The sequence below is a fragment of the Haliotis rufescens genome, unplaced genomic scaffold (genome assembly GCF_023055435.1).
Source record: "Haliotis rufescens isolate VD_foot unplaced genomic scaffold, xgHalRufe1.0.p SCAF_5, whole genome shotgun sequence".
Taxonomy (NCBI): domain Eukaryota; kingdom Metazoa; phylum Mollusca; class Gastropoda; order Lepetellida; family Haliotidae; genus Haliotis; species Haliotis rufescens.
In genome coordinates, this window is record NW_025964223.1 from 20,479,268 (window position 1) to 20,593,940 (window position 114,673).

General features: G+C 41.3%; 3 protein-coding genes across 3 annotated transcripts; 2 read left to right on the forward strand and 1 right to left on the reverse strand.

Moving 5' to 3' along the window:
- Nucleotides 1-67,338: 67,338 nt before the first annotated feature.
- On the reverse strand, nucleotides 67,339-97,431 carry LOC124126943 (oxygen-dependent coproporphyrinogen-III oxidase-like). The gene is made up of 14 exons (XM_046490465.2): nucleotides 97,295-97,431; nucleotides 89,143-89,242; nucleotides 86,904-86,967; nucleotides 86,439-86,522; nucleotides 85,656-85,706; nucleotides 80,552-80,626; nucleotides 80,102-80,220; nucleotides 77,315-77,381; nucleotides 76,380-76,502; nucleotides 75,108-75,219; nucleotides 72,824-72,903; nucleotides 70,845-70,924; nucleotides 70,093-70,222; nucleotides 67,339-68,318 (listed from the first exon to the last, which is right to left on the reverse strand). Exons 2-14 carry the CDS (start codon nucleotides 89,232-89,234, stop codon nucleotides 68,226-68,228), a joined length of 1,170 nt encoding a protein of 389 aa, XP_046346421.2. The 5' UTR covers nucleotides 89,235-89,242; nucleotides 97,295-97,431; the 3' UTR covers nucleotides 67,339-68,225.
- Nucleotides 94,559-94,918, forward strand: LOC125373229 (coiled-coil domain-containing protein 70-like). Its single transcript, XM_048384226.1, has one exon. The coding sequence runs from the start codon at nucleotides 94,559-94,561 to the stop codon at nucleotides 94,916-94,918; it is 360 nt and encodes a 119-aa protein (XP_048240183.1).
- An 11,068-nt stretch (nucleotides 97,432-108,499) lies between the features above and the next one.
- Nucleotides 108,500-113,371, forward strand: LOC124126946 (toll-like receptor 4). The gene is made up of 2 exons (XM_048383568.1): nucleotides 108,500-108,574; nucleotides 110,662-113,371. The coding sequence occupies exon 2, from the start codon at nucleotides 110,695-110,697 to the stop codon at nucleotides 113,224-113,226; it is 2,532 nt and encodes an 843-aa protein (XP_048239525.1). The 5' UTR covers nucleotides 108,500-108,574; nucleotides 110,662-110,694; the 3' UTR covers nucleotides 113,227-113,371.
- Nucleotides 113,372-114,673: the final 1,302 nt, after the last annotated feature.

Consider the following 114,673-nt stretch of genomic DNA (forward strand, 5'->3'; position numbering starts at 1 on the left):
CAGTCACTATAGACCCTTTAAGATCCGGGGTGGAATAGGTCTTCAGCAACCCATGCTTGCCGTAAAAGGTGACTCTGCTTGCCGTAAAAGGCGACTAACGGGATCGGGTGGTCAGGCTCACTGACTTGGTTGATGCATGTCATCGATCCCAATCGCGTTGATCGATGCTCATGATGTCAGTCACTGGATTGTCTTGTCCAGACTCGATCATTTACAGACCGCCGTCATATAGCTGGAATATTGCTGAGTGTGGCGTTAAACAACAAACAAACAAAACAAACATAGACTAACAAAACTCGTAGCGCTAAGACGGCTTTGAGGATCAGGGTCCTTATCCAGACGTGACTATTTACATGCAGTGATGTAGCTTGAAATGTGCAGAGTTAAGTCATGTTTGAATGAATAAGGTTAGATTTACATATCGATTTGTCAGCTTCACGTGAAGGACATCCTGGATAGCTCAAGATAAATCTGGTATTCGAAACCATTCTTGCACGATTAAGGGTCGAGAAACATTTAGGATCATCCTCGATACCCAGGGGTATTTTTCTATACCCTGGGTTTTCTTGAAAAACGGGGACACGGGTCGACTAGGGCGCCGCATTTCGCTGTGCAGAGTTGCGTCCCTTGGCACGCCTGAAACCTATGATCATGGGTTCGAATCCCGGTTCGCCCCGATTATGTTTCTAGGTTTGTCAGCGCCATACCCGTGCTCGTGGGTTTCACCAAAGTGGTTAACGTCTGAGACCTGCATCACTTCGGGCTTTCTTCCCACATTAAGCTGACACGCCGTGATATAACTAAAAAGCTGTGAAAATGGCGCTAGACCCAACTCACACCTGGATAACGACTTGACAAGCGTTCTGTCAATGAGATGATACAAACACGCTTAGTTTTCCATTCCGAACCAGGTACTAAGTACAACAATTCTCCTCTCAAGAACAAACACAATTCATGATATTGCCTCGCCAACAATCCGTGATATTTCATTATCAGAAACAATGAATCGGAACGGAATAGTGATCTGTTTTGTTGTCAAAGCTCATGGAAAAGTACAAACATGAACACTTGCTGTGTTTCGATTCATTATCAGCACAGTTCAAAGCAGACCATGTATCCTAAATGCCAGTTGGCTAGAGCATTATTTTATCATAAGTCAAACCGAAAGTTGTCTGGTCGCTGTCGGAAACACTTGTAGCGTTATTCGATGCCGTGTGGAGAACACATTTGCGTCGCGGTGCTGCCGGACGCTGCCACCGTGGGCGTATGTGTTTTCACTATTGATTTTCCTTGAACTTCACAAATGTGATGGTCCAGGGCCCACTTGCACAAAGCGATCTTAGCGCTAAGATTATCGTAACTCCCATACTTTGACATAGGCTTACAATAGTTGTAGCGCTAAGATCGCTTTGTGCAAGTGGGCCCAGGAAGAAATCACAATACATAGATTACAAGCATTTACCCGACAGAGCGTTCACACCTGGTAATAGACCCGTGAAGATCGGGGTAGATCCGGGGTCTTCAACAACCCATGCTTGCCGTAAGAGGCGGCAATTCTTGTCGCAAGAGGCGACTAACGGGATTGGGTGGTCAGACTCGTTGACTTGGTTGATGCATGTCATCGTATCTCAATTGCGCGGATCGATGCTCATGATGTCAATCACCTGATTGTCTGATCCGGACGTGATCATTTACAGACCGGCGTCATATAGCTGGAATATTGCGGCGTTAAACAACAAATAAATAAACATGGTTATAACTCTAGCAACAACGTGGCATCAGTTCTTCCATGTTTCAGTGAAACAACTTGGAGAAATTTCGATTTCATGTCCGGAGTCCGGGTTTCATGGTCGGGCACAGATACAGTGAAACCTGGGACACTATCTTGAGACGAATAAGGAATCGACACTATTGTCTAACACCGACTCCGCTCTTGTCACTATAGTCTACTTGAATACTGACACGCCTCTTTTCACAATGATCTGATATTGGTTACCCTCTCTCTTGTCATCATGGTCTAATACCGGCAACCTTCGTCACCATGGTCTAATACCGGCAATCCTCTTGTCATTATGGTCTAATACCGGCAACCTTCGTCACCATGGTCTAATACCGGCAATCCTCTTGTCAATATGGTCTAATACCGGCAACCTTCGTCACCATGGTCTAATACCGGCAATCCTCTTGTCAATATGGTCTAATACCGGCAACCTTCGTCACCATGGTCTAATACCGGCAACCTTCGTCATCATGGTCTAATACCGGCAATCCTCTTGTCACTATCGTTTAATACCGTTAGCCTACTTTTATCCATGCCGGCAGCCATTGTGTCACCATTATCTAGCACGGGCAGCGCTCTTGTCACCATGGTCTAATACTTGCATCCATTGTGTCACCATGGTCTAAGACCGGCACCCATTTGTCACCATGGTCTAATATCGGCACCCATTTGTCACCATGGTCTTATACTGACGAAAGACAAACGAAGTAACGCCATCGGTCGACTGCAGGAGAATCTCTTTGGCCGTAGTCAGGATTTTCCACGTGGCACCAAACACTATAACAAGAGTGTGGAACGCTTATCAGACACAGGGGACAACGTGGGACGTTCCCAGATCCGGTCGATCGCCCATCAATACTAGACCACAGGACAGATTCATACGGCCACGCCACTTACGTGAAAGAACCACCACGACCACCTCCACAACTACGGCAATACCAGGATTGCGTAGCATATCAACCCATACTGGGAGGAACCTTTTACACGCTCAAGGTATTCGCGCTAGACGACCAGTTCGAGGTGTCATTTTGACGGATATGTATCGTCGGCTGCGACGTCACTGGTGTCAAGGTCACAGAGAATGATCACAACTGCGAAGCAGACACGTTTGGTTCAGTGACGAGTCAAGTTCTATCGCCATGCGGATGGTAGACGTTGTGTTTACAGGCGTCGCGGGGAACGTTATGTACGAAACTGCATACAGGAAGTGGACAGACATGGTGGTGGTAGTGTGATGATGTGGGCTGCAATCTCCTACACTGGTAGAACAGATTTGGTGCAAGTTCTGGGGAATTTAACGGCACAACGTTACACGGATGAGATTCTTCGGCCACACGCCCTTCCCATTATGCAACAGGCGAACGTCATATTCCCCACACGGCAAGACTGACAACAGCCCTTTTCAGGAATCACAACATCAAGGTCTTGCCATGGCCCTACATGTCTACAGATTTAAACCCAATCGAACATTTATGGGGTGCCCTGAATCAACGACTGCGAGCACGTCAGCAACAACCACAGAACCTCCGCCAGTTGGCACACACTGCGGGCAGAGTGGATTGAATTCACAAGGCCACAATTCGGGATCTGATTGCTTCCATGGGACGACGATGCTAGTCAGTTTGGGACTCTAATGGTTGCCATACAAGATATTGAGAAGAGAAGACCTTCACCTAGAAAATCTACTGTTCTATGAGTGCCATATGGAACCTGGGTCAAAGACAATGATGTGTGCCAATTTTGAACAATCGAGTACTATCTTTTGGTTATTAATTTGATATATAAAATATACATCTTAAATCACTGTTGCGTTTCTTTTTTTGAAGAGTATATGCATATAATTTCGAGAGAGAAAAAAATCAACAATATGATTGAAAAGGGATCCATTGACCACCCATCCACCCCACCACCATCCACCCCACCACCCATCCTGTTTAAACCTATGGATGTGGTCATGTTATTAAACAAAGTAATTGAATTAACTACAGAATAGTTTTTCCTGTCTATCGCGCCCTCCCATGGGGTAACAAGAAACGTTCTCCCAGAGTCTAACGCTACACGTTCCCCGTGGAAACAGGTGCAACTCTTTTGATGTGACCGCGTCACAACACGCACGCCGCTGATTGATCGATACTGATCAGATTTGGCAATAGGTGGGAGACCGGCCACCTGACGCGAGAGGATAAAGCTTCGTTGACGAGAGACTCGGGGGGTGGGGGTGGGGGTGGTGTTGTGGGCTCGCTGGGAGTGGGGTGCACTTTACATAAATTGCCGAGCGAAATGAAGAATACACCCATGTTTGATGGTTGCCAAAATGAAACTAACAAGAAATGGTTATTCGATGGTGACGTATTTGATAAGGTATCATGGGCGAAAGTGCATGCAGCATATCAAGAGTACTCGTGCACATGACGTCTCAAGGAACACGGGGGTCGCAATTCCTCAGTACACGGTAGTGAGGTTAGGTGAAATGGGGTTTAACGTCGCGTTCAAGATTATTGCACTTATATAGCGATGTGCATGCACGTGTGTGCCTGTGTGTGTTTGGCTGCTTGTACTTGTCCGGACTGATGCCGTTTTATAGTGCTAGCTCACTGAGATACCATGCCGCAGTTTAACATGAATACCCTACTCAGACACAGTATACTGACTCCGAGCCGACCAGTTCTTCTTTTAGCCCCTTAATGCCAAGCGCCAGACAGGGTAACAACAAGTACCATCTTGTTTGATAGGCATTACTTAGAAGTTGGCGGATGACAAGATAGCCACAATTTTATGGATAACAACTTCTTAAATACTGTAAAAAGCGACGTTTCGGTATAGATCCTTATACCGTTGTCAAGCAAGACTGCTTGCAAGACTTGTCTTGCTTGACAACGGTATAAGGATCTATACCGAAACGTCGCTTTTTACAGTATTAAAGAAGTTGTTATCCATAAAATTGTGGCTATCAAGTACCATCTTTTAACGTCTTTTGGTATGACGCGGCCGGTGATCAAACCCCGGACCTTCCGCTCTCCGGGCGGACGCTCTACCACTAGACCACGGAGTCGGTCCACACAGTAATGAGCAGAGTGAAGTGTGAATTTCATGGGTATATTTACTTTTGCCCGGCAGTTTACAACAACTGGATGAATGATTGTTTGTTTGTTTGTTTGTTTGTTTGTTTGAACGCCGCACTCAGCAATATTCCCGCTGTCTCACGGCGCTCTGTAAATAATCGAGTCTGGACCGGACAATCCAGGGATTGACATCATGAGCATCGATCCACACAATTGGGATACGATGACATGCATTAACCAGGTCAGCGAGCCTGACCACCCGATCCCGTTAGTCCGTTAGGATGAATGAAGATAATTCACAATAAAGTGTCAATTTTGTCGAAAATCCCCAAGTCATATTTTGTTTAGTTCATGTAATAATATATTTATGTGTTCAGTTAAAAAAGGTTGGGCGCCATGACATATTACTCGTTACAACAGATTACTCGTAACAGAAGATTACTCGTTATAGCAAATAACAAGCCAATTACTCGTTAAAGCAAATTACTCCTCGTCAGTTGCACGCATAGTAGATTACCCATAGTCGATTACTCATAACACTCGTAATAAAAGTGTTTTTATCATTAATACGGTGTCCTCCGTCATGAAAACACCAGAATATTGCTTAAAACGGCATAAAACCATGCTCACTCACTAACTCCACATCGTCTCTCGGTGTGGTCGGCGATTTTATGATGTAAGCTCTGTCGGAACATGGATTTCTTACCCTGACAAGCCTAGCTGATAGATTGGAGTAACATCACGGTAACACGCTTCTCATCCGAAGCATATTTCTCAAAACTACCGGGGGCACAGGTGGCCCAGTCGTCTAAGGCACCCCAATCCTCCAGAAACATCATTGTTGGTTCGAATCCCGGTTCGTCCCGATTATGTTTATAGTTTTGTCAGCCGTGCTCGTGGGTTTCGCCAAAGTGGTAAACGTCGGAGACCTGCATCACTTCGGGCTTTCCTCCCACATTAGGCTGACACGCCGTGATATAACTGGCATACTGTTCAACGTGGCGTTAACCCAACGCACTCACTCAACCGTAGACACACTATGTGAGAGTATATTTGACCGCCGCCAAATAGCTAGAATATTAATAACAAACAAACAAACAAACCTCCGGGTGGCTATAGGTAGGTGGCTCGCTGTAGGTAAAGAACTAGTTCAAACTCGTAAGAAACGTGACAGTGTTTAGGAGAGACAGCTCGTCCGTTAAAATCCGGAAAATCTTAACGTACCCGGAACGCATATGAAATCAATTAAAAGTATTGACCGCCTCTGAAAATACTCGTTCCTACGGCATGTCATAAACCACCCGCAAGAAAGAAAACGTTAAAAAAACACTTACATGTCCTCGTATCGCTTCTCGAACGAATCTACGAGTGATGATCGAAAGATCGTATCATCTAAAGATCCATAAAAGCCCCGGGGAATCGAACCCTGATCATCAGCGCAACGACCTAACGCATTAACCACTAGGCTAGTGACTGCCCGCTACGGCAGGTACACATATTACTCCCGTAGTCGCTGCTGCATCAATCAGCCGTCGCGTGTGATGGAGCTGTCGCCGTGCCAAGAAAGCCCACAACGTATCATACAATAAGCACATCAAAGACCAAACATGATGTAATACGTTCCAGGGGATTGGAAGCGCCCAAACAATGTTTGGCATTTGGCAAAGTTCATCTACGACATACCTGCTGAATAGTTGACTGATAACCAGATCTCAACACAACGAGAACCCCGTTTGTAATATGGTAAACGGTCAGCATGGCGTTTGATAGGAGAGGCGAGCAATTTACAAAATATAAGGATAACAGGAAAGTCAGCTGTAACACGGAGCATAACACAAGGTGGTAATTCGGTGGGAGAGAGATACTAGGTTGTAAAGTTAAGATTTATTGGAAATGCAACCACGATTGAACTTTGGGGGAGTGTAATGTGGGGAGTACGTTCTGTGGCCTAAGAACTTGTCTGCAGGATTATGTTGTAGTTCGGCTCAGGTCGTGGTGCACGAGTGCCTATAACGTTGCAGAATACGTTACAGTAGGTGTCACAGAACACGGTATGGTATGTCACAGAACACGGTATGGTATGTCACAGAACACGGGATGGCATGTCACAGAACACGGTATGGCATGTCACAGAACACGGTATGGTATGTCACAGAACACGGTACAGTATGTATCACAGAACACGGTACAGTATGTGTGTCACAGAACACGGTACAGTATGTCACAGAACACGGTACAGTATGTGTGTCACAGAACACGGTACAGTATGTCACAGAACACGGTACAGTATGTCACAGAACACGGTACAGTATGTGTGTCACAGAACACGGTACAGTATGTCACAGAACACGGTACAGTATGTGTGTCACAGAACACGCTACAGAATGTCACAGAACACGGTATGGTATGTCACAGAACACGGTACAGTATGTCACAGAACACGGTACAGTATGTGTGTCACAGAACACGGTACAGTATGTGTCACAGAACACGGTACAGTATGTATCACAGAACACGGTACAGTATGTGTATCACAGAACACGCTGCATAATGTCACAGAACACGGTATGGTATGTCACAGAACACGGTACAGTATGTCACAGAACACGGTACAGTATGTGTGTCACTGAACACGGTACAGTATGTCACAGAACACGATACAGTATGTCACAGAACACGGTACAGTATGTCACAGAACACGGTACAGCATGTCACAGAACACGGTACAGCATGTCACAGAACACGGTACAGTATGTGTCACAGAACACGGTACAGTAGTTGTGGCACAGAACACGGTACAGTATGTGTGGCACAGAACACGGTACAGTATGTATCACAGAACACGGTACAGCATGTCACAGAACACGGTACAGCATGTCACAGAACACAGTACAGTATGTGTCACAGAACACGGTACCGTATGTGTGGCACAGAACACGGTACAGATGGTGTCACAGAACACGGTACAGATGGTGTCACAGAACACGGTACAGTATGTGTGGCACAGAACACGGTACAGTATGTTTCGCAGAACACGGTACAGATGGTGTCACAGAACACGGTACAGCATGTCACAGAACACGGTACAGATGGTGTCACAGAACACGGTACAGTATGTGTGGCACAGAACACGGTACAGTATGTATCACAGAACACGGTACAGTATGTCACAGATTACGGTACAGCATGTCACAGAACACGGTTCAGATGGTGTCACAGAACACAGTACAGTATGTGTGGCACAGAACACGGTACAGTATGTCACAGAACACGGTACAGTATGTCACAGAACACGGTACATCATGTCACAGAACACAGTACAGTATGTGTCACAGAACACGGTACCGTATGTGTGGCACAGAACACGGTACAGATGGTGTCACAGAACACGGTACAGCATGTCACAGAACACGGTACAGATGGTGTCACGGAACACGGTACAGTATGTATCACAGAACACAGTACAGCATGTCACAGAACACGGTACAGTAGGTGTGGCACAGAACACGGTACAGTATGTCACAGAACACGGTAAAGATGGTGTCACAGAACACGGTACAGCATGTCACAGAACACGGTACAGATGGTGTCACAGAACACGGTACAGTAGGTGTGGCACAGAACACGGTACAGTATGTGTGGCACAGAACACGGTACAGTATATCACAGAACACGGTACAGGGTGTTAATTTAAGATGAAGTGGCTATTTCTTCTCCAGTTTTCTTGCCTGGTCAGCCACTGCAGCGCCCAGTGTATGTATGATGTTTTACGCCGCATGGGGTATTTGGGATTCTAACACTACAGGGGCACCAAAACAATGAAATAAATGGGAGTCACAACATCGTAGATGGCAATGTGTCTTCTAGCGAGTGCAGTTCATCCTGTGTATGTCGATCTCAAGGAACACCGTAATGTGTGAGGGAGTGAGTTGGGTTTAACGCCGCTTTTAGCAATATCCCATCAATATCACGGAGCGGGACACCGGAAATGAGCTTCATGTATTATACCCATGTGGGGAATCGAACCCAGGTATTCAGCGTGACGAGCGAACGCTTTAACCGCCGACCCCATTTATAATGATAGAACTGAGTGACTTGTGTTTTCAGCTTTGTTTGTTTGTTTGTTGTTTAATGCTCTCAGCAATATTCCAGATATATATAATCGAGTCTAGACCAGACAATCCAGTGATTGACATCATGAGCATCGATCCACGAAATTGGGATACGAAGACATGCATCAACCAAGTCAGCGAGCCTGACCACCCGATCCCATTAGTCGCCTGTTACGACAAGCATGGGTTGCTGAAGACCTATTCTACCCTGGATCTTCACCCGTTAGCATTTCAGTGAACTAAGGCCGTGTCAGTTTGATGTTTGGGGAAAGCCTGACCTTATGTAGATAGCAGGCGTCACACTCCTATGATGAAACCCTACAAAATGACAATCAGGAGGAACCTTGAATTCGAACCACGATCATCGGATTCTGGGATGCCTACGGGAGGCAACTCTGCGCAGCGTATTGCGATGTCTTCTTAGCCAGCGGCGTCTGTTCACTTGTAATGAAAGATGCAGTCCAAACAAGAAAGGGACTTCGATACATGCAACCTCCACATTCAACAGTTCGAAATAACAAGACGATAAAAAAACCTCCACATCCGTTCGTAGAAGGTGGTTCAGCGGAAACTTTATAAACTGAAACCTCGCACTCCGGACATTCCTCGCATTCCGGGCATTCCCCGGATTCCTGGTGTGAATGGCTATTTAAATTGAGGGGCAAAATAAATTATACCGAGTTTGTTTTTTATGTAATTGAAAGTTGAAAGAATTGTTGTTAAATCTACTTAACTATCACTCATTCCTTTAACAGTTTGTACAAAGCAATCTGTAGCTGGGTAATTTTGTGTGAAAATAAATTGGTTCAATGTGGACTGGGGTAAGAAATGAATTTGCAACCACGTGACCCCAACCATGTTGAAATGTATGTTTATACAAAAAAAATAATTTTTTATTGATTTTCAAAGATAAGATGTTTAAGATATACATTGGCGGCTGTGTATTATGCGATTTCTTTTTAAAATGATATGCTTTAAATTAAATTATATTTAAATAAAAAACATCTAGAAGTATTTGAATTGAAAATCAAAGATAGGATATAATCAACTGAGAGGTATAGTTTCTTTTGCTCCTCGGTCTATGTTCATGCAACAAAACGCTGATTCGTTAAACCGGAAATTAGTCAATCCGAGACAAGGTATCGTCCTGATACAGAGGGGTTTACTATATCGCTAATATTGTTTATTTGTTTGTTTGTTGTTTAACGCAGCACTCAGCAATATTCAAGCTATATGACGGTGGTCTGTAAATAATCGAGTCTGATTGGTATTATGAGCATCGATCAACGCAATTGGGATACGATGACATGCATCAACCAAGTCAGCGAGCCTGACCACCCAATCCCGTTAGTCGCCTCTTCCGACAAGCATAGTCGCCTTTTACGGCAAGCAGGGGTTGCTGAAGACCTATTCTACCCCGGCTCTTAACGGGTCGATCTCTTTTCAGTGATATTGCAGAGGGATAAACAGTCTAATTGCTTTTTGAAAAGATCGATTGGAAGCCGTCCCTGTGTCAATATGTATTTTTTAAAAAAAATGAAAGATCCTGGATATATTTTTTTCTATTTCATCACTGTTTTTTTTAACAATGTTTAAAAAAATTATTTCTGCATTTTCTTTGTTTGTTTACGGTAATGTCAGACCATATTACATGTTATTATAATATCATGGCGACTGCTAAAGTATAATGAAAAGACCGAAGGGACGAAACAACGTGATAACCAGGGGAGATAATTTCCCCCCATCACCAATGGTTGAGGTCAATTCATGCATCATATTTGAATCATAGTGAGTGAGTTTGGTTTTACACTGCTTTAAGCAATATTCCAGCAATATCACGGCGGGAGACACCAGTAATGGGCTTCACACATTGTACCCATGGCCATGTCGGGAATCAAACCCGGGTCTTCGGCGTAACGAGCGAACGCTTTAACCACTAGGCTCCCCGACCGCCCCTTTGAATCATAGACCCGTGAAGATTCCGGGGTAGAATATGTCTTCAGCAACCCACGCTTGCCGTAAAAGGCGACTATGCTTGTCGTAAAAGGCGACTAACGACATCGGGTGGTCACTCTCGCTGACTTGGTTGATGCATTTCATCGTATCCCAATTGCGTGGATCGATGTTCATGATGTCAATCACTGGATTGTCTGGTCCAGACTCGATTATTTACAGACCGCCGTCATATAGCTGGAATTTTGCTGGGTGCGGCGTTAAACAGCAAATAAACAAAATCGAATCATAATTCTCTCAGATATGGTCTAGTGGTAGAGCGTCTGCTGGAAGAGCCAAAGGTCGGGGGTTCGATCACCGGCCTCGTCATACCAAAAGACGTTAAATGATGGTACATTTTGTTACCTTGCCTGGCGCTCGGCGTTGCAATGCATGCACGTCGCTATATGTGTGCAATATTGTTGAACGTGTCGTTAAACCCCATTTCACATCAACTTGATCCTTATTTCTCTTTACAAATTGACAGTTTATTTACGGCTGCCAAAAAATACACCTTGAAACAAATTGACCGCCGCCATTTTTTTAGTTTTCATATATCCGAAGACATCCGCTACAGGAAGTCATAAACAATATATGACGTCACAATGAGAAGTCACAACATGCAAGAGTTGAGGTCTGTGTGTGCTGCTTGTACTAGTCCGGACTAATGTCGGTTTTATAGTGCTAGCCCACGCCGCAGATTAACATGTATACCCCACTCAGACACATTATACTGACTCCGAACCGTGTTTTATCCCCTTATGCCCATGCAGGGTAACAACAAGTACCATATTTTAACGTTTGTTGGTATGACGCGGCCGGGAATCGAACCCCCGACCTTCCGCTCTCAGGGCCAGGGAGGCGGCCACAACATACAAGAGCATATATCGTATTGTTACCTACGACTTGTAGATGACACATGCATCTTCGTACTAAGGTTTACATTTAAACATACTGGTTAAAAAAGTTAACATCATGAACAGTGAACACTCGTTAATCCGGACAGTGAAATAGCCAGAATGAACAACTTTCCGGATTAACGAGGTTAGTATAAAATAACTAAAGTAGTAACGTCTCTTTAACTATGCATTAACGTCCCCAAATAACTACGTCAGAATGCAGAGTGTCCGGATTACCGCGGTGCCCTCAAAACACGAATGATAACATGTGCGTCAAACGAGTCCTTTTTAGCGCGAAGTTAAAAAACCACGCGAAACTCATGCTGAAAGGCGTACCTCGAAATCAGGAGACGCTCAATACACTACCGCCCGTCCCCTCAGCCAAAATAACTTCCATGAACGTCAAATACGTTGACAATGCTAAAACTGTTCCCCTATTTGAATTGAAAATTGAATTTTAACGCTGGGTGGTTGTATTTCGAGAAAACCTGCTGCAAATTCCCGCCGTACTGATGTCATTGTCAGCCTGTAAACCGCGGCATACTGTTACTCACAGCACAATAGATGAATGGCGAAACATTAAAAGATTCCGGTAATCCACTTACTGAAACTTTAAACCCAAGGCGTACAACGTGTCTCCGAAATCCCGCAACTTCACAGTTACTTTGGAATGCTGTCCGTAAGTGCTCTATGCATATTAAGGACTACAATTCTTAAGATAAAGGTTCCAGCTATATCCAGCAAAGTGAGCGTTTCCCTCCTGATGAAAGACCTTAACATGTTCACAGTTCACGCTCAAAGCGGGTGACTGACATTTGATCTATATTATCTTGGGTTGCTATGACAACCAGGTAGATCAAAGCCTTTTGGTTCATTTCATTTACAGAAGCATACCACTTCAAAGCATAGTCATTATAATCACTGGAATTGAAGCAATAAATCCCATTCGTCAATCGGAACAGGTAGGTCAAAATATTAGGATATGACGTAAAATTTAAAGAATTAAACGAAAATATTCTAAACCGGTAAATCGAGAAATGCTAATAACTTCTATCTTACCTGTGCGCAGGTATGTGAGATCGGCTATAAGGTAGGTCTCGCTTACTATTGCCCCTCAAACATATAGCGGCGTTGTAGGGAAAGAACTGGGCCCAATAGCGACGCACCGGTCGGGCAATGAGAAGAGGTCACCCATTGGCTAGCGGTAACTTCAAAGGATGTTTGCATAATCCATACGCTACGCCATAGAAGGATCGCTTTAAACACTCGGTATTGTTTCCTTAATGTAAACATGACGATACTTGTCATATTCTCGTTAACATGTCTAGATTATAATTGTCAGACATAATTGTTTAGTTATGTATCTAGCACACTATATTTTTCCCGAATTTGTCATTATTGTAAAGTTCATATTTAGATAACATCTGATTTTAAATATGAAAAAATATATTATAGTGTAACTACAAATTACGTTACAGCACACACACACACACACACACACACACACACACACACACACACGTTTTATGTATATATAATGTATATATAAACAAGTGATTTCATCAGGTGTATAAGTATTAAGTATAGCAAAACAAAACAGTCAAGATATTCGTTCTTGTCAAAACTTATATATGCTTATATACATATAAAAAGCATACAAACAACGCATAAACTATGTGGAAATTTATTCTTTCAAGGAGTGTTATCCTAACAGTATCAGGTGCACATGAAGTTCATCCCGTTATGTTTAGCAACTGTTGTGACACAGCAAAACACAAAACATGAGAATTTGATATTCAGTTTATCTATGATTTGAGAGTTTTCCTTAATTCAGAATTCCTCTTTGATAGAATTTCGTTTTTTAGTTCTTTTCCATTTAATTTAACACAGTTTAACACAACTGTTTCAAATCTATAACGTTGTATGATCTGGAATGTGAGATCCATAACAGTGAAGGGGTGAATGAATATGGTTTTACGCCGCTTAAACATTCACCAATATATTAATAGCGGGGATACCAAAGATAGGTTTTATATATTGTACCAATGTGGGAATCAAGCGCGAAGCTTGGCTGTATGGTGAACGCTTCAACCACTGGACTACCTGAGCAGACCTTTAACGATGAGTGAGTGAGTTTGGTTTAACGCCGCTTTTAACAGTATTCCAGTTATATCGCGGCGTGTCAGCTTAATGTGGGAGGAAAGCCCGAAGTGATGCAGGTCTCAGACGTTTACCACTTCGGTGAAACCTACGAGCACGGGTATGGTGCTGATAAACCTAGAAACATAATCGGGGCGAACCGGGATTCGAACCCACAATCATTTCTGTTTCTGGCGTATCCAAGGGACGCAACTCTGCACAGCGAATCGCGGCGCCTTAGACGACTGGGCCACCCGTGCCCCCCTTTAACAATGAGGAGGTGACGAACATACGTACCCCCAAGGCCGGATACGTCTAAATACGGATATACCGAATACTGGCTATAACGAAGTTTTTTGTCCGAGAGCGGTAGGTAGTTGGTGTTGCTTCACTGATACGTCTAAATACGGATATACCGAAATACTGGCTATAACGAATTTGTTCCCGAGTTGGCGTTAGGTGTCACGCTCCGAATAACGCGACTCATGGGCCATAGAGCATTATTCACTCACTCACTGCTCATGCTATCAACCACTGGTTGGCTTGGTATACACCTGTTTACTGCCAGTCTTGGTAAATCTCTGACACTGCTTTTAATTAACATTCTCTCACTGAAAATGACTGATGACTGGAGGTAATAATAATGGGAGCATGGAAAGGCTAACAACATTATTATCATCATCATCATCATCATTATTATTATTATTATTATTATTATTATTATTATTGTCTGTGTCTGTAACGGCCGCCATTTTGCAACAATCAATGTTTAGCGTTAGTTCGGGGTCTTTGGGAATATAGGCTAATATCTGTGGCTTTGGCTCAATAAAAAAAGGTTCATTAATGAGTGAGTGAGTTTGATTTTACGCCGCTTTTAGCAATATTCCAGCAATATCACGGCGGGGGACACCAGAAATGGGCTCCACACATTGTATCCATGTCGGGAATCGAACCCGGGTCTTCGGCGTGACGAGCGAACGCTTTAACCACCAGGCTACCCCACCACCCCTGTTCATCTTGGCACACTGCATTGACCAGGAAGATACCATGAAGCAAGGGACAGAGGCACGCACCGGCTATGTTCGTGTTTTCCAATCTTAGAATGAGTGAGTGAGGGTTATGGTACCGCAGGGGGCAGATCAAAGTGGCGCTGGTAATAGAAGTGCCCGCCGACAATGATACATTGTGCTGCCACCCGAAATCATTGGTAGTCTGTTTGTTTGTTTGTTGTTTAACGCCGCACCCAGCACTATTCCAGCTATATGACGCCTGTCTGTAAATAATCAAGTCTGGACCAGGCAATCCTGTGATTGACGTCATGAGCATCGATCCACGCAATTGGAATACGATGACATGCATGAACCAAGTCAGCGAGTCTGACCACCCGATCCCGTCAGTCGGCTCTTACGACAAGCATAGTCGCCTTTACGGCAAGCATGGGTTGCTGAAGACCTATTCTACCCCGGATCTGCAGAAACACTGAAAACTATTTAGTGGTATAGATCTTCACGGGCCTCATTGGTAGTATTTTTGGTAGGTATGATTGTATAATTGGAGTGATGATATGATTGGTATGATAATACACTGTATGATTGGAGTGATGATATGATTGGTATGATAATACACTGTATGATTGGAGTGATGATATGATTGGTATGATAATACACTGTATGATTGGAGTGATGATATGATTGGTATGATAATACACTGTGTGATTGGAGTGATGATATGATAGGTATGATAATACACTGTATGATTGGAGTGATGATATGATAGGTATGATAATACACTGTATGATTGGAGTGATGATATGATTGGTATGATAATACACTGTATGATTGGAGTGATGATATAATTGGTATGATAATACACTGTATGATTGGAGTGATGATATGATTGGTATGGTAATAAACTGTATGATTGGAGTGATGATATGATTGGTATTATAATACACTGTATGATTGGAGTGATGATATGATGGGTGTGATGATATGATTGGTATGATAATATGATTGGTATGATTGGTTGGGTCCGATGTTATGATGGTTAAATTGGAGTGCTATAATCATTATAAAACAAGATCAAAATTGGCCGCTGTGTTGATCAGATTTTATGCGACAGGACCAGTCGTTACATGTTTTACAATACTGCAATGTTGGAACTCTGCTGCCTCTCGGGGTAGCGGAATAAGTCGAGTGGTCCTGAGTGCCCACAGCTCCCGTTAGGCCTGTACCCAACGCGTTGTGGTCCTTTATACAATGGTTGACCTGTGCCCCTATACACCGTGCTGACAAACCTGGAAACATAATCAGGGCGAACCGGGAATCGAACCCACGATCATAGGTTCCTGGCTTGCCCAAGGGACGCAACTCACGGCGAATGGGCCACCCGTGCCCCCTTCTTGTACAATGAGTGAGTGAGTATGGTTTTACGCTGCTTTTAGCAATATCACGGCGGAGGACACCAGAAATGGGCTTCACACATTGTACCCATGTGGAGAATCGAAACCCGGTTTTCGGCGAAACGAGCGAACGCTTTAACCACGAGGCTACCCCACCGTGTCTTTTGTACAATGAAAAGTATAACAAACTAGGTGACAGTATGCGCCAAAAATACAACGATGACCAGTTTAGGGTGATAACTTGGTTATGAATGACTGTTCAGGGAATTAATAAAGGGAGATAACTATAAGGTATTCGGGAAAAAAATCATTCAAATAGTGCTACCGACGGCTAGAATCACTCATCGTCAAGAAATTAAATCAGTATCTGTGATACTCTATCCCGGGTAACGATGATGGACAAATAATAACAATAATGCACATATTTATAATGCGCCAATCCACACCCTAAAGCATGCTCAAAGATCTACAGTATTAAGCCCGGCCAATGGACGAGTGCTTCGTTCTCAGCTCCACGGAGAGTGTACACGCAAGCTGCATGTTAGGCGCAGTAACCATCTCTTCCTACCGGGTACCCATTTCACTGCTGGGTGAAGTCACTTCCCTAAGGAGACACTATGTGTGCTTCAGCGGCAGACCCGAAGCCCTAGAAACTCTCAGATGTCAAGCCGCCGAACACGGTCACCCATGCAACTACTCTCCGCTACTAAATTGCTTAACTTTACCAACGTGTGACCTTTGCGCTGACCACGTGTCGTATCAATCTGATTTTTCGAGCTTTTCCTTATAAAATACCCCAGGCACGTCTCAGACGTAGGTAGAGTTCTCTTCTTGGGAATGATACGGTGTCGGTTGTTTCCACAATTTCACACAGAAGATCAAAGGGCTTCCGACTCCACGCTTGAATGCGCTCCTTTGAACACCGACGGTTCGCATGGCGCCGTCCCCTTTATCGTGTGGGAATCACAAATTTGTCAAATATACCACTGACGACTTTTTTTTCTCGAGTACCAAAATACACACTTAATAGAGCCTAGAGAAAACTATCTTTGGACTAAGCCCCAAGACGCGATTAATAACACGGTATTTAAAACAGAGCTGGATTATCTGTGATGGGCGTGGCCGCTCACGAACCGTCAAGGATAACAGCCGGCTCAGGTAAGCGGGAACCAAGTACAAAGTGATATTTGATTTTTCGGCATATATCAAAGGGTGCTTTACAAGCTTAAGAACAATATTCTTAAACTGGCGTTTTTCTGTTGAAGCGATCGCCCTAATTTTGTACTTGTGAAGTGAGCGTGGGGCTCTTGAATACGTTAATGAACTCTCTGTATTATGTGATTATGTATTTCCGAATACCGTGACTCTATTGAGGAACATAGACGAGGGGTGGGATTTGGTATATGAGAACCTTTGAACCGCGCGGCGATAAGATCACAGACTGGTTAGATCTGAGGGGGCTCGTGAGATCTGAACGTCGAGGCTCTGTCTTTCAATGAATACAATTAGTCGGACGAATGACGGCGGCGTGGGGGAGATCAGGTGAGTGAGTGAGTGAGTGCAGCTGTCTTATAAGAGTGAGTGAATGAGTGAGAGAGATCAGCTGTCTTATAATAGTGAGTGAGTGAGTGAGAGAGATCAGCTGTCAGGTGAAATTGGGTTTAACGTCGCGTCCAAGATTATTGCACTTATATAGCGACGTGCATGCACGTGTGTGTGTGTGTGTGTGTGTGTGTGTGTGTGTGTGTGTGGCTGCTTGTACTAGTCCGGACTGATGCCGATTTATAGTGCTAGCCCACTGAGATACCATGCCGCAGTTTAACATGAATACCCCACTCAGACACAGTATACTGACTCCGAGCCGACCAGTCCTTGTTTTAGCCCCTTAATGCCGAGCGCCAGACAGGGTTACAACAAGTACCATCTTTTAATGTCTTTTGGTATGACGCAGCCGGGGATCGAACCCCGGACCTTCCGCTCTCCGGGCGGACGCTCTACCACAAGACAACGGAGGCGGCCTTTTAATAGTGAGTGAGTGAGAGAGATCAGCTGTCTTATAAGAGTGAGTGAGTGAGAGAGATCAGCTGTCTTATAATAGAGAGTGAGTGAGAGAGATCAGCTGTCTTATAATAGTGAGTGAGAGGAGAGAGATCAGCTGTCTTATAAGAGTGAGTGAGTGAGAGAGATCAGCTGTCTTATAATAGTGAGTGAGTGAGAGAGATCAGCTATCATATAAGAGTTTGAGATCAGCTGTCTTATAAGAATGAGTGAGTGAAAGAGATCAGCTGTCTTATAATAGTGAGTGAGTGAGAGAGATCAGCTGTCTTATAAGAGTAAATGATTGAGAGAGATCAGCTGTCTTATAATAGTGAGTGAGTGAGAGAGATCAGCTGTCTTATAATCGTGAGTGAGAGAGAAAGATTAGCTGTCTTATAAGAGTGAGTGAGAGGAGAGAGATCAGCTGTCTTATAAGAGTGAGTGAGAGGAGAGAGATTAGCTGTCTTATAAGAGTGAGAGAGATCAGCTGTCTTATAATCGTGAGTGAGAGAGAGATTAGCTGTCTTATAAGAGTGATTGAGAGTGAGCGAGATCAGCTGTCTTATAAGAGTGAGTGAGAGGAGAGAGATCAGCTGTCTTATAATCGTGAGTGAGAGAGATCAGCTGTCTTATAAGAGTGAGTGAGAGGAGAGAGATCAGCTGTCTTATAATCGTGAGTGAGAGAGATCAGCTGTCTTATAAGAGTGAGTGAGAGGAGAGAGATCAGCTGTCTTATAATCGTGAGTGAGAGAGATCAGCTGTCTTATAAGAGTGAGTGAGAGGAGAGAGATCAGCTGTCTTATAATAGTGAGTGAGCGAGATCAGCTGGCTTATAAGAGTGAGTGAGAGGAGAGAGATCAGCTGTCTTATAATAGTGAGTGAGAGAGATCAGCTGTCTTATAAGAGTGAGTGAGAGGAAAGAGATCAGCTGTCTTATAATCGTGAGTGAGCGAGATCAGCTGTCTTATAAGAGTGAGTGAGAGGAGAGAGATCAGCTGTCTTATAATAGTGAGTGAGAGGAGAGAGATCAGCTGTCTTATAATAGTGAGTGAGAGGAGAGAGATCAGCTGTCTTATAAGAGTGAGTGAGAGGAGAGAGATCAGCTGTCTTATAATAGTGAGTGAGAGGAGAGAGATCAGCTGTCTTATAATAGTGAGTGAGAGGAGAGAGATCAGCTGTCTTATAATAGTGAGTGAGAGGAGAGAGATCAGCTGTCTTATAATAGTGAGTGAGTGAGAGAGATCAGCTGTCTTATAATCGTGAGTGAGAGAGAGATTAGCTGTCTTATAAGAGTGAGTGAGAGGAGAGAGATCAGCTGTTTTATAATAGTGAGTGAGTGAGAGAGATCAGCTGTCTTATAAGAGTGAGTGAGAGGAGAGAGATCAGCTGTCCTATAAGAGTGAGTGAGAGGAGAGAGATCAGCTGTCTTATAATAGTGAGTGAGATCAGATGTCTTTTAAGAGTGAGTGAGAGAGATCAGCTGCTTTATAAGAGTGAGTGAGTGAGTGAGAGAGATCAGCTGTCTTATAAGAGTGAGTGAGTGAGTGAGTGAGAGAGATCAGCTGTCTTATAAGAGTGAGTGAGTGAGTGAGTGAGTGAGAGAGATCAGCTGTCTTATAAGAGTGAGTGAGAGTGAGCGAGATCAGCTGTCTTATAAGAGTGAGTGAGTGAGAGAGATCAGCTGTCTTATAATAGTGAGTGAGTGAGAGAGATCAGCTGTCTTATAATAGTGAGTGAGAGGAGAGAGATCAGCTGTCTTATAAGAGTGAGTGAGTGAGAGAGATCAGCCGTCTTATAATAGTGAGTGAGTGAGAGAGATCAGCTATCTTATAAGAGTTTGAGATCAGCTGTCTTATAAGAGTGAGTGAGTGAGTGAGTGAGTGAGAGAGATCAGCTGTCTTATAAGAGTGAGTGAGAGTGAGCGAGATCAGCTGTCTTATAAGAGTGAGTGAGTGAGAGAGATCAGCTGTCTTATAATAGTGAGTGAGTGAGAGAGATCAGCTGTCTTATAATAGTGAGTGAGAGGAGAGAGATCAGCTGTCTTATAAGAGTGAGTGAGTGAGAGAGATCAGCCGTCTTATAATAGTGAGTGAGTGAGAGAGATCAGCTATCTTATAAGAGTTTGAGATCAGCTGTCTTATAAGAGTGAGTGAGTGAGAGAGATCAGCTGTCTTATAATAGTGAGTGAGTGAGAGAGATCAGCTGTCTTATAAGAGTGAGTGAGTGAGAGAGATCAGCTGTCTTATAAGAGTGAGTGAGTGAGAGAGATCAGCTGTCTTATAAGAGTGAGTGATTGAGTGAGAGGGGTCAGCTGTCGTATAAGAGTGAATGAGAAAGATCAGGTGCTATAAAAGTGAGTGAGATCAGCTGTCTTATAAGATTTGGTGAGTAAGTGAGATCAGCTGTCTTATAAGAGTGAGTGAGATGAGATGTCTTATAAGAGTGAGTGAGAGAGATCAGCTGTCTTATAAGAGTGTACCTTCAATGTGAATAGTGAGTGAGTGAGTGAGTATGGTTTTACGCCGCTTTTAGCAATATTCCAGCAATATCACGGCGGGGAACACCACAAATGGGCTTCACACATTGTACCCATGTGGGGAATCGAACCCGGGTCTTTGGCGTGACGAGCGAACGCTTTAACCACTAGGCTACCCGACCGCCCCGTTAGGTCGGTTCAAATCTCACGTTGATTTTGAGGCTTTGTGTTTCAGCACTATGCCAATGATAGTAGATCACAAAAAAAGTGATACACGTCTGCGACCAGCGTTAATATGTGTTTTTCCTGACAGCCATGTATTAGTGAGTGAGTTCGGCTTTACCTATTTGAACAGTATTACCTATATCACGGTGAGTCAGCTTGAAGTGGGAGGAGAGCCAGACAATATGGATGCCTTAAATTAAACGTTTAACAATATGGTGAAAACAATGGGTAAATGTTGACAAACCTAGACTTTGGGATTCTAACCTATGATGATAAGATTCTGGCACGCCTAAGGTACGCAACTCTGCACAGCAAATACAGGCTACCCCACCGCCGCTTAATATGAATACCTCTGTATTGTACAGTAAACTACGTTTATAACGAACTCAAAGGGACCACTTATTTTAGTTCGTTATAACCGTAGTTCGTTTTAGGCATATATACAGCATATATACAACAAATGGCCGGGACTAAAAAATAAGTTCGTTATATCGGTCAGTTCGTTATAAGCTTGTTCGTTATAACCGTAGTTTACTGTAATTATGAATACTTAATGTCTGTATTTTGCCTATACGAATACCCGTTTATTGTGAACATGAACAAATGTGTATTGTAAACCTTTACGTTCCTTTTTGATAAGGGGCGGTCGGGTAGCCTAGTGGTTAAAGCGTTTGCTCGTCACGCCGAAGACCCGGGTTCAATTCCCGACATAGGTACAAACAAGATATGGTTATTCGATGGGGATGTATTTCATACGGGAATCATAGTTGAGTTTTCGATCTTTAGTTTACAGTGTTTCGGTGTGTGCATCATTGCAACGATTTGATAACGTTTGTAATTTTCTGGTCAAATCCATTTGTTTAAGTGTGTATTTTCTTTTGCCCGCCAGTTTATGTGTTTTACCAATGTGAATCTAAATACATGTGAACTTTTAATCTTTAAATCTTGGAATGATTTATTATTTGTAGATCGTCAAGAACATTTTTTTGTCCAAACACTGCGAAGGAATTCATATAAAATTCATTACCCATGACAAACGCAGGCGCTATTTCCTCGTAGCCCCGCTTTCATTGTTTACCTGTGCCTTAAACTTCGTCACCCCTTGTCAATTTCAAAGTCAAATTCCGCACAAGCTGAAAATCCTTGAATGAAAGTGGCCATACTAACATGTTTGTGGCGGGTCAACCGACATCCAACTCTACTCGCAATGTTTTTATCGACTTAACCGTTGTGAATGAACGGCCGCATCCAGCGGCAGGTCCTTGCTTCATGCCCTCTGTAAATATTGTGTGTATTCCTTCTCTGAAGTGAGTTTTTTCGACCAACGACGGCATCAACGACGAATATTTCTGTCTTCGTTGACGAAAAAAACACAAACCGCGATGGACAAGCACCCGCAGCATGGTTTCAAGAAGCTATACACCGTTTGTCTTTTAAAAAGTTAAGTACAAATATGACGTGTTGAACTACACGATTTTTTCAGCCTTTTTGCGTCTTAGGATATTTTATGTGAAACCGTTATGATTCTTTGACCTAGTAACTCACTTCTTACGTCAGCGGTCGAGCAATGTGAAGAATTCATATCCTTGTACTTTCTCAGTGCTCAAAAGTCATTCGGTTGTTTATATTTTCACCCTTGGGTGTTTCATGAAACTCAGTGATTGACAGTTTACGTAACGGTATAATATGATTATAAGAAACGGTCTCATGTGTTGGCGAAATGATTAGGTTCAATTAGCAACGCCATAGATTATGCTCCGTGGCAGAACCAAACTCGTAAGTTTGTGAAGACCTGAAGACGTCTGTGAAGACGTAGATATAGTTTCTGTATCTTCCCCGTGTGGTTGTATTGCATATATTCATTGCTCAAGTTAAAATGAAGACTTTGAGATTTACCAGGCGGCAAATGACGTCATTATAAATAAAAAAACCCATCAACATTGAGAATGCACTTGATGTCTGTTTGGAGGCCGGGACACAACTGTCCGACAACCATATATTCGTTTAGAGTCCGATTAGAATGGCACAAAGGTAAAAATTGCAAAAACTATCAAATAATTCTGTTCAAAGTAAATGATAAGAGTTAGTGAGTGAGTGAGTGAGTGAGTGAGTATGGTTGTACCCCGCTTTTAGCAATATTCCAGCAAATTCACGGCGGGGGACACCAGAAATGGGCTTCACACATTGTACCCATGTGGGGAATCGAACCCGGGTTTTCGGTGTGACGAGCGAACTACTCTTCAAGCGGCGATAAGCCTCCGTGGTCTACTTGTAGAGCGTCCGCCCGGAGAGCGGAAGGTCCGGGGTTCGATCCCCGACGGCGTCATACCAAAAGACGTTAAAAGATGGTACTTGTTGTTACCCTGTCTGGCGCTCGGCATTGAGGGGCTAATACAAGGACTGGTCGGCTCGGAGTCAGTATACTGTGTCTGAGTGGGGTATCCATGTTAAACTGCGGCATGGTATCTCAGTGGGCTAGCACTATAAAATCGGTATCAGTCCGGACTAGTACAAGCAGCCACACACACACGTGCTTGCACGTCGCTATATAAGAGCAATAATCTTGAACGCGACGTTAAACCCCATTTCACTTCACCTTACCTTCAAGGGGCGATAAACCAAACACACTCTCTTTATAATAGATTACGCCTCTGGTGACATGACGGGGGTTTGATTCTATACCTATATAGCGAAATTTAGTAGTAGTAGTAGTAGTAGTAGTAGTAGTAGTAGTAGTAGTAGTAGTACCCCGTGGGGTTCCAGGTTGTGCCTGTAGTTTGAATCAGGTAGTCAGACTTCAGTGACTTGGTTCGTACCGATTGTCATCGTACCCCGATTTTTCGCGTGACTTTGCTAATAATACCGATCACTGGATTGTCTGGTCCACACAAATTGTTAAATTTACAACTGCCGCCTTATATTTTCGACCCGAATATATGCTTTCAGTTCCATAAGACCTAGGTATACTGATTCAGACACAGTATACTGACTCCGAGCCATCCAGTCCTTGTTTTATTCCCTGAATGACGAGCACTAGGCAGGGTAACAACAAGTATGATCTATTAACGTCTTCTTGTATGAGGCGGCCGGGGATCGAACCACCAACCTTCTGCTCCCCGGACAGACGCTCTCTCTACTAGACCACGTGGCGGTCGTATGTGTGAGGAGTTAAACTGGTTTAACCTCATTTAATGTAGCTTACATCGGGATTAGTATATTTAGCGTTATATACTGAACCGCAAAAGAAACGTCAATTCATGAAAAATTCATAGAAATTTCCCATTGAAATATCAATGCATTGTTTGGAGGCATCTCGTTTTTTACGTTAGTCTGTATCCAAAATCAATGTTAACGACCAAACAGTGACACAGATATGGATATAATTGGTCGCCCAAACGCAGGTGAGGTGAGGTGAAATGGGGTTTAACGTCGCGTCCAAGATTATTGCACTTATATAGCGACGTGCATGTGTGTGTGTGTGTGTGTGTGTGTGTGTGTGTGTGTGTGTGGCTGCTTGTACTAATCCAGGCTATTGGCAATTTTATAGTGCTAGCTCACTGGGATACCATGCCGCAGTTTAACATGAATACCCCACTCAGACACAGTATACTGACTCCGAGCCGACCAGTCCTTGTTTAAGCCCCTTAATGCCGAGCGCCAGACAGGGTAACAACAAGTACCATCTTTTAACGTCTTTTCACACGAACACACACACACACACACACCACTATATAAGTGCAATAATCTTGGACGCCACGTTAAACCCAATTTCATCTCACCTCATTTTTGAATACATCATCGCTAACTTAAGATATTTTTCAATTGAAAATCAAATATATGATAAAACTGAGAGTTATATTCTCTTTTGGCCCTCATTTACATTCATTGTATGGGAATGGATCTTTGTACGCGCCTTGTACGTGAATTGTACTTAATTTATGCATTGTACGTTGATATTACCTGCGTCATACATTGCACAATATTCCAGCTATATGACGGCGGTCTGTAAAATAATCGAGTCTGGACCAGACAATCCAGTGATTGATATCACGAGCATCGATCCACGCAATTGGGATACGATGACATGCATCAACCAAGTCAGCGAGCCTGACCACCCGATCCCGTAAGTCACCTCTTACGACAAGCATAGTCGCCTTTTACGACAAGCATGGGTTGCTGAAGACCTATTCTACCCCGGATCTTCACGGGTAAATAGATGCAACTTTCATAATGCATTGCACGTGCACATACATTGTGCATGGATGTAGTTTACATCGTACATTGAATATGGATACATCCTATATTATATATTGCATTAGATTAGCATACAATATACATTGAATTTGGATGTACATTGCATGTAGATTAGCTTACATTATACACTGAATATGGATGTAGCTTATATTATACATTGCAAGTAGATAGGCTTACATTATACACTGAATATGGATGTAGCTTATATTATACATTGCAAGTAGATTAGCTTACATTATACACTGAAAATGGATGTAGCTTATATTATACATTGCATGTAGATTATCTTATATTATACACTGAAAATGGATATAGCTTATATTATACATTGCATGTAGATTAGCTTATATTATACACTGAAAATGGATGTAGCTTATATTATACATTGCATGTAGATTAGCTTATATTATACACTGAAAATGGATGTAGCTTATATTATACATTGCATGTAGATTAGCTTACATTATACACTGAAAATGGATGTAGCTTATATTATACATTGCATGTAGATTAGCTTACATTATACACTGAAAATGGATGTAGCTTATATTATACATTGCATGTAGATTAGCTTATATTATACACTGAAAATGGATGTAGCTTATATTATACATTGCATGTAGATTAGCTTATATTATACACTGAAAATGGATGTAGCTTATATTATACATTGCATGTAGATTAGCTTATATTATACACTGAAAATGGATGTAGCTTATATTATACATTGCATGTAGATTAGCTTATATTATACACTGAAAATGGATGTAGCTTATATTATACATTGCATGTAGATTAGCTTATATTATACACTGAAAATGGATGTAGCTTATATTATACATTGCATGTAGATTAGCTTATATTATACACTGAAAATGGATGTAGCTTATATTATACATTGCAAGTAGATTAGCTTACATCATACACTGAATATGGATGTACCTTATATTATACATTGCAAGTAGATTAGCTTACATCATACACTGAATATGGATGTAGCTTATATTATACATTGCAAGTAGATTAGCTTACATCATTCACTGGACGTGAGTGAAGCATCACGCAATGTCACTGAGTGCAGTATATACTGAACGTGAATATAGTGCAAACTAATAGTATATACTGTAAACAGATATAGTAACTGGCATGCAAACGAAGCAAATGTCGTGACATTATGTTAACAAACCTATTTTCTCACACCTCGAATCATGGCAGCGCGAAATTTTCTTTTCTGGCAAACACCTACGCCTAGACTCCAACAAAAATAAAGTTCGCCGAATATTTCGGCTTAAATGTTAACACGTCTTGGAGAGGCGATAAACAATGAAGTTGGAGTTTTTTCCGGCAAGAGGACGGGCACTGTTGGTGGCTGTGGGGGCAGAATAACAGCCAGGCACTAACAGGGGAGGACACCCAGGTCTCATTGATCGAACTCTGGCCACACACAATAAACTTTGTTTGAACCATTTAGCGAAAATGAACGGTATTTTAAGCATTCAAAACCACACATGCGCTGCCTTTTTGTGTCGTCGCCGCCACGTCGACGAAGATGAGGCCGGAACAGGAGGGATGGATTCTAGGCATTGTTTAATGGTTTGTCAAATTAGAGTTTGATAAACTTTGAAATGAAGCACTGGATGAATATGGTTTATGGATGGTTTCTTAGCAACTCATCTGTAAACTATTTGGGAAATATGAGCATCAAAAGGAATGTGTTTGTTTAATTTACAATGAAGTCAATTAACTCATTATATCTTTTAAAGCGAAGTTTCAAAGGGCTTATTTATAAACGTTTAATCGATAAAATATTTGGAAATGTTTAAAACAATACATCAGCAAGGTCATACAAAAAGGGGCGTGTTTGTAATGTATCAACGTTCAATAAAAGTACATTGACTCGAAATATCGTTTGATATTTTTTCGAAGATTTGCTGCCAAACATATAATCTATTACATATTTCATCATCATGATCATCATTTATTGTATTCTGGCCATAGGCCCATATACATACAATTACATTATATATATACAATTTTGTACATGTACAAGTATAAACATGCAGACTCATATGCACAGAGATGTGCACGTGTACAATTTTGTGAAAAATAAGTCGCATCACAACACAACAAGAAGAGATTACAGCATTTGATTAATAAAGGCAAATAACCTCAAGAATAATTAAACATCATTTGTACAAAGACGGTTGCGAAGTCGTAAACCATAATTAATGTATAGGATAGTATTCTTTTGTTGCTCGTTAGATATTTCATCAAAATGGAGGAGCTTGATTAGTGTATTGATGTTTTGGGGTAAACCTTGGAAATATTTGAAATGTTTAAGCCAATATCGATATAGCCAGTCGTGATATAAGACATGTGTTTGTCCTATGTTCAATGAGTGAGTGAGTGAGTTGGGGTTAACGCCGCTTTTAACAGTATTCCAGTTATATCACGGCGTGTCAGCTTAATGTGGGAGGAAAGCCTGAAGTGATGCAGGTCTCAGACGTTTACCACTTCAGTGATACCCACGAGCATGGGTATGGTGCTGACAAACCTAGAAACATAGGTTTCAGGCGTGCCCAAGGGACGCAACTCTTCACAGTACTGTATCTTGATATAGATATACAGATTATCTATATATATAGATTATACACTCACCACCAAAGAAACGCGAATACCATACATCTTGGTGAATATATGAAGAATTACATATAATAAAGAGATCTTAGATTGGTTCGATGCACAAACGAACATCCTGGTGTGTTGTGTGAACCGACGCTCATGAACGCATTATATGAGATGTCATAGACTCGAGATGCACCATTTGTCTCGTGCAGGATTAGCGTGTAAAGTTTGGAAATTACGTCATGTATATCGTGATAAGAATAAAGACACTCTGTGGTAACACATTGTTAGTTTTTGTCAATAATTGGTACACATTGGAAACATCTCTTCTTAACGTACATATAACTGTATATGTTTCTAAGGTTCGCGTTTCTTTTGGCGGTGAGTATACATGCAACTATTCTGCATACATGATGTAATTCATGATACAGCTGCAACTATTCTGGATACATGACACAATTCATGATACAGCTGTCACTATACTGATACGTGATGTGATTCATTAAAAAGCTGGCACTATTCTGGATGCATGATATGATTCATGATATGGCTGCGACTATACTGATATATGATATAATTCATGATACAGCTGCCACTATTCTGGATACATGACAAAATTCCTGGTACAGCTGCCACTATTCTGGATGCATGATATGATTCATGATACAGTTGCCACTATACAGATACGTTATATAATTCATGATACAGCTGCCACTATTCTGGATACATCACACAATTCATGATACAGCTGCCACTATACTGGATACATGATATAATTCACGATATAGCTGCCACAATTCTGGATACATGACACAATTCATGATACAGCTGCCACTATACTGGATACATGATATAATTCACGATATAGCTGCCACAATTCTGGATACATGACATAATTCATGAAACAGCTGCCACTATACTGTATAAATGATATAATTCATGAGACAGCTGCCACTAATCTGGGTACATGATGCAATTCATGATACGGCTGCCACTATTATACAGAAATGTATATGTCTAGGTGTGTCAGCACCACCCGTGCTGGTGGGTTCACCGTAGTGGTAAACGTCTAAGACCTGCATCATGTCTGGCTTTCCTCCCACATTGAGCTGACACGCCGTGTTATAACTGGGGGCGGTCGGGTAGCTTAGTGGTTAAAGCGTTCGCTCGTCACGCCGAAGACCCGGGTTCGATTCCCCACATGGGTACTCTGTGTAAAGCCCATTTCTGGTGTCCCCGCGCCGTAATATTGCGGGAATATTGCTAAAAGCGGCGTAAAAACACACTCACTCACTGTTATAACTGAAAATACACTGTTGATATTTAACTCATACACTATTGTGGTTACTTCAACAATCATTATTAAACATTTCATAGTTTAAAAGATGTTAAAATATGGTACTTGTTGTTGCCCTGTCTGGCGCTCGTCATTAAAGTTGTAAAACAAGGACTGGTCGGCTGGGAGTCAGTATACTGTGTCTGAGAGGGGTATTCATGTTAAACTGCGGCATGGTATCTCAGTGGGCTGGCACTATAAAAACCGGCATTAATCCGGAATACCACACACACACACACACACACACACACACACACACACACACACACAAGTTGCTTTATAAGTGCAATTATCTTGAACGCGACGTCAAACCCATTTTCACCTGTTAACATACCAACACGGTCTGACATATTAAGAATGACCACAGACGCTAAATCGCGCCCGTGGAGTGACCAAAACGGACAAGTGTGTAGGTACACCGAGTGGGGAGAGAAACCTTGGCTCCTCAAGCTCGCAAGCTCAAGTACACGATTTAACGGCCGATCTGTGCCGAGTGCACACAGGCCCGTCCGTTTGAAGTCTGACAAAGGCCAATGTCACGTGTGACGAATGATTGACAATCTGTCACACATCACGGCCTGTTGTTGTCTATTGCACCGGAACCTGTACATGCGGTTTACCTGTTTATAAATTCCGAATACCCTACGTAATATGTATTATAGTTTTGAGGCGCTTTGAACAGCTGTTCGCGTATTCTGTACTCAAGGAACTGAAATAGGACGAAAGGGGCGATAAGGGCAGTTTCGGCCAACAGGAGGCATATCATTAAAGACTTGGGCAAAACGTTTAAAAATCCTTATTATGCCTGTCGTAAGAGGCGACTAACGGGATCGGGTGACTTGCTGACTTGGTTGATGCATGTCATCGTATCCCATTAGCGTGGATCGGTGCTCATGATATTAATCACTGGATTGTCTGGTCCAGGCTCGATTATCTACAGACCGCCGTCATACAGCTGAAATATTGCTGAGTGCAGCGTTAAAACACACAAAAAAATAAAATGTTAGATTCTCGTTAGTTAGTAAGCTTGAAGCTCGAAAACCGTCACTTTATTTTTTACCCATACTATGACGATGTCTGATAATGTTCATAACGATATTTGAAAGTTTACTGCAACTTTAAAGTTTGACATTTCCAGTTGACCCAAAAAGGGCCTTTATCATACTTGTCCTTAAAATGCATGTCCTTAAAATGCATGTTTCACTAAATCACAACCTTATCAGGCGATAATGAAACCTACACAGTCATCAACGGTGAATATAGCGTATTAATGACAATTTTTGAAGATTATAATTATATGAAGACACTTCCGTGGTGATTCCGGCTTAAGATAGGTCCCTAAGAAGCTGGCACGGGTGGCCCAGTCGTCTAAGGCGCCGCGATTCGCTGTGCAGAGTTGCGTCCCTTGGGCGCGCCAGAAACCTATGATTGTTGGTTCGATTCCCGGTTTCTAGGTTTGTCAGCACCATACCCGTGCTCGTGGGTTTCACCGAAGTGGTAAACGTCTGAGACCTGCATCACTTCGGGCTTTCCTCCCACATTAAGCTGACACGCCGCGATATAACTGGAATAATGTTAAAAGCGGCGTTAAACCCAACTCACTAACCCTAAGAAGCTGTGCTTGTTCTGTGTGCCGACTTAATGGATTGGGTGGCCAGTCTCGGTGACCTTGTTTGTAGCGTGTCATCAAACCCCGACGGCGTGGAACGGTGATCATAATATCCATCACTGGTTTGTCTGGTCCAGTCTCTATCATTTGCAGGCCTCTGTCGTCTAGTCGGCATACTGGTGAGTGCAGCGTTAAACTATACTGCCGGGCAAAAGAAAGTATACACTTGAAAATTCACACTCCACTCTGCTCATTACTGTATAGGGGGCACGGGTGGCCCAGTCGTCTATGGCGCCGCGATTCGCTCTGCAGAGTTGCGTCCCTTGGGCACGCCAGAAACCTATGATTGTGGGTTCGAATCCTGGTTTCTAGGTTTGTCAGCACCATACCCGTGCTCGTGGGTTTCACCGAAGCGGTAAACGTCTGAGACCTGCATCACTTCGGATTTTCCTCCCACATTAAGCTGACACGCCGCGATATAACTGGAATACTGTTAAAAGCGGCGTTAACCCCAACTCACTCACTCACTCATAACTGTATACTGAGAAATTGCGACCCCCGTGTTCCTTGAGACGTCATGTGCTTTGTATGTTTGTTTGTTGTTTTATGCCGCACCCAGCAATATTCCAGCTATATGACGCCGGTCTGTAAATAATCGAGTTTGGACCAGACAATCCAGTGATTGACATCATGAGCATCGATCCACGCGATTGGGATCGATGACATGTTTCATTATCATGCACAAGGGTAGCCTTGTGGTTAAAGCGTTCGCTCGTCACGCCGAAGACCCGGGTTCGATTCCCGACATGGGAACAATGTGTGAAGCCCATTTCTGGTGTACCCCGCCGTTATATTGCTGGAATATTGCTAAAAGCGGCGTAAAACCCTACTCACTCACTCACTCTAGAAAGTTACATAGCATGCTGGATAAGTCTAGCTTATCTAGAAGATTCCAGATTACGTTTGATTCCAAAAGCATCTTAATATAGTAACTTCCACACCACTGCCTACGTTAGACAGTTATAGATTATACATTATACATTATTGTTAAAACACAATGCTATGAACCTCTACTGAATCTCAGCAGAAACAATGTAACAGTAATATCAATTCCCGACATGTGTACAATGTGTGAAGCCCATTCCTGGTGTCCCCCGTCGTGATATTGCTGTAATGTTGCTAAAGCCGGCTTAAAAAAAACCTCACTCATGGAAATATTAACGTGTGAATCGTGCTTCCCAATTCTACATGCATGCATGAATCTCTCTCGAAATCCGGACATGTCGACATATGATGTGGTGGAACTATAGTTCATGTAAATGAGAGTAAAGCAGCTCTACAAAAACAACACTTTCTTTTTCTCTTTTCCAACTGATCGACAGTTAACACACACACATAGGTATAACAATTGTTTATTTTTAAGTTTTAAAATTTAATTTCATTACAATAGTTATTTGGTTCAGGTTATATTTTCAATTAGAATCCTTCAAGGGAGGGATTAAAAACAGTGGTATTTTATTGCATGTCTTTTGTTTTCAATCTGGTGGAAAAACAAATATACATAAAACAACAATGGGATCTAAACGATAATCTACTTCTCGGGATAATCCTCCAAAGAGGGATTTTTTCCATTGTTTTTAAATCCCTAGAAACAGGTGGGTCAGATGGTCAGTTTATTAATTACCCTCTATCAACACAGCCTTCCCACGGTGACCGTCTTTAGCACCAGTCTACTGCTTGCTGCCAAATATTTAGCCCAGCCATTCCAGAGATGTCTCGACTCATTCAATAACCACGTGAGTGACTGCGGCGAGATCAAAGGGCTGAGCGTTGTCACAACAATGCTGAGTGTGGACGATGTCAATATCACAGCTGTTTATCATTAATCACCCTTAGTTCATTGCTACGATATGTCCATTAGAAGGGAGAATTTAAGGACTGTTTTAAGGTCAACGTGAAATCGTTGGTTGCTATCAATACACGTGGGAAAGCAAGTCATGGCCTGGTTATGTTAAATTTTACCAATGTTCCATAATGTTTTGTCTTTCATTTGATATATCATCATCATCATCATCATCATCATCATTTCATGATGACGTATAAGAGAATCTTCTCAATCTCGCGTTTAATTTCACACGTAAAGCTTGTTCAAGGCCGTTAGGCCGGGAACAAGTTTCACGTGCGAAAATAATCGCGAGATTGAGGACTTTCTCCTACTTAAAACAAAGTTCGATCAAGTTAATGCCCCAAACTAATCTTCAAGTGATGTTCACTAGTCTACAGTATGCTATACTATGGGAGGGTGACCGCTCTTGTTTAACTATGGAGGGGAACCTTTCATAGGAAAACTATGGGAAGATTTAGTACCCGTACTCAAACTATTGGAGTGTCAGCAAAATGATTGCGTCTATCCAACTGTCATTAAAGTTCACGTGACTTTGTTTTAATAATAGATTGTTCGGTGTTACTGGTATAGTTTATTTTATTCCCACATATGAGAGATGACAGGATACCCTGCAATTAATTTATTATTTGTGTACAGTGTTCATACGTCATCGGACCGCCTCCGTGGTCTAGTGGTAGAGCGTCCGCCCGGAGAGGTTCTGGGTTCGATCCCCGACCGCGTCATACCAGAAGACGTTAAAAGATGGAACTTGTTGTTACCCTGTCTGGCGCTCGGCGTTAAGGGGCTAAAACAAGGACTGGTCGGCTCGGAGTCAGTATACTGTGTCTGAGTGGGGTATTCATGTTAAACTACGGCATGGTATCTCAGTGTGCTAGCACTATAAATCGGCATCAGTCCAGACTAGTACAAGCAGCCACACAAACACACACACGTGCAAGCACGTCGCTATATAAGTGCAATAATCTTGGACGCGACGTTAAACCCCATTTCACCACCTCATACGTCATCGCGGGAAACTAGGTAGCCTAGTGAATCAAGCGTTGGCTTGCCACACCGAAGTCCGGGTTTGATTCCCAAATCTGTACAGTGTATATAGGGGCCCTGTATCGTTTGGTAATTCTGTTTTCTATATTTATCATAAAATTATAGAAAGTTCAAAAGCTTAACATGGCTCTCGTAAATGCTCAAAACCTCGATATTATATCACAAAGTCTTTTCATTGTCACCTTTACGACATCCAGTCACGTTTGTGGCACACTATGGAGACCATATTGTCTGCCATCTAGCGACATGTACAGAACACGCTCCCAATTTATATTCCTTAAAGGCTACGATATATTCTAGAGCCTCTTTTTAGAAATACTTAATGAATTCTGTAAGGTGAGGTGAGGTGAAATGGGGTTTAACGTCGTGTCCAAGATTATTGCACTTATATAGCGACATGCATGTACGTGTGTGTGTTTGTGTGGCTGCTTGTACTAGTCCGGACTGATGCCGATTTATAGTGCTAGCTCATGCCGCAGTTTAACATTATTACCCTACTCAGACACAGTATACTGACTCCGAGCCGACCAGTCCTTGTTTTAGCCCCTTAATGCCGAGCGCCAGACAGGGTAGCAACAAGTACCATCTTTTAACGTCTTTTTGGTATGACGCGGTCGGGGATCGAACCCCGGACCTTCCGCTCTCCGGGCGGACGCTCTACCACTAGACCACGGAGGCGGTCGAATTCTATAAGTGTATCAGTTGTTTGTAAGTGGTAAGTTCTGATTAATACGTAACATCGTTAATTTCTGATTTCTGACCGACAATTTCAGATTCAGTTGCAAAACCAGATATTATTTTTTTTATTGAAAACTATTAGCCTTATTTAAAAAAAAAGAAAAACACCTTGCAACAATGTCATTTTGGTGGCAGGCAATTTCTTCTTCTTTTTTCACAGATATGAAGCATAATTATATTTTTAATGACTTTTCAGGGACAATATATCTATTTACGACGAAATCCCCCGCCTGCATATCAATGGTTGGTCCCCAAGTAACAGGAATAGACAGCCATTTTACATGGCTTACAACCATATTACTGACATATTACACCCCTCTGTCGCTTTCGGGAGGCCCGTAAGTACAGTAGCCACGAGTTGCCTAGTCGTCTAAGGCGCCGCTGTTTGATGTGCAGATTTGCGTCCCCTGGGCGTGTCAGGAAATCATGATAATGGGTTCGAATCTCAAATTCACCCTGATATTACATTGTTTCTAGTTTTGTCAGCCAATACCTGTGCTCATTGGTTTCAGTGGTAAACGTCTGAGACCTGCTTCACTTTGGGTTTTCCTCCCACATTAAGCTGACACGCTGTGATTTAGTGAAATCCTGTTCCGGGCGGAATTAAACCCAACTCACTCACTCAACCATAGTCACACTATGCGAGAGTATATACTGAGTCTGAGAGTGCCTCTGGGTGAGACCCGTGAAGATCCGGAGTAGAATATAGGTCTTCAGCAATCCATGCTTGCCGTAAAAGGCGAATAACGGGATCGGGTGGTCAGACTCGCTGACTTGGTTGATGCATGTCATCGTATTCCAGTTGCGTGGATCGATGCTAATGATGTCAATCACTGGATTGTCTGGTCCAAACTCGATTTTTTACAGACCGCCGTCAAATAGCTGGAAAATTAATAACAAACAAACAAACAAACAAACCTCCGGGTGGCTACAGATATCGATACTTCAAATCAATGTAAAGGACAAGGTATTAAATCGATAAGAGCAAGTTTGGCCAACAAGATCTGCTCAATTTAAGAAATCGTACAAACTTAAGAAAGTTATGAGAGAGTAAGTGAGTACGATTTTACGCCGTTTTTTAAATCAATATTCAGCAATATCCCGGCGAGGGACACCGTAAATGGGCTTTATAAATTGTACCCAATAAAAGTTATCACGTGTGCTCCAATAAATGAGAATGAGTCTTTGTTTATAGCAACACTTACAGGCTTTGGACTTTTGACCACAGCGGATGTGTAGTTACAGCTAACAGTAAGTGTACCAAGAGGCCGATTTCAGTGGTTCTGATGAAGAATTCTTCGAATATTTAAACGTAGCAAGTCTTTGACGCAATCGGAATTTCTTGGAGCTGAAGGGACGGTGAGGTAGCATCGTGGTTAAAGCGTTCCCTCGTGACGCCGAAGACCCGGGTTCGATTCCCCACATCGGTACAATGTGTGAAGCGAATTTGTGGTGTTCCACGCCGTGATATTGTTGGAATATTGCTAAAAGCGGCGTAAAACCATACTCACTCATTCATAAGGGGCGGTCGGGTAGCATCGTGGTTAAAGCGTTCGCTCGTCACGCCGAAGACCCGGGTTCGATTCCCCACATGGGTACATTGTGTGAAGCCCATTTGTGGTGTTCCCCGCCGTGATATTGCTGGAATATTGCTAAAAGCGGCGTAAAACCATACTCACTCACTCACTCACTCACTCACTCACTCACTCACTCACTCACTCTTGGAGATGAAGATAAAGTGACAATCATAAGGTAACAAACTTGTTCATAGTAAGTTAAAAAACACACGAAAATTCGTCCCCCTTAAATCGTTTTTGTCGTGCTTACCTACTAGTGGCCATGTTTGTTTGTTTGTTGTTTAACGCCGCTCTCAGCAATATTCCAACTATATGACGGCGGTCTGTAAATAATATAGTCTGGACCAGACAATCCAGTGATTGACATTATGAACATCGATCCACGCAATTTGGAGAAGCCGAAACAAAGACGAGTTGTCAGTCATTTGCGTATGTCCAAACAAAGTCGTACGTAACGTTGACATTTCCAGTGAGCCAAAACATGCCCTTATCATATCTCTTTTCCTCATGACATATTATTTTTATATCATTGTATCTTTTAGATAAAGGAGGACACTTTATTAGAAAATATTTTCTCTGACGTGTAATATTTTCTTTTTTATAAAACACAAAATCAGCCAACGTTCTTTGTATAGAGAACGGGTGAGTGTGTTTGACAGGCCGTCTTAACACTATTAAAGTCAATTATTACACTAAGTCTGAGCTTTACATATCGTATCATTGTGGGAATCAAACCGCTGTCTTCGGCGTGACGAGCGAACACGTTAACCACAAGGCTACCTCGTCACTATCAGAGAAAAGAGAATTTTCACCGATAGTTTGTTGCATAAACAACGAGGGAAAAAAATAAGGGAACACATGAAAATACAAGTGCTCCTTTATTGTTTTCCAGGTTTTGTTCCCAAGCTATGGATGTCACTGTGGGTAAAAATCTGGGAACAAATAAAGGGACACTCCAATTAAATGGTGTTCCCTTATTTGTTTCCCTCAGTATATATATATATATATATATATATATATATATATATATATATATATATATATATATATATATATATGTATGGCCCCCACGCATGTATTATGATACACAAATTCAGTTTGAGTTGCAAATATATAATAAATCTGATTTGATCTGATATGTAATATGACGCATTATGTTATGATTACATGTTTACCATAATGGAGTGAGTGAGTGAGTTGGGTTTAACGCCGCTTTAAACAGTATTCCAGTTATAACACTTAATGTGGGAGGAAACCCCGAAGTGATGAAGGTCTCTGATGTTTAGCACTTCGCCATGAGAACGGGTATAAACCTAGAAACATAATCAGGGCGAACCGGGATTCGAACCCGCAAATATAGGTTGCACTCTGCACATTGAATTGCGGCGCCTTAGACGACTGGGTCACCCGTCTGTGAGAGCGTGCTCACGTGAATTATGTAAATCCTGCCAAACATCCACAATGAGGTTAGGTGCGGTGAAATGAGGTTTAACGTTGCGTCCAAGATTATTGCACTTATATAGCGACGTGCATGTACGTGTGTGTGTTTGTGTGGCTGCTTGTACTAGTCGGGACTGATGCACATTTATAGTGCAGGCCCACTGAGATACCATGCCGCAGTTTAACATAAATACCCCAAACAGTATCCTGACTCCATGCCGACCAGTCCTTGTTTTAGCCGCTCAATGCCGAGCGCCAGACAGGGTAACAACAAATACCATCTTTTAACGCCTTTTGGTATGACGCGGCCGGGGATCGAACCCCGGACCTTCCGCTCTCCGGGCAGACGCTCTACCACTAGACCACGGAGGCGGTATACATCCACAATGACAAAGGGTATCTGGTAATAACATAGAGCTCAATTATAAAATCAAATTATGTTGTCATGTTCTTTTCTCGTGATATACACTGTCTTCAACATGTTGTCAAGACTTTTAACAAAAATTAATTTTGAAGTGACAACGTGAACGAATGAATCTGGCCATCAGAAGAGGCGGTGTGTATTTCAAGTTATATATGTATAGAAGGTTACATGTAGTTGTATATGTTTGTTATGCGTTTCAAAAATAGTTTATAACTGGATGTGAAACTGTCGTCAAGATTTGTTTATACACCGCCATGTTGAGTAGCTGTTGCCATACAAGTAGCTGTGTAGTCGAATAAGTCGGTGTTGTTGTTGTTGTTGTTGTTGTTGTTGTTGTAGTGACGCCAGAAGGATTGGTGGTGATTGAATCTATGTAAGGTTCGAAGGGCGGATAAGTAGCGTACTGGTCACAACACTGTAAATGATGACTATGAGGGTAATAATTATGATGATGATGATGATGATGATGATGGTAATTAGATGATGATGATGATGATGTAATTAGATGATGATGATGATGATGGTAATAAGATAATGATGGTGATGATGATGATGATGATGATGGTAATTAGATGATGATGATGATGATGATGATGGTGGTGGTAATTAGGTGATGATGATGGTGATGATGATGATGATGGTGGTAATATGATGATGTTCATGATGATGATGATAATGATGATGATGGTATTAGATGATGATGATGATGATGGTGGTTGTAATTAGGTGATAATGATGATGATGATGGTGGTAATATGATGATGATGTTCATGATGATGATGATGATGATGATGATTTTTATTAAATATATGAACAAAATGATAATTATTCTGAGTGTGTTATTGTCGTTTAGTTTACCGTGAAATGGGTTGTGTGCAAGGAAACTATCTATAAAAGATATAAAGTACATTTTTTAAGACGCCTGAATTCCACCGTTTATAATGGACATATCGCTACAATATTGTATATATAAATGTGCTTGGCCGGCGGTAAGATTGACGTGCACAACATACGGCTGCACTTGACTCCCACAGTGTTTTGTTCGATGTCTTAAAAAAATATTCCAGCATTTTGAAAACATTCGCTGGAATAATGTGATAGCGCCTTTCAAATTTGTATCCCACATTTTGGGGCGGTGAAATCCGTAAACTAATTAATAGGTGAGGTGAGGTAAAATGGACTTTAACGTCGCGTCCAAAATTATTGCACTTATATAGCGACGTGCATGTACGTGTGTGTGTTTGCGTGGCTGCTTGTACTAGTCTGGACCGATTTATAGTGCTAGCTCACTGAGATACCATGCCGCAGTTTAACATGAATAAACAGAGCCGACCTGTCCTTGTTTTAGCCCCTTAATGCCGAGCGCCAGACAGGGTAACAACAAGTACCATCTTTAAACGTCTTTTGACATGACGCGGGGATCGAACCCCGGAGCTTCCGCTCTCCGGGCGGACGCTGTACCACTAGACCAAGGAGGCGGTCAAACTTAGATAAACCAAACCTTACCTTATATAGGTTGGTTAGAGAATGCAATGCCATAATGGCCCTATCACACTACAACGTTTTAGAGTAACTTGCACCTAGCGTGTAAAAGACAGTTAGTTCTCTAGCTGTCATACGTCGGGAGTTCATCGAAAACACATGATTTTGGTGTATCCATAGCGTATACATAACGAGAGTTTACCGTATATGTAACGCATGTCTAACGTATTAGTAGCGTATCACTGACTTACACATAACTTGTGACAGCGTATAAAAGCGTATTGCCAGCTTGTGTCAGGCGTGTTCAACGTATGGCCAGCGCCTAGCGTATGATTAACTTACAATCTCATTAAAATCAGATCTTAGTTCTCGCTACCGCTTAACAAAGATCTGAGGACATCCCATTAGGGGTCACGTCAGAACGACCTTTCATCCGACAAATCAGATCGTCGCTTACCAGATCATGAAAGTGACAGTCGGAATCTGATTTCTAATCATGCAACCTCGAAAACTTAAACACGGGGTATTCCGAACGATAGTTACAGGCTTTACGACTGAATCAATACAATCTAGACCATATATTTGCCATTCCTGAATGTTCTTTTGTTCAGGTTTCAAATTTTTAATCGAGAATTTGTCAAAATATGTTTCGAAGCGTAGTCGCCAATTTGAATTTAGTGCCGTAAAGCACGAGAAAGCTGCCTTCTGATTGGCTAATGTCGACTTCTTGTCAGTCCCTCCATTGGTCGGCCACAATTCGCGCAAGGTCGGTCTGACGTGACCCGTAATGGGATGTCCTCAGATCTTTGTTTAGCGATATCGAGAACTAAGTTCATCTGATTTTGATGAGATTGGAGTAACGTATGACTATCGCGCTAAGCGTAGGGGAAAGGTGCCTTAAACGGGCCATGTAGGTAACGTATATTTGGCGTATGTAAGCGTATGTAGAGCGTGTCTCTAACGTATGCCGAAAGTATAATTCATACCTTCATACGTTCCCATACGCTGATAATTCTGTGCATGCACACAAATATTGTTAAGCCTCGGCGTACTACAACGTATACCAGCGTGCCTTTAACGTATACAACTTACATCTAACTTATCCAGAGCGTGTTTCAGCGTTGCTGGCGTATTTGCAAAAAATCTCATACGTCGCCATACGTTACTTCTATACGTTGCAGTGTGACGGGGCCATAAAGGGCAATTGGGCGACGGGATAATCTTGTGGTTGGAGCGTTCGCGAGCCACGTCGGGTTACATTTTGTTAACATTTGTACATTGGCACAATGTGTGGAATTATACGTCTCCCGTAATTATATGTCTAGTCCCCGTGAAGATCGGTGGTCGATGTCAATCACTGGACTGTCTGGACCAGATTCGATTATTTACAGACCGCTGTTATTGATGAGTGTGGTGATAAACAAATAAACAAAATTCAACACCTACCAAAATCCTAGTCAAAGATTATGAATCATATTTGATTATGATGCGCGACAATATAAGCTATTGGTTGGTTGGTTGTTTGTTTAACGCCGCACTCAGCAATATTCCAGCTATATGACGGCGGTCTGGAAATATTCGAGTCTGGACCAGACAATCCAGTGATTAATATCATGAGCATCGATCCACGCAATTGGGATCAATTACATGCATTAAGCAAGTCAGCGAGCCTGACCACCCGATCCTGTTAGTCGTCTTTTACGACAAGCATAGTCACCTTTTACGGCAAGCATGGCTTGCTGAAGACCTATTCTATCCCGGAATCTTCATGGGTCTTATAAGCTATTGATAGTCGCTTCCCACGTTATATACCAAGGTAGTTTTAGTTTAATTTTCTCAGGCACATATATTACAAATATCAATCATTATATCATTTTTAAATGTGGAAAGTATTCTCCATGTCAGAACATAATTTCTGTAATGTAAATTGTGTTTTGTGGGAACCGCCGGAAGCCATGTCATTTATTCATAGTTAGGGCCAGTTAGAAATCTAAGGGGCCCAGCATCGAGGTGATACAATTGAATATGCTCTCGTATCACCTGCAAGATATCGCCAACACAAGCTACCTGCTCAACGTTTTGTTTGATCTCACATGAAAGCGTACGACAGGTGGACAAAACTACCCCAAATACATTCCGCTATGTCCCAGGAGAAAGCGTTTTCATAATCGGTTTCTCTGGGGAAAATAGGTAAGAAAGACATCTTATAGCAATTGCCAGAAACTGTGGAAAACCCCTAATTTACCATAATCTTTATAATTCTATACATCAAAGGAGACGATTTTGTAAACACTATTTAAAGTTGTAAAGGTTTCGGATTTCACTAGCCAGTGACGAGGGGGCTTGTCATGTAGGAAACGCCAGGCCTTCTCAAGGTAAGTGCGAATGAAGCCCCTTGCCCTATTAAGCAACGGCTAAGCATAGGCTGTCATTTCATCTATGGCATACCACCCCAGACCACTTACCTAGAGTTATCATCGCTCAAATAAAAGTGACATTCATTCAACATTTTACAAGTGAGACCGAGGGCGTTCTCCTGGTGTCATTCATACAATATTTCCAAACTGAAGGGTTGAGGTAAAATCGTTTAAAGGTCCACACGTGTAAATCCTTTTCTGGGAAAATGCATCTTCCCGAGGCAAGAGAGTTAACTGACTTTTAAAGTCCAGTTTCCACCCTTGTCGAACTAGGCTGGAACTCCTGGGCTCGATCGAAGCGCCACCAGTGGCATTACGAGTTATGTCCCTTCTATGCCTCTCCTATGGACCAATCAGATTCCACCTCTCGTACCACTTGCTTTTGCTTCAAACAAAATGGCGGCTTACGGTCAAGACGATCTGATCGATAATCAAGGTGTATAATATGATAAAACGGGTCTTACATTGCGAAGTTCATCAAATCACGTGAGCACATTGATTAAAAACATGAAAAGATTTGGAACATATCTGTTGACAACGAGTTGGCGGTGCACATGCTTTGCAAACCCTGCTATCGACCGAAATCTGCATTTCAGTTTACGAAGGGATTTCGTTTTCATAGCGCGATTTTGATTTGACTATGCAAAGACTCGTTAGTCCAGCCAAAATCTAACTCCATAATACCAGCCGAGTTCGGCAAGGGTGGAAACTGGACTTTTATAGTCAGTTAACTCTCTTGCTCCGGGAAGATGGGGAAAATGTAAAACATCAGGAATTGCAAAAAAAACCCCAGTTTATCCCAAATGATGTCTGAACCTTCTGAATAATAAGTGATTGTTTGTTTTTCAATACTATCAACTCTACCACGGTGAACAGAGAAAGAGAACTTCGCGAGCCAAGGGATGCGTTGCCCTGTCGCCTTTCATTGACTAGCTTGACAGAGTTGTGTCCCTTAGTTTCCAGGATCTGTTAGGTCGGTTCAAATCTCACGTTGATTAGGGGCGGTCGGGTAGCCTAGTGGTTAAAGCGTTAGCTCGTCACGCCGAAGACCCGGGTTCGATTCCCGACATGGGTACAATGTGTGAAGCCCATTTCTGGTGTCCCCCGCCGTGATATTGCTGGAATATTGCCAAAAGCGGCGTAAAACCATACTCACTCACTCACTCACGTTGATTATGGGGCTTTGTGTTTCAGCACCATGCCAATGCTAGTAGATAACATGAAAGTGGTACACGACTGCGAGCAGCGTTAATATGGGTTTAACCTGACAGCCATGTGTTAGTGAGTGGGTTTGGCTTTACTCCTATTTGGACATATTTCCTATAGATCACTGTGAGTCAGCTTGATGTGGGAGGAGAGCCATCTTCCCAAGGCAAGGGAGTTAACTGACTATTAAAGTCCAGTTTCCATCCTTGCCGATATAAGGCTGCTATCATGGAGTTACATTTTCGCTGGACCAACGGGTCTATGCATAGTCCAATCAAAATCGCGTAACGAATTCAAAATCCGGTTCGTAAACAGATTTCGGTTGATTGCAGGATCTGCAAAACATGTGTACCGTCAACTGGGCGTCAACAGACATTTTCCAAACCTTTTTGGGCTTTTAATCAAGGTGCTCACGTGATTTGATGCACTTGGCGAAGTAAAACACGTTTCATTACAAAATAGATCTGTTTGAAGCAAATGCAAGTGATATGAGAGATGGAATCTGATTGGTCAATAGGAGGGACATGGAAGGGACATAACTCGCAATAACCCCTGGTGGCGCTGCGATCGAGCCCATAAATTCCAGCCTAGCCTCGGGAAGATGGAGGAGAGAGCCAGAAGAGATGGATGCCTTAAATTATACGTTTAACAATTTGGTAAAAACAACGGGTAGGTGGTGACAAAGCTGGGAACATAATCAGGGTGAATTTGGGATTCGAACCCATGATTATAAGTTCCTGGCATGCCTAAGAGACGCAACTCTGCGCAGCGAATAGAGGCGCCTTAGACAACTGTGTCACACGTAATCTTGTCGTAAAATGTGACTATGCTTGTTGTAAGAGGCGACTAACGGGGTCGGGCGGTCAGGCTCCCTGACTTGGCTGATACATGTCATCGAATCCCAGTTGCATAGATCGATGCTCATGATGTCAGCCACTGGATTGTCTGGTCCAGAGAAGATTATGTACAGACCGCCGTCATAGAGCTGGAATATTTGAGCGTGGCGTTAAACAAAAAAACAAACAAACGATCAAAGTATAACCTGGGTTACGTTTTGCTCCAGGTTCCAACAATGCCATTTAACAGGGAGCCATGCCGTGCTCGTCAAGTCCTCGGACCCGTCTCTTCATACTTCGTGTCGCAGGAGGGCGTGGCCGAAAGAGATCACGTGATAGGTAAGCGCAAGCTTCCTTTTATAGATTTGTAACCTACTCAAAAAATATTTTTCAAAGTGAGACACTGAGACATTTATTCAACTGGTCTAACGTACAATATCAAGCTTCACGTACGCTTAATCACCCGATCTTCATTCAATTTGTTTTGGACGAGATGGAGTACAGGGGACCCAAAGGTGCAACCGTCTGTTGTTGAGAGTTGCGTCCCTTGGCTGCCAGGATTCGCTGAGTGTGGGTACGGAACCCAGACTTGCGCCTAAACCGTGGATTCCCCGAGAGTGGTGAACATCAGTGGCCAGTCATTGGGATTTCTTTTCAAGATAATAATATTTTTTTCATCCACGCTACAAAACATAAGAACCCCCCCCCCCACACACACACACACACAACCACCCCATCACACACACACACACCATCACACACCATCACACACACACACACACACACACACACACACACACACACACACACACACACACACACACACACACACACACACACACACACACACACACACCACCACCACCACCCCACCCATTCAATATGATCGGCCGGGCCCTCTGGGGTTAATCATATACATGTTAAAGAGTTATATATGAACACTAATATCATAATGACAAAGAAATTCTTCTTCGAGGAGTTCTAGAATTATGGTCTCTGGTAACGTAATTAAATTGGTATCAAAGAACAGGTTTTCTGTAATCTCAGAAATTAAACGAATACAGAACATAAAATGAGGTAATTAGCATCGTAAAATATGAAACAGTTAACCAATTCCAAATAATATGATGATTCATAGCATCCTGGTGAATAACTGTTAGAGAGCTTAAACAGTGCTTCCCTAGAATATATTTAGTTAATTGGAAATGCTTTTGAAATTAGCTTTTCCTTGATTACAATCAAAAGGTGTCTGCAGTTGAATCTTTTGAGCATGTTCCCACTGAACTGTATATGGTGATTGTTGCAATCCCAGTCTAGACTCGACACCTGGACGAACTTCATGTGAAAATAGTATCACTAATTGGAATGTATATTTATAATATGTTCCTTGATCGGAGAATTATGGGTTAAATTATGAGTCTTTTTAAAGGATTTTTATGATTCTTTGATTCAAATTATACTTGCCGAACCAAGAACGTTAATACTTGTTACACATCACTGTAAATACGAAAAATATGCTTTAAAACAACTACTGTCGTTCTAGCTATGCTTGGTTGGCACGCACGCACGCACGCACGCACGCACACACACACACACACACACACACACCTGTACTGCCACCAATCATTACCGTGTCACTCACACACACACACACACACACACACACCCCTGTACTGCCACCAACCCTTACCGTGTCACTCACACACACACACACACACACCTGTACTGCCACCGACCCTTACCGTGTCTCACACACACACACACACACACACACACACACACACACACACACACACACACACACACACACACACACACACACACACACACACACACACACACACCTGTACTGCCACCAACCCTTACCGTGTCACACACACACTCACACACACCTGTACTGCCACCGACCCTCACCCTGTCACACACACACACACACACACGCACACACACCTGTACTGCCACCAACCCTTACCGTGTCACACACACACACACACACACACACACCTGTACTGCCACCAACCCTTACCGTGTCACACACACACTCACACACACCTGTACTGCCACCGACCCTCACCCTGTCACACACACACACACACACACACGCACACACACCTGTACTGCCACCAACCCTTACCGTGTCACACACACACTCACACACACCTGTACTGCCACCGACCCTCACCCTGTCACACACACACACACACACGCACACACACCTGTACTGCCACCAACCCTTACCGTGTCACACACACACGCACACACACCTGTACTGCCACCAACCCTTACCGTGTCACACACACACACACACACACACACACACACACACACCTGTACTGCCACCGACCCTTACCGTGTCACTCACTCACACACACACACACACACACACACACACACACACACACACACACACACACACACACACACACACACACACACACACACACACACCTGTACTGCCACCAACCCTTACCGTGTCACACACACACACTCACACACACCTGTACTGCCACCGACCCTCACCCTGTCACACACACACACACACACGCACACACACCTGTACTGCCACCAACCCTTACCGTGTCACACACACACTCACACACGCACACACACCTGTACTGCCACCAACCCTTACCGTGTCACACACACACTCACACACACCTGTACTGCCACCGACCCTCACCCTGTCACACACACACACACGCACACACACCTGTACTGCCACCAACCCTTACCGTATCACACACACACGCACACACACCTGTACTGCCACCAACCCTTACCGTGTCACACACACTGGCACACACACCTGTACTGCCACCAACCCTTACCGTGTCACACACACACGCACACACACCTGTACTGCCACCAACCCTTACCGTGTCACACACACACACACACACACACACACACACCTGTACTGCCACCGACCCTTACCGTGTCACACACACACACACACCTGTACTGCCACCAACCCTTACCGTGTCACACACACACACACACACACACACACACACACCTGTACTGCCACCAACCCTTACCGTGTCACACACACACACACACACACACACCTGTACTGCCACCAACCCTTACCGTGTCTCTCTCTCTCAAACACACACACACACACACACACCTGTACTGCCACCAATCCTTACCGTGTCACACACGCACGCACGCACGCACACACACACACACACACACCTGTACTGCCACCAACCCTTACCGTGTCACACACACACACACACACACACACACACACCTGTACTGCCACCAACCCTTACCGTGTCACACAGATACGCCGGTACTGACACACACACACACACCCACGCACGCGCGCACGCACACACACACACACACACACACTTAAAAGATGTCTCCAAATTCTCGGAATAAATATTTTGAATATAAATCAATTGACGATTTCTGTTAGTCTTAACTAACCCGCATTCGTATCGTTGATGCTATAAGGAATGTACTGTTATTGTCTGTTTTACGGATGTTAAATCAAATATACACCCACAGCCCCCATGCTCAGGGAAATATTTGGCGCATGCATTCCTATCCTCACTGTTCCTAATTCCCTATCGTCTCCCATATGTTAAACGGCATACATTACAAAGATAGAAACATACATTTCCCTAAACACAAGTTATTAATGTGCAATGTACGATATTTTGCTATCGTGGGTGTACATTTCTCGCATAACTCATCAGCTTGCGGGCAGAATCCGCTCTCTACGTCTATCTATGCACGCGGACGGCATTAACTTCGTGCGGCACGTGCTGAAATAATTCCGTCCCTCGGTCTAGTTTATATTGAATACAGCTACAGGTTATAAATCACCACTCCCTGGTGTATTTCGTCGTGTCGAGTCTATAACATGGATGTCACGACATTGGTCTGCCAGGAATAGCAATTGTATTAGATGTGGTTTCGCTGAAAAGCGCTTAAGTAAAATAAACCGACCTGGGTTATTGTTAGAATTAACACATTCCCGATGCTCGTCTAATCTTAACGTTGGACTCATCTGAAAGTTGTTTATTTGTATTTTCTGCGATTTATAAGGTTAATGAGGTCATACAAATATTTATTTTGGTGCAAGAACCCATGGCAGGCTCACTGTATACCTTTGTTGATGTGAAATATTTTTTTTAATCTAAATTTTTAACTTTAGTATTAAATTTTGTCTTTTGAGATATTATTATATGCTCTCCGAGCTTGTCTCTAGTATACGATTTTGGTGGTGTGGTAGCCAAGTGGTTAATGTGTTAATAGTATCGCTTAAGACTGGGTTCGCTTCCCATCTCTGTAACGAGGACATCTTAAAATATTCTAGATTTATGAAACGACTCAGATCAACGTTTGAATTTAAGAGATTTTTATGCCTTCCTTTTTTGTCATCGGTGTATTTATACATGTATATTATATAACCTTTAAACATAGTGTGGGAGAGAATGTCAGCAAAATTGCATTTATATCAAGCGTTATGTGGGAAGAAAGCCCGAATCGATGCAGGTCTCAGACGTGAAACCCACAAGCACGGGCATGGTGCTGACAAAGGTAGAAATATAAATGGGGCGAACCGGGATTCGAACCCACAATCATAGGTTCCTGGGGTGCCCAAGGGACGCAACTCTGCACAGCGAATTACCACGCCTTAGACGACTGGGCCACCCGTGCCCCGTTACAGGTATGAGAGTATAATTTGACGTTTACCAATTTGGAGAAACACAAGACACAAGCACAGACACATAATGCCGAACTCATTATTCGAACACACGAGGACCGCCTCCGTGGTCTAGTTCTGGAGCGTCCGCCCGGAGAGCGGAAGGTCCGGGGTTCGATCCCCGGCCGCGTCATACCAAAAGACATTAAAATATGGTACTTGTTGTTACCCTGTCTGGTGCTCGGCATTAAGGGGCTAAAACAAGGACTGGTCGGCTCGGAGTCAGTATACTGTGTCTGAGTGGGGTATTCATGTTTAACTGCGGCATGATATCTCTCTGGGCTAGCACTATAAAATCGGCATTAGTCCGGACTAGTACAAGCAGCCACATACACACACACGTGCATGCACGTCGCTATATAAGTGCAATAATCTTGGACGCGACGTTAAACCCAATTACACCTCACCTCACCTCGAACACACGTCGCGCACAAGGGACGCAACTCTGCACAGCGAATTGTCGCTCATAAGACGACCCATTCGTCACCACTCGCCCCTTTCCGTAACCTGCAATTCGGCTTGTCCCGGAATAACACGAGTTGGTCACGAATGAAGACGACCGGGCTACCCGTTCCCCCGACCGAAGTGAGGATCAGGTGGTCACAATGTGGGACCGGGATGACAGTGTGTGGATAGCGGAGTTGAGTACTTGGGACCTCTCCTTGCACCGAACTACCCATGGTGGCTTTTTTCATTGAAACCAACGACCTACCACTCACATGCTCTGATCAAAATATATTGGAGCTCCGTTGGCCAAAATGTCTTTCTCGTCTGATGGCCACAAATAACAAACTATCTTGCTTGAACAAACTTGAAAGGGACACTTGTGAGATCAAACTCACAACTTTCCGTTTCATTGCTTTGGGGGTTTCAGAACTTAAGTAGAAACAAACAAACTTCACACATTTACATATTTGTCAAACTTTGATGTAAAACACTTCAAAGTACTTATACGTTACGCGCCATTGAATTCTAGCAACGCACTCCATTTCATCCCATTACTTATACCAACATACCTGGAAGACCATTGACCAAATATGGAGTTTTCAAAATGGCGGCCTTTGAAAAAAACAACTGAACTTAGGACGGAGACGATTTGAAGAATTTCAGAAAAACTATTCGTGGAACCATCAACGTTTTAGTTTGATTCAAGAGAAGACACTCAAATATAATTTTTTATTTTTTTATTTTTTTTTTCAAAACAATTTTAACATGTTGGCCTTGCATCTTCATATGCAATGACTGTAGTTAACTGAGTGAGTGAATGTGGTTTTACGCCGCTGTTAGCATTATTTCAGCGATAACTCGGCGGGGGACACCTGAAATGGGCTTCGCACATTGTACCCATTAGGCGACACTTTTTTTATTTCTTGGTTTACGGATTTCAAACTCATTTCAAAAGTGAGGCAGGCCAATTTAAAAAAAAAAGAAAAAAAAGCCTCTCACATTTTTTTTTACCTGAATTTTGTCCTAAAAAGTTAGGTAGGTATGAAAAAAAATATCCTGGCGTAATAAAAGTAAAATAACTCAATTTTTCAAGATCATTTTATTTGGCACTCAGCTTGTGCAAGTATGGCAACATAACGATATTCATGTCATGGGTGGAAATGCATGAAAGACGCTGCTATTTTGGCAGCAAATGCATGGGCAACGTTGAACTCTTTCAACACCAGCCAACCAGAAGATTACTGCTTTGACACCAAGTTCCCAGAGACTGTTGTGTGATAGATGAAACCAACATTTATCAAGGAATTATCTTCTGAAATTAACATCTTTGCTACTACATGTTTGGCCATACACTATTTGAAAGGTCTAATTAATCCTATTGTTTATAAATATGAAAGTTATGTCTATTACATTATTTAAATAATTCATGAACAACTATATAAAGTTCGTTTTAAATAAAAAATAACGTCTTTATTTTGCTGTTTGACATGTTCGATGAGGACCCGTTGTCGAAGTGTGTCCGAGAATTATATTTTCAATATTAAACATTGCGGGAAATAGTGTCAAGACTTGAAGTGAATATATTTTTAATCTATTGATAAAAAATGATAAAATCAAATGGAATACGTATTTCAGACATTGTGAAATGTGATAGATTTAATAAATGAATGATATGACAAGTAGGTTAATATCATTATAAACTATTTTGACGTGGCTTGGACGGTCTACCGTGCGGTGTGACTTGTGGTTTTGAACGGCCAACAGTGTTGAATTAGTTAAACTGGTCACCACTGCGCTTTGCGTTGACAAGCTTTGATGGTATTAGAGAAGGATCCCAGCAAGAAATACCAGAGTGACTTCCCTTTGCTTTACGCTCGACGAGGAAAATACAACTTTTTTTGTTTGAACTTTTTGTCGAAAAGATCGGCGGTAATGAAAAAAAGGGTAATTTTCATTTTTTATTTTTTTTTAACCTTTGGACTTTGGAAAAAGCGGCGCATCCGTAAACCAAGAAATAAAAAAAGTGTCAACTTGTTTGATAGGCATTACTTAGAAGTTGGCGGATGACAAGATAGACACAATTTTATGGATAACAACTTCTTTAATACTGTAAAAAGCGACGTTTCGGTATAGATCCTTATACCGTTGTCAAGCAAGACTGAAAAAAAGTGTCGCCTTACGGGAATTTTACCAGAGCGACGGGGTGACGGAGTGACGAGTTGCGTCCCTTGGGCACGCCAGAAACCTTTAATTGTGGGTTCGAATCCCGGTTCGCCCCGATTATGTTTCTAGGTTTGTCAGCACCACACCCGTGCTCGTGGGTTTCACCGAAGTGGTAAACGTCCATGACCTGCATCACTTCGGGCTTTCATCCCACATTAAGCTGACACGCCGTGATATAAATGGAATGCTGTTAAAAGCGGCGTTAAACCAAACACACTCACTCGGAGTGACGAGCGAGCGCTTCAACCACCTTGCTACCCCACCGCCCCTGTAGTTTTAAAAGTGTAGATCGTGATGATCATGTTGTAATATAATCTGCTTTGTGTTGTTATCATTTGTACAAAGTTTATTTGTTTTCTGAATCAATATCTTTAAATCTGTTTTTCAAATGTCGTTTAAAGGGGAAAATAGATGTCAAATGTCTGTAGTTATTCACTGTGAGGTTTCAGGTGCGGAATAAACCCAGATTAACATGAATTGTAGGGCTTGATACACTTGATGTATACACTTGACTTAAAAATTGGCTTTGACCAAAAAATTAACCAACTTTATTAAAACGTTATATGACGTTAGGCTGGAAATATTAATCGGCCCTTATATGGTACTCTCAGGAAATTAGTCGTAGGCAAGAAGTCGAAGATTACCCAGTTAGCCCAAGAATTAAGAGACCCGCCTCCGTTGTCCTGTGGTAGAGCGTCCGCCCGTAGAGCGGAGGGTCCGGGGTTCGATTCGCGTCATCCCAAAAGACGTTAAAATATGGTACTTGTTGTTACTCTGCCTGGCACTCGGCATTAAGGGGATAAAACAAGGACTGGTCGGCTCGGAGTCAGTATACTGTGTCTGAGTTGGGTATTCACATTTAACTGCGGCATGATATCTCTGTGGGCTAGCACTATAAAATCGGTATTGGTCCGGACTAGTACAAGCAGCCACATACACACACGCGCACACACACACACGCGCGTGCGCGCACGCACGCACGCACGCACACACACACACACACGCATGCATGCATGTCGCTATATAAGTGCAACAATCATGAACGCGACGTTAACCCCATTTTTACCCCACCTCACCAAGAATAAAGACTTTCTTTGGGTCCAAGCTTCTGAGGCGGTTGTGTAGCCCAAAAGGTAGTGCGTTTCCTCGCCAGAGTCACCGAGTTCGTTTCCCACCAGAGAACGATATACCAAACCAATTTATGCTTGGAATTTCTGACGTAACACCCACTGAAAACTTCATTGGTGCGTAATGCGTTTGGTCGCAATGCAACGCAGTACGCAGATATTATCCACACACAAAACCAACCTTCACCGTGAAGCGCAGTATTGTGGAGCAAACCCAAGCCACGGCGTATGTCCCATGTGTATGTATTTACCCAGGGTGAATATTGGACTGATTACACTCGGTCTGTAAACTAACCCAGTCCACCTGCTATCAATTTCAATTCAAAAGACTCCTTTGGTTATTTTTGTGAGAGCAGTTTTAGATTGCGTGAAAGGTCATCGTAGCTCTTTGCTTATGTAAACTGAAGGTTCCGCGATAGGCAGGTTCTGTTCGGGTTCAGCTCCAGTAACGGCGATGAGGCTGCTCGCTGCGCCGTCCTGCTGGAACAGTTTCTGCCAACAGGTGGGATGGATGTATGGCCATGTTATGGCGAACATGCCCGATTGCAGATCAGAGCGGTTCGTACATGGACAGATTGAGTGAGGAGGTTGGGTTTAACGCCGCTCGGAACAATATTCCAGTTGTATCACGGCTACATTGACCAATAATGATGATGATGTTGATGGTGGTGATGTATGAGTGCGTGTGTTAGTGTGTGTTAGTTAGTTAGTTAGTTAATTAGTGTGTGTGTGTGTGTGTGTGTGCGTGCGCGTGCGTGGGAGTGAGTGAGTGGGTCAGTGTGTGTGTGTGAAAGTGGGTGTTAGTGTGTGTGTGAGTGCGTGTGTGTCTGTCTGTGTGTGTGAGTGTGTGTTTGCGTGTCTCTTTGAGAGAGTGCGTGTGTGTCTGTGTGAGAGTGTATGTGTTAGTGTGAGTACATGAGTGAGTGTGTCTGTGTGAGTGTGTGTATGTTTCTGTTTGTGTGTGAGAGAGAGTGTAAGTGTTAGTGTGCGTACATGAGTGAGTGTGTCTGTGTGAGTGTGTGTATGTTTCTGTTTGTGTGTGAGAGAGAGTGTAAGTGTTAGTGTGCGTACATGAGTGAGTGTGTCTGTGTGAGTGTGTGTATGTTTCTGTTTGTGTGTGAGAGAGAGTGTATGTGTTAGTGTGCGTACATGAGTGAGTGGGTGTATGTTTCTGTTTGTGTGAGAGAGAGAGTGTAAGTGTTAGTGTGCGTACATGAGTGAGTGTGTCTGTGTGAGTGTGTGTATGTTTCTGTTTGTGTGTGAGAGAGAGTGTATGTGTTAGTGTGCGTACATGAGTGAGTGGGTGTATGTTTCTGTTTGTGTGTGAGAGAGAGTGTAAGTGTTAGTGTGCGTACATGAGTGAGTGTGTCTGTGTGAGTGTGTGTATGTTTCTGTTTGTGTGTGAGAGAGAGTGTATGTGTTAGTGTGCGTACATGAGTGAGTGGGTGTATGTTTCTGTTTGTGTGTGAGAGAGAGTGTAAGTGTTAGTGTGCGTACATGAGTGAGTGTGTCTGTGTGAGTGTGTGTATGTTTCTGTTTGTGTGTGAGAGAGAGTGTAAGTGTTAGTGTGCGTACATGAGTGAGTGTGTCTGTGTGAGTGTGTGTATGTTTCTGTTTGTGTGTGAGAGAGAGTGTATGTGTTAGTGTGCGTACATGAGTGAGTGGGTGTATGTTTCTGTTTGTGTGTGAGAGAGAGTGTAAGTGTTAGTGTGCGTACATGAGTGAGTGTGTCTGTGTGAGTGTGTGTATGTTTCTGTTTGTGTGTGTGAGAGAGTGTATGTGTTAGTGTGCGTACATGAGTGAGTGTGTCTGTGTGAGTGTGTGTATGTTTCTGTTTGTGTGTGAGAGAGAGTGTATGTGTTAGTGTGCGTACATGAGTGAGTGTGTCTGTGTGAGTGTGTGTATGTTTCTGTTTGTGTCTGTGTGAGAGTGTATGTGTTAGTGTGCGTACATGAGTGAGTGTGTCTGTGTGAGTGTGTGTATGTTTCTGTTTGTGTGTGAGAGAGAGTGTATGTGTTAGTGTGCGTACATGAGTGAGTGTGTCTGTGTGAGTGTGTGTATGTTTCTGTTTGTGTGTGAGAGAGAGTGTATGTGTTAGTGTGCGTACATGAGTGAGTGTGTCTGTGTGAGTGTGTGTATGTTTCTGTTTGTGTGTGAGAGAGAGTGTATGTGTTAGTGTGCGTACATGAGTGAGTGTGTCTGTGTGAGTGTGTGTATGTTTCTGTTTGTGTGTGAGAGAGAGTGTATGTGTTAGTGTGCGTACATGAGTGAGTGTGTCTGTGTGAGTGTGTGTATGTTTCTGTTTGTGTGAGAGAGAGAGTGTATGTGTTAGTGTGCGTACATGAGTGAGTGTGTCTGTGTGAGTGTGTGTATGTTTCTGTTTGTGTGTGAGAGAGAGTGTATGTGTTAGTGTGCGTACATGAGTGAGTGTGTGTATGTTTCTGTTTGTGTGTGAGAGAGAGTGTAAGTGTTAGTGTGCGTACATGAGTGAGTGTGTCTGTGTGAGTGTGTGTATGTTTCTGTTTGTGTGTGAGAGAGAGTGTAAGTGTTAGTGTGCGTACATGAGTGAGTGTGCCTGTGTGAGTGGGTGTATGTTTCTGTTTGTTTGTGTGTGTGTGAATGTATGTGTCTATGTGTGAGTGTGTGTCTTTGTTTGAGTGTGAATGTGTGTGTTTTTCGTCGTCAAACGTCGCTTAACACTATTTCAGATACATGTATATCACATGGCGTGTCAGTTTACTGTGGGACAACACGCCTTTACCACTTTGGTAAAACTAACGAACACGGTTCGTGGTGCTGACAAACCAAGACTCATAAACAGGGCGAATATGGGATTCGAACCCATGATCATCTGACACGGGCTCGACTATGGCGCGCAAATGTGGATTCACTGGTTGGTGAGGATCTTATGCGGGTAGTAAGAGACAGGGTAGAGAATCGGGTGGTCCGGCTCGGTGACTTGATGGAGTGTCAACCTATCCCGACGTGGCTTGTTGCTCATAATATCACTCACTGGATTGTCTGGTGCGGACTAGATGATATACAGGCCACTGTCATACATATGTATGGAAAATATGGAAAGGTGCAACAAACCGCGTCAACGCACAGGCACACACACACGCACGCACGCACGCGCACGCACACACACACACACACACACACACACACATTCCCTCACTGTGAACCCCATTTTACCTCACCTCACGAAGAATAGAGACTTTCTTTGGGTCCAAGCTTCTGAGACGGTTGTATAGACACACACACACACACACACACACACACACACACACACACACACACACACACACACACACACACACACACACACACACACACACACACACACACACACACACACACACACACACACACACACACACACACACACACTGTGAAGCATCATACAAGAAAAAAATGACAACTCAATGCACCTAAACCCGATCTGTTTACTTAAAGTATAGTCAAAAAATATTTTCACTATCTCTATGACATAAAAAACTTCTTAAACAAACAATATCGTTTTGAAGTTTCAAATATTCACCACAGGCCACTTTTTGCCAAATTATCGCTTGTTCCAAAGGAGCATGCGAAACAATCTTGAACCTTACGCGTGTAGTAATCACTATCATCGCACCTTCACCGTCGCTCAAACTACAGACAAAATACGACTTGGCTACAGTAGTTAGACATACGTTGTTCTTGCTTGATAAATATCACAACTGCGTTCAAAGGTTCGGGCAAAACTAACACGAAAAAGAATACGGTTGTTACCCACCTAATGGTTCCTTGTATATGCGTAAGATGTAATCATATAAAGAGAAGCTTTGTTTTGGAGAAATCCTTCTCCGCAAACGGCTTTTAGATGCCTATAACATTAGCGCATATGTTGTTTAAGCTACATGTTAAATGAATTAAGCTTTTCTCTTTGAGAATACAGGCTTCATAAAAACGTCACAGCTTTCAACGTCTGCTACACGTCAAAAGCTCAGACAGTAGTTTTGTCAAAAAGGAAACTCGGATACTTTGATCTTTTAAGAATGTATGTCGCAGCATTTGAACCTAATTGGAAAGGCAGAGACAGAAACGCCTGCCGAGTTTCGCGTTTGGCGGAACCCTGCCAGAAGATTGGTAGCATTTGAGAATCAACACGAAACAATTAAGTGAAAATGTCTATGATATGAGAATAAGACTATCTGTTCGACAGGAAAGAGATTGCTGAGACATTTGCTTTTAAAAGTGTGAATAAAAAAGTCCTTAAGATCTTAAGACCTTTGACAGTCGAGCTGCAAAGAAAACGCCATCATTTTGCCGTTTCGAGAGGTTTGGCTGACGGCGGTTAATGTTTTGAAGGGCTTACTTGTACCAACAAGTGCAATGGGGTTATCCAGAGATTCAAAGTGGTATTTTCTTGCAGATAAATGTTTTTTATTGGTAATTATAACATTATGGTCATGTAAACGGCAACCTGCACTCTCTATGAATGTAATCGAGTGAGATTGTTTTACGACGCTTTGAACAGTATTTCGGTTCTATCACAGCGGGAAAGCCTGGAGTGATGCAGATCTAAGACGCTTGCTACTTTAGTAAAATTCTCGATTACGGGGATGGTGCTGACAAAACGCAAAATCATACAGAGGGTTCATCTGGGGTTCGAACCCAGGATCATCAGATTCTGGTACGCCTAAGGGACACAACTCTGCCTATAAGGCATTGGGTATAATGTTAATATATGATGTGTTCACTACAATGATAAATAATTCCCGGTTAATTGCGGGTACATATCCGAAGTTTCATGCTGGCCAGCTACCTTGGTGGGGAATGAGTGAGTATATGTTTCAGATGTATGACGCCTTTCGACATTTTTCAACGTTACGAGGCCGCCTCACGTATTCATTTATAAGCCAGACATTATCAACCTAATCAACACCTAAATTGCTTAATATAGAGAAACAGCGTGAATAAATGGGTGAATAAACCTTAAAGAAGGTCTGACTGTGCTTCACTTATTTATTAACAACCTTTCGATAGCACTTCATAAGCCCATTAACGTCATTTAGACGTCGTTTCATCCATTCATTAACGTCATTTCGGTGGCGTTTCATCCATTCATTACCCGTGCTAGCTCCGTGAATGAAGATCCTTCAGTTCTGAACTAACGTCATCCCGTGTACTTAAGACTAAAGTGAAACGCAGCTTGACGTGTACCTAGACAGACCACGCAAAACGCTACGGCTGAATGAAGTCTAAAATAGACCGTTTGAACGAATGAGGTTTGGGAAAATGAAGTTTGGCTTGTAAAGGGCTATTATTCCCAATTCCATTCATTGAGTACGGCAGACCCAAATTTAAAGCATAGATTCCTCTGTTAATTGCCTCTGTGGTAGCCTAGGGTTAGGCCTCCCCACGTTTTCGGCTCTCAGCTTACGAATATCATAAAACTTTGAACGTAGTTTGTTTGATGAAATGAGACGTGACAGAGAAATTGCATTATTAGGAAACACATCCCTTTCGTTAACAGCATTGGGAAACGAACATGATATGGCTGGAAATCTTTTGTTCGTGAAAAGTTCATAGATTAATGGGATTTTAACGAGTGTTTCATTCACAGGTATGTTATCTCATTTTCAATTGTATTTATAATCTGTGTTAACAGGTAAACAAATTATGAAGGAATCCTTAGCTGGGCGAAGCAGTCTGTCAGTCAAACGGTTATGGGACTTGAGTCTTCGAGTCTTAAAGGAGCTCTTCGGGTGTGCATTTTAATATTTGTTTATTATCCTCTTGACGAAGACCGTTCTAAAAGTAAACACTTCTGTGCATATATATACTGAACAACAAAAGTTCCTGTGACATTGAATAAGGTTTAATGCAAAGTTATGTTTTTTACCAAATCTGAAACAATTTCGGTTTGCAACAGATAAAAGACTCCTGTAAGTGTTCAAATGGTTAATTTGCCATACTGACTTCAGAAAATGCGTGATTTCATTAAAAAAAACCATGAACATGCCAAAATGTCAATTTACAAATCAATAGCGTGTGTGTCCACCTCGGGTTGCGATGCAAGCAACACATCTTCGTCTCATGGAATGGACCAGGCGTCGTACAAAGTCCTGTGGGATATCTGTCCATATCTGCTGGAGCATGTTTCGAAGTTCCTGGAGTGTCTGTGGAATACGTGGTTGACGTCGAAGGCGCCGATCCATCTCATCCCACATGTACTCGATTGGTGAGAGATCGGGGGAGCGAGCCGGCCAGTGGATGAGATTCACATTGTTTTGTTGAAGGGAATCCTGAACAGGTCGAGCAATATGAGGCCGGGCGTTGTCATGTTGAAAGGTAATGCCTGGGCCATGACGACGCAAAAACGGTAGAACAACAGGGCCGATGATCTCGTCGTGGTAGCGTTGTCTATTGACATTTCCCTCTACCACTAATAAACGGGTCCTCCGTCTTGCTGTAATTCCACACCATACCATAACGCTGCCGCCCCCAAACCGATCTTCTTCCATGACACAATGATTGACGTAACGTTCACCTCGACGTCGGTACACTCGAATCCGTCCATCGCTGTGGCTGAGGTGAGAGAGAGAGAGAGAGAGAGAGAGAGAGAGAGAGAGAGAGAGAGAGAGAGAGAGAGACTGTTCGGTCTCTATTGACCCGACGTCATTGTGTTTTGATTTGACGTAACTTGCTTGTAACGTCAAAATTGATCCAGGCCCCACATTGTTCCCGTACTGAGAGTTTACATTAGTATTTGTAATTTCTGAACACTAATGGCAAATGCGTAGTAGCGAGGTGTTCAAGAACATACAATCGTAAAACCCCGCACACCCCATCATTGTCGCAAGCAACTCGTAACCCTACACATTTCGTCGGCGATAACCACGTTATTGAAACCCGTGGGCACGACACAGAAGGATGAGGTAGGAGACACGGTTGTGTGTGTTTGTTTGTCCTTAAGGCGGCACATATTTGTCGGGCCTGAAAACAAGTCTGGACCAGACAAACTAGTGATTGATATTATGAGCAACTATCCACGCCGTCGGGGTATGATGATACACTAAGGACCATATCACCAAGCCTGACCACCCGATTCACTTAGTCACCCCGTACGAAATGTACGTATAAGAGATTATATATAAAAAATTGTCCCCGAAAATTCCAGAAAAAAATCAAGCTTTGTACTTTTGAAAGTAAAGATAATGCCTGGCACAAAAATATAGTTTTTTTGTTTTTGTAGCTGTAACTGAAAAAATATATACAAAATCACGCACGCAGGCACGCAGGCACGCAGGCACACACACACAAAAACACACACAAAAACACACACACAAACACACACAAAAACACACACACACACACACACGCAGGCACGTAGGCACGCACACACACACACGCAGGCACACACACACACACGCACGCAGGCACGTAGGCACGCACACACACACACTCGCACGCAGGCACGCACGCACGCACACACACACACGCACGCAGGCACGTAGGCACGCACACACACACACACACGTACACACACGGTCCCTTATTGGTATATGTTTGTATGTTTGTTTGTTGTTTAACGCCGCACTCGGCAATATTCATATGACGGCAGTTACGTATATAATCGAGTAGAGACCAGACAATCCAGTGACTTCATCAGCCTCGATCCTCCCCATTGGGATACGCAAGGGTATATGTGATGTGACATGGTACTCTTCAGTTTATAAAGTGTCAAATTATCAAACTTCATACACCTAAAATATTTTGGTGAGAAGAGGTATATATGAGTTTTATTGATCGTCCTAGCTCTCGTCAATGGGTCAAAGACACGTGGAAAAAAAACGAGATCTGAATCTCGAATCTACTCCCACTTTCCCTTACAAAGTAGACTGAGTTCCACGTCCGCTTCTCTTTGAGATATAATGTACGGGACGTGTCAGGCGAATGCGCGAGGGTTATCGCTCCACCATTTCCTTCAGAAGCCGCCAGAAAGCCAACACCGCCCTCCAACCTTCGCTATCTGCACTACAAAGGCCGGCGGAGAGGGAAAAAACTCCGAGCATGATTAGAAAATAAACGGCGGCGATAATGGTGATACTTTTATCGTAGAAGAAACAGAGTTATCAAACTTGGCGATATCAACCGTCGCCATATTGGTTTTAATCGTCTGGGGTATTTGGATGCTAGTCTTTGATCGACAGACAGTTAGACGTTATAAATTTGATTGTATATCAGTGAAAGGTTGCAGATTCTTCATTAATAGCAGTTGGTTTCCTTTTCTCTTAGTCATTAGCACAGAAGGTTAAGAAACGGCGATGGAACAATGTTTGATACCCTATCCTGCTTTCTTCGGCTAACCCCGACATTTTCCGGGGCAGAAGCTGTCTATACAATTATAGGGGGTGGTGTATAGTTATTAATTTTGTAGTGATAACTTTTTAAATAGTTTCCGCTCACAGTCGTGCAAAAATCTTATAATCTCGAGTTCGAACGCCAGCTTCGCCTTGACTATGGGACGGGTAGCCTAGCGGTTAAAGTGTTCGCTCGTCACGCCGAAGACCCGGGTTCGATTCCCGACATTGGTACAATGTGTGAAGCCCACTTCTGGTGTCCCCCGCCGTGATATTGCTGGAATATTGCTAAAAGCGGCGTTAATTCATACTCATTCACTCTTGGTATGACGCGGCCGGGGATCGAACCCCGGAACTTTCGCTCTCCGGGCGGACGCAGTCAAGTCTGACACGAACTCTTTTCTTTTAGCTCTTACGAACAGTGTGAACTGTGTTTTTGTTATTGTTATTAAACGCCGTTGCAATATTCCAACCGGCGGCCTGTAAATACTAGTAATTGACTCTGGGCAAGACAATCCTGTGATTAATGTTGCGAGTAACGATCCACGACGTCGGGGTACGATCACACTCAGTCAACAAAGTCACCGAGCCTGATCCATTTAGTCTCTTACGTCCACCATAGGTTTGTTTGTTTGTTGTTTAACGGCGCACTCTGCAATATTAAAGCTTTATGACGGCGGTTTGTAAATAATCGAGTCTGGACCACACAATCCAGTGAATGACATCAAGAGCATCGATCCACGCAATTGGGATACGATGACATGCATGAACCAAGTCAGCTAGCCTGACCGCAAGATCCCGTTAGTCGCCTCTTACGACAAGCATAGTCAACTTTCACAGCAAGCATGGGTTGCTGAAGACCTATTCTACCCCGGATCTTCACGGGGCCCACCATAGGGCGGAATCCCACGGCTTGATAACGACCAGTGTGGGATATTGCTATTTGCGGGCATCGCCGAAGGAATATGAGCAACAAACATTTGCAAAAAGTGAGTGTATATTCAAGATTGTTTATATGCCCAATGACCTCTACTCACTTGAACCTCTGGTATGTTACGCTTGATTGGGAAAAAATAAATATATGACTGCATTCCTTTAAAAAATCTATTCGCATAGCTCCACAGATACATACAAAATTATCGTTATACTTGAAACTGATCCTCGGACTTGACTCTGAGAAGGACAAGCTACGTAAAGTTTCCGCTTAAATCGTTCTTCAGTCTTTCAAGAGTTACCTCCCTTCCACGAACACCCATGAAAGCCTCTCATTCCTTTCGGCAGGATGCACAAGAGTATAACACCGATTTTTTGTTTTAAACAAATACATTTTATTATGTTTTATTCAATCACTTTTCCGTGTTAAGTGCAATCTTTTATCTTAAGGTGGATGGCTTTTTTCGTTAACTTATATTTTAATTTCAATTTCGTCTATAGGGAAATAGTTTTACCATGCATCAATGTTATATTTCTCCCTGTTTTTTTAAGTCTAATTCACGAAATAAATAAAGGAATAATGAAATGGAGGGCTTGACGTTAAAATTATTCCGTCTGTTCATTTGAAATGGAAACAAACTAACTTCAAGAGAGTATTTATTCCTCGCTTATCCAGCATATTACATTCTATTTATCATAATAGAAGAGAGATTTATCATCCAAAACTGGCTCCCACAGGAGATATCGCTTGGATTAGATCAAGCGATATCTACACTGTAGATATCGCTGCAATGAAATTACATCACAATGCTTTGCAGACCATTGTGACGTCACTGGTTACCATGACGTCACAATCAAATGACATCACTAATGGCTCTGCTACAGAAGCTGTTAGCAGTACTTTTTACACTGAAGACACTGCTGATAACTGTCTACAAATTGAAAAAGTTGGAAGAATGATGTTGGATGATAAATAAAATATCACCCTCGTGTCTTTTAATATCAAATATATCAACACTCGTTGATAAAAGTGGAAAAAGTCCTCGGCAAGCCTCGGAATATTTCCACTTTTATCAACTCGTGTTGATATATTTGATATCAAAAGACACTCGGGTTAGATTCTCTATATAATGCACTGGGAAATCGAGGCTGAATTGAGTATAAACTACACAGCATTTATCCCAGACTTGAGAAGTTCTTACAGGTAACTTTTCTTTCCACATCTTTTTTCACGTATGTTTAAAGAAACATAAACCAACTTACATGAACTTAAAATGTAAAAAGAATTGTAAATAACAGTAAAATATATGTAATCACCATTCGTCAAGTATGGAACACATTTATGTATAAGGTAATGAAATAGGTTAAGAGATGCAAACTAACATAGAAGCCAAAATAATATGTGTATATAATAATATGGTCAATGATCAATTATCTAGGGTATTTATTATCTCTGTTCGATTGTGATTAAAACCCTCGATCCATTTGCCATCAAAACTTCATTTCGGAAGTGACGTCACCATCTTTTATTTCAACTTGGCACCATTCGTCACCACTCGCCCCTTTCCGTAACCTGCAATTCGGCTTGTCCCGGAATAACACGAGTTGGTCACGAATGAACTTGGCACATGATTTCTAGCACATGAGTATAATCTGATTGCACAGTTGTTTTTTTTATCAGAGTGAAATTCAATACATTTCATAAACAAAGCTATGGTATCAAATGTGTCAAGGATATGTCATGGTCGACAAAAGATGAATACACTGATCGGGGATGCATTTTCACAGCGATAGCCCGCAGAGGTCTCAATAATACCGAGAGTGTAACGAAGGTGTTAATTACGCGCTAGGAAGGAGCTTGGTAATCAACAAATAAAAGGGGGGCTACTCTCATTTGTCACCAAGCTCATCACAGGGATAGCCCGCGGAGCTCTCAATTATATCGAGAGTGTAATAAATGTGTCATACACTGGGAAGGAGCTTGGTAATCAACTCATAAAAGGGGGGCTACTCTCATTTATCACCAAGCTCCTCACAGCGATAGCCCACGGAGCTCTCCATAATACTGAGAGTATAACAAAGGTGTTACGCGCTGGGAAGGAGCTTGGATTCCTCAATATACAAGGGAGACCACTCTATGAACACACCACACGCCGGAAGGAAGTTTAGAAGAGACAAACAATCTTCTATGTCAGCCTGCCATCACCGCCAGATTAGGAATATTTAAAACAAAATGTTCACAACGTAGCAAACACCTTGCCTGACGTCAGCTTATTTTCCCAAAGTATCTGCCTGTGATCCAAGAAGATCTTGCCCGTGATACAGTTCTAAATGAAATACACCATATGTATTTAGTCTTACCGAACATTGATTCTTCTTGTGAATCACATCTGTTGAAAATAAATGTACATATATGTCATGAACAGTCGACCCGTAAAAATCTGGGGTAGAATAAGTCTTCAGCAACCCATGCTTGCCGTAAAAGGCGACTATGCTTGTCAGGATCAGATGGTCAGGCTCGCTGACTTGGTTAATGCATGTCATCGTACCCCAATTACGTGGATTGATGCTCATGATGTCAATCACTGGATTGTCTGGTCCAGACTTGATTACTTACAGACTGCTGTCATTTTATATAGCTGGAATATTGCTGAGTGCAGCGTCAAACAACAAAGAAACATGAACAATCAGTGTTCAAAACAATATAATGTAAACATAAACTGCCTCCCACCCTCCAACCTCACATTCTTTTAAAAATGCATATTAAATCTAATAATTAATTTATTGTGGCTTAAACTTAGGAAAAACAAACTCTGTTCTCAGATCAGACTCTTTAATAAAATCAATATACAACCTTCCATCTCCTGGTCAGCTAATAACACATACTTGTACTCTATAAACAGTGCTTGATAGAATGATATCATGCATACATCTATATCATGCATACACCTTCATCAGTGCATTCACACAAAAAACAGTAAACATATATGAATATTTATGAATATATAAATTTCTTGATTAGATAAATGCACCATAAAAAAGTCCAAATGCACAAAACAAACTTAATGTTAACATGACATAACCTTAAGGGTTGGCTATGGCAAGATAAATTAGAAGACATATATAGTTATATCTGGGGTGTAACAATACACTCTGTAGAGGTCAGGATGTAAGACATGAAATCACTCCACTCTCGTCATCAAAAGGCCTACCGTATTCGACGTAATAAGCGCCCCGCTCTAATAAGCGCCCACGGTGACATTTGCTGATATATTGGCTGGTGAACAATCCCAATTAGCACCCCTTCCGATTGATCAATGTACACAAGACTAATTTATTCGCGTATAATACGCACTCGTGTGCTCTATGCACCCTTAAATATGGGCAATAAAATTCTGGAAAAATATATCTGTCGTACATAAACATTTCAGGCTGTCAGCATAACCATGAAATTTATCTTTCAACTCTGTTTTTTTTCACCAAAATAATATTCTAATAAGAGCCCCCTATTTCTAATTTTGAGAGCGCCCTGGGCGCTTATTACGTCGAATACGGTAATTTTTATAACTTGTTTTACAGAATTTGATACATGACAAACTAGGGTCGGTGGTTGAAATAAAAATAACACTGAAATTGCAAAACAACTCAGTGTATATAGCTCCTTGACCAACTTCTAGATCAGCTGTAAGTATGTGTAATCTTTATAAGCGCGCCACACTGCAAATATTTACACGAGAGTCCGTAAATTTCTTGTGTACGTTATAGATGTTTTTATGAAACCAGAACATCAATGGGGTATATATCACATAGTAACTATTAAGTTTCATTGACGCTGTTGGTTGGTACCACTTGAAACTCTAAAAACTGTTAACTAGTTGTTTAGGTTAAGCACCCCTTTTGTCAATTGTCTAAGCGCCTGGGACATTATGGTGAATACAGTATTTTTAAAGTGGTAATTTTAAAGAATCCGCCACAGATCAGAGTCCTACCATAGATCTGAGTCTGACATACATAAACCAATTATTATGTTGATGTTAGGATGTTTTGATATGTATTATTTTGATTACAGGATGTTTTCTTCTTACAAATGAACTTTCAAAAGCAGCGTGATTGGTCAGAAATATGGAAAGTCACATGTTAAGTAAAATAGACAATTGTGCACAAAATGACGCTTACTTTAGGGCTGGGACGGGTAACTCGGGTCAGGTGGGTCCTGAGTAGGACCCGGGTAACCACAGGTTGACAACCTGGTCTTTGTGTGAGGAAAGTGTCATGAAAGAATACCTAATAGTTTTAGAGATGTGATCCAGACAAATGCCCGACTATCAACAGAGTCAATTTCAAACTTAAGATGGAAACAGGAAAAAAATTAAATTTAAAAAAATCCTTAAATGCAAAAAGCATCACTTCAGCTCCTGGTTAATACATGTAGCAAGTTTGGATGAAAAATATTTCATGGTTTTCAAGTTATGCTCGGGAAACGAAAAACAGACAGATGGACTAACAGACCAGATGATTATATTCCCCCCCCCCCAACCCCCCAGTATAGGCTGGGGGGATAAAAATAGCTAAAGTTTATGGATTTAAAAATAGAAAGAATCAATGACAGACATAAAACAAGAAAAGGCAGCTGAACAAGTGTATTCCATAATCTCGGGTCATGTCAAACAACTAATGCGAGAACAAGCGTTTTACCTTAACATGTTACTGTTATAATAGTATCACATCAAACATAACAGGCAATTATAGTTCCCATTTTACAGAAAAAAACGCCAACTTCATGTCAAACAAAATAAAAAAACGTCAAGCTGCACAAATTTGTTAATGTACATAGGTTTTTACCACCCAAAGCTAATTGGTTGGTAAAGAGACGTAAACAATCACGTAACAAAAACATAGCCTTTCAAACTTCAAAGTAATGCTCCTCTATTGCAAATACCTCTACATTCTAATAAATAATATCAAAAGAGTAAGTATGAAAATATATGAATAGTCTCAATATACTGAAGGGACAACATCAGTCTTTAGGTAAGGAGCACTGTCGTGAAAAATGCCTTTCAAGAGTCATGTCTGCTCAATACAATCATTGTAAAGAGTATGGCCGTAATGATTTTCTCTGAATGATACATGTTAATTCAAATAAAACAGCTTAACTCCTTGCTTGTTTTTTATCTCATATAATATGTACCGTATTCGACGTAATAAGCGCACGGGGCACTCTCAAAATTAGAAATAGGGGGCTCTTATTAGAATGGTATTTTAGTGAAAAAAAACAGAGTTGAAAGATAAATTTCGTGGTTTATGCTGACAGCCTGAAATATTTATATACAACAGATATATTTTTCCAGAATTTAATTGCCCATAATTGAGGGTGCATATAACACACGAGTGCGTATTATACACGGATAAACAAGTCTTGTGTACATTGATCAATCGGAAGGGGTGCTAATTGGGACTGTTCACAAGCCAATATATTAATAAATATCACCGTGGGCGCTTATTACGTCGAATACGGTAATATCATATGTAAGTATTACTCATGCTTTGCAGATGTACTCGAACTTGCTCTGCTGAAAAACATTCACAAATCTTGTTATTTTGCCATGCCTTGAAGCACACACAGAGGCCAAAGGTTTAAAATGGCTTTGAAATTCCACTTAAACTACGAGTGCTAGCACCAGATCATGAAGCTTTTGACTTCTTTTATGAGTGAGTGAGTGAGTATGGCTTTACGCCGCTTTTAGCAATATTCCAGCAATATCACGTCGAGGGACACCAGAAATGGTCTTCACACATTGTACCCATGTCGAGAATCGAACCCGGGTCTTCGGCGTGACGAGCGAACGCTTTAACCACTAGGCTACCTGACCACCCCGTATTGACTTCTTTAAATGATAACATACTGAAATTAACGTTACGTGGTATCAAATTATGAAAGAGCAGTATTCATTCCTAAACATGCATACAAATTTTCTGCCTTAAAGTCGATGCATTCTGTATTTCTTTTGTGTCCATTTGCATTTTTTATGTGTATAAGACGCAGGATTTCACTTGGTTACAACCAGAATATTGCTGACTTCAGCATTAAAACAGCAATCACTCACTGGTGGATAAATAAAACTATTAATTTTGTTCAATATATGTTATAATAAGTTTTTCTGATGACTAGTTACAGATGTGAAACAAATTTTAGGGATGCAAATAAAATGAAACACAAATTGACTTATGTTTTATATTGACTGATATCAAACCAATCCTATGTTATTATTTGGACTGTGTTGTTAGGCGTACATATATACAAATATTGATGAATATTATGAGAATTGTGTGTCTCTCCATCCATCCATCCATCCATTCAGCTGTCATTTATCCGTTTGTGGGTATGGTCAAAATATGACAGGACGTGTCTACGCTGACAGCCAATCACGGGGCTTCTTGAGGACGTCCATCAGCTGCTGTTCGCGGGACCCCGGAGTGGGAGAATGGCAGTACTCCCACCTCTGTAGGACAAGAGTGAGTGAGTGAGTTTGGTTACATGCATCTTCCTTAGGCAAGGGTGTTAACTGACTCTAAAAGTCCAGTTTCCTACCTTGCCGAACTAGGCTGAATTTATGGGCTCGATCGTAGTGTCACCAGTGGCTATTACGAGTTATGTCCCTTCTATGTCCCTCCTATTGGCCAATCAGATTCCACCTTTCACATGACTTGCATTTGCTTCAAACAAAATAGTGGTGCCAGTCAAGACGATCTGATCGTTAATCAAGATCTATATCTTAATAAAGTGGGTCTTACCTTACAAAGTGCATCAAATAACGTGAGCACCTTGATTAAAAACATGAAAAGATTTAGAAAATATGTCAACACCCAGTTGATGGCACACATTTTCTGCAAATCCTGAATCGACCGAAATCTGCAAGGCAGTCGCCATATTGTTTATGAACCGAATGTCGATTTCGTTACACGATTTTGATTGGATTATGCATGGACTCGTTTGTCCAGCCAAAATATAACTCCATAATACCAGCCTAGTTCGGCAAGGGTGGAAACTGGACTTCTATAGTCGGTTAACTCCCTTGCCTCGGGAAGAAGGGTTACATTCAATCTCATTAAAATCAGATCCAAGTTCACGCTGCCGCTAAACAAAAATCTGAGGACATCCCATTACGGGTCACGTCAGAACGACCTTTCGCGAACTTTGACCGACCGCTGATCAGCCAATTAGAAAGCAGCTTTCTCGAGCTTTACGCCACTCGTTTCAACCTGGCGATTTCCATTTCAGACTACGCTTGAAAAATATTTTGACACAGTTCTCGATTGAAATTTTTAAAACTGAACAAACAAAGATTTCACAATGTCTAATATATGGTTGAGATTGTATGGCAGTGCTTCCCATGTACTGTGCAACGCCTCCTCCGTTCAAATGTTTGTCCCACGGGAGCGAGAGATCAACGATAATTTTGATGGAATCAGTCATATGGGCCGTAACTGTCATACGGAATACCCCACGTTAACATTTTCGAGGTTGAATCATTAGAAAACACATTCCGACTGTTCCGACGCTTTGATTAGAAGGATGAAAGGTCATTCTGACGTGTCCCGTAATGGGATGTCCTCAGATCTTTGTTTAGCGGCAGCGAGAACTTAGATATGATTTTAATGAGATTGGGTTTAATGCTGTATTGATCATATGATGGTGTCATGTTACTGTGGGAGAAGAGCCTGAATACAGATGCTTACCACTTTGGTGAAACCCATGAGCACAGGCCCGGTGCTCACACACCTAGGAACATAAACAGGTCAAATCTGGGATTCGAACCCATGATAATAGTTTGATAGATCACAGATTGATTATCTAGGTCAAAACACTGCGATAGTCAAATTTCGGACAAAGCGTGTAGCATCTGCATGTACATGGTGTTGCTAAATTATGTTTGGTTGGTTGGTTTGTTGTTTTACGCCGCACTCAGCACCATTCCAGCTATATGACGGCGGTCTGTATAAATAATCGAACCTGGACCAGATAATTCAGTGATTGATATCATGAGCATCGATTCACGCAATTGGGATTGATGACATGTTTCAACCAAGTCAGCGAGTCTGAACCCCTGATCCCCTTAGTCGCCTTTTACGACAAGCATGGGTTGCTGAAGACCTATTCTACCCCGGATCTGCTAAATCATTACCTTGACATCGAATTTGATTATTGAATGTTGCCCTGATTCCCAACCTATGTCAATTTGAAAAAAGAGTACCACAAATCGGAATAGAACTCACAGCATTTAATGGCAGGGACATGAGGATGCTCTCATATCTGGCGCCGGGTGTGTATAGGCCAAACTTGGTGCCACGATCGTAGATCAAGTTAAACTCCACATATCGGCCTCGCCTCAGTAACTGCCATTTTCTGAAATATTAAAGTATCACTGATTTATTAAATTTGGTGCAAACATTGAACTTTGTTTCATTTTATGACAGTTTCAACTTATGTTGATCAAGAAATTATCTACAAAATAATGTTCGTAACTTGAAAAGTGCAGCAAAGATTTAGATAATAAACTGCAAAATCAAAACATTGATTTTAATCTAGTATATGCCATTTTTATAAAATTTAATTCTGATGCCAGTGTAAATATATAATCTTAAAGTGCAAGTACATATCATGAAAACTAGCAATAGATTTTCTTACATCATGATGTAGCCAGTATGAAGTACAATATGGTGTAATCGAGTCTGGACTAGACAATCCAGTGATTGACAACATAAGCAACGATCAACGCAATTGGGATCGATGATATGCATCGACCAAGTCAGCGAGCCTGACCACCCGATCCTGTTAGTCGCACGAAAACATATGCAGTCGACCATGACCGTGAGCAGAGGCTTGCCCGCTAAAATGGGAATGGAGGGGTGGGTTTGTGAGATCAAGCGTGTAATTTCATATCTGTAAAGTTGTACATTCCACGAGACTTGCACTTTAAGGTCCTACATAAATAAACAGTTCAAACATAATTATTTTCACACACTACCTTTCATCATAGCTGTAGCCATCATGTTTGTGTTTCAAGACGATTGGCAGATACGACGGCACCACAGCTTCCGCACAGGACTGGAGATATATATAGGTTATAACCTCTGATTCATTGAGTCTACTCCGGTACAATATGTAGGCAAAAAAAACTTACATGTTTTCATATTTGAGGGTGTTATTATTCAAGCCCAGAAACTTCATTTGGAACCGACAGCTCAACATATTCCAGCCAAATAAGTCATGCCTTTTGTTAGAATTAACACAATATTATGTTTATCCTTCGCTGCTAAGCATAATAGTGCTATGACACTGTAGCTCACCTGAATAAGTAGTCAATAGTCTAAAATGGCTAAAAAGGTTGCTGTTAATGTGGATACACAAATATTTTCTGCATAAATACGAAATTTAAATGATCAGAACAAACTATCATGTCATCAAAGGAGAGATAGTCATGAAAAAAGTCAGCTCGCTCAGGAGGAGTTTATACAGACCCAAATATGCATTTTGAGAGCATTTAAGAGCATGGTCAAAACAACGTCAAACTCTAAAATATAGCAAGTGAAACATGTGTTGAGACCCGCTAGTAACAACATATTAATTAAAATAAATTTCATTACAGTTTAGGGCTTGGACGAGTCCAAACTTACTAACCGGGTACCCACCCCCCTATTACCCGCCCCTATCCATGTACCCGCTGTAGGTCTCAGGAGATCGTCTCAAAATGTCTGATTGGGAACATTTTTAGCATAGCCCTTATAGGTTTATTCAACCATATGAAAAATCAGAAGGAAGGGGTGCATAGTCAGAAAGAAATGCGAACATTAGTGACTTGTAGTGTAACCATAGAGTTCTAGATCATTTTTGTCATTAAACAATATATCACGTGACTAACCACGGGTCCGGGTAGTCCTGTGGGTACCTGGGTCCTACTCAGTACCCACCCGACCCAGGTACCCGAGTTACCCATCCCAGCCCTGTTCCAGTTTGTAAGAGTGAGTGAGTGAGTATGGTTTTTACGCCGCTTTTAGCAATATTCCAGCAATATCACGGCGGGGGACACCAGAAATAGGCTTCACACATTGTACCCATGTCGGGAATCGAACCCTGGTCTTCAGCGTGACGAGTGAACGCTTTAACCACTAGGCTACCTGACCGCCCCCCAGTTTGTAAAAATCTGGATGGGTAATGGCCACAAGAAGTTTAAAGTTTAAGCTTTAAGTGCAAGAAAAAGACCATTTGATATTCTGGTGGGGGCCTTGGATTTTAGCGAAGAAAAATAAATTGTCCCCGAAAATACTTGAAAAATTAATTATGCTTTACACTGTTGAATAAAAAGAGAAATTGTTTGCCACAAAAATTACATTGTTCCAAGGTGTTCTTAAAAAAATGTAGATTAATAGTTTCAAATAAAAGAATATCTGGTTTGTAGCTGTAGCTTAAAAACTCTAATCTTGAACAAATCCCAGGCCCAGCCCAGAATCCCAAAGGTAAAATCAGGTCAATATGGCTGCCTTGGTGGACATATTGAAAATTGGATTCTAATCTTTTGAACAACCATGGGTGTTGTCGTTGGTGAAAATCAGTATTTGAAATGTCTGCTTCATCGGTCACATGCTTAATGAGAAGACAGACAAACAGGCCTCAACATAAGCTCACTTGACTTTCAGTCAGCTGAGCTAAAACAAGCCTGGTGATCTGGCTAATACTTTGAAAATTAACTTCTGATGAGAACTTGATTTCAAGAATAATCTCCAAATGATCTCCCTTCAGTGAGTGAGTATGGTTTTACGCCACTTTTAGCAATATTCCAGCAATATCAAGGCAGGGGACACCAGAAATGGGCTTCACACATTGTACCCATGTTGGGAATCGAACCCGGGTCTTCGGCGTGACGAGCTAATGCTTTAACCACTAGGCTACCCGACCGCCCCTGATCTCCCTTCAACACTGCACAATGACATTATAGTTTATACTTACTGTGACAAATTTGAAGGCTTCCTCATGACTGGGCTCATCCACATCGTCAAAAAAAATACCCCCAACACCTCGACATTCACCTGAATAACACATTGATAGATTTCAGGGCTACTTTTGAACCTTTGTAGTGGTATTAGTCCAGTTCTCATGTACATGGAATATGTTTTCTTAATTATTTATTTGTTTGTTTGTAGTTTGACGCCGCATTCAGCAATGTTCCAGCAAAATGACGTCAGTGTGCAAATAATCAAATCTGGACCAGACAATTCAGTGATTGACATCATAAGCATCGATCCATGCAATTGGGATACGATAACATGCATCAACCAAGTCAGCGACCCTGACCATACGATCCCGTTAGTCGCCTTTTACGACAAGCATATTTTCCTCTTATGGCAAGCATGGGTTGCTGAAGACCTATTCTACCCCGGATCCTCACGGATCTGTCTTAATTAAGACAACTTACTTCTGTATAGAACTAATGGATGATGTCTACAGGATATCTATACCAGGCTGTCTCATCTCCAGCTAACAAAATACCCTGACGTATTCACCATTTTAAGCATCTGTCACAGCGTTTGAAATAATTTTAAAACCCAACAAGACAGTTGCATCAATGACTCAAAGTGTTGCCTGCCCATTTTCAAAATTACTTCCTCAGCCATTATAAATATTGACAAATTGCAAAAAATAAGAGACAAATCATGTCTTGATTCAGCTGAAATAATGCAAAAAATTGCTTGAGAATCTACAGGGAGTTATAATAAACCAAATATGTACCGGTATTAAAGTAGTCTTAGAAAAATTTCATGCAGCCCAACAGAAAAGTTCCCTCGGGCAGACGGGCAGGCAGTTATTTCGGACACTGGTCTGGCACCAATATGTCAATGTTAGTTTCACTAACAAATTTAGAAAATGCCAAATATGGTAATCCCATGTAATATTTGTATACAACTCTGATAAAGGACACGGTGGGGTAAGGGTCTTTCTTGGGCCACATGATTGGCTTTATTTCAGACCTCTACAGATCATTATGAAAGTTTTCAGATGTGTCCAAAATGAAAGCGAGTAACAGTTCATTCATTTCAAACCCTGCATGTTTGGGACTTATAACACATAATGCATAGGTAAGGATACAATGTGTCATAATGGCTGGTTTACAGGTTTTCAGGAAGTGTATTTATAAGTTTTGAGCAAGTCTTTTGCCCAAACTGAATTTCCTTAAAAAGTTTTCTTTAAAATCTGACATTTCCAGTGGGCTGAAACAGCCTTATCCTACTATTCCTTTCTGATTTTATTTCCAGTGAAATCTCATTAGTCAAAGGTCCAGAGAATATTTGTTGTTGAGGTAAGTAAAACTTGTGACAAAAGGAGTCCACCCCTTCTCCCACCCCTTGAAAAACAGATGTTGATCAGATCCAGTCTTGAAATCCCTGCCAGGGCTGAGTTAAAGTTACTCCAGAGATTGTTTGCCTAGCGTGTTTCCGTATCATAAATATCATACATATAGGGCTGGGACGAGTCCAAAGTTACTACCCAGGTACCCACACCCCTTTTACCCGACCCTACCCGGGTACCCGCTGTTGGTGTCAAGAGATAGGTACAAACTGTCCGATTGGGAATAGTTTGATAGTAGACCTGGCAAAATGTATTAAGATACATGTATAAAACGATGTGGTCATGCATACACTAAAGTTGACTGAAGTTTTATCTTTGTTCAAACATATACAAGTCAGAAGGAAAGTGTTCATAGTCATGAAAAAATGCGTACATTAGAGACATAAAATTGTTGTGTAACCATGTAGTTATATAGTGAATTTTTGTCATGAAACAATATATAACGTGACTAACCACGGGTCCTGGTAGTCCTGTGGGTACCCGGGTCCTACTCTGCACTCACCGGACCTGGGTACCCAAGTTACCCGTCCCAGCCCTACATACATATATTAGGATTAAAAATTGTATTATGCCAGGTAGGTGATTTTAAAGGAAGTCAAAGGGTCTCTTGACAGCCACAATGTGGCATTGGTGCTTCAATGATGCTGACCTTGATGTGACTCTTGAACTTTGACCAGTCGCATTATCTGATATCAGTACCCTCTCGATGGATGATATTAGTTTATTATTCAGCAGTGATGGGGATTTATCTCTCTGATAAGATGAAGATAGTTCATGCCAATTACAAAATTACCGATAACAAGGTTTACGGGTGTATGATAGGTCACACTGGTCGGCATGTTATATGGAAGAGGGTTATTTTCTGAATTAATGCTATCATTCTGACCTCTGTGTTTGATGAAGAAGTAGTCGTCACACCATTTCTTGAAGCGAGGGTAGTACGCCTTGTTGTGTTTGTCGCACGCGGACTTCAACGTCTGATGGAAGTTTTTCACATCCTGACAGAACCAATGAATGAATGAGAGAATGGATAATATAATAAACAGACGATTGAGTGAGTGAGTTGGGTTTAAAACTGCTTTTAACAGTATTCCAGTTACATCACGGCGTGTCAGCTTAATGTGGGAGGAAAGCCCGAAGTGATGCAGGCCCAAGCTGTTTACCACTTCGGTGAAACCCACGAGCACGGGTATGGTGCTGACAAACCTAGAAACATAAACGGGGCGAACCGGGATTCGAACCCACAATCATAGGTTTCTGGTGTGTCCAAGAGACGCAACTCTGCACAGCTAATCGCGGCATCTTAGACGACTAGGCCCCCATTGCCCCCGGAATGAGTGAGTGAGATTGGTTGGACACTGCATTGAACAGTAATTCAGTTATATCATAATGGGTCTGCTTCAAGTGGAAAGAAAGCCAGATGTGAAGCTGGTAGATATCTACAACTACAACTTCGGTGAAACCCACGAGCAAACCTAGAAACGTAATCAGGGCAACTCGGAGATTCGGACCATCAAGTTCGAAATACATTTACCACAAACAATTAATTCGCATCCAAGATCAACACTTTCTGGCTAAAGGGACACAACTCCACACTTAGCCACAAGTCCGAAGCCCGAATCTAAGACAACAACCTCTCGGAATAGTGGAGTATCTTTCGTCAAACAGTTTCGTGGCCATATTTGGCATTTGCAGCACCACTCATTAAACACATCACTGAAATTGAATGCAAATTAATGCAAATTATGCAAATTGAATGCAAATTAATGCAAATTGAATGCAAATTGAAATAAGCAAAATATATTCTTGGCCATATTTGGCATTTGCAGCACCACTCATTAAACACATCACTGAAATTAAAAGTAAATTACTGCAAATTGAAAGTAAATTAATGCAAATTGAATGCAAATTAATACAAATTGAAAGTAAATTAATGCAAACTCTATGCTTGTAAACATGCCATGGAATAATGCAATGGTTCTGAAACCGTATTATTATAAAATATTTGCATCCTGTGCAATGATGTACCATTTAGGACTAGTATACTAAATTCCAGGCTGGTGGCAAGTTTTTTTTTACTGTTCCGAATGTCTAGTTGTATTGGGTGAAGAGTTTTTGGCACAGACAGAGACAGCGCTGTAAGGGCCTCGATACACACCTCTTCTACCAGGAAGTTGGGTGTGAGATCCGTTCCACCGCCATACCACCACTGTTTGCCATCTTTGGTCTCCACCTCGAAGTACCGGTAGTTAAAGTGGATCGTGGGAATATGGGGATTTTTCTGAAACAAACATGGAAAGTAATACGTGTACCATATCAGTCGGTTGAGTAGAATTACTTCAACACACGACTCTGCTCAACCACTGTTTGTATCTCCACTCTAACACAGTACATACTCTGGAGCCATTGGCCACCATAGCTTGGTTTCTGAAATGAGTGAGTGAGTGAGTTGGGTTTAACGCCGCTTTTAACAGTATTCCAGTTATATCACGGCGTGTCAGCTTAATGTGCGAGGAAAGCCTGAAGTGACGCAGGTCTCAGACGTTTACCACTTCGGTGAAACCCATGAGCATGGGTATGGTGCTGACAAACCTAGAAACATAATCAGGACGAACTGGGATTCAAACCTACAATCATAGGTTTCTGGCGTGCCCAAGGGACGCAACTTTGCACAGCGAATCGCAGCGCCTTAGAATCCAATCTGGACCATCTATTAGCCATTCGAGAATGTTCTTTTGTTCAGGTTTCAAATTTTTATTCGAGAATTTTTCAAAATATGTTTCAAAGCGTACTCGCCAATTTGAAATTAGTGCCGTAAAGCACGAGAAAGCTGCCTTCTGATTGGCTAATGTCGACTTTTTTCTGTAATTCCATTGGGCGGTCAGAGTTAGCGAAAGGTCGGTCTGACGTTACCCGTTATGGGATGTCCTCAGATCTTTGTTTAGCGGCAGCGAGAACTAAGATCTGGTTTTAATGAGATTGCTGTTTATGAGATTTAACCTGACTGGAGAACAATAGAATGATGTCACTGGAGGTTGATAAGACAGACGAGGACGTCCTGTATTTGCCTGGAAGGGTCTCCTGTCAACTTACTGGATGAATCACTGCACTGATGCCGGCAGCAAAGAATGGGAGTGAGGTTCCTTCCAGCTTCTTACCCCTGGAAGTAAACATCAAAATAATAGCATGGTACGCTACAATATCTCCGTAGGTAATTTATAATGGATCGAAATGGCGAATGCTTACTAACCTATTAAATATTTCAACTTTTATGACACATCAATTAGGATTGATCGATGCTGATTTTCTTATGAGTTCGGTAAACAAAGTACCTGTCATTAAACGACTCAAGGGCGGGTAACTCTATATTATCTTGGTATCACTATTTTGTGGTGTGATACGTGTGGATTATGTAGTTTACATCACTTCCTGATTTGGATTATGCATAATCAGTATTCATACAACCTAGGTTGGGTCAAGCAACATCGTCCAAACAAATGGGTTCTTTTTTAACCAATTTCAAATGGAGGCAGGGGTAATTCCACTTCAAAAACATTCCAGAAACAATCATAAAAAAGTTCATGTGCATAATTACGAGTAGCCGTGACAGACTGCAACGAGTCCTGTATTTGATCAAGCAACGAAACATTGGCTAAGATTTGTATTAGTAAACTGTCGACAGGGTGTGTGGATTACATGATTTATCGATACTGCCATAATAGTATCATACCATTATAACAACAACAACAGCAATGACAACTAGAAAGTTATTAGTATAACAAGAAAAAACCCAGATAAAGACTCCTCCACAGCGTATCCTGAGCACCCTAAAACTTCCCCACCAGAAACATGCATCGTGAACCATTTTGACTTTACCACCAGTAAGTTGTGACAGCTGACCACACACATGCCCAGAGCAGGACATCTTTGAAACTGGTTGACCACACACATGCCCAGAGCAGGACATCTTTGAAACTGGTTGACCACACACATGCCCTGAACAGGACATCTTTGAAACTGGTTGACCACACACATGCCCTGAGCAGGACATCTTTGAAACTGGTTGACCACACACATGCCCAGAGCAGGACATCTTTGAAACTGGTTGACCACAAACATGCCCAGAGCAGGACATCTTTGAAACTGGTTGACCACAAACATGCCCAGAGCAGGACATCTTTGAAACTGGTTGACCACACACATGCCCAGAGCAGGACATCTTTGAAACTGGTTGACCACACACATGCCCTGAACAGGACATCTTTGAAACTGGTTGACCACACACATGCCCAGAGCAGGACATCTTTGAAACTGGTTGACCACACACATGCCCTGAACAGGACATCTTTGAAACTGGTTGACCACACACATGCCCAGAGCAGGACATCTTTGAAACTGGTTGACCACACACATGCCCAGAGCAGGACATCTTTGAAACTGGTTGACCACACACATGCCCAGAGCAGGACATCTTTGAAACTGGTTGACCACACACATGCCCTGAACAGGACATCTTTGAAACTGGTTGACCACACACATGCCCAGAGCAGGACATCTTTGAAACTGGTTGACCACACACATGCCCAGAGCAGGACATCTTTGAAACTGGTTGACCACACACATGCCCAGAGCAGGACATCTTTGAAACTGGTTGACCACACACATGCCCAGAGCAGGACATCTTTGAAACTGGTTGACCACACACGTGCCCAGAGCAGGACATCTTTGAAACTGGTTGACCACACACATGCCCAGAGCAGGACATCTTTGAAACTGGTTGACCACACACATGCCCAGAGCAGGACATCTTTGAAACTGGTTGACCACACACATGCCCAGAGCAGGACATCTTTGAAACTGGTTGACCACACACGTGCCCAGAGCAGGACATCTTTGAAACTGGTTGACCACACGCATGCCCAGAGCAGGACATCTTTGAAACTGGTTGACCACACACATGCCCAGAGCAGGACATCTTTGAAACTGGTTGACCACACACATGCCAAGAGCAGGACATCTTTGAAACTGGATGTCCTAGGCCTCTGGCCATATTAATTTATTATGCTGGTTTGAGAACATCAGTTCAGGTTTGTGAAAACATACGCCACACGCAAGACAACTTTGAAACAGAAAGTCCTGTGCTCTTTCTACCCTTATAACAAAGGACCTGAGAAGATCCGGGGTAGAATTTGTCTTCAGCAACCCATGCTTGCCGTAAAAGGCTACTATGCTTGTCATAAGAGATCGGGTGGTCAGGCTCGCTGACTTGGTTGATGCATGTCATTGATCCCAATTGTGTGGATCGATACTCATGATATCAATCAATGGATTGTCTGGTCCAGACTCGATTATTAACAGACCGCCGTCATATAGCTGGAATATTGCTGAGTGCGGCGTTAAACACAAACAAATAATAACCAAGTTATAAGCACATCCACTTTAATATAATCATTCTGGTTCAGGAAAACACATGCCCGGAATCATAAACTTTGAAACAGACAGTCCTGTGCTATCAGCCCTTAATCAAGGGCAGATTTGGCATTATTAAAGGGGAGGGGATCAAAATATCAAAATCCTCTCTCAGTCAGTTTTACTGCCTACAACATACATTTGGTTTTCAAAAGGGGGGCGGACCCCCTGGACCCCCGGACCCCCCTCTGGATCCGCCTATGCTAATAACAAAGTAATAAGAACTTCCACTTCAAAGTCAATGAGTAAACGACCTTAAAAGTAACCTTGACAACTTTAACAAATGATAGTTTGCATGTTGATCTGCTCCTCAACTCTCATGTTCATTAAAACAATACACCACCACATCAAGAATCTAGTGCAAATTATTAAAATTGAAAATGAAAACAATCATTGCTGAGACAATATTACCTTGTTCTCATCTGTTGGACGGCACCAGGGGGGAGGTTGCCATGGACGACGGAGATATTAACGCCAGCCTTCTCAAACACTGTGGCGTCCTGCATGACACAAGTGATGCCACCGCCTCCCTGGGTCACAGAAAGGTCATGGTCATAGACAGGTCAGCAAATCCGACTACGGTAGCTATTAGTGATGGGTAATTGGGTATTAGTCTCACTTTCATGTTGCAATGTATTGCAATAATAATTCATGTATTGCGATACATACTGCAAAATATTGCATCTGTTCTTTCATCTGTAATTTGTTATGAATGCGAATAAAAAACTTTTTCCACCTGATCGATTTGGGCACCTCTTACGACCAGCACAGGCTGCTTGGGGTATAACCCGGATTCCCCTAGGGGGTAAGGTATGGAAATTTAGAAGTTTTCTTGCACATAAAGATTTCACTTAAACCTACCTCTTTCCTCTTCCATCTATCCACCAGGAATTTCTTCTCTCCATCTGCCTCCTCCAAAGCTCGACAAACTTCACCCTGAAAGTCAGAAAAACAGAAAAACAAACTGTAACTTCCTTGAACATCAAGCAAGATTTGGTTGGTTGGTTTGTTGTTTAACGCACACTCAGCAATATTCCATCTATATGACGGCAGTCTGTTAATAATCGAGTCTGGACCAGACAATCCAGTGATTAATATCATGAGCATCGATCCATGCAATTTGGATCGATGACATGCATCAACCAAGACAGTGAGTCTGACCACCCGATCCCGTAAGTCGCCTCTTACGACAAGCAAGTCGCCTTTTACAGCAACCATGGGTTGCTGAAGACCTATTCTAACCCAGATCTTCACGGGTTTCATCAAGCAAGAGAGGACAGAGTACGAACAGTCACCTCTATACATCTCTTAAACATCAACTAGAGGCTAGACGCATTACCTCCCTTTACTAGATACACGGGTTTGCCTGGGAGAAAGAAAGTAGTTCCTTTCCAAGGCAACACATTCTATATTTTATGGTTTGAAGATTCTAAAGACAGGAGCCAAATGCTACAATCAGAAGATTTATCAAAAATAGTTTTAATGAATATTCATCGAAAACCTCATCCTCAGACCTGGGTCCACTTGCACAAAGCGATCTTAGCGCTACAATTATTGTAAATCCTTAAGATCGCGATCTTAGGCTTACGCTACAATTGTCATCCACTTGCACAAAGCGATTGTAGGTTAAGATCATTGTAAGCTACAATCGAAACTTACAATTGGTCCAGACCAATCTTAAGTAGCTAAGATCGTTGTAGTCCCTGACAAAATGGCGTGCAAGACAGGGCCAGTTTCACATTAATAATCTGCTTTACGATCAAACACTGCCTATTTATTTTGTTAGATTTTATGATTCGAATCGACACTTCAACAACACGAAGACCGCACCACAGATTTAACGTAAAAAATATCGTTAATTGCGATAGTGAACCACATAGTCAATGCTGAAAGAAGTCTAAAACAACATACCTTATCAAGGGAAGGATAAAACCTAAGTCGTCTGCAAGCGATTTGTAACGTCCGTGACCTTTAAGATAAATCAAGGGCAGCTAATCATAGTTTATATTCTAGATGGGAGTGGTTTCCCTTTGTATAAGTATCGTAGAATCTTCCTTGCCCAGTTAGTGTATTAATGTTGTAGAACCGCCTAGCTCCCCTTGTATATCTTTTGGGTCACATTCGTGTCAGTTATTTTGTCTTTAGTTTATCATTAAATAATCTACAAGAAAACACAAGTTGAAGTGCAAAATCATACGTTTATATCCAAAATCGAGTGGGACAGTCACGAGCGGTTGTAATATCTGAATTTATAAGAAACTAATACAAATATTCATCAAACAAGCAAATACACATGATGAGACATTTGAAATTTGTGTAAAATATCCCATAAATAGCAAAAGTAAAATTCACACCTTTTTAAAAAATATAATTAATACCAAATGAATATATATTAAACAACTTCTTTCTTGAAACATTATTCTTATTTCCCGTACATGCATTCTTGAAATCTCCCGTCTTACTGTGTTTTGAAAAGGTTGTCATAACATCCTTTGTAATAGCGGCAAAACTAAAACATGAAGGATATACATGTATTTAGGATTTTACGGAAAGCTCCCCCAAATAGATGACGATCATACATTTACCTGTTATGTTATTTGGACATAGAGATCTTTTATTATTTTCTTTTTTTACTTTCATAATAAGAATGTCACTAAATCTATATGCCAACATTCTAATTATAGTTTCCTTCAAATAGTTGAGACCTTTCAACTGTGCAAGGTGCGTGGAGGGAGGTACGTGTTGTATGTCGTAACCGGTTCTACACGTTGTATGCGCAGCAAGATTTGCGCGTTTGCAGACAACCATAGACACGAGTCTAGTTTAAGATATTTGTACCTCCACCATTAAAGATTTCAATCTTAGTTAAGATCGCGATCTTAAATCCAAGCCGTCTTACAATCGCGTTAAGATCGGTTTGTGCAAGTGGAATAGGACAATTGTAGGGTGATTGTAAAGTTGATTGTAGCCGCCTAAGATCGATTGTAACTAAGATTGTTCTGTGCAAGTGGGCCCTGGACCATCCTGGAAGAAATAGGGTATAGCAGGTACACACGCACTGAAGCTGGCAGTAATTCTTATAGTTATAATTTATTTACTTACTATCTCAATTACATTTGAGGTACAAAATAGTGCCGCAGAGTTGTAGCTCACCTGGATATATAGTCAACAGTTCTTTATAGGATTTTATCTAATTATTTAAGGCATTTAGAAGTGATACACATAACGAGAATTTATGGATGTCCATTTTTATATTATGAGGAACACAACGTTTCGGAGTATATATGAATTAAATGCTATGTAGCAGAGAACATATATATATCTGCCTGTAAGAAAAAAAAAAGCAATAACATAACAAAGGTGTAAACTTAACAAGGGAAGCCCAGAGCTACAGATAAGCAGCGTATTTGCGTAAAAAAAAAAAAAAAAAAATTAAAAAATCAATTACTTTAAATTAATTTGCTTACAGAAACGCATGCATTAAATGAAAAACTCAAATGTATAATAACAGCCATCTTCCCGAGGCAAGTGAGTTTACTGACTATAAAAGTCCAGTTTCCACCCTTGCCGAACTAGGCTGGTATTATGGAGTTCTATTTTGGCTGGACTAACGAGTGTATGCATAGTCCAATCAAAATCGCGCACCGAAATCGAAATCCGGTTCGTAAAGTGTCATGCAGATTTCGGTCGACTGCAGGATTTGCAAAGCATGTGCACCGCTAACTCGATATTTTCTAAATCTTTTCATGCTTTTAATCAAGGTGCTCACGTGATTTGAGGCACTTCGCGATGTAAGACTCATTTTATCACACTATAGATCTTGATTATCAATCAGATCGTCTTGACTGGGCGCCACCGTTTTGTTTGAAGCAAATGCAAGTGATACGAGAGGTGGAATCTGATTGGTCAATAGGAGTGGCATAGAAAGGACATAACTCGTAATAGCCACTGGTGATCCAGCCTAGTTCGGCAAGGGTGGAAACTGGACTTTTAAAGTCAGTTAACTCTCTTGCCTCGGGAAGATGAATAACAGCATGCTTTAATATCCAATGAAGCTTTTTCAGCATGCATACAATGGAGCTAATTTCCGAAACACAATTACGAGCTAATTTACTTTCTGAGTCAAGCCTATAGTTAGATACCTTATATACGTCTAGAACATTATCATTATTTTTTTGAAATCTCAAAATGTTCACTCATTTTGAGAAAAACCCTATAGAGTGATGAATAGATGAGTGAAAAAATATTGGTTACCCAATGAAAAATGTAATAACCCAATTAAAATTGAAAACCTTCGAGTTGAAACTCAATTGCTCAAAATGTTATCTGAAGCTCTGGAAGCCAACAGTTAATTGGTGCTGATAGGTGATTAACAATGGGCAAATGGAAGCCAACACTAAGCAGTTAATTAGCCCTGATAGGTGATAGCAGGACTTGATCACTGATATTGGTGTTCTTACAGGTACATATATAAATTCTCTGCTTCATGGCATTCATTCACATGATGAAGGAGTAAGTATATACTCTGAAACGTTGTGTTCCTCATAACAAAGAAGGTGACATCCATACATTCTCTCATCTCTTCATCTCATTACAAATTTGGAAAGCAACAACATCTGAAAACCGTGTGAATAAGGTTTTTTATTACCTGTATTCTCATTATCAATCAAGCCTCAAAGTTGCGACTAAAACGGTCGCCAATGCGACCGGAATTTCAATTTGTCTTCTGTCTAAAATTCTGAGGTAGCCAAATGACTACCTTGAAAAATATCTTGTGGCAACTAAATTCTATTGCTACACATGTGTAGACACAAAAATAAACATGTCTGCTGCTAATTGTGCTCGCAAATAATTCCTCTTAAAGTCAACAATGAACTGAAATACATAAATATTAATGTAATTAGTATTTTATTTTAGTTGATAGTTGATTGGATAAACAAGGAAATACCTATATGATCTAGTAACATAATTTAAATTGCATCATTGTTTAAGTCACAAATAACAAAACTCAAGTATAGTTTCCACTAATATACAATACTAGTTATTTGATAAAAGATAATTTCAAATGCTTTTGTCTACCTACAATATTGGCTTGACTTCTTACAACTGGCAACCTGAAAAAAATACTTGTAGCCATATGGCTACTTGGTAAAAAATTAAACTTTGAGGCCTGTTTGTTATTACCTGTATAATCATTATCAGTAAAGCTTGTTATTACCTGTATTCTCATTATCAATAAAGCTTGTTATTACCTGTATTCTCATTATCAATAAAGCTTGTTATTACCTGTATTCTCATTATCAATAAAGTTTGTTATTACCTGCATTCTCATTATCAATAAAGTTTGTTATTACCTGTATTCTCATTATCAATAAAGTTTATTATTACCTGTATTCTCATTATCAATAAAGCTTGTTATTACCTGTATTCTCATTATCAATAAAGCTTGTTATTACCTGTATTCTCATTATCAATAAAGTTTGTTATTACCTGCATTCTCATTATCAATAAAGTTTGTTATTACCTGTATTCTCATTATCAATAAAGTTTATTATTACCTGTATTCTCATTATCAATAAAGCTTGTTATTACCTGTATTCTCATTATCAATAAAGCTTGTTATTACCTGTATTCTCATTATCAATAAAGTTTGTTATTACCTGTATTCTCATCATCAGTTAAGTTTGTTATTACCTGTATTCTCTTTTCAATAAAGCTTGTTATTACTTGCATTCTCATTATCAATAAAGTTTGTTATTACCTGTATTCTCATTATCAATAAAGCTTGTTATTACCTGTATTCTCATTATCAATAAAGCTTGTTATTACCTGTATTCTCATTATCAATAAAGCTTGTTATTACCTGTATTCTCATTATCAATAAAGTTTGTTATTACCTGTATTCTCATTATCAATAAAGCTTGTTATTACCTGTATTCTCATTATCAATAAAGTTTGTTATTACCTGTATTCTCATTATCATCTTCTCCATCCTCATTTTCATGTCACCAGAATTCTGAAAGTAGAACAGTTCATCTAAACTCCTCTGCCAGCTGATAAGGCAAAATAATATCGGTGAGTAGAGAGCCGGAAGTACCGTTCAGCATCAGCAGGATCATCTTAAATTAACTTGTACACATTAAATACATTATTTTAATGTTTATATATTTCATTTAAATCACCACTGCAATTACGACTTATTATCAGTGGAACCCTATCAAAGATTGATTCTGTATTTCACTGCAAGATGTCTGAGTGAGTGAGTGAGTGGGTGAGTGAGTGAGTGAGTGAGTGAGTTGGGTTTAACGGCGCTTTTAACAATATTCTAGTTATATCACGGCGTGTCAGCTTAATGTGGGAGGAAAGCCAGAAGTAATGCAGGTCTCAGACGTTTACCACTTTGGTGAAACCCACAAGCACGGGTATGGTGCTGACAAACCTAGAAACATAATCGGGGCGAACCGGGATTCGAACCCACAATCATAGGTTTCTGGCGTTCCCAAGTGACGCAACTCTGCACAGCGAATCGCAGCGCCTTAGACGACTGGGCCACACCGGGCCCCTGCAAGATGTCTGAGGAGGTGAGTGCATGTTGTTTAATGCCACAGACAGCACTATTCCAACTGGAACACAGTCATCTGGAAATAATCCAGCGCCGACCAGTCATGCCAGTGTCTGAGACATGCAGGTCAACCACTCTTAGGCCACAAGGTCATGGTAACCATGGTGTCATAAAGAGGTCACGCACCTTCTGTAGATCGTCCATCTCTGTGATTGGTTCCGCCATCCACATTTGTCGCTCACTCTTGCTATCCACAGACTTGGCATAAGCCTGCAACAGACAAAACACACACACACTCCTTGAATAGACAGTACATCAGATCATGAAATACCCTTTCGGATACCATTTAGCTGAAATATGAATATATTATAAAGAGACGATATAACAATGTGAAAACCTTAAAAGTGACATAAAAATCATGCGACAAAATCGTAATCCTAATAAGAATAATTGATGATGATGATGATGATGATGATGATGATGGTGATGATATACCAAGGGTGGTGGGGTAGTCTAGTGGTTAAAACCTAGTCCTACTCCCCACCTGAGTACCATGTGAGAAGCCCATTTCTGGTGTTCCCCGCCAGGATATTGCTGGAATATTGCTAAAGGCTGAATAAAACCCAGCTCACTCACTCACTCACATCTTACCGTAGTGGTGCCTCTCAGCTGGTAGTAGGCCGTTCCTCCGATCACAAAACTCACAAAGCTCATTCTGAAAAACAGAACAAAATTTGGTGAACCAAAAACCAAAAGTCCATCCATTGATTGAATGTGTCAGCTGTGTTAAGTTATTCTGTATAGTCAGCTTGTTCAGGAGCAAGACATGTAGAGAGCACTACACTCATTTCTCGTTAGATACCATTTTTACGAAACGAGTGGACCTTCTGTGGTATCCAATGTAGAACGAGGGGGTCGTACAATGCATGGGGCAGAACATCTAACGTTTTTTTCTTGCAATCTCATTAAAATCAGATCTTAGTTCTCGCTATGCTAAACAAAGATCTGAGGACATCCCATTAATGGTCACGTCAGAACGACCTTTCATCCAACCAATCAGAGGGTCGCTTACCACATCATGAATGTGACAGTCGGAATGTGTTTTCTGATCATGCAACCACGAAATATTTAACACGGGGTATTCCGGACGACAGTTACAGGTTTTATGATTATATCCATACAATCTAGGCCATCTATAAGCCATTCCAGAATGTTCTTCTTGTCAGTTTTAATCTTTATAATCGAGAATACGTCAAAATATGTTTCGAAGCCTAGTCGCCAGTTTCAAACTAGTGTAATAAAGCTCGAGAAAGCTGCCTTCTGATTGGCTAATGTTGATTTCTTGTCAGTCATTTCATTGGTCGGTCAAAATTCATAAAAGGTCGTTCTGACGTGACCCGTAATGGGATGTCCTCAGATCTTTGTTTAGCAGTAGCGAAAACTAAGATCTGATTTTAATGAGATTGTTTTTTCTTGGTACTTCAGGTTCCACTGGTGATGTCAACTGGCGCTTGAAAGCCAGCCCAGCACTGATATTTGACAGCATAATTTCCATTTCGTATGAAATAACTATTACAATAAACCCCAATTGTATCTGATTTCCTTGTTCATACCAGAGTTTGCGTGTACAGCATCCCATATACAAAAATACTCACTGAAAAAAAATGGGATGCAAAAAATCAACCTTCATGCATCCCTTTACATGTTTTTCATTTTGTAACAAGTTCACATCTACAAATGTTATATTTATGATCACACTTTCTTAGTAAAGTACAAATTCTCGTATTTTTGGGGGGTTGAGTCCCGTATAGGACCCCAATCCCTCAGGATGGCCCAGCACGTGGGGTGCTAATGTGGCCTACGCGTCCAAGGACCCCTTATTGTGGAGACCAATGTAAACACTGGCTACTATATATTTCCTCCATATAAAGTTTATAAACGCCTCGGCTTGATCTTGATTGACAAGCCAGCTGACACGGTGAAAAAATCAATACTGAGCCGTAGAAGGTGAGGTGAAATTGGGTTTAACGTCGCATCCAAGATTATTGCACTTATATAGCGACGTGCATGCACGTGTGTGTGTGTGTGTGGCTGCTTGTACTAGTCCGGACTGATGCTGATTTATAGTGCTAGCTCACTGAGATACCATGCTGCAGTTTAACATGAATACCCCACTCAGACACAGTATACTGACTCCGTCTTTTGGTATGACGCAGCCAGGGATCGAACCCCGAACCTTCCGCTCTCCGGGCGGACCCTCTACCACTAGACCACGGAGGCGGTCCCCAGCCGTAGAAAGAAGGGCTGGGACAGGTAACTCGGGTACTCAGGTCGGGTGGGTCCTGAGTAGGACCCGGGTACCCACAGGACTACGTGATATACTGTTTCATGACAAAAATTTACCATATAACTACATGGTTACACAACAATTTTAAGTCTCTAATGTTCGCATTTCTTCATGACTATGAACATGTTCCTTCTGACTTATATATGTTTGAACAAAGCTGAAACTTCAGTCAACTTCTTTGTATGCATGACCACATTGTTTTATACATGTATCTAAAAACATTTTGCCAGGGCTGCTGTCAAACTATTCCCAATCGGACAGTTTGTACCTGTCTCTTGACACCAACAGCGGGTACCCGGGAAGGGTCAGGTAATATGGGTGTTGGTACCCGGGTAGTAAATTTGGACTCGTCCCAGCCCTAGTAGAAAGCCGAAAGTAAGTACTGGTATAAGCCCCATCATCACAAATTACCTGGTACACTTTACTATACCAGTTATTATACATATTTCAAGTAAGTCGTCACTGCATTTCCATTATTTCCTTAATGACTACCTAATATGGTTGTACCATCACCAAAAATATAAGGAATAAAATTTCGCCTACCTGTGTTTCTTGACGTGGGGAGACATTTTGGCAATCGTGACGACCGTCAGGTTTTGGATGGTCCGGAAACACTGAGCCATTGCACGTGCCATGTTGAAGTCTGCAATAAAAAACTGTACAATGAATGTATGACATTATAGCTAAAATGGATTGAATTATCATTAAACCGCCTGGATGTTATCAGAAATGAGCGGGCCACTGTAACTTGATAATGCCCTCATATTGCTTGACGACGGGCCATTATCACGGCCGTTGTTAGATGACGTCATAGGATAGGGATAGGTGATGTCATGTTCAATAGTGACATCATCTGGTTTGTTCTATGACGTTTCCGTATTTGTAAAAGTGGGTCAGTGACATTCATGTTGATTGCAGTATTGATTGCGATATTGTTGTGTCTTTTTGATTTGATAATAAATTCCATCCATTTTAGCTGTAATAACGGTAATGCTTTTTTTCAGGGCATTATCATTTGCAGAAGCCCTCGGTCTTTTCAACTGCCCTCCTTCGTCAGGCAGTTAATGGAAAACCTCGGGCTTCTGCAAATGATAATGCCCTGAAAAATAGCGTTACCCTCATAATATACTACCCACAACTCTAAGCAGAGATTTATCTAGACCTGCTCAGAGGCTGATATTCAGCCCCAAGTCTGCAGCAAAATGTCATGAAAAATTCCCCAAATGAAATTAAAAGTTTCCAAATTAACATTAATATATATAACCAGCAGCCAATATTGGGGCTTTGTAGAAATATCCCATGTTTCACTGATAAAAGGACAAATAAATTGAAAGAGCTTTCAATGCTTAGTTATATACAGTCAAACACCAGTGTGTCAAAAGTTGAAGGGACCTACGTAAATAATTTGAGTTATCCGAGGCTCAACACAACCATTGGTTGCTGAAGACCTATTCTACCCCAGAATCTTCACGGGGATCGACACAACTAAAAATGATGAATAAAGAAGGAATACGCATGGACCAAACTCATACTGTGAGATAACTGTAAGTTTTTACACATGAAAGTTCAACACAATGGACCATTGTGTTGCATTGATGTGTCAACATCAGGCAATGGACCATTGTGTTGCATTGATGTGTCAACATCAGGCAATGGACCATTGTGTTGCATTGATGTGTCAACATCAGGCAATGGACCATTGTGTTGCATTGATGTGTCAACATCAGGCAATGGACCATTGTGTTGCATCGATGAGTCAACATCAGGCAATGGACCATTGTGTTGCATCGATGAGTCAACATCAGGCGATAGACCATTGTGTTACATCGATGAGTCAACATCAGGCGATAGACCATTGTGTTACATCGATGTGTCAACATCAGGCTATGGACCATTGTGTTGCATCGATGAGTCAACATCAGGCGATAGACCATTGTGTTACATCGATGTGTCAACATCAGGCAATGGACCATTGTGTTGCATCGATGTGTCAACATCTGGCAATGAACCATTTTGTTACATCGATGTGTCAACATCAGGCAATGGACCATTGTGTTACATTGATGTGTCAACATCAGGCTATGGACCATTGTGTTGCATTGATGTGTCAACATCAGGCAATGGACCATTGTGTTACATCGATGTGTCAACATCAGGCAATGGACCATTGTGTTACATTGATGTGTCAACATCAGGCTATGGACCATTGTGTTGCATTGATGTGTCAACATCAGGCAATGGACCATTGTGTTGCATTGATGTGTCAACATCAGGCAATGGACCATTGTGTTGCATTGATGTTTCAACATCAGGCAATGGACCATTGTGTTGCATTGATGTTTCAACATCAGGCAATGGACCATTGTGTTGCATTGATGTGTCAACATCAGGCAATGGACCATTGTGTTGCATTGATGTGTCAACATCAGGCAATGGACCATTGTGTTGAATTGATGTGTCAACATCAGGCAATGGACCATTGTGTTGCATTGATGTGTCAACATCAGGCAATGGACCATTGTGTTGCATTGATGTGTCAACATCAGGCAATGGACCATTGTGTTGAATTGATGTGTCAACATCAGGCAATGAACCATTGTGTTGCATCGATGTGTCAACATCAGGCAATGGACCATTGTGTTACATCGATGTGTCAACATCAGGCGATGGACCATTGTGTTGCATTTATATGTCAACATAAGGCGATAGACCATTGTGTTACATCGATGTGTCAACATCAGGCTATGGACCATTGTGTTGCATTTATATGTCAACATAAGGCGATAGACCATTCTGTTGCATCGATGTGTCAACATCAGGCAATGGACCATTGTGTTGCATCGATGTGTCAACATCAGGCGATGGACCATTGTGTTGCATCGATGTGTCAACATCAGACAATGGATCATTGTGTTGCATCGATGTGTCAACATCAGGCAATGGACCATTTTGTTACATCGATGTGTCAACATCAGGCGATGGACCATTGTGTTGCATTGATGTGTCAACATCTGGCAATGGACCCTTGTGTTGCATCAATGTGTCAACATCAGGCAATGGACCATTGTGTTACATCGATGTGTCAACATCAGGCAATGGACCATTGTGTTGCATTGATGTGTCAACATCAGGCAATGGACCATTGTGTTACATCGATGTGTCAACATCTGGCAATGGACCATTGTGTTGACACATCAATGCAACACAATGGTCCATTGCCTGATGTTGACACATCGATGTAACACAATGGTCCAACGCCATATTTGCAACAAAAATAAAAAAACATAAATGTTCAGCTTTGTCATCATGTCAAATAAAACAAAGACAGATATGCAATATGAAATTAAAGGTACCCTTCACAATTCTTTTGCAATACTTGCACCTTTTACAATAGAATATAGCAATAGGGTCTTTAACTTTTGCCATTCCATTGAAGGGGGTTGATTTCATCACTGAAACAAGTTAACAGATTCAGCTCGGTGAATTTACAGAAGACTAAAAAAAATCTTTTCTTTTTTTTACAGAGTTGTGAAACTTTGGGCCAGTTCAATAGAAAACTTGATTTTACTGAAAAACAGACTGCGGAAAATATTGTCATGATTTTCCATGAATTAAAAATTATATTGCCTGCAGTTCATTTTTCTGACATTAATGTACACCGTGTGATGAAATGACAAGCTCTGATTTGACAAGTGCTAATAACTATTCCATGCTGTTAATCTAACATTCATCCCATCGATGGCGACATTTGGCAAAAGATGAGGTAGTATTCACACGCCTGGTTTATGTGCTTATCACAATGGGAGGTTGAATGGATGGTACAGCTGGGCAGTGTTACTGAGAGTGATGCTGTTATCAGTGCTGATGAAGCTTGTAGGTTGTTCAGTGTCCGACCAGCTGTTCTCAGTGCATTGTGTCAGAAACAGAATAATTTGTCATTAAAAAGTCTGCCTGGTTGTTAATCAGAGTGGTATTTTTTTTATATTATTCAGGCAGCGTCACATCTTGTTTACTTGTTACACAAGTTTGTTTGATGTTTAACACCACATTCAGCAATATTACAGCAATATGATGGCGATCAGTGAAGAAGTGTCTGTACCAGATAATCCAGTGATTAACATCATGAGCAGTTTGGTTATGATGACATGCATCAACCACGTCAGCGAGTTTTTATAATCAATACAATTGGTTTTTTTAATTTGTGGAATAAATATCTTGCAAGCCAGAATGCCTACAGTGACAAATGCCTACAGTGACAAATGCCTATAGTGACAAATGCCTATAGTGACAAACGCCAACAGTGACAAATGCCTATACTGACAACTGCCTATAGTGACAAACGCCTACAGTGACAAATGCCTACAGTGACAAATGCCTATTGTGACAAATGCCTATAGTGACAAATGCCTAAAGTGACAAACGCCAACAGTGACAAATGCCTATACTGACAACTGCCTATAGTGACAAACACCTACAGTGACAAATGCCTATTGTGACAAATGCCTATACTGACAAATGCCTATAGTGACAAACGCCAACAGTGACAAATGCCTATACTGACAACTGCCTACAGTGACAAATGCCTGTGACAAATGCCTATACTGACAACTGCCTATAGTGACAAATGCCTACAGTGACAAACGCCTAAAGTGACAAACGCCTACAGTGACAAATGCCTACAGTGACAAATGCCTATAGAAAAAAATGCCTATACTGACAACTGCCTATAGTGACAAATGCCTACAGTGACAAACGCCTACAGTGACAAATGCCTACAGTGACAAATGCCTACAGTGACAAATACCCACAGTGATAAATGCCTACAGGGAATACTTAGTGAGCTTCAGATTAGGTTGCCTGTGTTCTGCCTCCCTGCACACAGGCCATCTTCCCGGACTATAAAAGTCCAGTTTCCACCCTTGCCGAACTAGGCTGTAGTTATGGAGTAATAATTTGGCTGGCCTAATGAGTCTATGCACAGTCCAATCAAAATCATGTAACGAAATTGACATCCGGTTTGTTAACTGCAATGCAGATTTCGGTTAATTAAAGGATTTGCAAATCATGTGTACTGCCAATTCAGCATCAACAGATATTTTCCAAATCATGGTACTCATGTGATTTGAGGCATTTTGTCAAGTAAGACTTGTTTTATTACCAAATAGATTTTGATTATCAAGTAGATTGTCTTCACTGGGTGTGGCCATTTTGTTTAAAGCAAATGATATGAGAGGTGGAATCTGATTGGTCAGTAGGAGGGTCATAGAAGGGACATAACTCCTGATTGCCACTGGATCAAGCCCAGAAATTCAAGCCTAATTCAGCAGTAAGTTATTATTGATGACAACAATTTCATATCGATAATTGTTAATATTTCTTCCCATCAACGATAATTCCGATTATCGATCTTTTTAGCCAGCCCTAGTGCAAGATGCTTGGATAGAGAACATGGAAGATGCTCCTGCCATTAGACAGACACAAGTGTTCCATGACAACATGACCATCACCTGTGCCCTGCACAGTTCCGCCTTGGGATATGGAACTACCATGACAACCTCGGTCCTCGGACATACATTCATCTGGAAGGATGACATAACCATCTGGGAGGATGACACAACCATCTGGAAGGATGACACAATCATCTGGAAGGATGACACAATCATACGGGAGGATGACACAACCATCTTAAAGGATGACAAAACCTTCTGGAAGGATGACACAATCATCTGGAAGGATTACACAATCATCTGGAAGGATGACACAACCATCTGGAAGGATGACACAACCATCTGGGAGGATGACACAATCATCTTGAAGGGTGACAATCATCTGGAAGGATGACACAGCCTTATGGAAGGATGACACAACCATCTGGGAGGATGACACAATCATCTGGGAGGATGACACAATCATCTGGAAGGATGACACAACCATCTGGAAGGATGACACAGACATCTTGATGGATGACACAATCATCTGGAAGGATGACACAACCATCTGGGAGGATGACACAATCATCTGGGAAGATGACACAATCATCTGGAAGGATGACACAACCGTCTGGAAGGATGATACAACCATCTGGAAGGATGACACAATCATCTGGGAGGATGACACAATCATCTGGAAGGATGACACAATCATCTGGAAGGATGACACAATCATCTGGGAAGATGATACAACCATCTGGGAAGATGACACACCCATCTGGGAGAATGACACAACTATCTGGGAGGATGACACAATCATCTCAAAGGATGACACAACCATTTCAACAAGGTGGTGCAAGGGCCACATCCTAAAATATTTGCTCTGGTGAAGGTTCTACAGAAGTTGGAGAAGAACCAGAGAAGTTTGCTCATGTGATCCATGGTGCCTGCCCTTACCTTCCAAGAGGACTTACACTGACCAGAGGTGGTCAAGATTAAAAGACCAGTTCCAAGAAGGCTTGAAGACTCCTCTGGAGTTCCTGACTGAAGCCAGACATTTAATCAAGATGGTCAAGTTCTCTAAATAGCTGAAACTGTGTTATTGTGTGTCTGAAAATGTCACATGAATAAAAAAACATCAAACAACAGTTTTGGTGTCCTAATATTAATGCAGGCATTTGTCCACTGTCCGAGCAGGACTATACTGCAATACTTCAAGGTTGAAAGTAGTAACTGAAAAAAGCACTGGTGCAGAAAGTTGTAGCACTGTAGGCATTTTGTTACTGTATGCGTCAGTAGACTCCATCGTCAACTGGTCAAAGCCTGTAGTGTCTCTTCAATTGGCAGGGATTTGCCCAAGATTATAAAAAGAATTAAGTGGCCCTGGCAGGCAAATTGGAAAAAAACTTGTTATTTTCTTCAAAACAGAGATTTTTTATTCTTAAATTCAGAGGTATTTTAACATAGTAAGAAGAAAAGAAATTTAAGCATTAAAACCTCTATATTAGTATTATATATAATTAATATTATTGTAATATATTGTAATTGCCAATAACAGATAACGGGTGCAGCATGTTGATTGAGATCCAGATAGTGATTGTATGTGTTTCAAAACCATGTGATGTACTTATGTGTCTACCCTAGTTATAATCATACGAGGGGCGTTCAATAAGTCTGGGCTGTAAGGTGGGTGATTTAAGTGTTACAGCCCAGACTTAGCCCCCAGTGACTATTTCCTGTTCCGGCAAATGAAATCTGCCCTATGTGGAAGACGCTTCCAGGATGACAAGGACATAAAGGCTGCCACAGAGGCGTGTTAAGAGGGCCAATCTGCGGATTTCTATAAAAGTGGTATTAAAAGCTTGAAGGACAAATAGAATAAGTGTATTGAGGTGAATGAAGATTATATTGAAATTTAAAAGTGCAAAAGATATTCTGCGACTTGGTCTTATATTGAAGTTGCAAAACTTATTGAACGCCCCTCGTATGTGTCAACCAGAATCATAATCATATGTACATAATATAAGGTTTGACACCTTAAAGCTACTGAACTACTACTACTACTACTACTACTACTACTACTACTACTACTGGGGGCACAGGAGGTACAGTTGTCTAGGCGTGGCAATTTGCTGTTCAGAGTTGCATCCCTTGGGAGTGAGTTCGAATCCCGCTTTGTCCTGATAATGTTTCTAGATACCTGTGCTCATGGGTTTCACCATTGTGGTATATGTCTGAGACCTGCATCTCTTCGGGTTTTCCTCCCACATTAAACTGAAAACACCTTAATATAACTGGAAAAATTTTCCCAGCACCGTTAAACCTCACTCACTTACAAGACTACGTACATCTACAACTACTATTACTGCAACCACTACTACTACCACTGCTACTAACTATTACTATTACATCCTTATACTTAGTTGTTGAATAAATATATTTGTCATCCAAAACTGGCTACCATAGGAGATATCGCTTGGGTGAGATCACTGTAGATATCGCTGCAATGAAATTGCATCACAATGCTTTGCAGACCATTGTGACGTCATTGGTTACCATGACGTCACAATCAAATGACATCACTAATGGCTCTGCTACTGAAGCTGTTAGCAGTACTTTTTACACTGAAGACACTGCTAATTACTGTCTACAAACTGAAAAAGTTGGAAGAATGATGTTGGATGATAAATATAATCTCACCCTCGTGTCTTTTGATATCAAATCTATCAACACTCGTTCATAAAAGAGGAAAAAATCCTTGGCAAGCCTCAGAGTTTTCCCACTTTTATCAACTCGTGTTGATATATTTGATATCAAAAGACACTCTGGTGAGATTCTCTATATCTTTGCTGAAGTATCGATATCATTTTCATAATTTTATAACATGTTCTTATAGCTATAGATCTTTGTCTGAAACACTGCCACACGACATTAAATTTTGCTCACTCACTCACCAATCAGACATGTTACATATATTGGCGATTCTCTGGTCATATGCATGAATTTACATCTCGTTTATTAGCAAACATACAATAGATCTGTGACTCAGTGCAGTGAACAGTTTTACATTAAATTCAATGCAGGCCTTTGGGACAAAAACCGGGACACTTTTTGAACTGCAATTATATGGACAGTACTACCTAACTGTACAGTCGATCTCACGCTCAGCTATCAGTAGATTATCAGTTCGGTACGAAAAGAACTGTCGCTGACTTTAGACACAGATCAAATGACAAACATTGTTATTATGCCCGAGAAATACTTACACGTGTTGCGTCGTCTGCAGATCAGCTACAGGTGAGGATCGGTGTCGGTACGATGGATATTGCACGTAATGTGACCGAGCACAGTTTGTGAACTCATTTGCTTACACGCGTGTCACTACCTTGAACTTGGGGTCACTTAGTAACCTTGACATTCGTTGCTTGTTAGACTGGTTCGGAGCACTACGTTACGCACGTACCGGCCCCAGTCCAACATAAACAAATGATAAGATAACGGGAAATTCATGTAAACAAATAGTTCGGGTATTTTATTTACAAACCGTAGGATGATCATTTGTGAAAATGGAGATGTCGTCGTAACAAAAATACAACTGCATTTGGGAAAACACTTTTACGACTATTAAATTAATAATTTAGTTGACGGATCTCTTTCCATTAGTGTCGGTGGATGAAATCAATATATAAAACATTTTAAAAAGATATATAAGAAGTTTGTCGGCCAGGTGAATGCATCTAACTAGAATGTAGACATTCTAGCAACATCATGCGATATGATATACCGGGCTTATCGCCTACACTATAATAAACACTACAAGGCACTTTGGGAAATACATATCAGTGTTCTCAGGTAACAGCAGCCTGGTTCCCTGTGTATGCTGCGCTGACGCTACTGTTTATTGCATATGATTAATACAGGTATTGTAGAATAAGACACGTGGCTTAGCTATAAAACAAGTTTAATCGATCTAGAATTCATCTTCCATATGTAGAAGACATATTTAATAATAGAGGTTTTGTTTGTTTGTTGTTTAATGCCACGCTCATCAATATACCATCTATACGACGGCGGTCTGTAAATAATCGAATCTGGACTAGAAAATCGAGTGATGGACATCGTGGGCATCGATCTACGCAATTCGGATACAGTGACATCCCAATTGCTATAGCGGGCCTGACCACTCGCTCCCGTTAGTCGCCTCTAACGACAAGCATGGATTATTGAAGATCAATTTTAACCATCACGGGTCTTCATAACAGAGAACAACTTTTGCAGAGGAAGTGTCCCCTAGCGACAGCCCCGGACGTCCACTGTTTCGAAGCAGCTGTAAAATCTCTTAATATTTGGGAAGGCTTGTCTCTGTTGCATTGTGTGCACTGATATGCATGCATGTATCTTGAATGGGGGAATAATTAAGCGTAATGAACTTGTTTTATCAATTTTAAATCTTTATTGAGGAGGTCAATAGACATTTTCGTTATGAGCATTGAACTATTTTAGGAATGTTCTCAAGGCATCCGTGTGTGTGTGTGGGGGGGGGGGGGGGTCCAATACTCCATGACATATTTTATGCTTCTGTGTGAATCTGAAACGCGTGACACTTTTGCGAATCATGCATTCAGTGCATTCAGTGCATTCAATCTTATCACAATCAGATCTGTGACACGGTAGCGAACACTGGGAAGTGATTAATGAGATTTAGGTCCATTCAAAGTGAGATGAACGTCATATATTTCAGTTACATCACGATATGTCACTGTATTTGGGTGGAAAGCCTAAAGATATGTTTGTGACCACGAGACACGTGTATGGTGCTGACAAACCAAGAAACATCAGTGTGAATCTGGGATTCGAACCCGCGATCATTGGTTTCCATCACGTCTTTGACACACAACTCTGGACAGCGGGGCCTTAGCGAATGTATTTCAATTGTGTTATACAATCCACAGTACAAATATATTATTCCATTCATTATGACCTGGGTTGAATAAATTGAAATATGCGAAAATGTGAAAGCTTTTGAGTCGTTTTTTTATATATTAAATATGAATAATAACCATGAGGATTAACTGTATTGCGATGTTTTCGTGATAACTGAAACAGATACATTTGTTTCCATGTCAATAGAGTTGTTTTGGGAGGACACTGTGATTGCGTGCGTGCGTGCTCGCGCGGTTGAGAGTGTGTGAGTGATTCGCCACTTTAAACAGTATTCAAGCAATACAACGTCAGGGAAAATGGGCTTCACACAATGGAACTCGAATAGAACCCAGGGCTTCGTCGTGACGAGAGAACGTTTTAACCATAAGCTATCCCGACAGCCCCGATGCCTCAAGAACACATCTTCCCAAGGCAAGATGTTGTTGTTGCATTAAGTGTTTAAGAGGTCGCCATCTGCCTAGGCAGTTTCGGCTGACCTGTCCCTCTTTGGGACTCCTGTGTGTGAGAAGGGTTCACATATCTATTGTGAGTTCGGTGTTCACATAATTTCTGTTTTTGCGTTGATATGATTTCTATTTTCTTATATTGATATGATTTCATTTTTATCCTTGGCTGCTCTGTTTATATACGTTCGAGCAGCTGTCCACCTCTCAGAAATAGAGTTAGTTTGGCCTTCGCTATTGCATCTCTTGGCTTTAGGAGATCTATGACAGATAGCGAATCTAACTGCAATTCTTGTTTTAACCTAGCCCGGGCTCCAAGGCAAGAGCGTCCACTAGCCTTTTTATAAGTCTTGTTTCCACCCTTGCCACATCAAGCCCACTTTCCTGCGCTAAATATGATTGGACTATCGCACACATCGCTAGCCCAATCAGGGAACGTTTCATAAAATCAGCAACCACGACTGGTACATATGCGTATGAAAGTGATTTACCGCTGCCTGTTTTTGTTGACACATATGTCTTTTTCATCTTTTAAAAACCCCAACGATTGCCTATGTCTTTGTGTCAGGGATGAAATTGTGAATGTTTTCGTTATCTGATCGACTAGGTCATCCCCTGTGGTAGTCGCCATAAGAATAGCGATCTGATTGCATGGATATCGCGTTTTCATAACAAGAGGCACAACTCTACCCGAGGGTAGGCCAGGGTCGAGCCAAGTGGCCTTAATGTGGCAAGGGTAGAAACTAGGCTTTGATGTAGTTTTTGACAACTATTAGTTGCTATAGATGAGTGATGAGTATCTTTTCACCTCGCTGTAGTATGCAGAGCTCCAGATAGCTTTTTGAGCAATTGACTTTTTACTCTTTTTCTCTTTTAAGTGGGTTTTTACATATTCATTGAGTAACCAATATTTTTCACTCATCTATTCATCACTTTGTTGTTCCCAAAAGAGTGAACATTTCAAAAGAATGAAATAATGTTTTAGATATATATAACTGTTCTAAACATAAGGGCTTGACTCAGAAAGTAAATTATCTCTTAATTGTGTTTCGGAAATTAGCTCCTTTGTTTGGCGAGAGATACCCGGACTCTAGTGACAGACATTTGCTGAACCCTATGTACCCTCTAGCAAATACAAATCATACGAACTCAAAGGCACACTCACTGAACCTGGCTTACAGTACATATATCTGATGTCAGCCCTATAGATGGAACTACTGGCACTTTTACTACGTCACTCTTGTCGTTTCCAAAACCAATCGCAATCGTTTCTTGTCTCTAAACCCCTGAATGCAACGTATACAAAGTGTTAATAGTAGTCTTACTGACGTTATGGTCCCAGTATAATATATCGAGACATTATACACTGCCGCGCTCGAGCCGGAATAGGTACCGTAGGTCGTGAGACCCGTTTCTTTGCCTGCCCATGTGGTGGTATGAGCATTGTGTTGACCTGAATGGCGCGATTCCCTGGGTCCCCGCGACGGTGACATATTTATATATATTGACTAAACAGACAAACACTGTCATTGCGACTATGCTGCCTGCAGCTGAATACATGCGGGTACAGATTAAGACCTTAATAACATAACAACGCAGGTGAGTGTTCTTGGTAGTCATTACTTTAATTCCTTGGTCGTTCAGGGTCGTTATGAGAGACCATAGGTGAGTGTCATTGTTACCATGTCGTCACAATCAATTGACTACCACTACTGTATCTGCCACTGAAGCTGGTTAGTCGTACATTTTACACTCAAAATACTGAAAAAGTTGGAAGAACGATTTGAAATGATAAATGGAATCTCACCCGAGTGAATATAGATATCAAACATGATCGACACAGGTCGAGATCAATTTCGAGATCAAAAGACTCCGAGTCTTGCCTCTAGTTTTAAACTTTTATCGACGCTCGTTGATATATTTTATATTATAGCTAAAATGGATAGAATTATCATTAAACCGCCCGCACATTATCAGAAATGAGCGGGCCACTGTAACTTGATAATGCCCTCATAATGCTTGACGACGGGCCATTATCAAGCCCGTTGTGAGGTGACGTCATAAGGTAGAGAAAGTGACGTCACGTATTATAGTGACGTCATCTGGTTTGTTCTATGACGTTTCCATTTTTGTAAAATGGGGTCAGTGACATTCGTGTTGATTGCAAAATTTTTAAAAACCGATGTTGTTGTTTCTTTTTATTTGATAACAAATTCCATCCATTTTAGCTATAATAACGATAACGCTATTTTTCAGGGCATTATCATATGCAGAAGCCCTCGGTCTTTTCAACTGCCCTCCTTCGTCGGGCAGTTAATGGAAAACCTCGGGCTTCTGCAAATGATAATGCCCTGAAAAATAGCGTTATCCTTATATCAAAAGAGCAGAGGTTGATGTCTATGAGCTCCAGAGTGGGTCTACAACCAACAGATTGGGGTTTATTCTCATTCACCCGTGAATCACCGGGGTAGAATAGGTCTTCAGCAACCCGTGCTGACCGTAAAAGGTGACTATGCTTGTGGTAAAAGGCGACTAACAGGATCGGGTGGTCAGGCTCGCTGACTTGGTTGATGCAAATGTCATCGTATCCCAATTGCGGGGATTGATGCTCATGATGTCAATCACTGGATTGTCTGGTCCAGATTCGATTGTTTACAGACCGCCGTCATTAGCTGGAATATTGCTGAGTGCGGCGTTAACCCTCTGGATGCCGAGTTTTTTTTCTTACGCACATTTTCGAAAGATCGGAAAAGTGAAGGTTGTGCGAGAATTGCGCTCACGCGGCACTGGATCTACCTCTGGCTATAAACTTATGCAGAGGTGGAGAATATTAAATTTCCTATTTGATGGTGTTAAGTTAACTGCAAATATTAAACCGGTTTTAAAGAAATACGCTTCTAAGTGTTGTCCGAGAATTTATTCTGCATTGAAAAACAGTAAATTTCTCCGCGTTTTATCGTACATCGATAAAAGTACTGTGCGACGATTTTTTTTATTTCGAAGCTTTACGGACACTGTCAGCGAACAAAAAACTGCCTAATATCTGAACGACATAACTATATATCAAATGGAGTTATATGCGTATGTGTAACGACATACATTCAATGCCAAAAATAGCATGCCGTAAATGACGAAAACTGATTTTTCTCTATGACGTCAAAAGGCGACCGAGAGGTTACACGCGTACAAAGAAAAGGGGGCATAACTCCGCTATGCTTAGCACTAGGTTATTGTAACTCAGGTCAATTGGTGAGAATTAGCTGTGGGTAAGGACAATCTATTTTCGTTGTGTTTCGTTCACGAGGAACCAAACTATTCCAACACAAATATCGATATTGAAACTGTATACGTTTTCTTATAAATAAAACCCACAAGAAATGATGAAATCGTACTTCATAAAAAAAAGGTAATAGAGAAATGGATGACCCTATCTAACCTATAACTTAGTCCTTATATTCCAACATTCTCCTGAGTGTGTAAGTGTAATTTGACTTATGGTGCACCATTATTAATGGAGCACTAGCTTTATCATCAAATGTAATGAAATACCCCAAAATAACACCATTCCTTTTGACGTCATGGCTGGTTTTAAGTCTTTGATAACGTCGGAGAAAGACGACACTGGTATTTTTGATTTATATATATCTCCCATAATTTTCGTTCATGGTTTGGAAAATCTCGATGTGTAAAACGGAATTTGACGCTTTTTCGACACAACATAAAATTACTGCTTTCACCAAGTAAATAATGTCTTGAATATGTAAACAATTAGATAGTTTATCGTGTATCCTAATTGGACAGGACACGCACCTGTTTGGCATCAATTTACGTTATGAAATTCACAAAAGAATATTTCAAAACAACCAAAACTATATTCTGTATTGGACATATATTTGTTCATTATCATGTTAGTATTTCTCTTCATCTCGTCTCAGAATGAAACAATAAAAGATACGAAGAAAGCCCTATCATATTGGTATAGAATTATCAGGATAATCGTATAAGGTTGAACCAACGGGGTACCTGGCATGGATTTTATGTTATACATTTTAAAGTTTCTGGAGAAATTAAGTAAACAGTTTAATATCCCGTGATCACAATATTGAAAAAAGAATGAACCCATTGTTTATATAATGCAAAACGAGAGGAATAATTCGTAAAATGTGTGTGACTAACGCGCACCTGGCGAATCGTTAGATATCACTGTTCTGTGTATCAATTTAAACGACATCAAAAACAGTTCCAAGACCAAGACAGTTCTTTCAGAAATGTGTGCATATATTTTACCGAATTTTTTTTGTAAAAGTAATATATTCAGTTTTAGTTATAAAATAAAATGAAACGGCTATTCATGGACATTGCTAATATGAACTTATAATATTGACTATTGCACATCCCAAGAAATGCGTACATGCTGAAGTTACATTTACACTTCTTGTAACACTTGTCCAAAGGAAAGAAATATCGTATGCGACACTAAAAACCTATCAATTGTTATATAAATAATGTTCAAACAAACAGGTTATTATCAAGGTTCCTTCATACATGTTGTGGCCGATATTTACGTATGATATCATTTTGAACATTGACAAATGTCCAAAGTGAAATTAGAATCTAATTGTGTGAAACAATGTATAAAAGATATGCAAAATCTGCATCATAACTGAAACTGTAAACATTATGGTACAATGATCGTGTGCACTCTCATTCAAAGACCTTCACCTCAAAGAAATTACCAAATATGTACAACAATGTTGACGTATGACATCACTACCTGTGACCGACTTTTACAAAATGGCGTGTTCACTGTCAACAGTACGCGGGATTTTACGAGGGGACTTTCGTTGATTCAGGGATCGTATTTACATAAATGTGACATGTAAGTAATCAGAAACATTCTGACAATTTATGTACTGTTATTTGTTGTTATAATTTTCATTGAAACAAACCGAAATAGTCAGAAATTCCGATAAATACCGTTGTCGTTGTGCGTGATTTTGCGTCAGTCATGGCGTCACACAGGACGGTAACTTTGCATTGATTTGATATTTTCAACAGAAGTTGTCAATGTATCTATTTTAAATTCCCTATTTCTTCCTACGATTCTCTTCCCATGACTATTCTGCAAATGTTGAGCCAATATTTTGAACGAATAGACGAATGGAAAGTTCAAAATAGGAGAAAATGCTACACTGTGTAAAGTCTGTTTTTTGCTTTGTTTACATTTCGAACAAGTGCAGTTTTTCGAGCACAGCGTTCGTTTTCACACCTAACATATTTTGCTTGATTTCATCCAGCCACTTTGTATTGGTGACAAAGACCATTGGTCATTTGATTCTAAAATGTATGAGTAATTCAAGGATGTGTGTATGGCAGCTAAGTTTGAAATATACGCGATGTTACAGGCGCCTCATAACCGGTGTACCTGAAACGTGATTTTGTAAACACTATCCAACATGGCGGAAAGTTCACTTTGGCGTTCGTGTTTGCGTATTTTCCAAAACATTCGAAACGATTCCCGGGTTATCGGAGACGTTTTGGAATGATCATTGGTGATTTCATAAATGACAGATACCCGTGATCACTGATATGCTATTTTGGAAATTCATTTCTCCGAGTAAATATCCTAAATTTAGATTTCAAAACATGCTGTAAATAACGCCGTGAGAGGTGATTTAGTAATGTGTAAAAAATGGCGACATTTACGATGTACCTAATTTTCAGAGGTCATTTTCAGTAATTTTGCTTGGCCTAAAATGCCAGTGGATGATATCACAGAACAGGTAATTTCCCACCTTATTCAAAACTGTGAAGTGTATTTGTGTGGGTGATGTATTTTGAATTTTATTCGACTTCAAAGCGAGGGTTGTAGAGGAAGGACATATATGTCCCTCTGGCATCCAGGGGGTTAAACAGAAAACAAACAAAACAAATCATTCTCATTCATGCCCTATGCACAGAGGTCGACCCCAATAACGGATATTTTGAAAAGGGTAGGTTTCTTGGCAGGATAAAACCAACGGATAAAAATGATAACGGTTTGTCTCATTTTAGGATAAAAATGCAAATATAATGGATCAGGTAAGTACTCGTTTCAGTGTTTACAAACACCTTTTGTAAGAGATGAGAATACCTTTGTTACGACAGAATTTAAGAATGATATTTTATGGTAAGGTGATATGACGCAACTGTTTAGCCCCTGGATACCAGAGGGACATATATGTCCCTCCTCTTCAACCCTCACTTTGTAGTCGAATAAAATTCAAAATAGATCAAGCACTCAGATATACTTCACAGTAGTGGATACTGTGGGTCATTCCCTGTTCTGTGATATAATCCACTATCATTTTAGGAAAAAGCAAAATTACTGAAAATGACATCTTACAATTAGGTACGTCGTACATGTCGCCACTTTTTACACATGACCAAATCACCATTCACGGCGTTATTTACTGCATGTTTTGAAATCTAAATTTCGGATATTTACTCGGAGAAATGAATTTCAAAAATAGCATATTAGTGATCACGGGTATCTGTCTTTTATCAAATCCCCAATGATCATTCCAAAACGTCGCCGACAACCCTAAAATCGTAAAGAATGTTTTGGAAAATACGTAAACACGAACGCCGAAGTGAACTTTCCGCCATTTTGGATAGTGTTTGTTTCGTTTGTTTAACGCCGCACTCAGCAGTATTCCAGCTATATGACGGCGGTCTGTAAATAATCGAGTCTGGATCAGACAATCCAGTGATGGACATCATGAGCATCGATCCACGCAATTGGGATACAATGACATGCATCAACCAAGTCAGCGACCCTGACCACCCGATCCCGTTAGTCGCCTCTTACGACAAGCATAGTCGCCTTCTATTGGATAGTGAGTGAGTATGCATAATCCAGCAATATCATGGCGGGGGACACCAGAAATAGGCTTTACACATTATACCCATGTCGGGAATCGAACCCGGGTCTTCGGCGTGACGAACGAACGCTTTAGCCACTAGGCTACCCAACCGTCCCCATATTGGACAGTGTTTACAAAATCACGTTTCACGTGTACCGGTTATGAACCGCCTGTAACATCACGTATATTTCAGACTCAGCTGCGATACATACATCCTCGGATTCCTCATACCTTTTAGAATCAAATGACAAAGGGCCTTTGTCACAAAAACAAAGTGTCGAGATGAAATCAAGCAAAATGAATTAGGTGTGAACACGCACGCTGTGCTCGGAAAACTGCACTTGTTTGAAATGTAAGCAAAACAAACTTCAGATATTACATGTTACACTGTGTAGCACTTTCTCCTATTTTGAGCTACCCATTCGTCTATTCGTTGCATACATTGACTCAACATTTTCAGGATTTGCATGTGTAGAGAATCGTAGGAAGAATTTGGGAATTAAAAACAGATACATTGCAATGATTTGATATTTTCAATCTGAGTTACAACAAGGGCAAAAGTGAGCGTGGCTCACTAATACCCCCGACCCGACGCTATGTGTGAAACCGCCAGAGCTCGTAGTTCTCCATGTTGCTCTTGACTTCCAGTTAACACATAGGAGAGGGGTCTGAAAAACAGTTCCCATCTCCAGATACAGCATGAGTTTGTGGAGGTGGCGGTAGAACCAGTCCATCACGCTCAACTTGCACTGTCTGAGATGCCTAATGGAAATCACTCTGTTTCATTAGAAAATGGATAGGATTTGGGTTTGAAAAATTCATACAAAAATGGAAAATTAATCAAAACAATTTTTTTCTTTTAACTCAGCACCCTTCCATATAACACTGATTATATGTACTAAGTTTGAGATGAATCCACTGACTAGTTTAAAAGAAATCGCGCGGACAAAGTTTTCGGACGGACGGACGGAACCTTAGTATAACTATATACCCCCGACTTAAAAGGTCGGGATACAATAAACTGGTGCTAAGCAGAGCGGAGTTATGCCCCCTTTTCTTTGTACGTCATCGAGGAAAATCCGTTTTTGTCATTTACGGCAGGCTATTTTTTGCATTGAATGTACAACGTTATACATTACCATATAACCCCATTTGATATATATTTATGTCGTTCAGATATGAGGCAGTATTTGTTTGCTCACAGTTTCCGTAAGAGCTGCTAAATAAAAAAATCGTCGCACGGTACTTTTATTGGTGTATGACAAAAAGCGGAGAAATTTGCTGTTTTTCAACGCAGAATAAATTAGCAGTGTCTTTTTATCAAACCGGTTAAATATTTGCCGTTAAATTTACACCAAATTATCAGATAGGAAATTTAATATTCTACATCTCAGCGTAATTTTATAGCCGGAGGTAAATTCTCGCACAACCTTCACTTTTCCGACCTTAGGAAAATGAGCTTGAGAAAAAAACAACTTCGGCAACTAGCGGGTAAAGGAAGTAAATAGTCTGTATAAGGAATAATCACTGTAATTAGCGGGTTTTACCGTATCATGTATAGGGTAATATAATATAATGTATACTTCCTTGTTTTAGCTGTCTCAGTGAGACGACACAACCGGTATGGGATAATAATACACTTACACTTCTCTGACACTGGTCCGCATCCCGTGTGACACGCACAAGAGGAATACAACGTGCTTATGAGTCACTGACTTTTTCAAAGGGCCACACATATAAGCCCATCAGAATAACTTAGGATGTCATTTGTTATATCCATGTTTTTCATCCTCCGGCCAGTGTTATTTTCTTATTTCGATTTCAACCCCCGAAAAAAAGACATACCATAACTAAACTTTTGGAAGTATATAAATCAGCTTGAATTTTGTTTTCTCGGAATTGAGAGTTATCTCCCTTTGTAATGACGTCAGACTCAGAGTGTTCACGGTGAAACCTCGTTAATACGAACCCGTTTGTCTGGTCTGGTCTTTCAGGCATTTACTATTAGGAACTTCTATCTAATAACTTCTACCGCGCAACCAAACTACTGAAAATGAGCAATACGTGAAACATAAAATTAAAACCAAATGTTTCCACGACATAATATATTCTGAGAAAACAGGAAAACCAGGACGGGCCCAGGACATTGTGTTTCCCTGGATTTACCAACGTTGTACATTACATGGCCAGATGAAATCACTGCTGTTAGCGAAATGATGTGGATATCACTTAAACGTGAGCGCATAAAGTAAAGGTAGGCGTTGTTTTGAGAAATATTACAAAGAAGTGAGTGAGTGAGTTGGGTTTAACGCCGCTTTTAACATTATTCCAGTTATATCACGGCGTGTCAGCTTAATGTGGGAGGAAAGCCCGAAGTGATGCAGATCTCAGACGTTTACCACATAGGATGCTGTAGACGTATGTTTTTAAGAGTAAAAACACATTCTAATTATAAGTGAAAAACACAACAAAAAATATATCTTGAAATGTTTTTGAGGTTTTTTTAAAAATATCTTTAAGTTTGTTTTTTGTTGAAGAATTTTCCTGAGCATTTTTTAATCATCACTGTTCAACCCCGCCAACCCCGCAAAAACTGTAAAAAAAATTAAAAAAATTAATTGTCTTGTGACATTTGAGAACTGACAGACTAGATTGCAAAAACAGACCATATCGTGCTTTTTTATTTTGAAGTTAATTTAGCTAAACACAATTATAATGCTTATGTTGAAAGAAACATATTTTCCAATATTTAACAGCCTGAGTGTATTATTATATTCAGTTCACAAAGGCCTGTGGTCTATACACATTGAAAACAAAAACAAACTTAAATGGAGAATTATTTTGAAGTTCTTCCCATATCCTTATCTTTTTGAGTATTTGCTGTTGACAGTGCAATGTTGTTTATATTTTATATCAGTGAGTGAGTGAGTGAGTGAGTTGGGGTTAACGCCGCTTTTTACAGTATTCCAGTTATATCACGGCGTGTCAGCTTAATGTGGGAGGAAAGCCCGAAGTGATGCAGTTCTCAGACATTTACCACTTCGGTGAAACCCACGAGCACGGGTATAGTGCTGACAAACCTAGAAACATAATCAGGGCGAACCGGGATTCAAACCCAGAATCATAGGTTTCTGGCGTGTTCATGGCACGCAACTCTGTACAGATTCCCCCTGATTGTGTCTTTTGGGTTGTCAGCATTGTACCTGTGCTGGTGTGTTTCATCAAAGTCGTATTTGACGTGTATCTCTTCGTGATGTCCTCCCCACAAGTCGGCATATAACTTAAATCCACGTACTGTTCAGGGTGGCGTTAACCAAGGTGAGGTGAAATGGGGTTTAACGTCGCGTCCAAGATTATTGCATTCATAAAGCGACGTGCAAGCACGTGTGTGTGTGTGTGTGTGTGGTTGCTTGTACTAGACCGGACTGATGCCGATTAATAGTGCTAGCTCACTGAGATACCATACCGCAGTTTAATATGAATATCCCACTCAGACACAGTATACTGACTCCGAGCCGAGCCTTGTTTTAGTCCCTTAATGCCGAGCGCCAGACAGGGTAACAACAAGTACCATATTTTAACGTCTTTTGGTATGATGCGGCCGGGGATCGAACCCCGGACCTTCCGCTCTCCGGGTGGACGCTCTACCACTAGACCACGGAGGAGGTCGTGGCGTTAACCCACACACTGAACTGGTATGCAATGGAAGAAAAACATGCATTAGTTGTCCGGTATACATGTATGTACATTTCTGATAGTTCATACCAATTTAAGAAAGATTTTCATTCATTTAAACACTTCAAACAACTTTCGTAATGATTTCCGAAATGTCTTCCAACTTTAAGCAGATGTCGTTGGCCAAATAGTTACACATTTGAAGTACAATTTCAGTTTAATAACTTAATTTCGCATCAGTTCAACGCATTGTTAGTCTGTGTGGTTAACAGGGAAGTAGAATAATGAGGTTGATGCTCTCGTTACGCAAATCGACCCGGGACTGAATCGACAAGGCCGATCAAAACTCATTAGAACAGAATCTGCACCAAAATACCATCATTGCATTGGAACAATTGACACTTCTTCATCGGACCGAGCTGTCGTCTGCAAGTCAATTTGCACAACGCGAGCATCAAGCTAATTCAGTGGCTCTGTCATCTTTGTGACGTCATGCATGTCCATAAACATGACACTTCCGTCCATGGAAGGTGCCGTACGCTACATTTTTATTCTATTCAAGGTTTAGTTCGTCTCTAATAGTAGATTTATTTTCCACATTGAATAGTAGTACATTTGAGAGCATTATAAAATTCCTTTGTGAAAGTTATTTCTGGTTTGTTTCAGCGTAAAGAGGAAACAACAGCTGCAACACTCAAAATGCTTATCAGAATGCAAAACCTTATTCTTATGTTCTTCTCTGCAATGTCTGCGCAGATGACACGCCAACGTCCAGACGCCATGACAGTTTGTGACGTCACTTCCGTAAACTCATCTTTCTTGGTCGACTGCAGTTCAAGGAATCTGTCCGAGGTTCCCGTTAACTTTCCCACGAATACGTCTTTCATCAACCTTCGCAAAAACAAATTCTCAACAATCTTGAACAACTCTTTTCAAGAACTTTCCTCAGTGAGGGTTTTGAACCTTTCAGACAATCACATCTCTCTACTGGAGGCCAATGCTTTCACAGGCCTACCAAACCTGGAAGAACTGTATCTACAGTTGAACGCCCTAAAACTTAACTACTCATCATATCCACCAGGAATATTCAACCCTCTCAAGAAGTTACAAACTCTCCGAATGGAATACAATGATCTGAGTGAAAATGGAAGTTATCCTGATATGATATTCAAGCCTCTGGTAACGTTAAAGGAACTGTCAATTGATACCATGAAAAATCCTGTATTTGATGGTGGCTTTACCTCTCTTCGTGTGCTAGAATCTCTTCAGTTCAGCGGAACGTTGAACGGCCCAACGTGCCTCTTACAGGTCATTCGAAACAACACGTTCAGCGTATTCCCAGGCTTGAAGAGGCTGAATCTGAGATGGTGCGCACTGAGAGATGTCCACAAGGATGCTTTCAAGTATTTGGAATTTCTGGAAATGTTATACTTGTCTCATAATGGCGATTTTGGTGTCGTAAACGCCGTGGAAAGTTTACAAAGCTTGACAAACAAAAATATGACGTTTATAGATATTTCGAATGTTCTGAAGTCCTATACGCGTCCGTGGAATGATAAGCTTAATGATAGCATACTGACGTGGCATAAACTGCAAGCACTTGGGAACATATGCGTTAAGGAGTTAAAGCTATCGAATAACGATATTTTGGTGATCGATATAGGCGACTTAGCATTGTCAACATTTTCGACATGTGTTGAAAAAATCGATGTCAGCGGGAACCGGGTTGCCGAAATTCCAAATCTGAGGATGATCAGAAAGTTTCGAAAATTGGTAAATCTTGATATTTCAAATCAGAAATTGCAGGGGGTGACAGGTAAATCATATGGTGTCAACGTACGACCTGGAACTCATAAAATTGAGTCACCATTTCCTTTCCTGTATATTACTCTTCCGTATAAACTGAAAGCATTAAACTCAAGCCATTTCCCATGGAAGTTGGTCACACTGTTCTACCATGTCCACTTCACCAATGCCAGGTACCTTAAAGAACTGAATATATCTAGGATTGGTATAAAGTTTTTCCCCACCGTGACCGTAACCGGTTTGCCTGCTCTGGAGGTTCTAGATGTATCCGATAATACTTTCATAGGTTTTAAGTTCATGGGAACAGTTTTTGAACCTTTACGACATTTAGAAAAGGTTTACATGGACGCTGTGCTTTTGGATGGGGAGGCAGATGTCCCCCGTCAGTTTGACTGGATAACATCGGTCTTTAAACATTTGACAGAGTTTTCTTTTGCCAGGAACAGGATAGCATCTCTTAATCGCACAATTTTCAAAAGCTTTGATAATTTAACAAAATTGCGCTTGTCACAAAATGAGTTCAAGGACTTCCCCTTTGACATAAGAACCACAACAAATCTTCAGGAAATAGATTTGCAATATAATGCAATCAGTCAAATAGACCCCCAAACATGCAATCATTTAGATTTGCACCTGTCGAGTGTAGGGCGATTGATTCTGAAACTAAATGGGAACATGATGTCATGCGGATGCAGAACACTTGAATTTGTACAATGGCTCTCCGAGACACATGTGACTTTAGACAGGGGAGGTAATTACACATGCATCGGTGAAGATGGCGCCATATTGTCAACAAAGGACATCAACCTGAAACAATTCTGGCGGAGATGTGTAGGGAGGTTCTGGTTATACCTGACTCTGAGTACTTATCTTATTTTTGTAGTAAGCGTGTTAGTCTTCCTTTTAGTGAAACGTAACAAAACAAGAATTATGTATTGGTTTTTCCGGCGGTTTGGTTTGAACGTGCGTATGCCGACCCGTGGCGACTTCGTGTACGACGTGAATGTCATGCACGCCGACGTCGAATACAGATGGGCCTGGTACACTTTACGACAACGACTGGAGATTGAGAAAGGTTTTCGACTTCTGCTCCCTGACCGCGATATAATCCCAGGGGTGGATAAAGCGGACGCGATAATACAGAGCGTCCATAACTCATGGAAGACAATTCTGTACTTGACACCAGCGTTTCTTCAAGAAGACCTGGCCTACTTCAGTCTCTGCGCAGCAGCCTTTTCTGTCTCTGACGTCATGGCTGGCAGGTTGTTGTTACTGGTGCCGCTGACCGACGACGGTGACTATCCCTGCATACCACAAGTGCTACTTAACTCCGTCAGGGAGTGTAATATTGTGTGGCTGCAAGATTCTGACCTGGAAGAAAAATCCTTCTGGAACAAAATAGAAACACTACTGCTTGAAAACTGAAGTCATGATATTATAACATATTTGTTTTGCTGGACGTTCAATTCTGTTGTTCAGTGCCGCGATTTGGTTGGTTGGTTGGTTTGTTGTTTAACGCCGCACTCAGCAATATTACGGCTATATGACGGCGGTCTGTAAATAATCGAGTCTGGACCAAACAATCCAGTGATTAATATCATCCTCATGATGTCAATCACTGGATTGTCTGGTCCAGACTCTATTATTTTACAGAGTGCGGCGTTAAGTGATGTTTAGTACATAGTGCTGGGTTACAGATAATTGTGCGTTGTTGTTGTTGTTTTTGTTTTTATAAAATACATGGAGGTTATTTAGTGTTTCTGGTCTAATAGCATGTATATCTCACTGAGTCACCTGACAACATAGATATTTTCATGGGTGAAGCTGTTACGTTTATCACGTCACGAGACTCGTGTACTACTTAGTGTATATTTTCGGAGGGACTGACCATTTGATAGTTTTGCAGATGTAGCCGACACACACAAATCCCCCCATTCCCCCGCCCCAACCCACACCCAGAATATCAAATGGTCGGCCATCATTGTGTCACCGATGTAGACTCGAGTGATTTACTGAATTACTTTTTCGGATAAATACGGTATTTCATTACTAACTATAAATCATGGATATAGGCTTATGTGAACAAAATGAATTCCGAAAGTTACCATGCGAGTGTTGGATTGACTTATATTGTGTTAGGTAGGCGAAACAGGTTACATCGGTGGCAGCGCTTTATTATGGCCTTGATGGTATGGCGTCCTTCTCTGAGCTTGTGGGGGGCATGGGTGGCCCAGTCGTCTAAGGCGCCACAATTCAATGTGCAGAGTTGCGTCCCTTGGGCACGCCAGAAACCTATGATCGTGGGTTCGAATCCCGGTTCGCCCCGATTATGTTTCTAGGTTTGTCAGCACCATACCCGTGCTCGTGGGTTTCACCGAAGTGGTAAACGTCTGGGGCCTGCATCACTTCGGGCTTTCCTCCCACATTAAGCTGACACGATGCGATATCACTGGAATACTGTTAAAAGCGGCGTTAAACCCAACTCACTCACTCACTCCTTCTCTGTGCTTGTGGTGATCAGTAGTGCATAATATTTGTTGACACCCTTTTCTCTCACGTAGAAGTGCTAAGATAGCTAAACAAATGATGTGATGAAATAAAAATGTTTTTATTTTAATTTTGTTTGTCCCTGCTAACAGTAAACTGGGTTGATCAACATGCCTACTTTGTACTTTGTCGCTCATCCCTGACTATACCTGGGTTGTCTAATTGCTACCGTTTACCTGTTTTTAAGATTTCCTCGAAGCAAGTTGGTTTCCTCGGTGTGCAGTGGACGCGTCCCACCACAGTGATCATTCGTCGCCACTCGCCCCTTTCCGTAACCTGCAAGAAGCTTGTCCCGGAATAACACGAGTTGGTCACGAATGCACAG

Coding starts and splice junctions, on each gene's coding strand:
- LOC124126943 (XM_046490465.2), bottom strand. CDS start 89,234: ATGGCACGTGCAATGGCTCAGTGTTTCCGGACCATCCAAAACCTGACG. Junction 86,968..89,142: donor CCCCACGTCAAGAAACACAG/GTAGGCGAAATT, acceptor TCTGTTTTTCAG/AATGAGCTTTGTGAGTTTTG. Junction 72,904..75,107: donor CTTCTTCATCAAACACAGAG/GTCAGAATGATA, acceptor TGTGTTATTCAG/GTGAATGTCGAGGTGTTGGG.
- LOC125373229 (XM_048384226.1), top strand. CDS start 94,559: ATGGATGACACAATCATCTGGAAGGATGACACAACCATCTGGGAGGAT.
- LOC124126946 (XM_048383568.1), top strand. CDS start 110,695: ATGCTTATCAGAATGCAAAACCTTATTCTTATGTTCTTCTCTGCAATG.